This window comes from Capricornis sumatraensis, chromosome 14 (genome assembly GCF_032405125.1).
Source record: "Capricornis sumatraensis isolate serow.1 chromosome 14, serow.2, whole genome shotgun sequence".
Classification (NCBI taxonomy): Eukaryota; Metazoa; Chordata; class Mammalia; order Artiodactyla; family Bovidae; genus Capricornis; species Capricornis sumatraensis.
The window spans coordinates 10,104,073-10,246,895 of NC_091082.1; the positions used below are offsets into that span (position 1 = coordinate 10,104,073).

At 48.4% G+C, this 142,823-nt stretch overlaps 3 protein-coding genes across 5 annotated transcripts; 2 read left to right on the plus strand and 1 right to left on the minus strand.

The window, feature by feature from the left end:
- The first annotated feature begins 49,501 nt into the window (after window positions 1-49,501).
- On the plus strand, window positions 49,502-102,272 carry ATP2B4 (ATPase plasma membrane Ca2+ transporting 4). Of its 3 annotated transcripts, XM_068986378.1 has the most exons (21): window positions 49,502-49,694; window positions 61,970-62,167; window positions 64,260-64,517; window positions 64,997-65,122; window positions 65,575-65,700; window positions 68,666-68,701; window positions 70,433-70,594; window positions 72,899-73,113; window positions 73,453-73,695; window positions 74,190-74,431; window positions 75,351-75,582; window positions 76,687-76,866; window positions 77,534-77,621; window positions 78,252-78,358; window positions 84,056-84,247; window positions 84,920-85,133; window positions 85,696-85,907; window positions 86,861-86,968; window positions 92,807-92,983; window positions 96,751-96,931; window positions 101,893-101,918. In XM_068986378.1, exons 1-21 carry the CDS (start codon window positions 49,502-49,504, stop codon window positions 101,916-101,918), a joined length of 3,516 nt encoding a protein of 1,171 aa, XP_068842479.1. The 3 variants fall into 3 exon arrangements, with proteins under 3 accessions (XP_068842479.1, XP_068842478.1, XP_068842480.1); XM_068986377.1 differs by lacking the exon at window positions 96,751-96,931 and having other exon boundaries at window positions 101,893-102,272; XM_068986379.1 differs by lacking the exon at window positions 68,666-68,701.
- Window positions 102,273-113,580: 11,308 nt separating this feature from the next.
- LOC138090747 (tropomyosin alpha-4 chain) lies at window positions 113,581-115,244 on the minus strand. Its single transcript, XM_068986442.1, has one exon. It carries the CDS (start codon window positions 115,207-115,209, stop codon window positions 114,463-114,465), a length of 747 nt encoding a protein of 248 aa, XP_068842543.1. The 5' UTR covers window positions 115,210-115,244; the 3' UTR covers window positions 113,581-114,462.
- Window positions 115,245-119,559: 4,315 nt separating this feature from the next.
- On the plus strand, window positions 119,560-133,285 carry LAX1 (lymphocyte transmembrane adaptor 1). The gene is given in 6 exon segments (XM_068986374.1): window positions 119,560-119,636; window positions 122,165-122,274; window positions 122,901-123,011; window positions 123,676-123,761; window positions 125,602-126,474; window positions 133,244-133,285. Coding segments are annotated over 6 exon segments (1,299 nt in total).
- The last annotated feature ends 9,538 nt before the right edge of the window (window positions 133,286-142,823 follow it).

The following is a 142,823-nucleotide window of genomic DNA, read 5'->3' on the forward strand; positions in this document are numbered from 1 at the left end:
CAGGCATCTCTGGATGTTAGCAACCAAAAAAAATCTGCTGGGGTAGAATGAGAGTTATTCTCCATAACAACTGAGACTTCAAAAAAGTTATTAAATTATTAAAAAAAACATTAAAATTGTGTGTTTGGAGAGAAGGGTAGGGAGGCTGAAACCTCTTTAGATTTAGAGGTATTTTAGTCAAATGCAATGCATAAACCTAACTGGATCTTGGGTCAGAAAAAAAAATAAAAAGACCATAAAAGACATTCTGGGACAACTGGGAAATATTTAATATAGATATTAGATGACATGTAATTTTTGTTAATCTTTAAAGGTGTGCTAATGGCCATGATAATGATTTTATAAGAGAATATATTTATGCAAAAGTATTCAAGGGCACAGTGTCTGCAAGTGGTTTTCAAATGGTTCAGCAAACAAAAGTGTGTGTGTGTGTATTTATGTACATCAAGAGGGCACGCAAGATGCTAACAATTGGTGAATCTAAGTGGCGGGTCTGGAGTTGTTTATTGTACTGTTTTTTTCAACATTTCAGATTTGGAATGTTTCCTTAACAAGGTAGGGAGAGAAGTGCATGCCAGGGGGGACCCTTGGATTCCTAGATTCCCTCACTCACCCCGTGACTGAACCAACAGCGCGTCCGCTCTCAGCTCCCTCGCCAGCACACTGCACCCTCCGGGAAGTGTTGTTTTCCCCTCACCGCCTTAGCATCAGGCTCTTCTTTCTGGGTGGGAGCAGCTTGGGCAGCCCGGAGTAGCCGGTGGACGCAGGCGCTTGCCTTCGGGGCCATGGCCAGCCGGGGAGGCTGGGGGGTGGAGGCTTCCAGAATCACCGCGTGCCCTCTGAGAACGGTCCTCCGTGTAAGAGGAGGGACCCACCACAGTTCAGAAGTCACTTTTGCCAACCTTTCCCCTCCCTTCTGAATTGTACAATGAGGTGCCTCTGAGGGAACCCAGCTGTGCCTGCCCTGAGCCTTCTAGGTGGGCTAAGCAAGGGCGCCTGGACGGGCGCCTGGACCGTCCCCTGCTGGAGACGGCACAGGGGCTGCACGGTCACTAACCCAAATCACCGTGCTGTCCACCGCTGCTTTCAGCCTGGCTCTGACTCCGGAGAGAGAGCAGGTTTCCAGAACTGCCTGCATTCTCCTCTCTCTTCTCTTTTCTCCCTGGGCACCCTGGGGCTTAGGCCCTGTGTGCTGACTCGGGGGCCTTCTCAGGTAGGAGAGGACTCTGGGTCCTTTGGTCAGTTCCCCTCTGTCTTGCTTGAGGAGCCTGAAAGAGCGGCAGCCAGGAAGCTGGAAGGGGGCAGACAGGGACCAGTTTGTTCTGTGTTGCCAGACTTGCCGGAAGAACTCGGGACTGGGAGTCAGAAAACTGGTGATCTGGGCTTGTGACTACTGCGTGACCTTGATTGAAGCAGGTGATGTCTCTGGGCCTTAATCGCTCCCACTATAAAACGAAACCAAGGTTAGACAAACAGGCATTTCTGATTCAAGGCTCCTTTTCTACAAAGAGGCAAAACTCAACACCCAAACCAAGCTGTTTTCTCATAGAGTCTAGCACAATGTAACATCCTGTAGCTTAAGTTCCATCTTTCTTCCCAGGATGACCAGTTGTAAGGAGAGCTAAAAACATCTGCCTGATGGACAGCCACACCCTCCAAGTCTGGGAGTAGAACAAAGTTCTTAGATTCCCCATCCCCACTGGCCTGAAAGTTAATTTTATTGAGTACATACTCAGCACCTCCAAGGCCAGAGTTCTGTTATGTCCTAAACCAGAAATTAAGAAAGATTGGCTGGAGATACAGAAATCCAAGACTTCAAGGAGTTACTTATTTCCTAAGAAATGTGATTCCCCCAGAGAGTTATTAGGTTGAACCATATAAAATTGCCAGTTTGCAACCTCTTTTGACCTATAAAAGGCAACTTAATATTCAAATTAACAATATTATTAAACATTGGAAGTCAGGAACTACAGTCAGTGCTGTGGAATGGAGAGAGGAGATTTCCATCTGAACAATGGATTGGGTTTAGAGAAATTTGGGGAGCGTCACCAGCTGCTAGGCCGGTTTGTCCTCTCTCTCAATCCAGGCTTTTAGCCCTGGAGGTAGACACATTAGCCAGGTCCTTGTCCAGACTCTAGTTGAGATTTCAGCATTAGTTTTTCTGGTAACTGGGCAGGGCAGTTGCCTGTGAGTAGAGAGGAGAGTGCTGTCCATCTGTAGTTGACTGTTCCTGTGCCCTGCTTCATATCTGCAGAGTTGAGAATGGAGGAAACTAAGAAAGGAAGAAATAGGAAATGCCGATCTAATTCTCCCCCTCTGGTGGCGGACCGCAGTGGGACACACACCTGAAGCCTCATCTGGCACAGGATCCTGGGAGCTGAAGGAATTAGTGGGAATGTGGAGGCCAGAATTTGACAGGTCTGGAGACCTGGAGAATCCCAGGGACGGGGGAGCCTAGTGGGCTTCCGTCTGTGGGGTCGCACAGAGTCGAACACGACTGAAGCGACTTAGCAGCAGCAGCAGCAGCAGCAGCACAGCACCCCATCCTTAGAGGAGGTAATTGCCAAACAGGATTGGGACGAGGAGAGAAACAGCTTTGATGGAGGAGAGGATGGGTGGATTGGGAGGAAGGGCTGTCTGCACGTGGCCGAGGACTCTCAGCATCGTGGAGAGTCAGGCGCTCTGGCAGCTGAGGGGAAGCTGTCTGCTGTCCCATCCTTTGTCTGAGCCAGTGCCCAGGTCTCAGGGAGGCGGCATCCGGCCTCGGCTGCATCCTGCTGCCTGCCTGCTCTCCTGGTTCCGTGGACCTTTCGGATGATTTTTTTTTGATGTTCCCTCCCCGCTGTCTATACTACAGCCTTCTTTGTGGGAAGCATTTGTAGGACATCTGTTGGAATGCTAGGATGGGCACAGCTGGCATCCAAACTTCCAGGGGCTTTCTGACCTTGGTACAAGGGAGGTTGGTCACCAGGCTTTGGGCTTTGGAGGTTTTATTTTATTGAGCCAGAGCATTTGAGATGGATCGACCTGGAGAAATGGTCCAGTTTCCCTTTATCCCAAGTGAGAAAATTGAAACGTAGAGACTTGTCCAAGAACACCAGAGTAGTTGGAGGCCAAGCCCAGTTCGCTCCACTCCACGCCTGTGATTAGGCCCCCGGGCCCCTCCATGCATTTCTGCATGAGCCAGATGGATGTCGAATCGCCTTGGTACCCACTTTATCTACCCATGTAATTGGGGCGATTATTCTAGCCCCTCTTGGGATGATGTGCAGCGTGATAAGATCGTGTGCTAGAAGCTTTTTCGAAGAAAGATGCCAGAAACCATGGGGTTGCTGTGCCATGCTTATTACTGTTGCTGCTGCTATTAGCAGTTAAGGTTATTAGGACTAGAGAAAATGCAAAGGAGAAGCGCTTTGGTGCCCCCTTGTCACTGTAGCTTCTCATGGGCCTGAGTTTTTCTCCTGGTCCTTTCCACATCCCTTCTCAGGCACCTGGGCCTTGAGCTGGGAAAGGCAGAGTAACGCGGAGCAGAAGCAGAGTCCTGGAAAAGGGTGGGCAGAACCCTCCTCCTGCCTGGGTATCCCAGCTCTACCCTTTTTTCAGAACGTGGACTTTGGGAAGGAGCGTGGAGGGAAAACACTCTGACCTTCACTTCTTCTTTGGCAGCTGACTAACCTGGGTTGGCTGGGAGCTCTGATTTAGGGGCTAAGAATCAGCAGAGTTGAGCCACTTGTAATAGGACAGAACAGATTGATTTTATTGCCAGAGCCAATCTGTCGTTCATTTGCTTGTTCATTTATTCATTTGTTCATTCAGCAAACACAAAATGAGCACAAACTGTGTGTCCGGAGCAGTGTTAGAATTTGGGAGGAAGTGGTGTCCAGAAGGCAGGGAAGGACTAAAAATCACCTACTTTCAGCTCAAGGACAAGTGAGCTGAGCCTGGGCACCCACAGCAAGCCCTGATTGTGGCAGTGTTTCCAAGAACTTGCATTTGTGTCCTTGAAGTATACCTTTAACCCCTGAGCTCAGGAAGATCAGGCTTAGATTCCATGATGGACTGAGCTGGGAGGGGCACCCCTGTGTCACTGATAAGACTGGCCTGATGAAGGACTTACCTTCGTCCTTTGTCTTCTGGGCCAGGGCCTGGTGCTGGAGCTGGGTGTTTGTCCAGCCTGGTATACCCAGTCCTTGGGCTGGCATCCCAGTGTTGTCTGACTTTACAATCCCCTCCTTATGTTCTCAGAATCTGATGGGAGATATTCTGTTGCTAGGATTTGCAGAAGGATCTGAATGGAACCTTGAAAAGAAAAAATAAACATCCAGAGAAGCCCTTCAGTTTCTCCTCCAATCCTTATTTCTCATTTCAGCCCTTCCACCCTATTTGGCAGTGTGATATTGAAGGATAGTTCAGCTCAGTTCAGTCACTCAGTTGTGTCCAACTCTTTGCGACCCCATGAACTGCAGCACACCAGGCCTCCCTGTCCATCACCAACTCCCGGAGTCCACCCAAACCCATGTCCATTGCGTTGGTGATGCCATCCAACCATCTCATCCTCTGTCATCCCCCCCTCCTCCTGTCCTCAGTCTTTCCCAGCATCAGGGTCTTTTCAAATGAGTCAGCTCTTTGCATCAAGTGGCCAAAGTATTGGAGTTTCAGCTTCAACATCAGTCCTTCCAATGAACACCAAGGACTAATCTCCTCTAGGATGGACTGGCTGGATCGCCTTGGAGTCCAAGGGACTCTCAAGGGTCTTCTCCAACACCACAGTTCAAAAGCATCAATTCTTTGGTGCTCAGCTTTGTGTGTAGTCCAACTCTCACATCTATATATGACCGCTGGAAAAACCATAGCCTTGACTAGACGGACCTTTGTTGGCAAAATGATGTCTCTGCTTTTAAATATGCTGTCTAAGTTGGTCATAACTTGCCTTCCAAGGAGTAAGCGTCTTTTAATGTCATGGCTGCAGTCACCATCTGCAGTGATTTTGGAGCCCAGAAAAATAAAGTCAGCCACTGTTTCCCCATGTATTTGCCATGAAGTGATGGGACCGGATGCCATGATCTTAGTTTCCTGAACGTTGAGCTTAAAGGATAAGACAGTGGATTTAGATTCGATTGATGCATGTTATACACATCTTTATTGAACCTCAGCTTTCCCATCTTTTTTTTTTTTTTCATTTTTTGAATGTTGAGTTTTGTTTTGTTTTTTTTAATTTTATTTTTACTTTATTTTACTTTACAATACTGTATTGGTTTTGCCATGCATTGACATGAATCCACCATGGGTGTATACAGACTGCCAATCCTGAATCCCCCTCCCACCTCTCACCCAATATCATCTCTCTGGATCATCCCATGCACCAGCCCCAAGCATCTTGTATCCTGTATCGAACATAGACTGGCACTTCGTTTCTTACATGATAGTATACATGTTTCAATGCCATTCTCCCGAATCATCCCACCCTTTCCCTCTCCGTCAGAGTCCAAAAGTCCGTTCTATACATCTGTGTCTCTTTTGCTGTCTCGCATCCAGGGTCATCATTACCATCTTTCTAAATTCCGTATATATGTGTCAGTATACTGTATTGGTGTTTTTCTTTCTGGCTTACTTCACTCTGTATAATCGGCTCCAGTTTCATCCATCTCATTAGAACTGATTCAAATGTATTCTTTTTAATGGCTGAGTAATATCCGTTGTGTATATGTACCACAGCTTTCTTCTCCATTCATCTGCTGATGGACATCTAGGTTGTTTTCATGTCCTGGCTATTATAAACAGTGCTGCGATGAACATTGGGGTACATGTGTCTCTTTCAATTCTGGTTTCCTCGGTGTGTATGCCCAGGAGTGGGATTGCTGGGTCATAAGGCAGTTCTATTTGCAATTTTTTAAGGAATCTCCACACTGTTCTCCATAGCAGCTGTACTAGTTTGCATTCCCACCAACAGTGTAAGAGGGTTCCCTTTTCTCCACATCCTTTCCAGCATTTATTGCTTGTAGACTTTTGGATCGCAGCCATTCTGACTGGTGTGAAATGGTACCTCATTGTGGTCTTGATTTGTATTTCTCTAATAATGAGTGATGTTGAGCATCTTTTCATGTGTTTGTTAGCCATCCGTATGTCTTCTTTGGAGAAATGTCTATTTAGTTCTTTGGCCCATTTTTTGATTGGGTTGTTTATTTTTCTGGAATTGAGCTGCATAAGTTGCTTGTATATTTTTGAGATTAGTTGTTTGTCAGTTGCTTCATTTGCTATTGTTTTCTCCCATTCAGAAGGCTGTCTTTTCACCTTACTTATAGTTTCCTTTGTTGTGCAGAAGCTTTTAATTTTAATTAGATCCCATTTGTTTGTTTTTGCTTTTATTTCCAGTATTCTGGGAGGTGGATCATAGAGGATCCTGCTGTGATTTATGTCGGAGAGTGTTTGGCCTATGTTCTCCTCTAGGAGTTTTATAGTTTCTAGTCTTACATTTAGATCTTTAATCCATTTTGAGTTTATTTTTGTGTGCGGTGTTAGAAAGTGATCTAGTTTCATTCTTTCACAAGTGGTTGACCAATTTTCCCAGCACCACTTGTTAAAGAGATTGTCTTTACTCCATTGTATATTCTTGCCTCCTTTGTCGAAGATAAGGTGTTGATAGGTGTGTGGATTTATCTCTGGGCTTTCTATTTTGTTCCATTGATCTATATTTCTGTCTTTGTGCCAGTACCATACTGTCTTGATGACTGTGGCTTTGTAGTAGAGCCTCAAGTCAGGCAAGTTGATTCCTCCAGTTCCATTCTTCTTTCTCAAGATAGCTTTGGCTATTCAAGGTTTTTTGTATTTCCATACAAATCGTGAAATTATTTGTTCTAGTTCTGTGAAAAATACCGCTGGTAGCTTGATAGGGATTGCATTGAATCTGTAGATTGCTTTGGGTAGTATACTCATTTTCACTATTGATTCTTGGAATCCATGAACATGGTATATTTCTCCATCTATTAGTGTCCTCTTTGATTTCTTTCATCAGTGTTTTATACTTTTCAATATATAGGTCTTTAGTTTCTTTAGGTAGGTATATTCCTAAGTATTTTATTCTTTTCATTGCAATGGTGAATGGAATTGTTTCCTTAATTTCTTTTTCTGCTTTCTCATTATTAGTGTATAGGAATGCAAGGGATTTCTGTGTGTTGATTTTATATCCTGCAACTTTACTATATTCATTGATTAGCTCTAGTAATTTTCTGGTGGAGTCTGTAGGATTTTCTATGTAGAGGATCATGTCTCTGCAAACAGGGAGAGTTTTACTACTTCTTTTCCAATTTGGATTCCTTTTATTTCTTTTTCTGCTCTGATTGCTGTGGCCAAAACTTCCAGAACTATGTTGAATAGTAGTGGTGAAAGTGGGCACCCTTGTCTTGTTCCTGACTTTAGGGGAAACGCTTTCAATTTTTCACCATTGAGGATAATGTTTGCTGTGGGTTTATCATATATAGCTTTTATTATGTTGAGGTATGTATGTTCCTTCTATTCCTGCTTTCTGAAGAGTTTTTATCATAAATGGATGTTGAATTTTGTCAAAGGCTTTCTCTGCATCTGTTGAGATGATCATATGGCTTTTATTTTTCAATTTGTTAATGTGGTGTATTACATTGATTGATTTGCAGATATTGAAGAATCCTTGCATCCCTGGGATAAAGCCCACTTGGTCATGGTGTATGGTCTTTTTAATGTGTTGTTGGATTCTGATTGCTAGAATTTTGTTGAGGATTTTTGCATCTATGTTCATCAGTGATATTGGCCTGTAGTTTTCTTTTTTTGTGGCATCTTTGTCAGGTTTTGGTATTAGGGTGATGGTGGCCTCATAGAATGAGTTTGGAAGTTTACCCTCTTCTGCAATTTTCTGGAAGAGTTTCAGTAGGATATGTGTTAGCTCTTCTCGAAATTTTTGGTAGAATTCAGCTGTGAAGCCGTCTGGATCTGGGCTTTTGTTTGCTGGGAGATTTCTGATTACAGTTTCAATTTCCATGCTTGTGATGGGTCTGTTAAGATTTTCTATTTCTTCCTGGTTCAGTTTCGGAAAATTGTACTTTTCTAAGAATTTGTCCATTTCTTCCACGTTGTCCATTTTATTGGCATATAATTGCTGATAGTAGTCTCTTATGATCCTTTGTATTTCTGTGTTGTCTGCTGTGATCTCTCCATTTTCATTTCTAATTTTATTGATTTTATTCTTCTCCCTTTGTTTCTTGATGAGTCTAGCTAATGGTTTGTCAATTTTATTTATCCTTTCAAAGAACCAGCTTTTGGCTTTGTTGATTTTTGCTATGGTCTCTGTTTCTTTTGCATTTATTTCTGCCCTAATTTTTAAGATTTCTTTCCTTCTACTAACCCTGGGGTTCTCCATTTCTTCCTTTTCTAGTTGCTTTATGTGTAGAGTTAGGTTATTTATTTGATTTTTTCTTGTTTCTTGAGGTATGCCTGTATTGCTATGAACTTTCCTCTAAGCACTGCTTTTATAGTGTCCCACAGATTTTGGGTTGTTGTGTTTTCATTTTCATTTGTTTCTATGCATAATTTGATTTCTTTTTTGATTTCTTCTGTGATTTGTTGGTTATTCAGAAGCGTGTTGTTCAGCCTCCATATGTTGGGATTTTTAATATTTTTTCTCCTGTAATTGAGATCTAATCTTAATGCATTATGGTCAGAAAAGATGCTTGGGATGATTTTGATTCTTTTTGAATTTATCAAGGTTAGATTTATGGCCCGGGATGTGATCTATCCTGGAAAAGGTTCCGTGAGCACTTGAGAAAAAGGTGAAATTCATTGTTTTGGGGTGAAATGTCCTATAGATATCAATTAGGTCTAACTGGTCTATTGTATCATTTAAAGTTTGCGTTTCTTTGTTAATTTTCTGTTCAGTCGATCTGTCCATAGGTGTGAGTGGGGTATTAAAAGTCTCCCACTATTATTGTGTTACTCTTAATTTCCCCTTTCATGCTTGTTAGTATTTGTCTTACATAGTGCGGTGCTCCTATGTTGGGTGCATATATATTTATAATTGTTATAGCTTCTTCTTGGATTGATCCTTTGATCATTATGTAGTGGCCTTCCTTGTCTCTTTTCACAGCCTTTGTTTTAAAGTCTATTTCATCTGATATGAGTATTGCTACTCCTGCTTTCTTTTGGTCTCTATTAGCGTGGAATATCTTTTTCCAGCCCTTCACTTTCAGTCTGTATGTGTCCATTGTTTTGAGGTGGGTCTCTTGTAGGCAGCATATAGAGGGGTCTTGTTTTTGTATCCATTCAGCCAGTCTTTGCCTTTTGGTTGGGGCATTCAACCCATTTACGTTTAAGGTAATTATTGATAAGTGTGATCCTGTTGCCATTTACTTTATTGTTTTGGGTTCGGGTTTATACACCCTTTTTGTGTTTCCTGTCTAGAGAATATCCTTTAGAATTTGTTGGAGAGCTGGTTTGGTGGTTCTGAGTTCTCTCAGCTTTTGCTTGTCTGTAAAGCTTTTGATTTCTCCTTCGTATTTGAATGAGATCTTGCTGGGTACAGTAATCTGGGCTGTAGGTTATTTTCTTTCATCACTTTAAGTATGTCTTGCCATTCCCTCCTGGCCTGAAGAGTTTCTATTGAAAGATCAGCTGTTATCCTTATGGGAATCCCCTTGTGTGTTATTTGTTGTTTTTCCCTTGCTGCTTTTAATATTTGTTCTTTGTGTTTGATCTTTGTTAATTTGATTAATATGTGTCTTGGGGTGTTTCGCCTTGGGTTTATCCTATTTGGAACTCTCTGGGTTTCTTGAACTTGGGTGATTATTTCCTTCCCCATTTTAGGGAAGTTTTCAACTATTATCTCCTCAAGAATTTTCTCATGGTCTTTCTTTTTGTCTTCTTCTTCTGGGACTCCTATAATTCGAATGTTGGAGCGTTTCATATCGTCCTGGAGGTCTCTGAGGTTGTCCTCATTTCTTTTAATTCGTTTTTCTTTTTTCCTCTCTGATTCATTTATTTCTACCATTCTATCTTCTATTTCACTAATCCTATCTTCTGCTTCTGTTATTCTACTATTTGTTGCCTCCAGAGTGTTTCTGATCTCATTTATTGCATTATTCATTATATATTGACTCTTTTTTATTTCTTCTAGGTCCTTGTTAAACCTTTCTTGCATCTTCTCAATCCTTGTCTCCAGGCTATTTATCTGTGATTCCATTCTGATTTCAAGATTTTGGATCATTTTCACTATCAATATTCGGAATTCTTTCTCAGGTAGATTCCCTATCTGCTCCTCTTTGGTTCGGTTTGGTGGGCAACTCTTGTTCGTTTACCTGCTGAGTATTCCTCTGTCTCTTCATCTTGGTTATATTGCTGCGTTTGGGGTGTCCTTTCTATATTCTGTGAATTTGTGGAGTTCTCTTTATTATGGAGTTTCCTCACTGTGGGTGGGGTTGTATCAGTGGCTTGTCAAGGTTTCTTGGTTAGGGAGGCTTGTGTTGGAGTTCTGGTGGGTGAAGCTGGATTTCTTCTCTGAAGTGGTATGAATTGTCCAGTAATGGGTTGTGAGATGTCAATGGTTTTGGAGTAGCTTTAAGCTGCCTGTATATTGAAGCCCAGGGGTGTGTTCCTGTGTTGCTGGAGAATTTGCATGGTATGTCTTGCTCTGGAACTTGTTGGCCCTTGGGTGGTGCTTGGTTTCAGTGTAGGTATGGAGGCGTTTGATGAGCTCCTATTGATTAATGTTCCCTGGATTCAGGATTTCTCTGATGTTCTTAGGATTTGGACTTAAGCCTCTTGTTTCTGGTTTTCAGTTTTATTTTTACCCTAGCCTCAGGACTTCTGCATCTATACAGCACTGATGATAAAGCATCTAGGTTAAAGATGAAAGGTTTCTCCACATTGAGGGTCACCCATAGAGGTTTGCTGTTTTTGAAGCCAATGATCTGCTGGGTGCCTGATGTCCTCTGCCAGCATTCAGAAGTTGTTTTGTGGAATTTATTCAGCGTTGAAATGTTCTTTTGATGAATTTTTGAGGGAGAAAGTGGTCTCCCCGTCGTATTCCTCTGCCATCTTAGCACCGCCCCAGCTTTCCCATCTTTAAAGTGTACATAAGATCATCCTTCCTTATCTACCCTGTAAAGTGTTGTGATGGACAAATGAGATATGGTAGATGACAGCGTTGGGTAAACGCCAAAGTGCTGGATGTACATAAGGCTTATTACTCCAGTGCCCCCTCCTCATCTTCCAGTTCGCATTTCAGTCCTTTCTGCTGCCCAGTCCTCTGATCCCCCTCGCCAGTGCGTCCTTCTCTGATCTGTCACTTCCACTCCAGATGCTGCTCTTACCGTGTCTTCTCTCCTTGCCTAGATCAAGATCTAAAACAACACTTGTTGCATCTTAAATGATAACAGTAAAAAGTAATAGTCTAATTACATGCTAGGTATTAACTGTGGATGATCTCATTTAATATTCTTAGTTGACGATGAAGTCAGTACTAGTATTATCTTCATTTTACAGATTAGTAAAGATGTTCATAAAACACATGCTGAGGTCCAGCCCTAGTTTAGCCTCTTTCTGAATTTCCTCTTTCTACTGCTGAATGAATGACTGGCTGACAAGAACAGGGAGAGATTTGACAGCATTTATTGAATGTCGACTAAATATGCTACTTTCAAATTATGTCACAACAGCCACCATCTGAGACAGTTACTGGATTTGTCTTAGAGATTCTCTGGTTGCAGAATAGAAACCAGTCCAAAAAAAGCAAAAGGGGGCTCTAGTAGGTCACAGAGAAATATCACAGAATTAGCAGCAAGAAGTGCGGCCTCCGTGTGGACAGCATCTCTCCTCTGCCCCCCAGTCCACACGCACAGCTCTCATCGTGGTTCACCAAGCAGCAAGTTTCAGTGTCCAGACTGATGACCTCCCTGCTTAGCTTTGCAAAATAAATTAACTCAAGTTTCTCAGCCCAGATATCAAGAGATGTTGATTTCCAGATCAGATCTGATGTCCATCCCTGCTAATTATTTCTGATCTGTGTGGCCTGCTTGAGGAGAGTGTGGACTGATCAAATCATGAACACCCAGGCCTGTCCCTCCAATAGTGGCTGTGGGTGGGAGCAGATGTTTCTCGAGGGGAAGTCCTTGACCTTAGACGGATGCAAACCCACCATGTGGTTTATCACAGAAGACTGTCCCTACGGATATCATAGAGGTGACACCCTGCCGCAGCCCCTAAAGAAGAGATGAGTCATTTGTATTAGAATGTGCATGTTCAGGTGGGCCCGGAAAGATAAGAATACCATTTTTGAACCCTGCTATATGCCAGGCATTTTGTATTCTCTTTCAACCTTACAACATGTCATTGTTTTCATTTTATAAATTAGAAAGCTAATACTCAGCAAGCCAAGCGTCTTGCCTAGAGGTCCTCTGGTTGGTTTGGGCTGGGCCAACGTTTGACCCAAGCCTGTCTGACAGTAAGACCCTTGCTATTAACCAAAATTCACCTAAGAAGACTATTTGATGTTGATTCTGCTGTGAGGTATGCTCCATGAGGGCAAAGATCTTAGTCTTTTTGTTCACTGACATATACCATAAAACAGTATGTGGGTCATAGTAAATGCTCAATTAAAACATCATCAAACGGATTTTGTTTTAGTATCTTCTGCACCCCGGGCTTCCCCTGGTCAGAGGGAAAAGGGTAACATTCTAACTGTTGAGAATGGGCCACTGAAATAACTAGGATAGCCCTCTGGGTGTGCCTCTGATTCCTAACTCAACTCTCCTTTGACAGGGGACTTTAGGAAGAGTCCCTCAACATAGCGGACTCTGAAGGATGGTATAGCTCTATCTCCATCTGTGTTTCCTGTCCTGTACACCTGATCCAAGACACTTGGCCCTGTGAAGAGGTCAGGTGAAAGGACGTTTCCCTAACACTAGAAAATTCACTTACTGAAACAGGACATAGAATGCCAGGCAAAATAATGCTAATTTCCATTGGGTTTTCGGCCCCAAGGTTCAGTTTAGCAAATCCTGGATTTCTTCCCATGCCTTTCTGCATAGCAGTGCCCTCTGCCCCCAGTCACCCAGACAGTGTTCCCAATCCCAGGTTTGGGAGAGTTAGATGGAACTGGGCTCAAGTCTGCCTTCCCATCCTTGTGACCATGGACAAATTTTTCATGTGACTGGACTCGATTTTCTCTGGAAAAGAGGATTATTTATTAATAAAGAGTGATCCAGGTTCTAAGGGCCTGGCCCGAAGTAGGTCCTCATTGCCTTTTGATTTTACCCCTTCCGTCCCTCCAGTTCTCCCTTCCTTCATGGATCCTGGCTCAAGCCTGCCCACCCGCTCCCTGCTAACCTTTGGGCTCAGAGCCCACTGTCCCCAAGTCACTGAAAGGCCCGGAGGCCCCCGCTTCCTACAGCTAGCTCTTCACCAAATGGCTTCACGGGCTGACCGAGGACTCTGTTGTTTCCACGTGGCCGCAGTTCCAAAATCATGCTTGACCCTTGTACAGCAAGAGTCCTGGCAAAATGAGGAGGAGCGGCAGGCGGAGAGCTACAGTCCCCTCTTGTTTGCTCCTGCCCTGCATTCCTCCCCCCACAGGTAGATGCTGGAAGCGCCGTGCTGGGAACTCTCCTGTAGGAGCCAGAATGGGCGACAGTGCTCTACTTGCTTGTAGCAGCTGTGGCCTGAGGATGCCATTGCTGTTTGGTCAGGCAGATCATTTGCCAGCTGCCCCTGGAATTGAGCAGGCTGCTTAATAAACAGGCAGGACAGTCCCAGTCTGGGATCGCCTCCTCTCTCTCCAGCACGCACCCGCACAGAGACTTTAACTGTTGTGAAGTGCCAGCCTGGCCAAGGTAAGGCACGAACCAGATTTGCTCTCCTGAGCTGGAAGGGGCGTGGCAGTGGATTACTTAAGTGCTCCAGGCTCTCTCGGAATGGAGGAGATAGATTCTCCAGCCGCCTCCTAGTTTCTCAGCGATGACATCCTGTGATAGGAGATGCTTTCAGCAGAAGTGAGCATGTGAGTCGTAACCGAGTTCATGTGGGCAGGCCTATGGCAGCGTGGTTGCTGGGGTAGATCAACTTGTCAGCTCTGGCTACAGCATCTGCCTAGCCCACGTGCAGCCTGTGAGCCAGGACTGGTGCTCTGCCTCTGTTTAGCCAGTGTTTAGCATAGTCCTTGGGCTTCCCAGGTAGCTCAGCTGGTAAAAAAAAGTCTGCCTGCAATGCAGGAGACCTCGGTTCAATTCCTGGGTCAAGAAGATCCCCTGGAGAAGGGATAGGGTACGCAGTCCAGTATTCTTGGGTTTCCCAGCTGGCTCAGACAGCAAAGAATCCACTTGCAGTGTGGGAGACCTGAGTTTGATCCCTGGATTGGGAAGATCCCCTGGAGGAGGGCATGGCAACCTACTCCAGTATTCTTGCCTGGAGAATCCCCATGGACCGAGGAGCCTGGCAGGTTACAGTTCACGGGGTCACAAAGAGTTGGATATGACTGAGCGACTAAGCACAGCGCAGTAAAGTCCTTGGTTCTTTACTGGATGATCATCAGTAGACATTGGGTGGGTGAATAACTGAATAAGCAAATAGAAAATATTTCTTTAGAGTCAAGATCACAGCAGAGTTTACCTTTTTTCTTCCCAGGGTCATCATCCCTGTTCAGCATCTCATCATGTCATGCTGAATAATTGCAAAGGACTCCTAATGATGGACAGGGTAGTCTAGAAGGACAAATTACAGATTAGAAGTCGGGAGACCTGGGATTTCAACTATTTAAGTTGCTCTATCACTTTAAGGGTAAATCTGGGCTTCCATTTGTTCATGTGTAAGATGAATAGTTTGGCCTAAACATACTTCGAGGAGATTTTAACTCCCAATTCTCTGCCTCCTCCTGCCCAAACAACCGTGCAGATTAATTATAGTTGGTTACCAAATTGTAAAAATAAGATTCACCATAGAAATCCAGATTTCTTGCTTCTCAAAAAGTGGAAGCTCTCACACAAGTTCCACCTTTTCTCCATGGCAACAGTTAGCAGGATCTAAGTAACTGCTGCCCTGTTCAGACAGCGTCTGCGTTCCCGTTTGCCACAGACGCCTCCTCTCCCTGCTGCCTAATGCTCAGGCTGCTTCGCTCGTTTTTGTGGCTGCCTGGCCCATGCAGGCATGTTAATTTGCAGACCTGGAATGAGGAAAACAAAATCTCGAAGGGTGGAGGGAGAGGCAGCTAGGATGGGGCGGCAGCTCAGCTGAGCTTAGGTGCAGAGACGAGGACGACGGGATCTTCCTGGGAGGCAGTGGCAGGGATGCGAGTGGGAGCAGTGGCCAGTGCCCAGGAGACTGCGTAGGGACTTGGCCTCCAAGAATTGTTAAGGCCCTGCCTGAGGAAGCCTTCCCTCTTCACCAGTTTCCTTTTCCTTGGATGCCTGCCGGGAGTTTGGAAGGCTCCCTGGGGCCTCCTTGGTGTAACTGTATCTGCCACTACACGGTAGGGAGCTCAAGGCTCCATCTAAGACCCTCGCAAGGCTGGTAATTCCCTTTGCACTTCTTTCTGTTGTCCACCCTCTGTTAGTATTTTGGTCACAAAACAGTTCACACTGTTGGAGTAAATACAACATGAGGCAGCCTAGGATCCCAGCTATACCCTATCGGTGGAGTGCCTGTTCTCCTGTTAACTTACTCCGCTTGTCTCATGCACTGGTGCTGTGAACAGCACCTGAGGCCTCCCCAGGGCTGGCTGATCCCAGAGTCCTTTGTCTAACCGGGAGCTGACTTGTGCCCCGGTGTAAGTCAGGGCCGTTTCTCACTCAGCTCCTTAATCATCCTGTCTGAGCCCTAGGCAACTCTGCCTCTCTGTTACCCTAAGCAGGCAGAACCTTCTTTGCATACCCATTCATAGAATTTGTTTTTCCTACTTTCTGGTTTGCATGCTTTTTTTTTTGATTAATTTCTTTTTGGCTGTGCTGGGTCTTTGTTGCTGTGTGCAGGCTTTCTCTAGTTGCAGTGAGTGGGGGCTTCTCATTGTGGTGGCTTCTCTCGTTGCAAGGCACAAACTCTAGGGTGTGTGGGGTTCTGTAGTTGTGGCTCACAGGCTCAGTAGTTAGGGCTCAGGGCTCTAGAGTGCTGGCTCAGGAGTTGTGGCCCATGGGCTTAGTTGCCCTGCAGCATGTGGAATCCTCCCAGACCAGGGATCAAACCAGTGTCCCCTGCACTGGACCACTAGGGAAATCCTGCATGCTTTCCTTAAGGGATAAGTAAGATTTCCGTAAGTCCAAAGATAATTGTTAACATTCTGGTATGTTTATTCTTTTATATATTTAGGTGACTCTACACATTTTTAAACAAAACTGGGAATAATTTGAATATCAAGTTTCTGATTCAGATGTTTTCCAGCTCAATACTATATCATGAGCATTTTCTTACAGCCTCAGGAACTGGCCACAAGTCAGTCACAAATATGGTTCTTGGAATCTGATAGTAGTAGGCAACCTGAGGTGAAAGAGTGATGTGATTTTGGAAGGAAAATTAAAATACTGATGCTTGCACCCTTTGCCTTGAAAGTTGACAGTCTGGAGCCAACCTGGGCTGGGCACAGCGGTCTGAACCTGGGATGGAAAGATCAGGAGAGGGAGAAAGCCTGGAGCCCTGAATTGCCTTTGAAGATTCCTTCTCTCTGTGTGTTTGGATCCCACATGAAGGTTCAGGCCCACTTGTGTTTGAAGTAAGAGTTAAAAATGTGAAGTGGCTTTTACACAGACTCGGCTAGGGATAGGGCTTTCTGGAAGAAGATGTGGAATACCCCTATAAAGCTGTGAGTGGAGTTACTCTTAGTGGCAGAACAGCTGACTCCTGCTGAGTTTGGGCCCTTACACTAGCCCCCTGGTTTGAAAGAACGGTAATGGCCTTTCCTGTCTTCTTTCTCTGAGTTTATTTTATCTCGGGGTATATGTTTAAAGGAAAGAAACTGTTTTGTTTTGTTTGATTTTAAATAATCATCCAAGCCTGGGCCAGGGAGGGACAGAGAAAAAGGAGTTAGGAAGAGCAAGAGGCTGTCACCACCACCAAAATTAGCAAATCCAGCACTGGGGACAAAGACGGGGTCTAGTGCCTCTGATGGAGACAGAGTCCCTGTGCTTTTGGTAGGCAGCTCAGCACCCCTCAACAGTTGGGATGCTTTGAAATGACAGCCTGAGATGTCAGCCTCTTAAAAGTTGTACCAACCGGCAATTATACATTTAAGAGTGACAGAGAGCCTTGATGACCATCATGATGAGTGTACGCTTATCCGAATAATATTGGTACGTGTTCAGTGTAGGCTCGAGGGCTGGGCCATGAAGTCTTAGGTTCACCCATGAGTTGGTGCCACCTCCCCGTGTGACTTGGGAAGCCTTCCACTATTGTCCCCTGGCCCATAGGGAGGTTTCTCCCTTGCACTTCCCTCTTTCCTAAGGAGGTTTCATCCCTTGCCTTCCTCGTCCCTCCCATCTAGGGAGATAGATGAGGGAAATGGAGGGAGATGCTGTGGTTTCCATTACAGAAGAGGGGGATCTTTGCTGTTCTGTTTTTATTCTGGTTACTCCAGAACCTCTTGCCCTAACAGGAAGATAACAGACTGGGTGTTCTCATCACATGTGTCACCCAGCTTCTGAACTTCATCTTTTTCATCCTCCTTAAAATATCAGATAATAGAATTTTGAATACCTTCCAAGGTCATTACAAGAATCACATGAGATACTTGTACTTTGTACAAGGTAGAGGGCCTACAAATATATAATTATTTACAAAGATTCTTGAATGAGGAAGCCCCTCCTCACCTGACTCCTCTGCGGTTAGGAAGGCCTTTTTCCAGCTCATCTAAAATTTGAACCCTCTTCCTTGGGTATTTGCTGTACCTATGCTGTGGGTAGAAGGTGAGATGCAGCAAGTGTGAAAGATTTGTTCAAAGTGGGTGAAAAAGCTGGAACTCTAGAGCCATTAAAAAGATCCCCTTAATTGAGTTCCTCTCTTAACCATGCCACTAGCTAACAGCATGACTTTGAGCAAGCCCCTTAACCTTTGAACTTCATTTGTCATCTGTTTATAACCATAAGGATTGTTAATAATCTAGGAGGACAGTGTAGACTCTAAACAGAAGTGTTCTGAGAAATTAAAAGCACTATACACGTGTGATAGTCCACTATTAGAGCTCAGATGTGTTCCTGAAGATGTCAAGAGGAACCAGTGTTTGATTAAGATTACACACCCTGCTGCTGCTGCTAAGTTGCTTCAGTCGTGTCCAACTCTGTGTGACCCCATAGACGGCAGCCCACGAGGCTCCCCCGTCCCTGGGATTCTCCAGGCAAGAACACTGGAGTGGGTTGCCATTTCCTTCTCCAGTGCATGAGAGTGAAAAGTGAAAGTGAAGTCGCTCAGTCGTGTCTGACTCTTAGCCACCCCTAGAATCCTATTATATCAGAATCTGCCTGCAATGCAGGAGACCTTGGTTCAACCCCTGGGTCTGGAAGATCCCCTGGAGAAGGGAAAGGCTACTCACTCCAGTATTTGCCTGAAGAATTCCATGGACAGAGGAGCCTGGTGGGCTGCAGTCCATGGATTGCAAAGAGTCGGATGTGACTGAGCAGCTAACACACAACAGTACATTATATCAGCACTGGAAGGGGCTATCACTCAACTCCCTCAATTTTACAGGCCATAAAAAGCTGAGTCCAAGCAATCCCCCTTGGACCCTGACCAGGCTGCACTGCACTCTACGACTCTGGTTCCCCACGTGTGGCCCTTCTGTTTCAGGTCTCCCACAACCCAGTACTGGAGAAGGAAATGGCAACCCACTCCAGTATTCTTGCCTAGAGAATCCTGTGGACAGAGGAGCCTGGTGAGCTGCTGTCCATAGGGTCGCACAGAGTCGGACACGACTGAAGCAACTTAGCAGCAGCAGCAGCATCCCAAGACAGATGGAAAGTCATTCACTCTGTACCCTCGTGTTCTGTGTTAAAGCCTCTCCAATTTGCCACGCCCTTCCCTTCCACCGGGATGGGAGGTGCCTTTCATGCTAACATCTCAGAGTTGCCCCGATATTTGTCCTTCCTCTCTGCGTTCATGCCCTGGGCATGCCGGGCAGAGCGGGGAGCCGGCGGTTCGGGCAGCTCCGGATCAGGGCTGGAAGGAACGGGGCTGAGCTCGCAGTGCAGTGTCGGGGGAGGCCGGGGATGGTGGGCGGGGACCTGGGGGGCGCCGGAGGGGAGGTGGAGAGCAGGTCCTGAGCGGGCCGCGGTGAGTCACGGCTCCCCTGGCCACGGAGGGTGGGGCCGCCTGCCTGCTCCGGGCTTGGAGCGCCAGGCATCCGCTGCCCCGGACGCCCCCGGGCACGGGGCCTCCCCGGGGCTCCTCCCGAGACGGGCAAGCGGGCTGGGGCCTGCTCGGGCCGGGGCGCTGCGGCTCCTCGCCCCCACGCCGGGGCCCGCCCTGCGGAGCCTCCTGCCTGGGTGAGGGTGTGGCGGCGGAGGACCCGGAGTCTCAGTGGGGCTCCCCTGAGCCAGTTCGCTCTGCGCCCCAGAGAACACTGGCGCTTCGCTTCCTCTGTCCCCGGTTGCTATCTCCCTGCACTGTGAGATGACATGCCTCTCTTCACCTCTCTCCACCCAGAGCCAGGGACCAGGTCCCTGCTGAGCTCTCCCTCCTGCCTTCTTTCCGAGCCCGCTTTCTGGCTCTCAGGTCTCTAGAGGAATAATGCAGATCCGACCTTCTGCCCTGCTTGCCTACCACCCCACCCCCGAAAATCAGAATTGCTGCGTTGGTTGATAAGTGTATTCACTGTGGTGGTAAATGGCAGTTGTAGACTGAAATCGGTGACAGAAGGGCGCACCTAAGAGCTGCTGACTTTTGGTGGACCCATGACTGTCTTTGATCACACAGATTAAAAACGTTGCAGGCAGAAATAGTGGAGACATACTTCTCTCTCTGATCTCTGCCTCAGTTTTTTTCTTCCTTTTATTTCTCTGAGACACAAAAATGAATGGTTCATAATAGATTTTCTTCACTGGTTTATGCATGCCTCTCTCTTACTATTTATGTTAATGTGTTAATGTACCTGTTGAAGACACCACCCAGTCCAAAAATTTTGAACTCGTCACCCAGTCCAGAAACGAGATCCCACCCATATTTTGCATCCACCTATGCGCCCTTTCTCAGAGAAGGCAATGGCACCGCACTCCAGTACTCTTGCCTGGAAAATCCCATGGGCAGAGGAGCCTGGTGGGCTGCAGTCCATGGGGTCGCTAAGAGTCAGACATGACTGAGCGACTTCACTTTCACTTTTCACTTTCATGCATTGCAGAAGGAAATGGCAACCCACTCCAGTGTTCTTGCCTGGAGAATCCCAGGGACGGGGGAGCCTGGTGGGCTGCCATCTATGGGGTCACACAGAGTCAGACACGACTGAAGCGACTTAGCAGCAGTAGCAGCAGCATGCGCCCTTTCTATGCTAGCCCCTTACTTTATCACCTATCTCAACCACTATCCAGAATTTTGTGTTTACCATTCTTTTCATAAACCTATGTATGCCTAACCAAATATATTATTTAATCTTCATATTCTTTATTAAAAAAGTACTGTGTACAGTCTTCTGGAGTTTACTTTCACTCAATATTGTAATTCTAAGTCTGTCCCTGTCGAGTGTAGCTGCAGTTCCATTTTTACCGTTGCGAACTCTTCTACTGGTGGAGACTATCGCCCTTCTTCACCATAAAGAACAGGATTACCACACACTTTCTTGTTCATGTTTTCCTGTGCAAGTCTCAGAAGGGAATTGCTAGGTCTTGGTATGTGAATATTCAGCTTTACAAGAGAATGAGAGATTGTTTCCCAGTATGTTTGTAGTGGTTTTGCTTCTAGCAGTAAAGTGTAAGAGTTGCTCTTGGTCCATGTCCTTAGAGTACCTGGTATCATCAGACTTTTAAATTTTTGCCAACTGAATGGTATAAATAGTGTCTCTTTGTTGTTGCTGTTAAGTTGCTAAGTCGTGTCCAACTCTTTGTGGCCTCATAGATTGCAGCATGCCAGGCTCCCCTGTCCTCCACTATCTCCTGGAGTTTGTTCAGATTCATGTCCATTGAGTCAGTGATACTGTCTATGGATATCTCTTAGTGGCCTTGATTTGCATTTCTCTGATTAAGTGAGGTTGAAGAGCAAAAATAATACTTCACAGATCAGACCCACAAAAATTGCAAACATCGGCTTTATTGGATATAGAAAATTATAGAATATATTTAATATGTTGAAAGAAATAGAGTATTGAAAGAATACAGGGATAGGAAACTCAATTGAGGCAGATATTCAAAGAGAACATCTAAAAATGAAAAAAATATAATAAAAGAAATTAATATTTATGAATTGCTTGAAATAGTATTTTGCAGCCAAAGATAAAATTAATGAGTTGTAAAATATTTCTGAGTAATTACATAGACAATGGAAGATGGAAGAAATGAAGATGGAAAATGCTGAAGAACTATAGAAGTATAGAATACAGAACAGAGATTGGCCAAATAGTAAATATGTTAGGCTTTGTGGTCCATACGGTCTCTGTTATAACTACTCAACTCTGCTGTTGTAAAGCAGTCACAGACAATATATAGATGAATGGCTGTGGCTGTGTGCCAGTAAGACTTTATTTACAAAGAGAGATAGCAGGTCAGATTTGGCCCAGGTTGTATAGTTTGCCTACGCTGGGAACAGAGTAAAAAGATTCCAATATACACTTATGACAGTGTTTAAAGAAGCAATGGTTTAAGAATTGATGAGGTATAATCATTATTAATACACTTGTGAGGCCTAAAGAATCCCAAGAAGGATATGTAAAATTCCTTAGACACACAATAATAAAACTACAAAATACTGGAGATAAATAATTTTTGAAGTAACTAAAAAGATAAATTACTTTAAGGGAAAGACAATTAGACTGACAATAGATTCTCCAACTTCAACAATAAAAGCAAGAGGATGGTGAAATAGTATCTTCAGAGTTCTGAAGCAAAAAACTGCTAACAGTATTTTGTCATCAGTGGAAATCTGTGAAGAATGAGGGCAAAATAACGCCCTTTGTAGACAAACAAAACCAGGTTTCTACCAGTGAGATTTCCACGAAGGCAACTTCTAAGGGAAATAGTTCAAGAAGAAGAAAAATTACCCAAAAGGAAGGTTCAAGGAGGAATGATGAGCAAAGGAAATTGTAAACATGGTGCTAAGTCTAAGTATTACAACGAAAATAAGGATAACAGTGTCTAATTTATAACAATAAAATGAAGCTATACACTAAAATTGCCAGTAACAATAGCATATAAATTGGAAGATAGAGTCCAAGTGTTCTAAGCTCCTAGTGTAGTTTGGGAAGAGGTTCAAGATATTATCAGAAGTTTCTAAGTTAAACGTACATTCTAGGATTCTTAAGATTTCTAAACTAACACAAAAACTAGGAATAATGTAACTTCCAAACTAGTAGGGGGGATGAAAATGGAAAGAAAGAAAAGAATGAAGATAATAGGAAATGTGGCAGTTAAAAAAGGTTCAGACTGTGACACAGAAGAAAGTAATAGCTATTACCATTTATTGAGTAGATGCTGTTAGTCATTTTGAATTATTAATCTTCATAATTTCATGTAAAATACAAAGTAGACATTAAAATTTTCAGTTTCTCGTATTACTACATGCCTATGCTTAAAACAAGATCTGGAACTTAGTAGTGACTCCTATTGATTCCTATCTAAAGATGAGCAAACTGAGGCTCTGAGAAACAGGAGGAAAAGAAAAGCAACAGACAGTATGAAAGTGAAACTCGCCTCTTAAGGGGGTTGAGCACAAGTGCCCCTCTGTTTTCCTATCTGTGAAAGTAAGTCAACAGTGCATGACACACAGCAGTCTTCATTGGATGCTCCGTGCTCACCAAATGATGAGCGCCATTGCTGGAGGACATGTGTAGAGCCCAACCCAGCCAGGCGTGTGGACTTCAGCCACACTTGCTCTCCCCTCTACCATGTGCAGGCTTCCCTGCTCTTCCCTGATGCAGAAGTGTCCACGTAAGAGCTGAGAGCAGGAGCTGTGGAGGCAGGCAGACCTGGGTGCATGGCCTGGCTTGACGGCTCTAGGACTTCAGTTTGCTGTAGGACTTGAGGCCTCCACTTCTTCAACTGTTTAAAGGGGATGAAAACAGCTATTAAGAAAGGTGAGCTTCCCAGGTGGCACAGTGGTAAAGAATCCACCTGCCAATGCAGGAGATTGGGTTCGATCCCTGGGTCGGGAAGAACCTCTGGATTAGGAAGTGGCAGCCTGGTCGAGTATCCTTGCCTATAAAACCTCATAGACAGAGGAGCCTGGTGGGCAACAGTCCATGGGGTTGCAAAGGGTGGGGCGTGACAGAGCGACTGAGCAAACGCACATTAAAAAAGGTGATTGGGCTTCCGGGGTGGTCTAGTGGCTAAGACTCCGTCTGCCAGTGCAGAGAGCATGGTGTGACCCCCGGTCTGGGACGATCCCACCTGCAGGACAGCTAGACCCCCATGCCCACCATAACCGCTGAAGCTGTCGCACCCTGGAGCTTATGCTGCACTGCAGGAGAAGCCTGTGTCCCACAGCCCTGGAGGAACTCCTGCTCGCGACAGCTAGAGAAAGGCGACACGCGGCAGCGAAGACCCAGCACAGCCACAATTAAATAGTCTTTTGTTTTTTTAAAGGTGTTTGTAAGATTGTGAGACCGCATGCCAATCACTTTGATGGTGGAGATCACAAATTAGGTCCCAGTTTCATATAAGAGAGAGTAGGCGCTTTAGGGAACAGTAAGAAGAGAATCGTTTCTAACACTGGAGTAGAGATTAATCTGGGTGATCTTAGGGTGTTCATTTCTTCCTTAAGCAGAAGCAAGGGAAATACTTCAGTGCATCGCCACTCACTCACTGACTGGTGAGCAGGCCTCTAGTGACTCCAGACCCAGCGGTTGAAATGGACTGATTGATAGCATTAAATAATAACCATAATAATTATGTCTGAGTGCTTACTATGTGGCAGCACTGTGTGCTTTTACAGAGGTTATTTAATTATCTTAAAATCTTGTCAAGTATTTTAAGTGGGGTTACCATTATTATCCCCATTTTATCAATGCTAAAATGGAAGTACAGAGACAGTAACTTTCCCAGGGTCAAGCAGGTAGTGATGGTGGATCTGGGATTGATCACTGCACTGTATCTTGAAAGGTGACTGAGCGAAAGAGCCCTCGTGTCTGGAAAGCACCTTCAAGGCAACATTGTGGGGAAAGCGTGGCCCTTGTCAAATTCTGATTTGGATTCTGGCCCTGCTTTACTACATGGCCAGTGAAGTGTCTTGACTCTTTGCGACCCCATGGACTCTAGCCCACCAGGCTCCTCCATCTGTGAAATTTTCCAGGCAAGAATACTGGAGTGGATTGCCATTTCCTTCTCCAGGGGTTCTTCCTGAACCAGGAATCGAAGCCGGGTCTCCCATGTTGCAGGCAGACACTTTGACCATTGGAGCCACCAGGGGAAGCCCTGTGGCCAGAGACAAGATATTTAACCAGTTTTCTTCTTTGTAAAATAAGGGTGGTGGTATCTGCTTCCCATGTTTGTTGGGAGGATCAAGGGAGGTCATACAAGATGTACTCAGAAAGACTGGGGACCCTGTATTTTCATCATGAGTCAGGAAGCTGTGCCTGTTCTAAGCAGAAACTGAGGTGCTCTGAGCTGATAATGGGGTGACTTTGGGAGAATGAGTAGATGAAGGCTGACTCTTTTATCTGCTGCTTTAAAGGATGCATTGAGCATTGCCCTGATCACCCTTCTATGCCATCGGCCGCCCCAACACACAGAGCATGGTGTTCAGAAAGCTCTTTGTACCACCACTATTCTGTTTGCTTTCTCATCTTTTAAAAAATTTATTATGGTAAAATACACATAAAATGTACCCTTTTAACCATTTTTTAAATGCACAGTTCAGTGGTATTTATTACACTCAGATTGTTTTGCTACCATCACCACTATCCATTTCCAGAACTTTTCATCATCCCAAAGAAAAACTGTACCATTAAACAGTAATCAGTGTACATCACTCAACCCCCACCCGCAACTGAGCCTAGGCAGCCCGCACGCTGCTTCCTGTCTCTATGAATTTGTCTAGAGTAGGCACTTTGCATAAGTGAACTCATCCAGTGCTCATCCTTTGCTTCTAGCGTCTGTACTTTGCATAACTTTTCCAAGTTTTGTTCATGTTGTGGCATATGTCAGAATTTCATGCCTTTTTAAGGCTGAATGATACTTCATCGCATCGATCGATACAGTGTTCGATATGCAACATTTGTTTATCCATTCATCTGTTGATGAACGCTCCCTTTTCTTTAATCTTTGGACTTTAATCTTTTCTTTTGGTGCATCATAATTTGCAATAATATGGAGAGAGCAGCTTCTTTCCCTGAAGTAGAACACGGAGGGGGTCACTGTCCCAGAAGGTGAGGGCAGGTGCAGCCAAGTGTGCTGTTTGTAAACTCTGCTCTGAAGCCTCTACTGGGTTTCACCCTTCCAGAAGTCTCTTCCCAACAGGTACTTAATGTGCTGACATCAGCAGACCCAGAAGTGCTCGTGGGAACAGAGAGCAGGGTTACCTGGGCATCGAGCCTGCCTTTGCCGCCTTCCAGAGCTGCAGGCACAGGGTATAGAGATTCTAGAGCAGCTTTGGATTTCGTGTTTATATCTTTGAGCTTTTGTATGCTTTGTTTTGTATATTTCTTCTTACCAGTCTGTGTCATTTCTGTCTTCTGCTTGGCAGGTCAGTATTTCTGCGTGTACTATACTGTAATCTCAGGGTTTCTGAACAGACAACATGTCCGGCCTTCTTTAGACTTTTGTACCTGGGAGTTCCCTTAGAAGGCTCTCTTCCTCTCTCTCAGTCTTCCCTCCTCCTGTTTTTGTTCTCCCTTCTCTGCTTTCCCTCCTACAGCCCCGCGATGCACCAGAGCTTTGGAGCCCTTATCTGGACCACAGTCTGCGCCCAAGGTAGCCCTGACTCCAACGGTGATGTATCTTCAGGGTGTCTCACAGCTCCCTCTCAAAGGGAGTGGAGCACCTATGCTAACCCTCTGAGCTCATCAGGGTAGGGATCTCCCAGCTCCAGGGTCCTGGGCGGGGCTAAAATCACCTGATCGCTCACACAGGCTGCTCTCCTCCCTTACTTTGGCTTCCGTCCACCTTTTAAATAGGAGCTAGTAGTGCGTAGTGTGTCTCAGGTTCCGGGCTCTCTCTGTGCCTGTGTGCCGTAGCCGAGTTATGTCACCTTTAAGACCCTGCGTGATGAAATCTGGAGAAGGAGGATCATCAGTCCCATTCATCTTTTTTACTTTTATTTTTTTAGATTTTAAACTTTTGTTGGGACGTAGCCAATTAACGATGTTTGATAGTTTCAGGGGAAGAGCAAAGGGGTTCAGCCCAAGATATGCGTGTATCCATTCTCCCCCAAACGCCCCTCACGTGCAGGCTACCACATAGCATTGAACAGACCTCCTTGTGCTATTCTGTAGGTCCTTGTTGTTTATCCATTTGAAATATATTGATAGCAGTGTGTACTTGTCTATTCCAAACTCTCCAACTGTCCCTTCCCACCATAGTCCTGCTTATCCTTAAAGGCTGTTTCAGATCACGTCAAAGTGCTCGGAAACTATAAAGCAGCATGCAGACATGAGTTCTTACCACAGTCTTCTTTGACTCTCATGAACTTTTCTGCCTTCCTCCTTGGTTTTCCTGACACCAGTTAACAGAAAACCTCAGGCAAACTCCCTGCAAAAGTCGGAGATTCTGGAGAGATCCGTGAAGGGGGAGTATCAGCATCCTCCTGGTACACAGAGCCGGGATCCAGAACAGGTGATGAGAAGGGCAAGAACAAGGCAGCCAGAGGTGCCGGGAGCCTCTGGCAAAGGGGCAGCCTTGGTTTGCCTCCATTCTGCTAGAGCTTTTCAATGCCCCTGGTCTCCGTCCAAAGGCAAGAGCCCTTGGATGCGAAAGAGGGAATCACCTCCCAGCCTAGTATGAGGTCAGTTACTTACTTTCACTATCTCCTTTTCCCAGATGGGAAAATTAAGGCCTAGGAAGGACGGACTTGGATGAGAGTGGCTGAGGGGAGGCGAGTCTAGTGCTGCTCAGGAAGACCTGCGGGGCAGAGCCTAGGGCCGCAGGCAGGTCTGCGCCCAGCCGAGCCCACACTGGGCTCACTTCCGCTTTTCTTCCTTAGGCATTTCTTAGAATCCAGTGACCCAAGGCAGTGTGTTGGGCTGACTGCAAAGTGTCACTGCCAGCCTGTACGGCACCTCTCTAACGATGTTAGCAAGGTGCTGCCTTCAGGTGAACCCACCCGTGGATGCATCACCCACCTGGCAGAACTTGGCGTGTCTCATCTCCCAGTGCCCGCTCACTATGGGCTCAGCATTCTCGGGGCACGCTGTGCACACCCGTGTGCTGTATGGAGCAGCTCTGGAAAGTTCCCCTTTGCATATGGTGTGGGTGGGGCCCAGAGTTGGGGGGCAGGGGTTCTGTGAGTGATCTCGTCCTGGCTGCCAGCTGGCCTGTGGGGCAGACCTTGGAGGTGCTGGATACACACGGGCGGATGGGTGAGGGAGGCATTTCCACCCTTTGGTTGACACCTAATGCAGATTCCTTTGCGTTACCGGCCCCGTTTTCCCACATAGACTGCAGTCTCTTTGTCCCAGTGCCTGGCACAGTGTTTGATAGAAGCTTCAGTGTGAAATGAGGGGATTTCCATTAGGCTTTCCCCAAAGGGGAAGGACTGGGGTTCTGGGAGATGTTTGCTTTAGTTGGTAGGAAATGCAGAGGATTTGCTCCCTGAAAAGGCAAGGAATTTAACTCTGGAGTGCACTCACTGATAAACCTGCCTCCTAGCTTGTGGCCAGTCAACCCCCGGCCCTACCCTGCTTTGAGAAGCTAGCAGGGCATACATGGTACTTAACCTACAAAGGTCCTACACTTGCCGCTTCTGGGTGTAGAGAATCCTGGTCAGCTCTGTCCTTTCCACCTCTCCAGTGTGAGTCAAGCTGGCAGGAACTCTGGAGGAGGCATCCAGGGGGTTCTTGTACAATGCAGAGAGCTGTCACGAGCATGAAAGGGAATTCCTAGACCAGGTGGCCCCGTTCAGCTGAGCACGCCTGCTGGAAAGACATGGTGGCATTCGCACTCGACAGTCTTCTGCCCCATCTGGTCCTTTGGAGCGAGAGTCAGGAGTCCTGACCGGGGCCTGGGGAGACAGTGCACTAATGCTGGTGTAGGAAGTAACCAGAGAGGTAGGCCTCAGTTCTGGGGAAACAGCGCCTCTATATATCATCTCTGGGCGAAACTCAGGGGCCTAGGCTTTCCCGGAGCAGCTCGGTTACACCCTGTGTTCTCCCTGCCTCCTAGGTTAGGTTGGCTGGGCATTTGATATAGAAGAGGGGTTGCTCATCTTCCTACGTAATTCCTGAGTTTAACTCTTCCCCGACATGGTGCCTTATCATCCTAAAAGCAGGGCCTTCACCCTAGCCTCCCCAGGAAGAATGGGAACTATGAATGAAGACTGACCGTTGTCTTTCCCCTGTAACCTTCTGTAAACTCCGCTTCGTTTTACCATACCCTGCTCCTGTCTTGGCTCTTGAAACGACTCCAATCAGGAGAAAAAGGCGGTTCACCCTCCTCCCCCTCTTTAGGGCCATATTCTGTTTGTTCTCCTAGAAACCATGGCAACCTGGCTTAGGAGGCCACTTCTACCATCTTGGGAGTTAATGTTCCAAAGCCTTGTACTCACAGCTCTGGACTCTAACGTGTTTTTCCAAAGTGGGACAGGAGCCTCTGAATGTTCAGTTCTGCTCAAAGAAGAAAGTTTCAAACGAACCAACCCCTTTGGTTAGGAATGGAAGCAACATTTCCTGCAGGATCTGGAATATAAATGTAGACATTAGCTGGGAATCCTGAAGCTGTGGTCCACGCATTTTTCATTTGCCTCTTTCTTCTTTCACTTTTCATAACTACTCAGTTACTTAGAAGACTGTTGAAGCTGGTTATCTTTTAGCTTGCCTCAACTTTTTTTCTTTTCTCTGTTGACATGTTTGTACTTCTTGCTCTGGTGCTACCTTTTAAAGTCCCAAGCTGGGCATCCAGGGAGCTGTGATGATTAACTGCAGGCGCCCGGTAGAAGAATTCCACAGCCTTAGACGGCAAAGTTTCCATGGCTTCGCTGCTGTGGGACGTCCCCGAGAAGGAATCCTCTTGCGCCGGCTGTTGGAGGAGGGAGGGCGGGACGCGGGTAGCCTGTCCTTGGCCTCTTTTTGGACTTGGCAGCTTGCAGAGGGAGGGCTCGGGCTGAAGCCCTGAAGGGTGGGCGCTGACCTCCCCCCTACACTGGAAAGGATTGTTCTCTGCTGATACGAGTCTTAACTGATTTGGAACAGCTGGCCAGGACGTGTGAGACTGGAGAAGCTGGGAAGAGTGCTCCAGCAAATTTTTGCCGAAGCAAATGTTAGACAAATAGTGTGAGATGCCTACGGAGGTCTGGCCCCGCTGGGTTAGGATGCCTTTTGCTGCTCCCCCACTGGATCCCTCTGCGAATCCTTGAATACTTACTTGCGTAGGGGTGGGGAGAGCTAGGAGAAGGTGACCGTGTCACCAGGGAGCTGAATGTTCGCCTCCATCTGTCTGTTCCCAGCCCCAGTCTGATAGACTTACAGTGCAGTTCAAGTGAAACAGTGGAGCCACTTTGCAGCTTATGGTTGGGTAGGACTAGCTTATCATGTTCAGTTGTGAATTTTCAGCTTCTGTGGCAGCACAGAGAGGAGCCAGAGTCCAGTTGTGGCCCCAGATGTGTTTTATCTGTCTAATCTCCCAGCCTCTTCCTCCATCAGGTCACTTCCTATCTATACAGGATTGGGAACTTGGCTGAGCATACGAGATCCTGACTTCAGTTTATTACCCGTAGGAATAGTCTCCCATCTTTCCTTTCCCACCGCTTCTGTTAGGGGTCTTCACTTCTGAGTCCTCAGTGTTTGCCTCTGCTTCAAGCATGATTGGATGCTACATATTCGACTTAGCTGGGCTTCCCCTGTAGCTCAGCTGGTAAAGAATCCGCCTGCAATGTGGGAGCCCTGGGTTCGATCCCTGACTGAGCGACTTTCACTTACTTATTTACTTACTTATTCGACTTAGCCAGGCAAGCTCCAGGTAGGTCTGGGAGAATGCAGGTTGGTTCAGAGTTTAGCCTGCCTGTCTCTGGGCCATTCTCCGAGGGACACGGGTAGACTTGGCCCTGTGCTGGGACTAGCCGTGGCAGCCCCACGAGTGCCCCGCTCGCCTCTGAGCGTTCCCAGACTCCTTTGCTGTTTGAGCCAGTGTGGACTTGACAGGGCTGATTGGTTTCAGAAATTACCCAGGTAAGGAGGGTGGAGCTCTGCCCAATTAGATGTAAGGAGGGTGGAGCTCTGCCCAATTAGATGTAAGGAGGGTGGAGTTCTGCCCAATTAGATGTAAGGAGGGTGGAGTTCTGCCTAATTAGATCGCCCCTGGAAATGTGGAAAAGAGAGAAGGAGGACTTGACAGGGCTGATTGGTTTCAGAAATTACCCAGGTAAGGAGGGTGGAGCTCTGCCCAATTAGATGTAAGGAGGGTAGAGTTCTGCCCAATTAGATGTAAGGAGGATGGAGTTCTGCCCAATTAGATGTAAGGAGGGTGGAGTTCTGCCCAATTAGATCGCCCCTGGAAATGTGGAAAAGAGAGAAGGAGGACTTGACAGGGCTGAGTGGTTTCAGAAATTACCCAGGTAAGGAGGGTGGAGCTCTGCCCAATTAGATTGCCCCTGGAAATGTGGAAAAGAGAGAAGGAGAGAGATTTTGAGATTGAGATAGATACATAGGCAGACCGATAAATAGGTTGTGAGCGTGAGAGGCAGAGAGAAAGAGAAGGAAGCAGGCAGGAAGTGAGGGAGAGATATAAGGCTTAGAATTGAGATATAGAAAGAAAAATGAGGCAAAAGAGACTGGTACTGGCTGTTTTCCCCATGATTTCTGGCAGTGCAGTGCTTCAGGAATAATCCAGAAAACATGCTTTTCTGCCACTTCCTACAGACCTCTCCCCAAGAAACAATCACCATGGTTCTCCCAGGTTTTTCCTTGGAGGTATGGCAGTGATGTTTAAAATGCAGTGCGTGGGAGTTGAGAATTGAATGGGTATCAGGAGAACCTGAGTTCTGTATAGTTGGTCTTTGCTTCTGCCTAGAGGGCAGGTGCTTCCTGCAGTGATTCCTGTAGCTGGTTTCCCTTCCATCCGCAGCAGAAAAGCCCTGTGGCTGTGTCTTGGAGACTGTGGCTGTGTCTTGGAGAGCGAGGGTGATGGGCCTCCAGTATGCCAGCCCCACAGCCCCCGAGGGGCCGCGGGGCCGGGCCTGTGCTGAGGGTGGGCCCCTGGGACTGAACAGTGGCTTCTCTGTGCAGGTTGGGTCCCCTTCCCGGCCTTCCATCTTTCTCTTTCCCCTGGGAACAGAACCGCATGGGAGCAGAGAAGGGTTGCTCATTCGTGACCTCCACATTTTAGGTCAGGCACTGAGGCAGGAGCTGGGGGAAAGAGGTGAGACACCCTTTCCACTCACCCAGAATACACAGTACCTTGCACTTTGAGACGCATAAACCACCGCCAGCTGGGGCTGACTCACCTCTCTGCCTGCCCGTTGTCTCTTTCAACAATGGGCCCTATGTCCATCTGAGCCCTTTTGAATAAATGCTCTTTATAACCGAGATTTTTGGAAGCTTAGTCTGCCATGGGGGTTCTAGGGCATGTCCGCTTCTTTGTCTTTAATGTATTCCTAAAGAACGACTGCTCAGCCTGAGTAAATGCCCCGAGACTTAGCAACAGGAGCTCTGGCGTCTGGGGTGGCCTGTCAGCTCCCCACAGCCCAAGACGGTGCCCGTGTTGGGCCCTCCCTTCCTGCCCTGCAGGGACAGTGGCGTGCTGGCGACAGCTGGTTTGACAAGCCTAGAGACCATGCCCTCTCTGCTCCTTTGACCTCAAGGTGCTGCCAAGACTGATTTCTGTCCCAGGTTGCTGATTTTCCCAGCAAGATTGTATCTGCTAACCCAGGCTGTCAGTTAGGACTTTGACCTTTCCTGGGGCAGCAGGGGGTGCCTCTCTTGTGGAGTCAGCAGCAACTTCCCCCTCTGCCTCTCTCTTTCCCTTGATAGCCTTTCTGAGCCATAGTGGCATCTGGGAGGCATTCTGTTACAGTCTGAGATGGAAAGAATTGAACCGTCTGTGTGATTTGCTCTTGTTAGAACTGCCCCTAACTTTATTTTTAATCTGATTAATATGCCCTTCGGCAGGTGGGGTTTTTTCCTCTTACTAAGGAAGTAACCATCTGAAAGGAACTAGAATAAGGTGGAGAAAGAGGAACGGTAAAGTCCTTCAGCATCTTTTGCATTCCAACCAGCTGTTTCTGCAAGGTGGCTCTCTGTCCCTTAGATGTCGTCTGGTACCTAGTGTATTTATGGGTCAGCACACACACTCAGCTCAGTTGTGTCTGTGCGTGGGTGTGGCTGTGAGATCCCGCACGGTAATCTTTCACTCTCTCCCTCTGGGGATGCTTATGCCTGATGGCACATTTCGTTGTGCGTATTTATTACTTCACATTTGCCTGGGCAAGTGGAGAAGGTAGGAGGCTGTGTTGCCCCATCCAGTAGCCAGAAAATACTCCCTACTTCTACGAAAAGCTTTTCCCACGTGCCTAGTGTCCTGGTGTCCAAGGATAAGTCAACCTTGCTTTCAATGATCCTCCAGCATCTGAACCTTGAATGCTGGCTCCTTGGTGCTGGTGAGAGGACCTTACCATCCTGTCTTGGACCTTAAACCTTGTTCTACAGGAGCATCCTTTCCCCTGAGAGCTCCCTGAGAAGAGAGAATTGAATGAAAGTTCTCTGTACAAGTGGCAGAAACAAGTGTCCCTGCAGAGGTACCTCAGAGGTCATTTCCTACAGCCCTCTAGCCAGGAGTGTCTGGGATCCATGCGGAATGGCTCTGCACCCATAGCTGGGCTGGGAGCGGAGAGTGATCGTCTTGAGACTCTCTTCCCACGCCCCCGTGCCTTGGTCCTGATGAAACCTGCATCCGGTGGGGGCTGGTGGGGACACAGGGAACCTAAGGAATGCTGCTGGCTGGAGCCAGCTTTGACAGGAAGGCATAGGACAAAGCATCTTTGTCTATTCTCAGAGCCAGTGGCTCAGAGGTGAGAAAACCCAGAGTTGGGGCTTCCCCTTGCTGAGCCGAGGCAGAGGCAGGTAGGGGCAAGAAGCCATGCGTTTCCCTCTTTAAAGGAGCTGACTGCACTCCTTTAGTCTTCCCCTTGCTGTTCAAATCCCAGACTCTGTAATACAGCCTTTCTCTTCCTGAGGAAAGATGCCATAGCTCTTTTTTTTTTTTTTTTAAGAAGTTTGGGGGTTGGGAAAGGAAAACTTTGAAAGTAAAATAATAAAAAAACAGGCCACTCTGCCATTACACGCACATAAATAGCTGCACCATCGTGGGGCTGCACTCTCACTTTGCCATAGCAACCTCAGCAAGTGTTTATAGCAGCCTGTCGCCCCGGCTGGAAAACAGCAGCTGCTGCGGCTCACCCGCCACACCCGTGCCTCCTGGGCCTCAGAGCAGCGGGCACCCCCCCACCCCGACCCGAGGTGTGGTGGGGCCGTGGGAAATGGCAGAGCCGAGGCAGACCCGAGGTGTGGTGGGGCCGTGGGAAATGGCAGAGCCGAGGCAGCATGGGATCCAGATGTGCAGCCGTGTCCGACGCTGCGACCCGTGGACTGTAGCCCTCCAGACTCCTCTGTCCGTGGGATCTTCCAGGCAAGAGCACTACAGTGTGTTGCCATTTCATTCCCCAGGGGACCTTCCTGACCCAGGGATCGAACCCGAGGCTCCTGCGTCTCCTGCACCGGCAGGAACCCACTATGCCACCTAGGAAGCCCTCAGATGTGCCGAGGAGCGGTAACATCCCAAGAACCTGAAGTGAGGGGTGGGTGTCTTTCCTGCCTGCTTCTTCTCTTTCCTCTGGGCATCACCCCGTCTCTCGTCTGCAAAGTCAGAACCAAAGTGCAGGGGATGCTTAGCTGCACATGAACCCGAAAGGGGTCCGGGTTCTGAACCTCACGAGGCAGCTTGTTTTAACTTTCTAAATAAATCCTGGCTTCTGTTGCAGCCTCTTCAGGGAGCTTCTCTCAAGTCTGTTTTCTCAAGGACTCACAGGACAGGGGCTTCCCTTGGGAAGATCATGGGTCTCCCTGGGAACGAGGCTGCCCTGAGATGAACAGAAGCAGAGATCAACATTCTGGAAAGACTAAAGGAGGGGGAGATGGGACAAGACCCTCGTGTGAATCCCCTGTCAGCCTGGGTCCGAGGACAATGTTGGGCCTGGGCCTCTGCTGGGAGCCTCAGTTGCTTTATCTTGGTGTCGCTGGAGATTCTCACAAGGTTGTAAACTCTGCATCCTTCTCAAGTGTGGTACCCAGACCAGCAGCAGCATCCCCTTGTCAGGGAGCTTGTTTCAACGCATAACCTCAGACTTCCTGAACCAGGAACTCTGGGAACCCTCCCGGAAGTCTTTTTTTTTTGCAGGGAAGCAATTCAGTTTTCATTCCAATCCCAAAGAAAGGCAATGCCAAAGAATGCTCAAACTACCACACAATTGCACTCATCTCACATGCTAGTAAAGTAATGCTCAAAATTCTCCAAGTCAGGCTTCAGCAATATGTGAACCATGAACTTCCTGATGTTCAAGCTGGTTTAAGAAAAGGCAGAGGAACCAGAGATCAAATTGCCAACATCCGCTGGACCATAAAAAAAGCAAGAGAGTTCCAGAAAAACATGTATTACTGCTTTATTGACTATGCCAAAGCCTTTGACTGTGTGGATCACAATAAATTGTGGAAAATTCTGAAAGAGATGGGAATACCAGACCACCTGACCTGCCTCTTGAGAAATCTGTATGCAGGTCAGGAAGCAGCAGTTAGAACTGGACATGGACCAACAGACTAGTTCCAAATAGGAAAAGGAGTACATCAAGGCTGTATATTGTCACCCTGCTTATTTAACTTATGTGCAGAGTACATCATGAGAAATGCTGGACTGGAAGAAACACAAGCTGGAATCAAGATTGCAGGGAGAAATATCAATAACCTCAGATATGCAGATGACACCACCCTTATGGCAGAAAGTGAAGAGGAACTCAAAAGCCTCTTGATGAAAGTGAAAGAGGAGAGTGAAAAAGTTGGCTTAAAGCTCAACATTCAGAAAACGAAGATCATGGCATCCGGTCCCATCACTTCATGGGAAATAGATGGGGAAACAGTGGAAACAGTGTCAGACTTTATTTTTTTGGGCTCCAAAATCACTGCAGATGGTGACTGCAGCCATGAAATTAAAAGATGCTCACTCCTTGGAAGAAAAGTTATGAGCAACCTAGATAGCATATTCAAAAGCAGAGACATTACTTTCCCGACTAAGGTCATCTAGTCAAGGCTATGGTTTTTCCAGTGGTCATTTACGGACGTGAGAGTTGGACTGTGAAGAAGGCTGAGTGCTGAAGAATTGATGCTTTTGAACTGTGGTGTTGGAGAAGACTCTTGAGAATCCCTTGGACTGCAAGGAGATCCAACCAGTCCACTTTGAAGGAGATCAGCCCTGGGATTTCTTTGGAAGGAATGATGCTGAAGCTGAAGCTCCAGTACTTTGGCCACCTCATGCGAAGAGTTGACTCATTGGAAAAGACTCTGATGCTGGGAGGGATTCAGGGCATGAGGAGAAGGGGACGACCGAGGATGAGATGGCTGGATGGCATCACGGACTCGATGGACGTGAGTCTGCATGAACTCTGGGAGTTGGTGATGGACAGGGAGGCCTGGCGTGCTGCGATTCATGGGGTCGCAAAGAGTCAGATACGACTGAGTGACTGAACTGAACTGAATGGAAACACAGACATAGAGAACAGAGCTATAGCCACGGGGTCAAGGAGAAGGGAGAGGGTGGAATGTACGGAGAGAGTAACATGAAAACCTACACCGCTGCTGCTGCTGCTAAGTCGCTTCAGTCGTGTCTGACTCTGTGCAGCCCCATAGAGGGCAGCTACCATATGCAAAAGAGACAGCCAACAGCAATTTGCTCTTAGACCCAGGGAGCTCAAAGCGGGGCTTGCAACTTCCCGGGAGTCTTGACGCTCACGCAGGTTTCGGAACCGCTGCTCCAAGTGCAGGAAAGTGTGACCTGCCCAATTTCAGAGGACCCCCGCCGACTCAGTGTCTCCTGCCTATACAGTGTATGAACAGAGGAGAGTGGGATGCTCCCGGATCTCTGTCCTGATAAGTGCCATCTTCTTGGCATGGAGCCCTTGCCCATTTGTCTGGAGCTCCCAGGAACTAGCTGGGCTGAGAGGTCTGGATTAGACAGGGCCGGGGATGGCTGCCTACACTGACAAGACTGTCATGAAGCGGACAGAGGCAGCAGGAGTGCCAGCCAGGCCGTGTGGTACTCCGGGGCACACAGGAATGTTATTTTGCGTCCTCTCCTCCTGAGCCCCTGGGACAGCTGCCCACAGCACACCCTTTTGGTGGATGACATGTGACCTCCCTGAGGCTTCCACCAGAGCCTGAGGTCTGGGAGCAACGAGACGCTGAGTGACTCCAGTAGCCAAGGGAGACGGACCCTTCTCCCTCTCCGTGAGCATGGCATGGTTCTCTTGAAATTTGTCCCTAAAAATAACACAGGATATAGTCCAGCTGCTAAAGAGCGCCCCCTCTTTTTCCCATGGGGCCAAAACGTGAAAAAACCACCTCAGCACCAAGAAGGGCAGTCTGTTGCCCATGAGTGTATGTGTCCTGGGTCTGCGAAAGCTGCTGCCCAAGGGTCTGCCTCCTGTCTGCTGACCTAGTGGCTAACTGTCCCGGTTTCAAGCAGCTGCTCCTCACTTAGTGTAAGAGGAAGGTGCCCTTCTAACCCGTGTCCAGCGCATTTCCCACCATCTGGCCAGCACTCCTTGCCTCAGGCAACAGGCCTTCCGGAATGGACGGTTACTCCCACCTGAACTCCGCTCTTGTCCTCCTCCGTCCACTGTTCCACCCTCTACATTTTTCCCTTTTTCTCCTGAGCTCCAGCTTTCTGTGAACACGCCCTTAACACCCCCTGAGTCACAGGCAGCCATAGGAGTGGCTCAGGCCAGTGCGACTCAGATCATTTGGAAATAGGGGATATTCCCTATGGCTCTAGGCCCAAGGGACCGCACATTTTCATTTTGGTCTATTGATGCTGTTTTTAGGGTGAATTCAGGAGGATAACAGTGCCCTGTTAGGAACCTTTCAGCTTCAGTTTCCCAACCCATGTCATGGAACTTCCTGTCTTCACCTTGATGGTTCTGGGGTCTCTGACAGGGGCTGGATCAATAGATATCAGGAACAGAGTATCCTCAGTCTTGGGCCAATTCTTGGCATCACTGTGTAGAGAGAGCTTGTGCTCTCTGTGGGCCTGACCTTCTCCCTGCCATCTGAAGGCATCTGGCCGCAACTGGTAAGTTTTGTCCTCGTTGTCATAGCATATCTTAGACAGTACAGTCCCTCCTGGTCTGAAAGGCTTCAGTAGCATAGTCTGTTTTATCTCTTTCCAGTTTCAGGTGCAGACTGTTGGAGTCAATCGTACTGTGGATTCATGGTCCAGTATTACCGTGATCCATGCAAGACCCTTCCTGTGCTCACTGTTTCCCATATTCCACATATTTTCCCTTCCCTCCCTGTGAGCAGCAGCCTAATGTGTGTCTTTTTGTTTAAATATATCCCTGAAAATGTATAGTTTTGCTTCAGATGCATAGTTTTTAATTTTTGTTGAAGTACCTTTTATTACCTGCACTAAGCACTGTTTTTAAGATCAGCAATATTGTGTGTACATCTGGTCTGTATTTCTATTGCATGGTACTCTCTGTTATCTAGCTTATGTACTTTTTCTGCCCATCAGTGGGAGAGGGGATCCCAGGTTGCCTTCAACTCTGTCACCACAGACATAGACTTAGTTTGGTCAAGTGCAAGGTGGCTCCAAGGAGGAGGGGGACATTCTGAATCCCTGAGACCCAGGGCTTGAGGGCTCCACATCTTCTCTACACAGATGCATTTCTGCTACTGAATTGAAGAAGACCTTCTCAGGGTAGCTTACCTGGTGGTTCAAATGGTAAAGAATCTCCCTGCAATGCAGGAGACCTGGGTTCAATCCCTGGGTCAGAAAGATTCCCCAAGAGAAGGAAATGACAACCCGCTCCAGTTTTCTTGCCTAGGAAATCCCATGGACAGAGGAGCCTGGCAGGCTACAGTCCATGGGGTCGCAAAGAGTCAGACACTCACTTTCTCTGGGTAGCAGGCTTGTGGGGAGGAAGCGGTAGGCCAGGAGGCCACATGTAAGCCACCTGCTCACCAGCAAGTGATGTCTTCGCTTTAGGGAGGGAGTACCCACCAGAACCCAGGCCCCAGGGGCTGGCAGAGAATTAGCATTGGGTTCCAGCACCGCAGGCTGCAGTGTGTCATGCTGTGGTCAGTACCTAGGCCTAGTTTTGGTGCCTCAGCCCTCCCTTGGCTTCCTGGCACCAACTTGGCTGTTGCTGGCGATGAGAGGGGGTGCCACCCACCACCTGAACTCCCGCCAGCATCCTCTGCCCCAACCTTCTGCCCATATGCCTCCACAGGGCCTCGGAGACTGGAGGAGGGCGTGCACGCAGGTCTGCTTGGCAAGCCAGCAGGCACTAGGGCAGGGGGAGGGAAGGAGTGCCCTGAACCACAAGCAGGGCGGCTGCGCGACCCAAGCGGTGAGAACTGGCGCTGGTGGGCCTGCCTCTGGTCATGGGAATAAGAGGCCTGTCATGTCATGAGGATGGAGCAAAGCAGCCTCCACGTGGTATTTAGACCTTCAGAGGAGGGCCAGCCAAGGATGTCTCATGCAGGGCAGCCTGCCATGTGCAGGTGCTTGCCAGCTTTCATGAAAGGCCTCTTAGAGGTATGCCAGCAACGAGACAAAGAGTGAAGCTGAAGACACTGCAGGGAACTGCCCCTGCGGGAGTAAGAAGAGAAGAGGTGTCTCTGCGCCTCTCCCCATCCCAGGGCTGATGCCCTGAGTGTGAGGGGATGGAGTGCAGGGAGCCCTCAGCCCCCTCCTTCAGCCTCTGAGTGGGAACTGGATATACTTGGAGTCATGCCATTGGAAGCCAAGGGCATTCTGGCCGGGGCATATGTATGTGGGGGCGGGGCTGGAGTGGAGGGTGTCAGCCCCTCATAAGCTGTGACCTACTGCTGTGGTTGCCCAGGAAGCTGAAAGAGGTAAGGAGGTGTTTCCCTGATGTGTGGGAAACAGAGCCCCCTTTAGGGGCTCTGGGCCAGATAGGTTTATAGGGGCTTCTCGTCAAGCTTTAGGAAGTAAATCTGTAGCTTTGTCTCCATTTTCGTAGAGGATTGACCTTGCACTTGAGGGTTTGGATTCAGGCTAGGACACACATCCTCGTTCTCAAAATCTGTATTCCCTCCTATAAAAAGGCGTGCCCTCCTTATAAGGCTGTTAATGAAGATTCAGAGAAACAATATGTGAAATAATGAGAATAACGACTATGTATGGACCAACCACTACTTAACAGCTGCGATCCTAGGCTGCTGTTTGTCAGTAATAACACGTGTGTATTTCCATGACACTGTCTCTCTGAATGGGAAAGGGTGGGCCTGAGGCAGGGTTCGTGCTCAGTTTGGCGCATTATAAGGTGTCAGGATCCTGTTCCTGTGCCACCCCCACCCTAGCGGCTACCGGCAGCCCAGAGCCTGGAGCTGAGCTCCTTACAATTCCCGGCAGGTCTCGCTGCAGCCGCCAGCCTGCAGCCTGGGCCCGCGGCCCCCTGCCATTTCCTTTCTCCTGTTTCCATTCATACTTCATTTCCCATGCATCACGCCAGAGCCATTAGCAGCCTTTGGCAGCGAAGATTCAGGGGTGGGTTCCTTTCAGATCCTCAAAATACCCTACTCTGTCCCCTACATAGGAAGTTAACTTTTTTCCTCGTATTCTGAGAGCACCCCAGGAAGGTTTCGACAAGTAAGAGATTTCTTGGCAAAATTGGAGGAAACAGCATCTGACTATTGTTTATGGGTTGGTGGCTTAAGACATGAGGTTTTTATCTCTGGCAGCTCCTCACTTTGCAACTTGCTAGGGAGGTTAGCTGCAAATTGAGTTATCAGGAAGTGTAGGGCGCTCTGCTTCTCAGGTATGTGTAGGAACTGGAGGGGATCTCTGATCCTGTGTGGAATGTGAGGGAACTCGTTCTGAAAGAGAAAGAGCAAGTTCGAGAGTCAGTACTTCCTCTAAGTGGTGACAAAGAACCTGTTAGATATTTATCAGAAAATGAAGAAGCCCAGATTGGAGAGGAGGAGTAAGGCACAGAGGACCGCACAGCAAAGGCCACTGACTTGCCAAAGAACAAGGCACTTTTCATGGCTTTGAATCTCAGCGTCTTCACCTGTAGGGTGGGAGTCACAGCCGTCCTACCTAAAATCGGTATGCCAAATCCTGTCACGTGTCACTACAAGTTGTACAACAGCTATTACAGAACTTTAGGAGGAAAAAAATTAAAATGATTTAATGGTCATGTAAGTAGTAGGATTTCTTGACCCCGCAGGAAGGGGTGAAAATTCCCTCTTCCATCCTGTCATCATTAGGCTGGCAAAATGCTGGAAACAGGGAGTGAGAGCATGCCTTACCCAGAAAGCCCCGAGCAGCGTGACTAATCCCAACCTGACGGGAGGCGGTGGCCTCCCGGGCAGCAGAGCGTTGCGCCTGGGGCTGAGGCTGTGTGAGCACTTAGCTGCCGTGCTTTGCCAGTTGCCTAATAAGGTTAGGGGCTAGGCAAGCTCAGCCGCAGAGGGAGGGCAGCATTGGCTCTGGCTCCTGCTATGCCTCCGAATTCCAGAAGCACTTTTCGCAGAGAGCCCGGCTCAAAAGGGGGTCCCAGGCGGGCAGCACCCCTTGACTTCGTGCCAGCAGCTTCGTGCCTGGCCTGTGTGTGTCTCAAGGGCGGCCAGAAGCAGAGCAGCTTCACTCTTGCCTTCTTGCCACAGTGTTCCGATCTTAACTGGCCTTTCCGCATTGCTTATCTGTGTAAGTGGATAAGCCTGGGCTCTTCAGGCTGCCCCTACTTCTCTAGAGGCCCAAGGCTGCCCTGCAGTTCCATTGCCAAGTCACGGCCAACTCCCGCGTCCAATGGTCTGCAACACGCCAGGCTCCTCTGTCCCCCAGCATCTCCCAGAGTTTGCTCAAATTCACGGCTCTGAGTCAGTGATGCTATCTAACCAACTCATCTTCTGCCACACCCTTCTCCTTTTGCCTTCAATCTTTCCCAGCATCAGGGTCTTTACCAATGACTCAGCTCTTCACATCCGTGGCCAAGGTATTATAGCTTCAGCATTAGTCCTTCCAATGAATATTCAGGGTTGATTTCCTTTAGGATTGACTGGCTTGATCTTGTTTCAGTCCAACGGGCTCTCAAGAGTCTTTCCAATGTCACATCGGCTCCAATGAAGCATCGGCTCTTCAGCACTCAAGTCTTCGTTATGGTCCATCTCTCACACCGACATGCCTACTGGAAAGATCATACCTTTGCCTTTACATACAGACCTTTGTCGGCAAAGTGACATCTCCACTTTTATATGCTAATTTCACGGCTGCAGTCACCATCCGCCGCTGTGATTTTGGAGCCCAAGGAAGGAAAATCTGTCACTGCTTCCGCATTTTATCCCCTTCCCTTCTATTCACCATGGAGTGATGGAACTGGATGCCACGATCTTAGTTTTTTGGATGTTGTTTCAAGCCACGTTTTTCACCCTCATCAAAAGCCTCATTAGTTCCTCCTCACTTTCTGCTATTAGAGTGGTATCATCTGCATATCTGAGTTTATCGATATTTCTCCTGGCGGTCATGATTCCAACTTGTGATTCATCCAGCCTGATACTTCGCATGATGTACTCTGCTGCTGCTGCTAAGTCACGTCAGTCGTATCCAACTTTGTGAACCCATAGACAGCAGCCCACCAGGCTCCCCCTTCCCTGGGATTCTCCAGGCGAGAACACTGGAGTGGGTTGCCATTTCCTTCTCCAATGCATGGAAGTGAAAAGTGAAGGTGAAGTCGCTCAGTTGTGTCCAATCTTTATCGACCCCAAGGACTGCAGCCTAACCGGGCTCCTCCGTCCATGGGAGTTTCCAGGCAAGAGTACTGGAGTGGGTCACCAGTGCCTTCTCCATGATGTACTCTACATATAAGTTAAATAAGCAGGGTGGCCACAGGACTGGAAAATGTCAGTTTTTCATTCCAATCCCAAAGAAAGGCAATGTCAAGAATGTTCAAACTACCACACAATTGCACTCATTTCACACGCTAGCAAAGTAACGCTCACAGTTCTCCAAGCTAGGCTTCAACAGTACATGAACCGAGCTGAATTTAGAAAAGGCAGAGGAACCAGAGATCAAATTGCCAACATCCGTTGGATGATAGAAAAAGCAAGAGAATTCTAGAAAAGTATCTACTTCTGCTTCACTGACCATACTAAAGCCTTTGACTCTGTGGATCACAACAAACTGTGGAAAATTCTTAAAGAGATGGGGATACCAGACCACCTTATGTGTCTTCTGAGAAACCTGTATGTGAGTCAAGAAGCAAGAACCAGACATGGAACAACAGACTGGTTCCAAATAGGGAAAGGATTACGTCAAGGATGTATATTGTCACCCTGCTTATTTAAGTTCTATGTAGATTACATCATGCAAAATGCCAGGCTGGATGAAGCACAAGCTCAGTCAAAATTGCCAGGAGAAATATCAATAACCTCAGATATGCAGATGACACCACCCTTATTGCAGAAAACAAAGAGGAGCTAAAGAGCCCCTTGATGAGTGAAAGAGCTGACTTAAAACTCAACATTCAAAAAACGAAGATTATGGCATCCAGTCCCATCACTTCATGGCAAATAGATGGAGTAACAATGGAAACAGTGACAGATTTTATTTTCTTGGACTCCAAAATCACTGTAGATGGTGACTGCAGCCATGAAATGAAAAGACATTTGCTCCTTGGAAGAAAAGCTGTGACAAACCTAGACAGCGTACTAAAAAGCAGAGACATCACTTTGCCAGCAAACGTCCATCTGGTCAAAGCTATGGTTTTTCCAGTTGTTACGTATGGATGTGAGAGTTGGACCATAAAGAAGACTGAATGCCAAAGAATTGATGCTTTTGAACTATGGTGTTGCAGAAGACTCTTGAGAGTTCCTTGAACAGCGAGGATATCAAACCAGTCAATCCCAAAGGAAATCAATCCTGAATATTCATTGGAAGGATTGATGCTGAAGCTGAAGCTCCAATACTTTGGCCACCTGATGCAAAGAGCTGACTCATTGGAAAAGACCCTGATGCCGGGAAAGATTGAAGGCAGGAGGAGAAGGGGATGACTGAGGATGAAATGGTTGGATGGCATCACCGACTCAATGGAGATGACTTTGAGCAAGCTCCAGGAGATGGTGCAGGACAGGGAAGCCTGGCGTGCTGCAGTCCATGGGGTCGCAAAGAGTTAGACATGACTGAGCAGCTGAACATAACAACAAAGCAAGGTGACACTTTACAGCCCTCTCATACTCCCTTCCCAGTTTTGAAACTGTCAATTTTTCCATGTGTGGTTCTAACTGTTGCTTCTTGACCCACGTACAAGTTTCTCAGGAGACAAGTAAAATGGTCTGATACGCCCATCTCTTTAAGAATTTTGCACACTTGTGGTCCACACAGTCAAAGGCTTTAGTGTAGTCAATGAAGCACAAGTAGATGCTTTTCTGGAATTCCCTTGCTTTCTCCACTATCCAGTGAATGTTGGCAATTTGATCTCTGGTTCCTCTGCCTTTTCTAAATCCAGATTGTACATCTGGAAGTTATCGTTCACATACTGCTGAAGCCCAGCTTGAGGGATTTGGGGCATAACCTTTCTAACATATGAAGTGAGTGCAATAGGACAGTAGTTTGAACATTCTTTGGCATTGCCCTTCATTGGGATTGGAATGAAAACTGACCTTTTCTGGTCCTGTGGCCACTGCTTTCCAAATTTGCTGGCATATTGAGTGCAGCACTTTCACAGCATCATCTTTTAGGATTTTCGATAGCTCAGCTAGAATTCTGTTGCCTCCACTAGCTTTGTTCATAGTAATGCTTCCTAAGGCCCACTTGACTTCACACTGCAGGGTGTCTGGCTCTGGGTAAGCGGCCTCACCATCATGGGTATCATTAAGACCTTTTTTATGTAGTGTATTCTTGCTACTTTTTAATCTGTTTAGCTTCTGTTAGGTTCTTAACTGTTTCTGTTCTTTATCATGCTTCTCCTTGCATGATGTCGCTGATGTTCTTGAGATCTCTAGTCTTCCCCATTCTGTTGCCTTTTCTCTATTTCTTGGTGCTGTTCATTTAAAAAGGCCCGTTTATCTCCTTGCTCTCCTTTGGAACTCTGTATTCTGTTTGGTATATCTTTCTCTTTCTCTTTTGCTTTTCTCTTCCCTACTTTTCTCAGCTATTTGTAAGGCCTCTCAGACAACCATTTTGCCTTCTTGCACTTCTTTTTCTTGGGGACAGTTTTGGTCACTGCCTCCTGTACAGTGTTACCAACCTCTGTCCATAGTTCTTCAGGCACTCTGTCTACCAGTTCTAATCCCTTGAATTGGTTTGTCACCTCCACTGTATAAGAGATTTGATTTAGGTCATATATGAATGGCCTAGTAGTTTTCCGTGTTTTCATTAATTTAAGCCTGGAATTTGCAATAAGGAGCTCATGATTGGAGCCACAGTCAGCTCCAGGTCTTGTTTTATAGAGCTTCTCCATCTTTGGCTGCAAAGAACATGATCAGTCTGATTGCGGTATTGACCATCCTGGGACATCCATGTGTAGAGTCATCTGTTGTATTGTTGAAAAAGGGTGTTTGCTATGACCAGTGTATTCTCTTGACAAAACTCTGTTAGCCTTTGCTGTGATTCATATTGAACTCTAAGGCCAAACTTGCCTGTTATTCTGGGTATCTCTTGACTTCCTACTTTTGGATTCCAATCCCCTGTGATGAAAAGGACATCTTTTTTTGGTGTTAGGTCTAGAAGAGAGTGTAGGTCTTCATAGAAGCAGTCAACTTCAGCTTCTTCAGCATCAGTGGTTGGGGCATAGACTTGGATTACTCCGATGTTGAATGGTGTGCCTTGGAAATGAACCAAGATCATTCTGTTGTTTCTGAGGCTGCACCTAAGTACTGCATTTCAGACTCTTTTGTTGACTATGAGGGCTACTCCATTTCTTCTAAGGGATTCTTGCCCACAGTAGGAGATAAAATGGTCATCTAAATTAAATTTGCCCATTCCCATCCATTTTAGTTCACTGATTCCTAAGATGTTAATGTGCAACCTCACCATCTCCTGTTTGACCATGTTCAAACTTGATTCACGGATGTAACATTCCAGGTTCCTATGCAGTATTGTTCTTCACAGCATCGGACTTTACTTTCACCTCCAGACACATCCCCAGCTGAGCATCATTTCTCCTTTGGCCTAGCTGCTTCATTCTTCCTGAAGCTATGAATAACTGCCCTCCACTCTTCCCCAGTAGCATATTGGACACCCTCTGACATGGGGGGGGGCTCATCTTCCCGTGTTATATCTTTTTGCCTTTTCATACTGTTCATAGGGTTTTTGCGGCAGGAATACTAGAATAGGTTGCCATTTCCTCCTCCAGTGGACCAAGTTTTGTCAGAACTCTTCACTATGACCTCTCTGTCTTGGGTGGCCCTTACAGCTTCATTCAGTTATGCAAGCCCCTTTACCACGACAAGGCTGTGATCCATGAAGTGGTTGTTGCTAATGGTTATAACCTAGCTAATGGTTATTGCTAATAATGCTGTGTGAAATTTTCCATTCATTTGGGGGGTGAGGGAGTTCACTCTCACAAGAAAAGATGGAGGGGAACATGGGGATTATTGCTCTTCTGCTTAAAGGACTAGATAACAAAAGTTCATTACGATCAAATTAACCTTTTCACATCACTCGAGTGTCCTTATACAGGACACTGGTCATCTTTCATCTAAGATTTCCAGGTACTATTTCTGTTTATAATGCCATTCATTTATCAATTTCTTCTCCCAGATAAAGGTGGGAGGAAAAGTCTGCAGGCAATAAATGCTGGAGAGGGTGTGGAGAAAAGGGAACCCTCCTACACTGTTGGTGGGAATGCAAACTAGTACAGCCACTATGGAGAACAGTGTGGAGATTCCTTAAAAAATTGCAAATAGAACTGCCTTATGACCCAGCAATCCCACTCCTGGGCGTACACACCGAGGAAACCAAAATTGAAAGAGACACATGTACCCCCAATGTTCATTGCAGCACTGTTTATAATAGCCAGGACATGGAAACAACCTAGATGTCCATTCGCAGATGAATGGAGAAGAAAGCTGTGGTACATATACACAATGGAGTATTACTCAGCCATTAAAAAGAATACATTTGAATCAGTTCTAATGAGATGGATGAAACTGGAGCCAATTATACAGAGTGAAGTAAGCCAGAAAGAAAAACACCAGTACAGTATACTAACACATATATACGGAATTTAGAAAGATGGTAATGATAACCCTGTATGCAAGACAGCAAAAGAGACACAGATGTATAGAATGGACTTTTGGACTCAGAGGGAGAGAGAGAGGGTAGGATGATGTGGGGGAATGGCACTGAAACATGTATACTATCATGTAAGAAACAAATCGCCAGTCTATGTTCGATACAGGATACAGGGTGCTTGGGGCTGGTGCACGGGGATGATCCAGAGAGATGATATGGGGTGGGAGGTGGGGGGGGGTGTTCAGGATTGGGAACTCATGTACACCCGTGGCGGATTCATGTCAATGTATGGCAAAACCAATACAGTATTGTGAAGTAAAATAAAAATAAAAAATTTTAAAAAGTATATTAAAAAAGGTGGGAGGAACTGAGCCCTAAAAAAACTGAGCTCTAGGAAAGCTAAGTGACTTGCTCAAAAGGTTCTTGGGAAGATGGTAAATCTGGTTCTGAATCTACTATGAGTTATTCAGCCAAAAAATTAGCTGAATGCCTGCTTTGTGTAGGTCATTGTCTGGGTACTGGGGAGAAAGCATTGAGCAAGACACATGAAAAATCTCTGCCTTCATGAAACAAACGTGGCAGTAGGTGGTAGAAATTTAAAAAAAAAAGGTTATAATTTCCAGTTAAGCTGTCAATCAACACTGCCCTCAACATCCTCTTCAAAGGTTAGGGAGTTCCACTTAAGGGTCAAATGGCCTTCTTGCTGCTGTAGCCCTTCCCACTGCTTCCAGGCTTGGAGAAGAAACTGAAGTGGAGAGAAATGTCCATGGTACTGCCTGTCCTGGTGCCAGGAGGATTGAAAGGAGTGTGATACACTGCCTCAGCTTCTCTTCTTGTTCCCTAGGAATGACACCTAAAAAGGGAGCATGATATTTGAAAAACAATTGCAATAACAACAAAACGCTGCTTGTATAACCCTTTATAAGTCAGGGTAGCACTAAAAATTCACAGTAGAAGGAGTAAGCTGCGGGCATCCTGGGAGAGGGAGGGGTGTAACCTCCTCCAGCCCTGCGGAATCTACCAAGAACAGGATGGATTAGAATTATCAATCTAATAACTTTGGCCACATGTGATTTTTGGAAAAGTAATAAAGTAGTCAAGCCCTTATCTGATGACCCTTGTACTTGCTGTTCATCGTCTAGAAGCAAGGACGTCATCCATGTATTAAAGAGGGGCTGACCACGGCTGGGCCCTCAATGCTCTGGTGCCGCGTTCAGAAAGATCCCCTTGGCATTTAAGTAGCTGGTGTGTGGTGGTCCTCTAGCCTGAAGCTGAGAACAGGGCTTAGGATAAGCCTTTTTCTCTCCTTCATCCTCCCTGTTCCCACCCGTCCCTCTCTCCCTAGTCAGCACGTGTGAGGTGACACATGGCTTCCCGAGAGGAGAACTGCTGAGCCGAGACCCTCCGTTGTCACTCACACGCAAGCTGACTTTGCCCCCCTACTGACCTTGCTGTGGCCGTAGGCTCTAGCTGAATTGATAGCTGTCATATTCCTGCAATCCCAGAGAAACTTGAATACTCACAGGCTTCAAACTTATCTTTCTTCTTCAGAGGCCCTTCTGTTCCCATTATGTCTCCACCCTGCGTCGCCCACTGCCGGAGCATCTTACTCACCCCTTTCTCCCCAGAGCTTTCTAGACTCCAAGATCTGAACGTCATACCTGGTCTGTTGACAGCTGCGTCAGGCTGCAGGATTTCTATACAGTGTCAGGCCAAGTGTTCTCAGGGGCGGCAGGGGATGTGGCCATCTTCTCCCAGGTTGCCCTCCTGGTTTGTACATGTGTGTGTTAGGAGTGTGGTGGGGTGAAGGGTGTGGAGGAGCGTGGCAGACTGGCAGGCTACCCTCCAGATCCCTCTGGTCTGGACTCCTTTCCTGATCTCTTCTCACCTCTTAGAGGTAAGATGAAAACATTCTATGATTAAAACAGACTAACACATTCTGTTGCAGATCCCCCAAATAGACAGGGAGAGCCATTAGAGGTCACATAACCCGTTATTTCCAAGCTTCTCAAGCTGTAGGGTTTGTGTTGCCTGGTTTAGCAGAGGTGAGCTGTGAAGGCTGGGGTGTAGCTGAAGTTATTTCTCTACACTGTCTCTACACTGGAGTTTACAGGCTGCTGGGGGCCCCCAGGGAAGAAGGGGCCTCTCCCAAGTCAGTGCACTCAGCTTAGGCCTGAGCTATCAGTTCAGCTCAGATACCAACTGTCACCTAAACCCTTGTGCTGGCATGAGTACCTCTTGTCCTTGCAGTTGCTGGACCCCATGCGCTTCTAATTGTTTCTTCATGTCTGCCTTTGAATCTTTATTCCAGAGACCGAGTTGTCACCGGTTTCCAAGGAGCCCTGCTCGTTCTCCTCTCCTGCCACCTCTCTGCCACTGCAATTGCTGGTTGTTGCTAAGGTTGCCTCTGTGGTAACATGCACATCCTGTTTATACCACCATCTGGGAAAGGTCTAAACTAGGAACCTACCTACCCTGGTCCATCACCACCTGGGGACACCAGTTATCGTAACACGTGGTCCGGCTCACACTCAGTTCCCCCCTCCTCTTCCTCCTCAGGCTTACAAGCTTCATACACACGAAAGGACCTGGACCACAGGCTGCTGCTCTGAAGCTTCCTGCACAAGATACAGTCGGTCTTATTCGCATCTGGACTCTGAGAGAAGAAAGAAGTAAGAAGTGAGGAAGAGAAACGAGAGACTCTGAATCAGTGGAAGGGAGAGTTCACATTTTCTCTGTTGAGGAGCTTGGTAACAGCAGGCAAAATGATGAACCCAACAGAACACACCTTGCCCGCCAACTCGACACTTGAGAGCCGTGAAGGGGAGTTTGGCTGCACAGTGATGGACCTGAGGAAGCTGATGGAGCTGCGTTCAAGTGACGCAATAGACCACATCAACATCCACTATGGAGGAGTGACGAGTCTCTGCAGTAGGCTGAAAACCAACCCTGTGGAAGGTAAAGGCCACGCCAGGGGTGGGGGATTGGAGGAAGGCGGCCCGTGTTAAGATAAATTGTTCTGTCGGCTTCTAGAGAAGGAATGTTTCTGGAGACCTTGCTGTTATATCTGTGCCTGGTGGGCAAAGTACAGTCTCCAAAGCACGGAAAAGATGTCAGGCTGTGCAGAGAAACATTCTTTCTTTCCAGTGAGGTTTAGTGACTGTGGTATTCTCTGAAGATCATTCTTTCCTTCTCTTTCTATATCACTGTACAGAAGGGGGAATGTCTCTTATAAATGTTTATGTTAGAGGTGTGTTTATCAGTAAATAATCAAGTCCCTAACTCAGTATCAGTCTTTGATTACAAAAGGTTGAAGATGTGATTCTTCCCTACCCTGATCTTACAGTATAATAGGAAGAAGCGTGGATGAGTCTGTCTACCTAATGTAGTACTTCTCTATGGTACACAGTTAGAAACGGGATGGTGAATCAAAATGGAGAGAGTTTAGCCACCATATCTTTGGGTTATTCAGTTTTCTTTCAGGAAATTATTGATGACTTTTTCAACCCTGTCTGATGCACTTTTAGTATAGTTCTTCTTAATCTATTCTCTAAAGAAAATGAAAAATCCAGCTTCATGCTTACCTGGCTCAGCCCAGTTGCCCAGTGAGCCATGGTAATTTTATTTCGTTGAAATGGAGATAGTACTAGAGAAATCTTATTTGCTCCTTTTTGCCTAGTTTCAGCATCTCTGTTATGGGTCCTTGCTTGGCCCTATCAGTCAGGCAGGCCTTGATTGAGTAGCTTGAGATAGAGCAAAGATCTTGTCCTTTAGATGCCATCAGCCTCTTGAGGTGTACCATTTCTGACCCTCTCTTGGAAGCCACATCATATTTTTGCCAGTTCTAAGAAGTTTTGATCCCTAGCCAGTGTTATAAATTAGTGACTTGGAGTCCAGACTCTATGCTTAAAAGAAAAAAGGGAGAAATTTTTATCTAGATATATCTGTACATTGCCCATGTTTTATTTTCTTTACCAGCAGGGAGAGGTGCCTTACATGTTCTCTGTACCTCTAGAGTTCACTTTCTTATCTCATAGGCTTTGAGTTCAGTACTACCATTTATCAGCTGAATAACATTGAATAGTTTACTCATTCTCCGTAAGTAAAAATAATTTTCTTTTTTGAAAATGATATTAATACTTAGTCTATAGTTATTGGAATTAAATAATATATGTACAATGCTTGTTCTCATAATGGGTGTTCAATAAATTAGTTGTCTCACATTAAGACAGAGCCCACATTTGCCAGAATATGAGAGCCGTGGAGTGCAGCGTGTTACTCTGTCTGTCAGGCTGCTGCAGGCTGCCTGCCGCCGCTGTCCATTCTCTACCTTCGCCACTGATGTCAGAAGGCGGCTGCTTAGGGCGGCGGTGCTGAGCTGCTTCCATGCGGCTCAGCCGTTGCCGTCTGGTCAGTCTCTAAAGACTGCGCTCTGGATAACGCCTGCTTCTTGTCAGCTAGATCCCTTTACCTCGCCACTTTCACACTGGCTGCTCCAGTGTTCCCACTCAGATGATGCAGCACTTCAGCAACACTCGTCAGAGTTTGAGCAGATCTTCCTTTCCCTCTTCCTGTTCCGTTCTTTCCCTTGGCTGAGTTGCTTGTCTGACACAGTGAAACTCCGAATAAACTGGAACCAGAGAAACTTCCAAGAGCAGAGTCCAGACTTTCCTCCCAATTTTGCAAACCCTTTCTCATAGCTGCTGCTGTTTGCTTCTAGTTCCCAGAGAGCTCCCATTCCCAGAGGCCAACGTACATATTCTTTCATGTCAGAATCAGATGTCAAATGCTTAGATTCTTTCCAATCCCAGATTTAGACCTGTGGTTGGAAGTCGCCTTCTGATGTCAGGTGCTTCTGCTGCTGCAGACCCTGGCCACACCAGGACCCCTGCCACCGGCGCAGCTGTCCACTGCCATCCCCTGCTTCCTTGGATCACAAACATGTATCCTGATGTGTTTCAGTATTACAGCTTGCTATTGGGCTGGTCCTGGAGCTGGGAAGCAGGCTGTCAGGAACAACTTTTCCATGAGTGTTTTCAGCCCTCAGTGCCTCACGTGTGAGAAGAGTAAAGGGGTAGGAAAAGAAGCCACAGAAGAGCTGTGACGTGGGACTCTCCCCAGACAGAGGTTTGTTTGGACAGGCTGAGAGAAGAGCGTCAGTATCCAGGTGCCAGAAAACGCCAGCAGTGTGCAGCAGACCACGCTAGCGTGCCTGACAGCCTAGCATAGCTTTGTCACCTGTGGGAGGCCCCTGCAGGCTAACAATGAGAACATAAGAGATTTTCCCAGCGCTTGAATTCTGCTGATTGGAAAGTCAAGTGACGTAAGATTGGGAAGATCATTTCCTAGAATATGGCCCTTCCCCTCTATTTTCTGTTTGAATTGATAGTATCTTTAGGATAGATTGTTTTAAACTATAGCTACTAAGGAACCTTATGGAACTTGCAGTTTATGACTTTTCTGACACTAACATAGTTTAATTTCTCTCTCTCTGTCTCTCTCGTTGAGGGACCTCAACAGACCAAAACAATTAAATGACTTGCTTAAAGTCTCACCACAGGGTAGAACTTGATGGAATAATTCATGTTTTCTGACTCACAGACCATTAATGCCCTGCTGCCTCTTCAGCTAGAGCAGCAACACAGAGAATCTCAGAAGCACAGATAGTTTTGCAGTTTGTTTTATATTCTGGTGCCTGATAAAATGCCTAGCTATGACCCGATACTAATATGCATTTAATATTGGCTGTGTTCCTTGAGTCCAATGACTAGTTGGAACAAGAGGCGATGCCCCAGTGGCTAAGAGTTGGTTACATTTGAGACGACGTGGAGGTGCTCAGCCCCCACAGCACTCATCAGTGAGCAGACAAGGCTCAGCAGAGAGGCAGAGGTGATTGTGTTGGTTGGGTAAGCGGTTGCATTGTGTGTGTGTGTGTGTTCAGTCGTGTCTGACTCCCATGGACTGTAGCGCACCAGGCTCCACTGTCTGTGGAATTTTTCAGGCAAGAATACTGGAGTGAGTTGCCATTTCCTCCTCCGGAGAATCTTCCTGACTCAGGGATCAAACACACACCTGCTGCATTGCAGCCAGATTCTTCACTGCCAAGCCGTCGGGGAAGCCCTAAGAGGTTGTGTTGCCTGAGGTTTATCAGCAAGAAAAACCTGAGCGTTTTGCACTGATAGGATCTTTTCAGTTTGCTCCTTTCCTCATTCCAGTTTCTCTCTCTCTTTTCACTGCCGCTTGCTTCCCGATTCCATCCCCACCCCCAGATTTTTCCAGTCCTCAAAGAGCCGGATGATACCCACTTGGAAGGTAACCTTTTATCTTCTGATTAATTGTCCATGCTATCTCCGGGCTTCCAAGAGCAAGAAAAACCTGTGTGAATCTGAACTGAGAAAGCTGAGTGCCGAAGAATTGATGCTTTTGAACTGTGGTGTGGAGAAAACTCTTGAGAGTCCCTTGGACTGCAAGGAGATCCAACCAGTCCATTCTGAAGGAGATCAGCCCTGGGATTTCTTTGGAAGGAATGATGCTAAAGCTGAAACTCCAGTACTTTGGCCACCTCATGCCAAGAGTTGACTCATTGGAAAAGACCCTGATGCTGGGAGGGATTGGGGGCAGGAGGAGAAGGGGACGACAGAGGATGAGACGGCTGGATGGCATCACTGACTCGATGGACATGGGTCTGCGTGAACTCCGGGAGTTGATGATGGACAGGGAGGCCTGGCGTGCTGCGATTCATGGGGTTGCACAGAGTCGGACGCGACTGAGCGACTGAACTGAACTGAGGGAGAGAAAGAAGTCTTTTCCTTACTCTCCCTTGATGTGCAGGAAGAAGAGCAGATCTGGATGAGAGATTCTTTGGTGCAGATAGAAAGTTGTATGAATTCTCCTTCCCCACAGAACCTTTCCACATGGGTCCTCAGCTGCGTTAGCCTTCAGAGAAAGCATGCTGTTTTCTGAGGAGGCACTATGCCAACAGTTAGGGGGCTTGGGGGACCTGGGCCCAGACCAGAGAGGGCAGAGAAGGGGAGCCTTGACTAAACATTGAATAATTACCTGTGGGCTTCCTGTAGAAAGCTAAAGGCTATTTATATGGAATTTGCATCAGGAAGAATATTGGTGGGAATTTCTGTTTCATCTTTCCTCTGCATCCTGCTGTTTCTTTTCTCCTCTGCAGAGCTGAGGTCTGGCCGCAGGACACAGGGATTCTAATTTCTTTCCAATGACAGTGAACAAATAGTGTCCAGCAGGTAGTGGGGACACAGTGGTGAACACAACAGGCACAGGTCTTCCTTCCATAGGGCTTGACAGGCACTAAGAGAATGCACAAAGATTAAGTCGATTTCAGAAATAGTGTCATAGTGCTATGATGGTGTTATGGGGACCTGGAGGGGAGGACAGGTGGGCTTAGCAGTTGGAGATAGGACTCCTCAATCATGTGACTGTCTAGGGAAGCTCTGGCCTGGCTGTGCTCTAGGGTAATTGCTACCACTTACTAAACGTTTCTGGCACAAGAGGAAAGCATCTCTGCCTTGCGTAATTGTTGAGCAGCTACTAGGTTTTGGGAGCTGGGGTTCTTTGGGGAGTAAATGGCAGGAAGGGGAAAGAAACTGCTTTGAGACAGCCCAGATTTTGACTTTGGGTTCATTACCTGTAGGGTTTGGGTTACTATCTCCTGCCTCCCTACGGCTTCCGGGGCTCAGCGGCGTCTCTGCTGTGCTTCTGTTGCCGCGCCTTTTGAGGCCAGCGGTATGTCCCACCACGAACTGTTTCTCCAAAAGCTGGGACGTGCTCGGGTTGGGCTCTTCCTCAGTGCGGCAGATTGAAATTTCTAGTAGCATTGTCAGTCTGGGAGAAAATTGCACACGTAGCCCCAGTAAACGTTCAACTACATGCTACTGTGTTACTGTTAGTACTTCTAACACTAATATCATTTACATAGTAGACTCTGCAAGAAATAGGAATGGATGAAGTAATCCAAAAAGTTCTAGTACCTTTCCCACGCTGCAACAGATGAACGCATGCCTCCTGTTTAGAGACCACTGCCTCGGAGAATGTTAATGTTGCCAGGGGGTGTATAAAGAAATTGGCAAGTGGAGATGGGATAGAATGGATGTGAGAGGAAAATGGGTGACCGGCTTCTCTGAGATTTTCCTCCCTATCACTAGTCTATTAGCCTGTTATAGAAAATTAGTCTGTTTCAGAAAATCCACTTTTCAGTTAGTTCAGTTCAGTCGCTCAGTCGTGTCCGACTCTTTGCAACGCCATGGATTGCAGCCCACCAGGCCTCCCTGTCCATCACCAGCTCCCAGAGCTTGCTCAGACTCATGAGCAGTCCGCTTTTAGGAGTCCATCCAGCTCAGCTTAGAAGCACGGCTAAGCTGCCTCTCTCCTTATGCCCTCTGCTCCATAGCCATCACCTTGAAGATGTCAAGTAAATCACCCTAAAAACCAGTCACATGGGCATGCCTGCCAAGATGAACAGTCTGTGGTCCTCTCTGCCCATCACACTTTGGGTGGATATATTAAGTTTAAGGTATGAGAGAGACTCATAGCAGAAGACTCTCTTTTTTTCTTTTTTTTTCTTTATTTTAATTGGAGGTTAATTACTTTATAATATTGTATTGGTTTTGCCATACATCAACATGAATCCGCCACAGGTGTACACGTGTTCCCCATCCTGAACGCCCCTCCCACTTCCCTCCCCGTACCATCCCTCTGGGTCATCCCAGTGCACCAGCCCCAAGCATCCAGTATCATGCATCAAACCTGGACTGGTGATTCGTTTCATATGTGATGTTATACATGTTTTAGTGCCATTCTCCCAAATCATCCCATCCTCTCCCTCTCCCAGAGTCCAAAAGACTGTTCTATACATCTGTGTCTCTTTTGCTGTCTCACATACAGGGTTATCGTTACCATCTTTCTAAATTCCATATATATGCGTTAGTATTCTGTACTGGTGTTTTTCTTCCTGGCTTGCTTCTCTCTGTATAATAGGCTCCAGTTTCCTCCACCTCATTATCTCTGAGGGAGGAGAAGGGAGCAAACCAGCTCAAACAGCCCGAGAGCAGCTCCACTGCTATGAGGAAGCTGAGGCAAGTCCAGGAGCTTCAAAAAAGAAATGCTTAGTACGTGGTAGAGGGGTGGAGGTTTTCACAAAACCTATAGGAAGCAGCACCAACAGCGGGATGGTAGATGGTTGAGAAAGACAGGAGAGAAAGGGTGCCCTTGCTGAGCCCCGCCCACCCTGCAGGGGATTCCATGTTGCTCCTGGGAGTTCCTTGTCTGCTTTGAGTTATGCGCCTAGGGCTGAATTAGGCCAAGGGTGCATGACAGCCGCAGGCCTGCGCTTTCCCAGGCCAACTCCAGGCTCTCCGAATTCTTTCCTAGCCAGCTCCTCCTTGCCTGGAGCGGGGATTCTGGCTTAGCTGGCATAATGCTGCCAAGCAGGGGATAGGGAATCCTGGAGGCAGGGAGAGTCGCTGCGTCTTCTGAACCCGAGAACCCTCCCCGCTTCTCCCCTTCCACCAGGCCTAGGACCTTTGGTGCTCCATTCGTTTGGCAGCTCAGCAGAGTCTCTTGCAAGTTTTGTTTTGCTTTCAACCTTGCGGTTGCCTTGCTCTGAATGTCAGCTGGGGGTGGGAAAAAAGATAGCATTCCTTCTTCAGCCAAGGCAGATGTTAGCATTCCTTCTTCAGCCAAGGCAGATGTTGCGTCTGCCCTTGGAAGTGGGGCTTTCACTCTTTTTATTTAGCTCCAAGGTGTGAGCACTGGGGGTGTGATACCAGAGGGGCGGATGAACACACAGCCTGGGAGAGGGCAACCGAGCAGAGGGTAAGGAGGGCACTCTGGGCAGCTCTCTCTTCTCTGTGCCAGAGTCGGAGAGTTCACAAAAGGTGTACAGCGGAGGACCAGACAGAAAGACACACCCCCGGACAAAGATGTCCACCAAGGGCAGGCTTTGGGATCAAGGGTGAGGAAAGGGCCATTCTCTTCTCAATCCATCACCTCTTGCTGTGACTTTAGGGGAGCTGCCTTGCCTCTAGGGGCAGGAAGGCCACAGGCACAGAGCGCGTCCCCAAGCTGCGGGTGTGAGAAGCGGGAGATGCAGAAGCAGGAAACGCTCTGACCCCTGAGAGCAGTGGCAGCGGCTTAGCACAGGAGCTGGCTGAAGCCTTTCAGTCCTCGTGTTGACTTTCAGCTGCTCTTCCCTCTTGGTTTCCCTTGTGGCTCAGACAGTAAAGCATCTGCCTGCCATGGAGGAGACCCGGGTTCAGTCCCTGGGTCGGGAAGATCCCCTGGAGGAGGGCATGGCAACCCACTCCAGTGTTCTTGCCTGGAGAATCCCATGGACAGAGGAGCCTGGTGGGCTACAGTCCATGGGGTCACAAAGAGTCAAACACGACTGGGTGACCAACACTTTCACTTCTCTTTTACCCCCTAATCCAGGGTTTTAAGGTAGGACTTGAAAGATATTTTGATGTCTGTTCTCATGAACCAAATAGGACTGGCTTCTAAGCAACCCAGAGAAACCTCTCCCTGGTACTGTCTGTGCAGCAGGAGATTCTGCTCTCCCCTTGGCAAGGTGTCATCGCCCACACAGCTGGGAAGTCCCTCCTGATGTCGGACGTGGCCGCACCCTCTCTGCGCTGGCTCTGATAAGGGGTGCCTCTGCCGACAAACCTCGGCCTCCGTGGGGAAGCCGGCCCGGCCCTTCCCTCCTTCCCGCTGGAGCCAGGCCACGAGGGGCTGGGCTGCCACTCCTCCTCCCAAGCCTCGGCCCCTGCGGCTCAGAGCAGACACAGATTTTCCACCGCCGCCCATTCTGTCTCCTCCAGCCGGGCAGGGGCCTTGTGAGTCCCCAGCCTGGGGTGCGGGCAGTGACTTCCCAGGCCGACATTCTTGTCCCCTTTCCCAGCTCATGTGCTAAATATGGCTGAGGACCAGAGGTACTCCCGGTTTGGGTGAGACTTTTTGTCGGACACGGTTTCTGCTCATTTTCTTGATGTATTTCTAGGGGAAACCCCTTTCCAGTTTCCCGCATTCTCTTGCTGCCAAGTCCTCCTTCCCCACTTTGGGAAGCAGTGTACGTGAGAAGCAGCTGTGAAGATGAGGGAGTAAAACCCCCTTCTGGCCTGGGCAAGTATTTATGTGAAATCACAGCTGCTGAGATCAAGGCCTGAGAGCCTCTCAGGGGCTGGAAGAATTGGAATGGAAAGGCCCACATTGGGGGTTGGCGGAGCTCCCAGTCCCACCTGGCTCTCCTGTGTGATGCTGCCTCTCAGAGAGGATTCCCAAGGCCACCCGCTAGCAGCCCCACACTGCCCCTCCCTGCCAGAGGGCGTGCGGGATCCTGGGGCCATTTGATTTCTTAGGGGGACTTTTAAGAGCTGAGGGTGACTTAAGGTGGAGCAGAGAGGTGAGAGAACATGCAAAGAGGGAGTAAATGTGTGACTTTGAGAGCATCTGGGTAAGAGCAAGGCCTGACCGCTTTTGTTTTCCATAATGTGTCTTGTTTCGTTTGCTTGGGTCCAAAATAAGGCCAATAATGAAACTTTTATTGAATATAAAATTCATAGGTTGGACTGTGACAGACCCGGTGTCACCATCCCTGAGGACAGCAAACAGACAGGACTAATTGACGTCAATTGTAAATAAAGAGTAGGAACAAGGCTGATGTGTCTAGAGGTGCAGAGAAAAGCGGCGAGCGGGCCCGCCCTGAGGTAACTGAAGAAGGCTGACCCACCATTCCTGTTTGCCTGGAGCTGAGGGGTTGTCCCAGCAGACGGGCGCTTCAGTGATGAAATCTGGAAAGTCACAGCAAAATGGAGCCTCAGCTGAGCACAGCTGCCTCCATGCCCCAGCCCCTCTGTGTGTGAGCTGGAATCCAGCTGCTTCTTGTGGAGCAGCTACAGACTGCCACATACTTACTTGAATAGGTACCAAACCTGTCTAGGCCTCAGTTTGCTTGTAGGTGACACGGGGTTAATAGCCGCTGCCGCACAGGGCCTTGCAGCTTCGGTGAGAAGACACAAATGTGCCTGGCACAACTGCCATCACTTAAATGTTCACAGTAATACCTATCACTGATACAGTTCATTCAACGAATTTGTGTACATGTCCGGCACTGCTTTAGACCTAAGGAACAAAGACAAAAACACTGGCCTTGTCAAGGGAGATAAACAAATGTGAACAAATGTATCAAATAACCTAATCCAGGAGAAGACCTGTAGAGGGAAACAGTTGAGCAGGCCAAGGGGATCCCATGTGCTGGGACAGAGACGTCCGCGTGACATACGTTGGTCAGGGTTAGGGCCTTTGTCCAAAGACCTGAAGGAAGTGAAAGGACAAGCCCTAACTAGGGAAGGGAAATCTGAGAAAGAAAACAGCATGTGCAGGGACCCTGCAATGGAAACGTGTCTGGTGCACACAGAGAATCGCAGGAAGGCTAGCTTGGCGGGATCTCGGTGAACAAGGTGGAAATGGGAGCACTCCACAGGTGGGGAACTGGGTGCTCACGAAGGGGGCCTACGTAAAAGGGCAGATGGGTGCCATGGGGGGTTGGAAGAGGCCATTCTGGAATGAGAAGAGACCGAGGGCAGAAAGCTAAGGCTGGAAGCAGCAGGCCTGTGGGACGCTCGCCATGTCCAGCTGAGAGACGGCCAGGGCTTAAAGCAGCACGCGAGCAGTGGGAGATGAGAAGTGAGGGCGACCTGGATATATTTTGAAGGTAGAGATGATGGGTTTTCTGACTAAATGGGTATTATAGATAAGAGAGAGAGGAGTCAAGGATGATTGCGAGGCATTAATATGAGAACAGAGTCGGGCAGGGTTACCTTGGTGGAAGTGAAAGCGTTAGTGGCTCAGTCGTGTCTAGCTCTTTGCGACCCTATGGACTGTAGCCCGCCAGGCTCCGCTGTCCATGGGATTCTCCAGGCAGGAATACTGGAGTGGGTTGCCATTCTCTTCTCCAGGGGATCTTCCCAACCCAGGGATCGGACCCAGGTCTCCTGCATTGCAGACAGATTCTTTAGCATCTGAGCCACCAGGGAAGCCCTTTTAGCTAGACTGGTGTTGAGTCTTTTAGCCTTTTGGCCTTCGTTGAACTGTTGGCATGTGATAACCTTCTATATCTGATGTGTCGATTTGCCCTCATGGTCGTCTGCTCACCCTTCTTATGGAGGGAATAGCATCTCCTCCCTTTACGTCATAAATCCTGCTTTCTTAAGAAACATCCCAGCTAGATTAACAAGCTATCAGAACTCCTGTTTCTCAAGGGCAGGCCTAGCCATCCAGCAGTTCCAAGTTGGCACACACGTGTTATCTCAGGTCCCTGGGAGAAACACCCCGCATGGCCCTGTTCCCTAGCAACTCTGCCTCTGCCCGCCTGGGGATCAAGATGCCCTGCCCAGGAACACTCCTTTCCCAGGCTCTGGCGTTTCGTGCCTGCTGAGAACCGACCGCTCAGAGTGGTGGGGGCAGGGAGCCTCTGGCAAGCAGCCCCTGTTGCTTCTAGTGTTTCGGCCAACCCCGCTGCCCACCCGTTCCCCTGCAGAGCTCTGCTGTACCTCTCAGCTCTCTAGCCAGGGTCCTGCTCTTGGCCCCAAGGAGGCAAGAGGCCCTGGATAAGAGCATCAGGCGCCACTTCCTGAACCAGCTTCCTGCTTCTCTGCTGAGCGCTAGCAGGCGGAAGGAAGCGGTCTCCAGTCCCCACTCCGCAATGGTGGGTGCCAGTTCACACCCCTGCTTTATCTCCAGGCAGGGTGCCCAGGTAGATTTCGATACCTCTCCTGATGGTTTTTGTCTTTAGGGTGGAGGAATGGACCCTACAAACAGTACTCCCTTGGGTACAGATTTTCCCATTTTCAAAATCCCTGTCTGAATGTCTTCCTTAGTTCTAACCCACCTCTCTTTCTTTGCCGTTTAAAGTCAGGCCCTTGGGTCGTATTCAGTGGAGATAGAAGTCTGCCAGCCGCTGTGTCCCCCTCCCCTCCAGCGGACCAGCCCTTCAGTGTGAAGAGGTTTGAGGTCCTCGGCATCAGTAGCCCGTCCTTTCCTTGCAGCTTCCAGGCATCTCCTCGTTCCTTGCCTCTGGGTAAAGCCTTGTTAAGTGTTTCCATCCTCTGATTCTAACCCTCCTCACTGCTGATCTTTTTTCAAGACAAATGTTGCCTCACCCTGCCTTTGGGGAACCCATCAAGCAGTTCAGCCAATGACCAGTGCCAAACCGAGGCTGTTCGCTAGTCAAGTTGCATAAGCAACTTGATAGATGCCCCCTGGCGTTAATTTAAATTGTATGCGTTCTCCTCTTTCCTTAAAGTGTGACCCCTCTTGGGCCCCTGAGAAGAGCCTAGGACTCTGGGAATGATTCTGCCTCTTATTCCCTCTGGGGACGTGGCTGGACTCTGTGTGCACACTCACACAGGTATGTAAGCACACATGTGTTCGTGGAGGGCGCGCCGATGCTCACTGTCTGACTCAGCGCTTTCACCTCCACTGTTGTCTCTCTGTTCACTCCGAACAAAGCAGTACTCATAGCACTTAGTACATCTCCAAGTACGTAGTTCTTAGTAGAACAGTAGTCCCTCCTGAAGGGGTGTGTGTGTGCGCGCGTGTGTGTGTGCGCCCTCTGTGCATGGCGGAATGGGATGGCTCTGTGTGCCTAAAGGGGACGCCCGAAGCTGGAGTCTCATGAAGTCTGTATCCTGCTGATGTCCTGAAACCTCTGGAACTTGGAATCAGGACAGTTGGTTGGGCTCTGTCTCCTAGCCTCCTAGCATGACCTTGAGCAAATAGCTTATTCTTTATGGCTTTTTTGTGTGAGCCAGTAGGTAGAAGCACCTCTGCTTTTAAATCATGAACAGCATTTACGTGTTAATATAAGAGGAAAATTCTGTGTCTCGGGAAACATTTTAATGTACTCTTAGGGCTGAAGCCTGGTGCAAACTCCGTGAGGAAGAGATGAAGCTGTAGGTCTGGGTTAGCTTACCCTGGAGACCAAGAGGAGTGAGCGGCCCCCGTGACCAGCTTGTCTTGGTTTGCCCCCATTTCACACCTGCTGAGTCTGGGGAAAATGAGGCTGGTTGGTCACCGTAATTGGATCTCATATTTGGGCAGATTGGGAAGCAAGGGATCCTCTTTACAGGGCTCTTTTAACTGCCTTCCTCTGTCATTCAGCTCTTCCACTTTTTTGTTCCTCACTCACTCCACTCCTGTCTGTTTTTCAGGCCTATCTGGGAACCCTGCAGATCTGGAGAAACGTAAACAAGTGTTTGGACAGAACTTGATTCCCCCCAAAAAGCCCAAGACCTTCTTGGAGTTAGTGTGGGAAGCCCTTCAGGACGTCACGCTCATCATCCTGGAGATCGCAGCCATCATCTCCCTGGTCCTGTCCTTTTACCGCCCCCCGGGGGGAGAAAATGAACGTGAGTACCTTGAACAGACAAGCGTGACTCTCTTCTGGGTTCTTTCCACTGTCACTGAAAAGCATGTAGTATTTGTTGACAAATTTTATTAGGTTGGTGCAAATATAATTGCAGTTTCAGACCATGAATTTTAAAACATAACTAGTTTTAGTAGGAACCATTACAATGAACACGTTTTTGCCAATGAGAAACGTTTGTTTATTCCTGTAGTGTAAAAATCCGTGTTTCAGGATCCGACAAACTCTTAGAAAGCATTTTTCTGCATCCTTAGGGTTGTGGAAGCATTTTCCCTGCAAAATGTTGTCGAGATGCTTGAAAAAGTAGTCAGTTGGCGAGAGGTCAGGTGAATATGGCCTTCCCTGGTGGCTCAGATGGTAAAGAGTCTTCCTGCAACGCAAGAGACTGGGGTTCGATCCCTGGGTTGGGAAGATGCCCTGGAGAAGGAAATGGCAACCCGCTCCAGTATTCTTGCCTGGAGAATCCCATGGACAGAAGAGCCTGGAGAGCTATGGTCCTTGGGGTCACTAAGAGTCGGACAGGACTGAGCTTTGAACAGGTGAATATGGGGGATGAGGCAAAACTCTGTGGCCCAATTCGTTCAGCTTTTGAAGTGTTGATTGTGTGGCCTGCCATCGGGTATTGCTGTGGAGAAGAATTGGGCCCTTTCTATTGACCAGTGCCAGCTGCAGGCGTAGGAGTTCCTGGTGCATCGCATTGATCTGCTGAGCATGCTTCTCAGATGTAATGGTTTCTCTGGGATTCAGAAAAGTTGAGTGGATCAGACGGGCAGCAGACCACCAGACAGTGACCAGGGCCTTTTTTGGATGGAAATTTTGCTTTGGGAAGTGCTTTGTAACTTCTCAGTCCAGTCACTGAGCTGGTCATCGCCAGTTGTCGTGTAAAATCCACTTTTTGCCGCACATCGCAATCCAATCGAGAAATGGTTCGATGTTGTTTTGTAGGATGAGAGAAGATGACACTTCAGAATGACGATTTTTTTGTTTTCAGTCAGCTCACGAGGCTCCCATTTACCGAGCTTTTTCACCTTTCCAGTTTGCTTCACATGCCAAACGACCGTAGAATGGTCAACGGAAGTTCTTCAGCAACTTCTTGTTTAGGTGTAGGAGGATCGGCTTCAGTGACCGCTCTCAGTCGGTCGTTGTCAGCTTCTGGTGGCCGGCCGCTACGTTCCTCGTCCTCAAGGCTCTCATTTCCCTGTTGAACCACCAGTGCCCTGCACGTTCATTAGCGGTTCCTGTACCAGCTGTTACTGATGTTGCAAGTCGTCTCCACTGCTTTACGACCCATTTTGAACTCAAATAAGAAAATCACTCGCATTTCCTTCTTGTCTAACATCATTCCCAGAGTCTTAGTATAAAATAAACAGCAAGAAATGTCTTTAGCGCAAAAAAAAAAGAAAAAAACTTAAAGCTAGAAATGCACATTAAAATGATGTATAATTTTATAACCACGTTTATTAAGGACGTATTCCAGTAGCAAATGGCAAATTTCAACAATGCAAAAGCTGCAATTACTTTTGCACCAACCTAATAGCTTAAGTGTTGTGTGTGTGCCCGCCCCCCACCCCGTTATCTGAGTGGGTTCTCCAAAGGAAACTGAAACATAACTAGTAAACTATTCTTCCAACACATCCTGATTCCAGGGTCTTCCCCACCTTTCCCAGTAAATCCTTATTCAGAATGTTATGAATCCTCTGCCCTCACTAAACCAACAAGGCTGTGCACCCCAAAGTTCCCCCGCCCCCACACTGGGCGTCACGGGAAATAGCAGTGGGAGCTGCCGTGCTGGGGGTCGTAAGGCCTCTATGTGCATCTTGCCTGTGGTTTTCATTGACATGTTCCATGCTGTTCAGTCATATGCCTTTTTTGGGTAAACATAAGTAGTTATATTGGTGACGAGCTGATGCCCAATCCTGCCATCCTCCGCTGTCCTCAGGATAGCTATTTTACCCGAGCTTTCTGTTCTTCTCTTCCCCTGGCTTTCTGTTCTGGGGAGTTACGGGAGCACAACCCCCATTTTTAATGTCAGCAAAGGCCCCTCGGTGACCCCTTCTCTCCTTTCCCTGGGCTAGAGTGTGGTGTAGCCGTCAGTAGCCCAGAGGACGAAGGGGAGGCGGAAGCTGGCTGGATTGAGGGCGCAGCCATCTTATTCTCGGTGATCATCGTCGTGCTCGTGACTGCCTTCAATGACTGGAGCAAGGAGAAGCAATTCCGGGGGCTGCAGAACCGCATCGAGAAGGAGCAGAAGTTCTCCGTTATCCGGAATGGGCACATCATTCAGCTCCCTGTGGCTGAGATTGTGGTGGGTGACATTGCCCAAATCAAATACGGTGAGAGCTCTGTGGTTCTTTTCTCTTTTAGCTCTGTTTCTTACACCTCTGCCACCCTCCCTAACAGAGGGCTAGGTCCTTTGGCATAAGGGGGCTGGGAATTGCTGAGGACCCAAAAAGATAAGACCCCAAATTGTGTTAGCTTCTAGGTTAGACTTTAAGGAGGTTATGGAAAAGAAATTCGAAGAAAGCAGTAACTGACCCTGCCAAAGACGTCAGACTGTACCCTGTGTGTCTTAGGCTACAAGTAGGTAACATTCAGGCCATGGGAAGGTGTTTGGGGATCAGGAACCGTTTGAATTTATAGTACCCAGAGCAGAGTTTTATCGCAGGTTGTCAGATCTGAAGGTGTCTTTCAGAGGTTCTCCAGGCTCTCCCGGGCTGTCGCCTGCAGATGGAGGCCCGGGAGCAGCCCTGAGTTGAGGCCGGACGGTCCTCACCTGCCCTCTCCCTGTCGCCCCTTCACCGCCGTGTGCTAGGTGACCTGCTGCCTGCAGACGGGATCCTGATCCAGGGCAACGACCTCAAGATTGACGAGAGCTCTCTGACGGGGGAATCGGACCATGTCAAGAAGTCCTTGGAGAGGGACCCCATGCTGCTCTCCGGTGAGGCCCTGACGACACCAGCCCCCAGCCCCCTCCCCGCAGACAGAGCCACAGAGACCAGTCCAGACCTTGCCCTGTCTTCCGATCGTGCCCCGACTCCTGCCCCAAGGCTCAGTGGGGGCTGTAGCGTGTCAGTGGGTTGAATACAAGGATACTGAGCAGCCTAACAGAGGTTGTCCATGGAGCAGATGCTACAGGAGCCTTCGAAGGGCTCTGCTGGCTGGAGTGGGTGGTGGGAAAGGAGCCTTACCCCAAAGCCGTTACACACATTGTTCTTACCCCCCGGGTTGCTTGCTCTTGATCTTTGCCTACTATCTGCCACGTATAACGCCATGCATAGGAGGGGAAGGTAGAGGGATTGCTCTCTTCCAAGTTTGTGTTCACACCAAAGGATGGCCAGGTATTTAAAAAAAAAAAGGAAAAACTGTTCTCCCATCTTCTTTCTCATATAGGGACCCATGTAATGGAAGGTTCTGGACGAATGGTAGTGACTGCTGTGGGTATCAACTCTCAGACTGGAATCATTTTTACCCTCTTGGGAGCCAGTGAGGGGGAAGAGGAAGAGAAGAAGAAGAAAGGTAAGGGGCTTTCAGGAGAGCCTCTTCCCTCCCATCCCCACGGACAGACTAGGAGAGGGAGCGGGTCTGCAGTGGAACACCTAGTTGGCAGACTCTGCAGGATGATGACAGATCTCCAATCCCCTTCTTTAGCTGACGGTTTCCTCCCTGACCGCCCACGGTGCTCTAATGAAAACCGGATCCGGCTCTGCTCTGCGGTCAGGTTGCACTGGTTCCTGCGTTTACTGGTGGACTGTAAGAGAATGAGGTGGAAAGCCTGTGCAAACGGGCCGGCAGTGTGCTCTGGCTCCAGCCCTCGCCACTTTCTTCCTCAGACACGGGGGGTTATATGAACCATCAAGGCTAAGGGAAAACTATCCAGGAGAAGAAACTGGTTTCCTGCTGGAACTGTGAGCAGGAAGAGAGACACAGCCAGAAGGGTGGGAACAGAGAGGGAATGTCTGCCTCAGAGTTAGCCCTGTCTTTGCCATTCACTTGTTCCTGAAAACAAGAACAAAAGAGAAGTGGAAAGCAAAGGAGAAAAGGAAAGATAAAAGCATCTGAATGCAGAGTTCCAAAGACTAGCAAGGAGAAATAAGAAAGCCTTCCTCAGCAATCAGTGCAAAGAAATAGAGGAAAACAATAGAATGGGAAAGACTAGAGATCTCTTCAAGAAAATTAGAGATACCAAAGGAACATTTCAAGCAAAGATGGGCTCGATAAAGGACAGAAATGGTATGGACCTAACAGAAGCAGAAGATATTAAGAAGAGCTGGCAAGAATACACAGAAGAACTATACAAACAAGATCTTCGCGACCCAGATAATCATGATGGTGTGATCACTCACCTAGAGCCAGACATCCTGGGATGCGAAGTGGGCCTTAGGAAGCATCACTACGAACAAAGCTAGTGGAGGTGATAGAATTCCAGTTGAGCTCTTTCAAATCCTAAAAGATGATGCTGTGAAAATGCTGCACTCAATATGCCAGCAAATTTGGAAAACTCAGCAGTGGCCACAGGACTGGAAAAGGTCAGTTTTCATTCCAATCCCAAAGAAAGGCAATGCCAAAGAATGCTCAAACTACCACACAATTACACTCATCTCACATGCTAGTAAAGTAATGCTCAAAATTCTCCAAGCCAGGCTTCAGCAATACGTGAAGCGTGAACTTCCAGATGTTCAAGCTGGTTTTAGAAAAGGTAGAGGAACCAGAAATCAAATTGCCAGCATCCACTGGATCATCAAAAAAGCAAGAGAATTCCAGAAAAACATGTATTTCTGCTTTATTGATTATGCCAAAGCCTTTGACTGTGTGGATCACAATAAACTGTGGAAAATTCTGAAAGAGATGGGAATACTAGACCACCTGACCTGCCTCTTGAGAAATGTATATGCAGGTTAGGAAGCAACAGTTAGAACTGGACATGGACCAACAGACTGGTTCCAAATAGGAAAAGGAGTACATCAAGGCTGTGTATTGTCACCCTGCTTATTTAACTTATATGCAGAGTACATCATGTGAAACACTGGGCTGGAAGAAGCACAAGCTGGAATCAAGATTGCTGGGAGAAATATCAATCACCTCAGATATGCAGATGACACCACCCTTATGGCAGAAAGTGAAGAAGAACTAAAGGGCCTCTTGATGAAAGTGAGAGAGGAGAGTTAGAAGTTGGCTTAAAGCTCAACATTCAGAAAACGAAGATCATGGCATCTGGTCCCATCACTTCATGGCAAATCGATGGGGAAACAGTGGAAATAATGGCTGACTTTATTTTTCTGGGCTCCAAAATCACTGCAGATGGTGATTGCAGCCATGAAATTAAAAGATGCTTACTCCTTGGAAGGAAAGTTATGACAACCTAGACAGCATATTCAAAAGCAGAGACATCACTTTGCCAACAAAGGTCCATCTAGTCAAGGCTATGGTTTTTCCAGTGGTCATGTATGGATGTGAGAGTTGGACTATAAAGAAAGCTGAGCACCGAAGAATTGATGCTTTTGAACTGTGGTGTTGGAGAAGACTCTTGAGAGTTCCTTGGAGATCCAACCAGTCCATCCTAGAAGAGATCAGTCCTGGGTGTTCATTGGAAGGACTGATGTTGAAGCTGAAACTCCAATACTTTGGCCACCTCATGCGAAGAGTTGACTCATTAGAAAGGACCCTGATGCTGGGAAAGATTGAGGGTGGGAGGAGAAGGGGACGACAGAGGATGAGATGGTTGGATGGCATCACCAACTCAATGGACATGGGTTAAGGTGGACTCCGGGAGTTGGTGATGGACGGGAAGGCCTGGTGTGCTGCGGTTCATGGGGTTGCAAAGAGTTGGACACGACTGAGTGACTGAACTGGACTGAACTGTTCCTGAAAGAAGGAAAAACAGAAGGCAGAAAGATAACAAACCAAATGTGCACCTTTCCCTAAGCATTCCTTCTCCTGGAGGAGAGGATTTGTACCATTTGGCTGGAGGTGCATCTTGGGCTGTTAGGGAAGGGCAGTTAATGAAAAGGCAACAAAGCTCATTCAGGTAGGAACCAGCCTGTTCTGCAGCTGCCTTCAGAGTGAGTAAGGAGGAGGCTTGCCTGGTGCTGGTGAGCTGACATGGAGGCACCTTGTGCGGCCTTTGCCACCAGGAACAGTTCAGACCTCTCACTCCCTAAGCCCCACCCCATTTCTCCAAGTGGTTTGACTCAAGCCTGAAGCACCTCCCAACAGCAGCCGTGCTCCAGGCGAAAGCAGCTCCGGAGGGAGTGTGCACTCCCCTCCATGAGTGGCCTGGTCCATACCCCAGGGGTTTGTGAGAGCCTCTAATAAAAATGGGGATAAACAGAGGTGTGAGCTTCCTTTACATCCCCTTCGCTGCAACTCAGACCCTTTGCTGTCCCCCTTTCAGGCTCTGAACAGGACCGGCAAATTGGATATCTGATCTCTGAATAGTCATTTTGGGTCCCCACCCCATTTTTTTCTTTCTTGTTCCAAACAGGTAAAAAACAAGGAGTCCCTGAAAATCGCAACAAAGGTAACCTTTCCACTCACTCATTTACCATCTCCACCTGCCCACACTCAAACCAGATCTTTCCAGGCCATCTGCCTTCCCTCTGTTCCTCTCCATAAGTCTGTTAGCTGCTCCTGTGGCCTACATGCCTCATCCTGAGGACGGTGCAGAGATCTGGGGGTAGTCCCAAGCTGCCAAACCCAATCCAAGGTGGGACGCAGCACCCTCTGCTGTTAGCTCAAGGGGCCTCCTGTCAAGATTTCTCTCGGGAAGCCTGTGCGGTGATCTGCTCTTCCCAGGGTGCTGACCTTGCTTCATTGCCCTTGGCCAGAGTTAAAGAGCAAGGACCCTTAGTCTCTGGGTTGGAAGTCTGCAGGGTCCTTATGGGGGAAGGGGTTGGGATGGGCAGTCCCTGCACCCTCTTCTTCCTCTTTTGGTGCCGTCTTCCCATCTAGATGCCTTCTCAGCTAGTCTTCTCTGGGGTGCAGAGAGCCCTTTCTCTGTAACCTCTGTCCCCACTTCTTTGTTCTCTCCAGTCTGTTTTCTTCTTCCTAATCTGATGTGTGTTTCTTTTTTGGTGGTTGTGTTTACATCCTGTCTCTGTCTTATTTGTGAGTCTGGCAGCAGAGACAATCTCTCAGGAAGGGCACCTAAGCAAAGGAGCAGAGCTCTGCAGGGTGAAGCTGGAGGGGTGCTGGGGGCCAGCAGGAACTGCTCTCTTGAGACAGCTCTTGGAGCCTTTTTTCCTTTCATAACCCACATCATAGTGGATTTTAGAAATAAAGACATCACGTTGGAAAACCAGGACTCAACAAAAAGTAATTCTTAAATTTCAGATCTCTTTAACTCTTCCTTTTAAAGCAAAATGGATTTCTGTGTCTGTCTTTATCTCTGCCTTCTCTTGTTCCAGAGAGTCCCTGATACCAACTTCTTCCCTTAGGGAAAGGTACTCTGTACCTCCCTACCTTCATCAGACAGGGGAGAAAGGAGATTTCCTTCCCCTATGGCTCAACTAATATAAGAGGGAACTGGAAAATACCCTGTGTCTGGGGTCTGGGTTTCTTCCATGAAAACCTATATCTATGTAGAGAGAGGGGGGAACCTTTTAAAGAGCCAACTAAGACCCTAATGTGTTTCCCATGTGGCTCAGTGGTAAAAAAACTGCCTGCCAATGCAAGAGGTGCAGGTTTGATCCCTGGGTCGGGAAGATCTCCTGGAAAGGGAAATGGCAACCCACTCCAGAATTCTTGCCTGGGAAATCCCATGGACAGAGGATCCTGGTGGGCTACAGTCCATGGGGTCACAAAAGAGTTGGACACAACTTAGCAGCTAAACAACAAGACCCTTATGCTCTAGGAACATTTACTAACCTTCCCCTTCAGCCCCTTTCTGCAGTAAAGATTCACTGTTTTAAGCACTGAATTCCAGGAAGGATGGCTGTTGGTAATAGCACCGAGTGGCAGGACAAATCCTCTTGCGAGAATAAACCTGGCTCAGGGCTCTGAGACACTGCCAGGAAGCTGCCACTGCAGAGGAGAGCCATCCATTTCACCTCCAGTTGTTAAGATACCCTTCCCAAGGCCCTAAGAGAAGGTCAAGCTCCCTGTCTGGCATGGGGTGAGGGAGGTCAGATCTGATGCCAGAGGTCCAAGGTGTGTTCCAGAAACAGACAAAGGGGCGTGTTAGTTTCCCCTTGCTACTACTCAGGGCTGCTCCCTTGCCTGCTGACCTGCCCTCTTTGTGTGTGCACCATAGCAAAGACCCAAGATGGAGTGGCCTTGGAAATCCAGCCACTCAACAGCCAGGAGGGGATCGACAGTGAGGAAAAGGAGAAGAAGGCCGCCAAGCTGCCCAAAAAGGAGAAGTCCGTGCTGCAGGGCAAGCTGACCCGCCTGGCCGTCCAGATTGGGAAAGCTGGTGAGTTAGGTGGGGCCTTCTCAGTGTGTCCGTCAGTCTTCCTCTGGGTCCTCGCCACTTTGATTACCTCCTGTCTGTACCAACCAGGTCTGGCAGGAAGGAGCCGAAAATTCCAAGTGGCTGGTGTAGTTCAAGAATCTGTGTCCTTCCCTGTGACTGTTGGACCCTTGGCTTTAGCAGAGAGACATGTCTTTCTATTTAGAGTTAAAGGCCCAAAACAAATGGGAGATTAACATTAGCAAGAAGGAAGACTCTAATAACTACTCACCTGCTCAAGTATTGGCTTGAAAATTCCTGAAGGGTAGAGAAGGCTGCTGTTGGCTGGGAGCAATTCTCTAGCATAGGAATGGCCAGGCACAGAGCAATGAGTTCAAAATGAGGACTGGAAGGCAAAGAAGACAATGATTAAAGAGGGGCTTTGCAGAGCAGAAGTCACTAAAGGCACTCCTGTGCATCAGGAGAGGAAACAGCTTCTCCTTGCCTGACTCTGGAGAGGGTGATGGGGAGGGTGCGGGGAGGGACGGAGCTGGAAGAGGCAGTGAAAGGAAGATTGCTCCCTCAGTGGGTATCCCTCCAAGCAGTCTGCTCCTGCTGTTTACTTCCTGAGCCCACCTCTGTGTTCACTACAGAGTCTAGCCCAATGCGTCTCTCCGTGTGCTGTTCACCTGGGACCTTGTTACGGTGCAGATTCTGACTCAAGCAGTCTGGGTGGGACCTGTGTTCCTAACAAGCCCCTGGGTGGGGCCCGCGCTGCTGCTCTGCTGAGCACACAGTGAGAAGCAGGAACCTGCGGCGATCCACTTGAGCATTCAGCTGCTCGGTCACATCAGCCTGTTTCAAGTGGTTGGTCACCACGTGTGGCCAATGGCTCCCTATTGGACAGTGCAAACAAACAGAGAACATTGTGAGCATCACGGAGTTGACAGAGCGTCAGCCTGGCCTGGTCATTCAGCTCCAGTACCCAGCTAATTTTGACACCATGACACCCCTTGCAAAGAGACAATAGATGAACCAGAAAAATTGAAGTATGAAATCAAATCATTGAGCTTGGCACACAGGTTTGAAGCATTAAACACTTCCTGCCTAAGGCTCCTGCTGTGCTCCTAATCCCCACCTTATTCTTTAGGGAGAACAGGCCACTGAGGGCTGTCACTAGTCTCTGTGTACTTCCCACATCAAGCGAGGCCAAGGACCAGAAGGAAGCAAGGGAATGCAGTACCCTGAGAGTGAAGGCCTTCCTAAAGTTTGCACCCTCGCTCGATGCCTTGCTTGTCCTGACCCTGAATATGCCTTCACTGAAATAATCACCTCTAGTCTTGCTCTGATTTCCCTGACTCACTGGGCCCTCGGGAAAAGCAAAGAAACGAATCAGAAAGCAGAACTCTTCCCAGATCTTGTGCCACAGGTAGACACAGGTGCCCAAGTACTGATCCCCCAGCTCTCAGAGCAGCCAGGCGATAGGTACGGCAGCTGGAGCCCCCAGGCCAGTTGTTTGCTGACCCAGAGCTTGTTCTTCCATTGTAGGATGTATAGGGTGAGCAGCTGTCGCAGTTTGCTGGAGACCTTCTCAGTTCTGGCACTGAAAGTCCCACAGCCCAGGAAACTGCTCAGTCTCAGACAGGCCAGGGTGTGGTCCCCCTCTGGTGTGCCACACCAACACCTCCCTGTGCCTTCGTCTCCTCATAAAAGAGGATGATAGTAGTAACTTATCTCGCAGGGTTGTTGTGAGGATTCATGAGTTACTCCCTGGAAGTGCTTGCCTGGCCCATGGTGAGCACTGCCCGAACAGTTGCCATTGCTGTTGTCTTCTCTCTGTGCCACGTCAGGAGAAAGGCTGGGAGGCGCTCTTCTGAGGGTTAGTTACGTAGGAGTTGTGCTAACACCACAGGGCGTCGCTGCGAACACATTGTGAATTGCCTGGCGTTCTCAGTCTACTAGAGGAAAAGTCAATAAATTGCTAGGAAAGAGGCAACGGTAGTCACTACGTCATGATTTGTCGGAAGATAGTATCTCTGAGATAGAATCTTAAAATGCTGCTTTTGGAAAACTGTACCAACCCCCTTATAGGAAATAGGCTCAGAGAGGGGTCAAGACCAGTCCAAAGCCATGAGTCAAGTTGGTACAGCACCAAAACTAATACCCATGTCTTTAGAATGCAAAATCATGTCTTTGGCCTACACCGTAATGAACAAGCACCAGAGACTAGCTTAGGGCCTTGGGGTATGACCAGATTGATATCCGTCTCCAGTTAGGGCCCTAGGAATGCCCTCAAGCCTGGGTTCACGTGATTTGTTTCCTGGACAGGTCTGATCATGTCTGCAATCACAGTTCTCATCCTGATTCTCTACTTTGTGATCGACAACTTTGCGATCCAGCGCAGACCGTGGCTGGCCGAGTGTACCCCCATCTACGTCCAGTACTTTGTCAAGTTCTTCATCATCGGCGTCACGGTGCTCGTGGTGGCTGTGCCTGAGGGGCTGCCCCTGGCCGTCACCATCTCACTAGCCTACTCTGTAAAGGTGAGGCTGGGATGAGGCTCTGCTCTTTGAGAACACAGATCAGAGGGAGGGGCGCCAAGCAGCTCTGCTGAAAGGACAGCCACTTTGTCTTCATAAACTCTGGGTGATGCCTTCCGGGGGCACAAGCCGCTGGCACTTTGGAAGGACCACCTGGATCAGTTGCATCAACGTTTACCTAACCCAGTAGCATCTTAAGAGGGTTTACAAAAATGGTATCTTGCGTTTTTGTATGGGAGCAGGAAATGAAATGCGGAGAGTTGCTGGCTAGAAAATGGCCTTTGACCTGTGTTTTGGAGAGCGCAGCTGGCCCTCTGCAGTCTCATCTATTCTCCTTTGTAGAAAATGATGAAAGACAATAACCTGGTGCGGCATTTGGATGCTTGTGAGACCATGGGCAACGCCACAGCCATCTGCTCGGACAAGACGGGCACGCTGACCATGAACCGCATGAGTGTGGTGCAGGCTTACATTGGAGACACTCATTACCAACAGATCCCAAGCCCTGATGACCTTGTGCCCAAGGTCCTGGACCTTATTGTCAATGGCATTTCCATCAACAGTGCCTACACCTCTAAGATTCTGGTAAGCTCTTCTTTTGCCAGGACACTTAAAATGGGTCGTTGGAAGGAACCATTGATTTTTCTCCCATTTATTCTGCCTGAATTGCCATCCCAGTTCCCATTTCCCACTCCCCAGTGAACGTGTTTGGGGTGAGACTAGGGAATAATCCGTGGAAGTAGATTGGGAGATGGGGTGGGGGAGTGAGGCAGGTAGGAATCTGTGGCTGTGCAATCACCATGGAAAGGCAGTATCTCTAAAAAGAGGCCTCATGCTGATAGCAGAATTGAGCTTATCACGGGTAAATCACTTAGTTTCTGGAAGCTAAGAGAGAGTGTTAGAGGTACCAGCACCAGCCCCACGGCGTCTAAAAAGACCCCAGGCCCCAGGTGGCTCCGGGGCCAGGTCACCACAGCCCGCGCCCCCATGGGCCCAGGCACATGTGCGAAAGCCCCCTGAGGGAGCCCTCCCCTGGCCGGCCCCTCGCCCAGCCAGCCCACCGTTGCCTTTCTTTCCAGCCTCCAGAGAAGGAGGGCGGCCTGCCCCGGCAGGTGGGCAACAAGACCGAGTGCGCCCTGCTGGGCTTTGTCTCGGACCTGAAGCAGGATTACCACGCCGTGCGCAGCGAGGTGCCTGAGGAGAAGCTCTACAAGGTGTACACCTTCAACTCGGTGCGCAAGTCCATGAGCACAGTCATTGAGAAGCCGGGCGGCGGCTACCGCATGTACAGCAAGGGCGCCTCCGAGATCATCCTGCGCAAGTGAGCCCCCCAGCTTCTTCCCCCACGGTCCCCCCCTCAGGGAGGTCTGGGTGTCAGCCCCATGATGAGCCACCCCGATAATAGCGGACCCTCCTTCCGGGTGGTAACATCATGACAAAATCTGAGCTTGGCTCTTATGTACTTTGGATACTATACTTACACTTCGCAGTTCGAGGCAGATGCTGTCACTATCCCTGTTTTACAGATGAGGAAACAGAGGTGCGGTGAAGTTCAGTAACTTGCTAGAGGCGATACAACTGATAGTGGTCCAGGCAGGGTTCAGACCTGGGCAATCCATGCTTCCATTTCCTATTCTGAAGAGATGATACCCACTTATCTCACAGGGTTACTCTGATTAAATGATTCAGTGTATGAAAAACGCCTTGCACATAGTAAGCACTAGAAATGTTAGTTCTGTGTTCCTTTTCCTTTTCATTCTCAGTTCTGATCACAGGAAGTTGCATAATCAAATTAGCTAGATGATCCATAGGGCGTTTAAAGGTTGACCTATGTGGATTCAGGGCCAGTAGCTAAAAACCAGTGCCCCAGCACGGGTTTAGCGCCACCATGGGTGACACTCTGTCATTGCCCACACCCTCTGGCCTGAGTCCTCTAGAGACTGGGGATTGAGAAGGTCTCTCTACCACTGAGAAGCTCAAAAGAGTAGGCAACCCACGAATGGCTCTCGATGTTGCGTTCCCAGAGGAGCAGGAGCAGGTAACAGGGGAGAGCGACACACTCTGCCCACCTACCAGCCACCCCACCCTGGGTACAGGGGCTCAGCTCTGGGTGATGAGTGGAGATTTACAGCCACATGATAGTGTCTTTAGGAGTCATGCAGAGTGGTCGGTGTCTGTAATGTGTGGAAGCACACTGGGCGGGAGGTGGGGTGCTGTGTTCTGACTGTGCGCCTTCCCAGGTGTAATCGAATCCTGGACAAAAAGGGGGAGGCCATGCCATTCAAGAATAAGGACCGAGATGAGATGGTCCGCACCGTCATCGAGCCCATGGCCTGTGAGGGGCTGCGGACTCTGTGCATCGCTTACCGGGATTTCAATGATGGAGAGCCCCCGTGGGACAATGAGAGCGAGATCCTCACTGAGCTGACCTGTATCGCAGTGGTGGGCATCGAGGACCCTGTGCGCCCGGAGGTGAGGCTCCGACTTGGGAACAGGGCTGGGAAGCATGAAGGGGAGTCTCCCAGCGGCCACGGCCCCTGCACTGGCCCGCTGTGAGCTAATGAGCAACCATGCAGGAGTCACGGGAACTGCGGGACCAGCTCCGTTTCCAGCTGTAGGAAACTTAGGCAAGTCACTTAACTGCTTCTCATTTGCCGGATACGTGTTTCTGTGCTTCCTGCTTCACAGAACTCCTGTAGCTTACTGAACTAATACAAAGTGGCAATCCGACTTCCTGTGGTTCATGCCGTCTATGGGGTGAGAAGCATAGGTTTTCCTGGGCTGATAACAGTTTGGCACTTAAGAATAGTGAGGAGATGGAATTAACTGAGACACCAACTTGGGCTCTAGTCACGTCCCTTCAATCAACACGTCTTGTCAGGCACCCGTAGAGTAGCTCCACACTACTCTCAACTTTTGGAGGCATGACGGGGTGTCATGCAATTGGGAAACTTAAAAGAACTGATGTGGTTGGAGTATGTGCCAGGGGTGGAAGGTAGTTAAAACTTGTGCTGGAAAGGAAGGCAGTGGTAAAATCTCAAAAGGTCCAGCGTGCCCTGCTGAGAGATCTAGACTGTGAGTAAGAGAAGGAGCCTTGACACCTGGCTCCCGAGGCAGAGCTCCCCTTCTGCTCGTGGTGCGTGCGTTCGTGCCAAGTCACTCAGTCGTGTCTGGCTCTGGGCCCCCGTGGACTGTAGCCCACCAGGCTCTTCTGTCCATGGGATTCTCCAGGCAAGAGTATTGGAGTGGGCTCCCATGCCCTCCTCCAGGGAATCTTCCCGACCCAGGGATCAGACCTGTGCCTCCTTCATTGGCAGGCGGGTTCTTTACCACTGGCGCCACCTGGGAAGCCCTCAACTCATGGTGCAGTAAGGCAAATTCAAATGTGAGTTTCATGGGTAGGACAGAAGTAAGGTGGCACCAAGCAATACAAAGCTGACCAGACTCGGCCTTCAGCGCGTGGTTCTACTTCCAGGGTGCCTCTCTCCTGTCCGCAGTGAGGGACAGCTGAGCAGAAGCCGATGGCCAGGCCTCGCCGCCCCCAGCTCTCCTCTCTGCTTGCTTCACTCTCCGCAGGTGCCAGACGCCATTGCCAAGTGCAAGCGAGCGGGCATCACTGTCAGGATGGTGACAGGGGACAATATCAACACAGCCCGTGCCATCGCCACCAAGTGCGGCATCGTGACACCCGGGGACGACTTCCTGTGCTTAGAAGGCAAAGAATTCAATCGCCTCATCCGAAACGAGAAGGGCGAGGTGAGCTTCAGGTGGTGGGAATCAGAGCCTGCTTCATTAGGGGAAGGCATCCGGGACAGGTGGGAGAAAGTAGATGGTTTTTAAATTAAAATCTATTTATAGTGAGACGTGTCTTTTGCCAAAGCTGCTCAGACGGTAAAATTGGGAACTTTTTCTTGTCACTGTATTCATTCACAAGCTACCTTGGAGACTCACTTTTCACATCTCCCCATTTTCTCCAGTCGTGGGATGATTTTCCCAGATTTTCCTCTACCCCACCCTTCCTGTGCCACTGCCCTGTGACTGGCAGGGGCTCGGGCTGGGGACAGGGTATGATCTGGGTGTGGGAAGGCCACAGCTTCTGGTCTAAGTGGAGATCGAAGCGAAGACCTCAGAGGCACTACTTCAGCCAACAGCGAAGGGTCCCACCTTCCGTCTCGGGTCTCAAAACTAGGGGGTTGGCTCCCAGGGAGGGAATCGGGAGGAAAAGGAGACAAGCAGGGCCTGAACGGTCAGCGTCCGTGAACCCGCCCTCGGAGCCGAGCTGGCTGCTTTGCCTCCGCTGGAGGCCAGGGTCACGCTCCTGGAGGGCCCTGGGACACGAGCTGCCCCGGGAGCTTGGCGCGTGTGGAGACTTTCCTGGCAGCTGCTCTGAGCTTGACTGACCCGGGTGTGTCTGCCGCTGCAGGTGGAGCAGGAGAAGCTGGACGAGATCTGGCCTAAGCTCCGAGTGCTGGCGCGGTCTTCCCCCACTGACAAGCACACGCTGGTGAAAGGTGAGGTCGGCTCCTGAGCAGGTGCCTGGGATAGAGGAAGGCAGACCAGGGCGAGCACAGATACAGAACCAAAGCCAAAGCAACTCTCCATCCTGAATAGGGAGGCCTAGGAGAGCTTCCCAGCTCATGGAAGAACATGCAGGTTAGCAAACATCTGAGCACCTGGTGAGTATAAGCTATATGATGAAGTCGTTTTTTAACATTATCATATCTTGTTTGTCGATAGTACTGGGAATTAGGCAATACAGGTTAAGCTCTTCCCATTCTGCAGAAAAGAAAGTTTGAAGCTGAGACGACACGTAACTTACCCAGATTGCCCAGCTGGTAAATGGAAGTGTTATCATTCAGCCTCTGGGTCTCTGCCTTCAAATCGTGCAGTGCGTTTTCGACTGCATAATAGCTGTCTTGATGTACCGGACAGGATATCCAATGAGGTCAGGCTTTCTTGGCTTAGATTGCTACCTGTGAAACAGTTTACTGCCGTTTGGTGATGCTATGAAACCTCCAGCATAGGGAAAAAGGAAAGAGCGTAAAAAGGGAGTAGTGACAGGGATTAGAGAGGGAGACCAAAAGAGCATCTTTTGTGGGAAAGCGGGCCCCGACCTCACTGTGGTGCGCCTGTCTCCCCAGGCATCATCGACAGCACTGTCGGGGACCAGCGACAGGTGGTGGCTGTCACCGGTGACGGCACCAATGACGGGCCGGCTCTGAAGAAAGCAGATGTTGGTTTTGCCATGGTAAGCAGCTCAGCGTAGCATCTCTCTCTGCCTGCAAGCTGCCTGCGCCAGAAGGAAGCCCAGACAGGCTCTGGTACCTTTCTGCTTCCTGGACCTTCGTAGCCCGCTTTGTGCTCTTTTCTCTAACTCCATCTCACCTGCCTGCCTGGCCAATAATAATAGATCTAATGAGGGACTCATGAAGTATGAAGACAGGGAAGTCATGAGGTTTCATTACCCAGGAAAACAAGACAAACTGAAACTTACCCATGAATATGATCATATTGTCTGCCTAGGCGCACTATAGAAGATTCACATTCCATAGGAAAGTGTTTATTCTGTAGTTAGCACTGTTCATCACTCTGTTTGTGAGGCCAGGAGCATCAGAGTCACTTAGAAAGTTCATTTAAAATCACATATGTCAAGGTTCGACAGTCAGCTATCTTGATTCAGTAGCATCTGGGCCAGGTCCCAGAATGTATGGTGTTGTTCAGTTGCTAAGTTACGTATGACTCTTTGCGACCCCGTGGAGTTTGCTCAAACTCTTGTCCATCGAAACAGTGATGCCATCCGACCGTCTCATCCTCTGTCATCCCCTTCTCCTCCTGCCCTCAGTCTTTCCCAGCATCACGGTCTTTTCCAATGAGTCAGCTCTTCACATCAGGTGGCCAAAGTATTGAAGCTTCACCTTCAGCATCAGCCCTTCCAATGAATATTCAGGGTTGATTTCCTTTAGGATGGATTTGTTTGATCTCCTTGCTCTCCAAGGGACTCTCAAGAGTCTTCTCCAACACTGCAACTTGAAAGCATTAATTCTTTGGAACTCAGCCTTCTTTATGGTCCAGTCTCACATCCATACATGACCACTGGAAAAACCATAGCCTTGACTAGATGGACCTTTGTTGGCCAGGTAATGTCTGCATTTTAATATGCTATCTAGGTTGGTCATAGCTTTTCTTTCAAGGAGCACACGTCTTTTAATTTCGTGGCTACAGTCACCATCCACAATGATTTTGGAGCCCAAACAGAAATCTTTAGGTGTTTCTAAATAGGTACACTTGTTGATTCTAATGCTCAGGGACACTTAGAAGCCCTCAGATGGCAAAGTACATTCTCCCATTCAAGTAGGTAATGATTGTAAGCTTCCCATACATTTTGAACTGTTGGTGATTTTTAAGCAGTAGGTGGTGACTCAAGAAGAAATCTATCTTTAGGGTGCTCTCTTTACCCAGAAAATAAAATTTAAAAGTTTTTATCCTGGAGAGTTTCAAGAAATGCAAGAATAGAATAGTTTATTGAATCCCCGTGTACCTGTTACCCAGAATAAATCTTGCTGGGTGGGCCAGTGTTGGCCCACACATACACATTTCCCCTTCTCCAGCTGGATTACTCCGAAACATTCCCAAGATGTTATATCATTTCATCCAGTATGTGTCTCTGGAAGAGAACTATGTATCAATAAAATATATTTAAAAGAACCGTATGCCATTGTCTCACAGCAATATTGATTCCTTGCTGCTGCTGCTGCTAAGTCGCTTCAGTTGTGTCCGACTCTGTGCGACCCCATAGACGGCAGCCCACCAGGCTCCCCCGTCCCTGGGATTCTCCAGCCAAGAACACTGGAGCGGGTTGCCATTTCCTTCTCCAGATTCCTTGCTATCATTAGCTATCTAGTCCGTGTTCACATTTCTCTTGATAAGATTTTTGTTTTCCTAAATTATTTGTCCAAATGGGAATCCAAACAAGATCCATACACTGTGGTTGGTTGATATATCTCTTAAATGTAAGAATCTATAATAGCAGTTCCTGAAGTGTGCTCTTCCGCCTCCGCCTGGAAACCTACAGAAATGCAGATTTTTCAGGCCTCGCCCCAGATCTACCGAGTGAGAAACCTTGCAGTGGGGCCCAGCACTCCGTGCTTGAACAGGCCCTCTGGGTGATCCTCACGCACCCTAAAGTTTGAGAACCACTGACCCCACAGGACCTATGTGTCAGGGGTTCCCAAGACCACCCTTCACATTTGTGGATTCACTGGAAGGGCGCAGGGGACGCGGCCTCTAACTGTATTCATGGCTAAGATTTAATCCACTGGTGTACTAAGAATCTAGTAAGACAGAGTCACAGACAGGGTCTGGAATCCACATGCAGGCTTGCTGTGATTGCTCCCTGCTGTGATTGCTCCCTGCTGTGAGGGGGTCAAAAAGAGCACCAGCTTTCCCTAGCAACAAAAATGTAGCAATGCAGGTGATGTTTCTGCCCAGAGAGATGCATCAGAGACTTGGCACCCTAGAGGTCTGTTAAGGTTGGCCATATAAGCACATCAACCCTGCATACGCTAAGATTCCAGACTCCTAGAAGGAAGCAGGTTTTCAATGGAAAATAAGAAAAATTAGTGCGTCACTAATTTTCAGTTAATGTTGACTGAGCACATTCTGAGAGCCAAGTTACCAGATGCTAACCAAGTGCCAGCCTTGCAAACAGACCTTTCACAAGATAGCAGTCTCAACCATGCTGGGTTAATTCTTTTCTGCACAAGCCCTTGCGTCTTTTTTCCTAGCTATTTAATTTTGATGGAAATGGTTTGTTTTCCTATGTGGGATATACCACGTCATGGATTTTGTTGATCATATCCGTGTCCTTTAAAGTGCCCTTGTATTTCCTATAAAGTAGCATTTAGTTCTATGAGCAGTCAGATTCTACACCCCATCTTTCACTAAGGGCTGCAATATGACAATGTTCTGATTTTCTTTCTTTATTAACTTGAATACTTGTATAAAAAGAAAATTACCTTCATCAACTCTTTGGTTCAGCTCCTATGTGAAAGATAGGTTAAATGCTTGATTTTTCTCCACTATTTACCAGTCCCCAAAGCAATCAGTTGATTTTGGGGGGATCCTCCAAAGTTGTCCAATGAACCTCATGCGAAGAGTTGACTCATTGGAAAAGACCCTGATGCTGGGAGGGATTGGGGGCAGGAGGAGAAGGGGATGACAGAGGATGAGATGGCTGGATGGCATTACTGACTCAATGGACGTGAGTTTGAGTGCACTCTGGGAGGTGGTGATGAACAGTGAGGCCTGGCGTGCTGCAATTCATGGGGTCGCAGAGTCGGACACGACTGAGCGACTGAACTGAACTGAAACTTCTAAAAGTTAATTGTTTTTTAAAATATCATTATGAGCTCATATTCTTTTGAATATATGTGATATGTTTCCGCCCACTGCCCGTATTGTCATCTTGATGCTCACACTGGCCCACCATTAGCCTCTCCCGCTCTGCTGAGCACTGTGAGTGTGACCTCAGCTCTCTGTGGAATAGCGCTCTCGGCCTCTTGCATGGTGAGATGTTCTACATCCGTTGTGCATGTTTCTAGTCCTAGATCTAGAATCATCCACTTTTCAGAGGAGTTCTGCATTGCTTTAGTGAGAAATGGCATTTAGAGAAGACAATCTGAATGTCAGGGTGTTCTTTACTTCTGAGTAAATTCTTGTTTCTAGAACTTTTCAGTGGACAAAGCTAGGAAATACGTCTTTTATATCGCTTTTTGGTTTTGTGTTTCTTTGTTTTAAAGGTAGAATGCTTCGTGAATTCATATTGGCATTTCCAATTCACATTTAGAATTCTGGAACTAACTTCCTAACTTTACTTCCCTGATTTTACATTGATCTAAGGGTATTAACATAATCATTATTGGCTTTATCCTAATATATATGGAATAGTCTCAAGAGAGCAATAATAATACAATTACTGTACTAAAAACAGGTAAAGATTTTTCTTATAGTTCTTTTTATCCTGTAGGTATATCCTACTACAGATGTAGGATCAAAGTGCTGTGGTTTTCAGAAAGTCATCTAGAACTTTTCATTTTGTGAGGTTTGCCATCAGCTGGTTATACCACTTCATTATATCATGTGTTGGGCTGGTTTCTTTTTTTCCATTTTTGAGATTGCTTATTTTACACTTAATGTTGTTTTACGCCTATACGAAGTAGTTACATGATTCTAAACTAAAATATATGGAACAAGGTCTGTTTATAGAAGTCTAGCTTCCATCCCTTTCATCTCCAGCCTGTTGCCTCCTTCTTAATCCCACAGATAGCATCTTTGATTTTTGGTTTATCCTTCTGTTTGCTCCTTTAAAAATACAATCAAATGTGTAGTATCTTTATATCCCGTTCTCTTAAATAAGGGACACTTAGCTATATTTATCTGTATATACACTATATACTTTTTTTTCCCACCTTGCTGTTTTTCATTTAACAGCCTAACTTGGAGATTATTCCATAGTAGTACAATATAAAGACATCCTTTCTTTCTTTCTTTTTTCTTTCTCTTCTTTCTTTTAACAGTGCATAGTACAGAATTGTGTGGATATATTAGAGAATCTTTTGAAAGGGAAATTGAATTGTATAGTATATCTAACAGATATTCATTTGTTGCAATCTGGATAGGAAAATACTACTACCAGGTAAACAGAACAAGTAATCTAATGGTGCAGGCCAGATTCACAAACAGGCTTCTCTGCAGGTTTTAGGGGTTGTGAGACATGGCATAGAAGTACGGCCTGGGGATGTTAGGAACAGTTTTGTTTAGCAAGCTGGGCTTAATTAATTTACGGGGCGTTTAGGATAGATATCAGACACGACTGAGCAACTTTCACTTCATTCAGGATAGATAGGATTTAAATGGAAGGGGAAAGAGAATGCTCCAGGCTTGGACAAAGGGCGTAAGTGGAAGACTGAACTCTCGAAGTGAATGAGAGAATTCAGGGAGTCGTGAATCAATCAGTAGGCTTTGAGCAGAAAGCTTATATAAGAGCATTTTGGAAAATGAACCACAGTTCACTTGTTGAAGGCTTTGACTACCAGATTAGAAAGTTTAGTGTTTCTCAAGCACTGCTTTCAACCACTGGTATGTCTGTTTACAAACCTTGAGTGGCAAAGAGTCGGACACGACTGCGCGTCTGAACTGAACTGAACTGAGTGGTTACCCGGAAATAGGATTTTAAATAAGGACAGGATATCTGAACCATGCTGCTGGACTGCTCCTTCTAGGAAAGAACGTAGAGTGACTTCAAGGTGTGGGGGACATAAGGATTTAAAGTGGATATTTAATTTGAAGGTAGAACAGAAAGGACTTTTCCCCTATCTTCTAATTGCTCCCTAAGATGGAGAAGTAGACGGGACAGGAGACCGGAATATCAAAGGCGACTGTGATTTCCAGCCTCAGTTCAGGAGTGCGGTGCTGGCACCGGGGAATATCAAAGGCGACTGTGATTTCCAGCCTCAGTTCAGGAGTGCGGTGCTGGCACCGTGGAATATCAAAGGTGACTGTGATTTCCAGCCTCAGTTCAGGAGTGCGGTGCTGGCACCGGGGAATATCAAAGGTGACTGTGATTTCCAGCCTCAGTTCAGGAGTGCGGTGCTGGCACCATGGAATATCAAAGGCGACTGTGATTTCCAGCCTCAGTTCAGGAATGCGGTGCTGGCAATGTGGCCTGGTGCCCTTTTCCACGTGTGACAGCGGCATATTCCCCTTCCTTTCCTCTGGGGGAGAAGACCAGAACACGCTGGTTTAGTCTGTGGAACTCGTGTGGCTGCTGTGCCCTCTGGTGTTTGTGCTGAGTTCTGAAGCTTCTTGGAGTTGAGGAAATGGGTTCTGAGTACAGATGAGCTCCTTTTCCAGTTCCTCACTGTTTTCCTCCCCCCTCTTACCTAAGGGTATTGCAGGCACAGACGTGGCAAAGGAGGCCTCCGACATCATCCTAACGGACGACAACTTCACCAGCATCGTGAAGGCGGTGATGTGGGGGCGGAACGTCTACGACAGCATCTCCAAGTTCCTGCAGTTCCAGCTCACCGTCAACGTGGTGGCCGTGATCGTGGCCTTCACTGGAGCCTGCATCACCCAGGTGGGATGAGCTGAGATGGGAGGGATGGGGCTGGGGCCAAGAAACAAGGGGTGTGACGTTACAGTGTGTCGGCCGAGGAGCAAGGCCCAGCGTTTGTGCAGGGGTGTTGGGGCAGGAGTTCGCTCTCCCGAGTCCATCTGCTCCTGTGGGAGGATGATCATGTATCCACCATTAATGCAGCACTTACCTGTTAGCCAGCATGATAAGCACTTATTTGAAGGTAGAACAGAAAGCACTTATTTGAAGGTAGAACAGAAAGGACTTTTCCCCTATCTTCTAATTGCTCTCTAAGATGGAGAAGTAGACGGGACAGGAGACCGGAATATCAAAGGCGACTGTGATTTCCAGCCTCAGTTCAGGAGTGCGGTGCTGGCACCGTGGAATATCAAAGGCGACTGTGATTTCCAGCCTCAGTTCAGGAGTGCGGTGCTGGCACCGTGGAATATCAAAGGTGACTGTGATTTCCAGCCTCAGTTCAGGAGGCTGATCTTCATAAACAGCCTTGTAGAATAGGCATTATCCCCGTTTTACAAAGAGGTTAAATAAGTTTCCAAGTGTGACTCAGCTGGATAGCAGGAGGTAGGCCCTTTCAGGGGCAAAGGTGAGGCTGACGAGTGAGGTGAGGGGTCGTCTGCAAGGAAAGCTAAAAGGAGTGGTGGTTCTTCCTGCCAGGATTCCCCACTGAAGGCCGTGCAGATGCTGTGGGTTAATCTAATCATGGACACCTTTGCCTCGCTGGCCCTGGCCACAGAGCCTCCTACAGACTCTCTGCTGAAGCGCAGGCCCTACGGGCGCAATAAGCCTCTGATCTCGCGCACCATGATGAAGAACATCCTGGGTCACGCCGTCTATCAGCTCACCGTCATCTTTTTCCTTGTCTTTGCGGGTGAGCCATGGGGAGGTTGGGGAGGGTGGGGTGGGGGCCAGCATGTGGAGTGCGAGAAGGAGATGGGCAGAGGGGGCCCGAGAGGAGGAGGGCACAGGGCGCAGGCTGAGTCAGCGGGGCAGGAGCCTCTTCGCGCACTGGGTGCACCTCTGTTCCCACGCCGTGGTGCGTTATGGCATTCTCTGACTCCTCTTAAGAATCTCTCGGGTAACTTTATGATACCTTTCTTGAGATCATGAAACTGAAGCTTAGGTCACATATTGAGTAAATAGTGGCACTGTTTTTCAAACCTATGTCTGCCAGACTCTAGCACGTGTAGTTTTACCACCATGCATTGCTGCAAGAAGGCAAATATTGATGAAACGAACTGAGAGAGAAGGTCAGAAATGCTGAGACCAGGGCTAACACTGAAAATGCCTGGTGACCGTGTGGCTCGGACACTGACCAGTTAGAGTGGACACCAACCCTAAGCAACAGTGAGGCCCCACTCATCTGTCTTGACTCCACCTCAGCCCTCCCTGAGAGTGTACTCAATCTTCCGGTGCACCCCTCTCCCAACTAGGTGAGAAATTCTTTGACATTGACAGCGGAAGGAGAGCGCCTCTGCATTCTCCGCCCAGCCAGCACTACACTATTATTTTCAACACCTTCGTGCTCATGCAGCTCTTCAACGAAATCAACTCCCGCAAGATCCACGGGGAGAGGAATGTCTTCTCGGGCATCTTCCACAATCTCATCTTCTGCTCAGTGGTGCTGGGCACATTCATCGGCCAGGTGAGATTCCAGCAGGATTGGGATAGAAGGTCTGGGAAGATAAAGGCCAGATGCTGGAAGCCAGGATTGCCTGGGTGCCCCAGAAGAAGGCTAGGGACTTGGGCTGCGGGTTGCACCCTTTGGGTTTCCCGGCTGGCTCTCATTTGCTCATTTCTCTAGAATTGGATCCCTCTATGTCGAGTGCTCCAGTGCACGGCAGCATGTTGGTAGTGAATAAAATAAAATTTGTAGAATTCTTTCCTTAACTTTCTAGAACACAGAAATTTAACACAGTGACCGGGAGGAAGGTCTCTGTCTTGTAACCCCTTTCATGCCTCATACTGGCACACTTGAAATGTGCATGCAGGTGCCGAATAGGCGTCTCTCTGTCCCTGCCGCTTTGTGCTGGAAGGGCTCATGGTACAAAATGCTACATGATTCAAGAGTAAAGGAGAAGAAATGGCATGATGCCATGTGCAGTTGCAGATAAGCCTGATGTGGATCCCTTCTGCGGGGCTGGAGTCAAGGGCATGACTGCCCTGCTGGGGAAAGGATCGAGCGCCTTTCCTCTTGCCACCGTCAGAGATGTCCCAAGACAGGTGCCATGCAAGAGATGACGAGCACAAGAGTGTCTGCCTCTTCCTTACTTGCACACTTCCTAAGTTTCCCTGCTCTATCACTGTTGGCTTCCGTCACAGGAAGCCCTTAGCTCCCTTTGATCCCCTCGCCTTTGCATTAATAGTGTTCATAGTGACTGGAAACTCCCCATCAGAAGGCTCTGCAAAGACTGTTGGTGTCTCTGTTCCCTTCCCCCCATCTGGGTCTCTTCTTTCTCCTTCCCCAACAAGCAGACCAGGGTTTGCACCGCAGGGATCCTGGGGCAGGGAGCTGACGTGGCTTTGGTGGCCTTGACTAGAGGGCTGGCTACCTGTTACTTGCCTCCCAGTCACAGGCTGCCTCTTTGTCTGTTCTAGATCATCATCGTGGAATTTGGGGGCAAACCATTCAGTTGTACAAAACTCACCCTGTCCCAGTGGTTCTGGTGCCTCTTCATTGGTCTTGGAGAGCTGTTGTGGGGCCAGGTGAGTACGGACACAGCCTCCCCGCGGTCGCACAGCCGGAGACCTCCCCTCCGCTAGATGAGATGGAGCAAGCGGCTTTGGAGACCCCCCAGCTCCAGACCTTCGTGCTCTGCTTCCCCGTTCCCTCTGCCACCAGGCCTTCAGGTTCTTTCCATCCTGAAGGATTCCAAGCCGAATGATTAGTGCCCGGCACTTCAGAGGCTTCTGAGCTCTTCTCGAATCATGCCTGGAGACAGACAAATCCCTTAGCTTCTCTGAGATGGAAGTGGAAATTTTCAGTGCTGATTTTGCTAAAAAGGAAAAAGTAAGGGTCTTAGAAGCAGAAGCGTTTACAAAGCCCGTGTCTGCAGTGGAGCTGCAGTCTGGCTGTGCGTGCTCTGCCTCATGCAGCAGGACCCCCTTGCCTCTGCTGTTGTCACCATCACCTTATCCAGGATGAATGCCTGACTATCACCTAAGATAAATTCAGACTCACGTGGTCTCTAGAGAAGCATTATAGCGCATGGTTCAAAGCCCAGACTTTGCAACCGACTACCTTGGTTTGAATCCTGGTTGTTTTTTACAAACTGCATCATAGTGAGTACATTTCTTAGCAGCTCTGCCTCAGTTTCCTCAACTCAGGATAGCAAGGCCATTGTGAGTCATTCTTAATCAGCAACCCAGTTTCCATATAGAAATGACTTAGACAAATGTCTAATACCTTGTAAATACTCAATAAATGTTAGCTATTAACATTATAATAATATAAGCAGGTTTGATGAGAGCTTGGTTCCTTCCCTAGTATCACTTTACAGCTTCCCCTCATCAGTAATTCTGCCCTGGGCTCCGCTTCTGCCTTGCAGACCCTGGGTCTCCACTGATCGGTGCCCAGCCACCTGAGTAATGGAGGCTTTGCTCTAACTGGCCCCAGAGTTTCCTCCTAGGACTGCAGGCTTTCCCCCATAGACCTGCTGGTTATTTCTTCCATACCTCCTAGTTGCCTCCCTGATGAACCCCTATCCCAGTTCCTAACACACATCCCTCCAACCTGCTCTGTTTGCTGTTTGTTTACCAGTGGGTCCCTAAAGCCTTCTTGTTTCATGTACTGTTTGAAACACTCACCCGGATCGAGTTTCACATGTGGCCACGTGGCCTTGAAGCCTTCCTTCTGTATCACAACAGCTCCTTCCAGCATCCGAAAGCAGCATGTGGACGTTCTGTTTCAAACGTTTGACTCCACGTAGGACTGCTCACGCGGCCCCCCTTTCGCAGCTGAGCCCTGTCTGCTCCTCTTCTTGTTTGTGAAGGAGAGCTGACCGGCAGGCACTGAGCTTACTGAGTGGTTCACTTTGAATCGCAAGCCCGAGCTTCTGCTCCATGTCCTCTGAGAATATGCATATGTCCCTTCTTCTGTGGGCTGCCCCATCCACTTTCTCACCTGAAGCCCAGGAAGACCTTCAGGGTCCTCTCACTGCAGCTTTATAAAGGAGGGATCACTTAGCATGTGGAAACTGAGAAGAGGACCCCTCCCCTCCGACAGCCTTCCGTCCCCCTTGTGCACACACACACGTTGTGACCGTCTTGCCCCCAGCCATGTTTTGCCCCAGATTCTTGTCTGTGTCCCGTCCCACCGTGTACCCCGCATTCCCACCGTGTACCCTGCATTCCCACCGTGTACCCTGCATTCCCACCGTGTACCACACATTCCCACCGTGTACCATACATTCCCACCGTGTACCGCGCATTCCCACCCTATACCACACATTCCCACCGTGTACCGCGCATTCCCACCCTATACCACACTTTCCCACCCTATACCGCGCATTCCCACTGTCTACCACACATTCCCACCGTGTACCGCGCATTCCCACCGTGTACCACACATTCCCACCGTGTACCGCGCATTCCCACCCTATACCACACATTCCCACCATTTACCGCGCATTCCCACCCTATACCACACATTCCCACCCTATACTGCGCATTCCCACCGTGTACCACACATTCCCACCGTGTACCGAGCATTCCCACCCTATACCACGCATTCCAACCGTGTACCGCGCATTCCCACCCTATACCGCGCATTCCCACCCTGTACCCTGCATTCCCACTGTGTACCGTGCATTCCCACCGTGTACCACACATTCCCACCCTATACCACACATTCCCACCGTGTACCGCGCATTCCCACCCTATACCACACATTCCCACCCTATACCGCGCATTCCCACCGTGTACCACACATTCCCACCGTGTACCGCGCATTCCCACCCTATACCACACATTCCCACCGTGTACCGCGCATTCCCACCCTATACCACACTTTCCCACCCTATACCGCGCATTCCCACCGTGTACCACACATTCCCACCGTGTACCGCGCATTCCCACCCTATACCACACATTCCCACCGTGTACCGCGCATTCCCACCCTATACCACACATTCCCACCGTGTACCACACATTTCCACTGTGTACCGTGCATTCCCACCCTATACCGCGCATTCCCACCGTGTACCCAGCATTCCCACTGTGTACCCTGCATTCCCACCGTGTACCACACATTCCCACCGTGTACCGCGCATTCCCACCCTATACCGCGCATTCCCACCGTGTACCACACATTCCCACCGTGTACCGCGCATTCCCACCCTATACCACACATTCCCACCGTGTACCGCGCATTCCCACCCTATACCGCGCATTCCCACCGTGTACCCTGCATTCCCACTGTGTACCCTGCATTCCCACCGTGTACCACACTTTCCCACCGTGTACCACGCATTCCCACCCTATACCACACATTCCCACCGTGTACCGCGCATTCCCACCCTATACCACACATTCCCACCGTGTACCCTGCATTCCCACTGTGTACCCTGCATTCCCACCGTGTACCACACATTCCCACCGTGTACCACGCATTCCCACCGTGTACCATGCATTCCCACCATGTCGCACATTCCCACCATGTACCACACATTCCAACCCTATACCGCGCATTCCCACCGTGTACCACACATTCCCACCGTGTACCGCGCATTCCCACCCTATACCACACATTCCCACCGTGTACCGCGCATTCCCACCCTATACCACACATTCCCACCCTATACCGCGCATTCCCACCGTGTACCACACGTTCCCACCGTGTACCGCGCATTCCCACCCTATACCACACATTCCCACCGTGTACCGCGCATTCCCACCCTATACCACGCATTCCCACCGTGTACCCTGCATTCCCACTGTGTACCACACATTCCCACCGTGTACCGCGCATTCCCACCCTATACCGTGCATTCCCACCGTGTACCCTGCATTCCCACTGTGTACCTTGCATTCCCACCGTGTACCACGCATTCCCACCCTGTACCACACATTCGCACTGTGTACCACGCATTCCCACCATGTCGCACATTCCCACCATGTACCGCACATTCCTACCCTATACCACACATTTCCACCGTGTACCGCGCATTCCCACCGTGTACCGCGCATTCCCACCCTATACCACACATTCCCACCGTGTACCGCGCATTCCCACCGTGTACCGCGCATTCCCACCCTATACCACACATTCCCACCCTATACCGCGCATTCCCACCGTGTACCACACATTCCCACCGTGTACCGCGCATTCCCACCCTATACCGCGCATTCCCACCGTGTACCACACATTCCCACCGTGTACCGCCCATTCCCACCCTATCCCACACATTCCCACCGTGTACCGCGCATTCCCACCCTATACCGCGCATTCACACCGTGTACCCTGCATTCCCACTGTGTACCACACATTCCCACCGTGTACCACGCATTCCTACCCTTTACCACTTATTCCCACCGTGTACCACGCATTCCCACCATGTCGCACATTCCCACCATGTACCGCACATTCCTACCCTATACCACACATTCCCACCCTATACCGCGCATTCCCACCGTGTACCACACATTCCCACCGTGTACCGTGCATTCCCACCCTATACCACACATTCCCACCGTGTACCGCGCATTCCCACCCTATACCACACATTCCCACCGTGTACCGCGCATTCCCACCCTATACCACACATTCCCACCGTGTACCCTGCATTCCCACCCTATACCACACATTCCCACCGTGTACCCTGCATTCCCACTGTGTACCCTGCATTCCCACCGTGTACCACACATTCCCACAGTGTACCATGCATTCCCACTCTCTACCACACATTCCCACCGTGTACCACGCATTCCCACCATGTCGCACATTCCCACCATGTACCACACATTCCCACCCTATACCGCGTATTCCCACCGTGTACCACACATTCCCACCGTGTCCCGCGCATTCCCACCCTATACCACACATTCCCACCATGTACTGCGCATTCCCACCCTATACTACACATTCCCACCGTGTACCGCGCATTCCCACCCTATACCACACATTCCCACCGTGTACCGCGCATTCCCACCCTATACCACACATTCCCACCGTGCACTGCGCATTCCCACCCTATACCGCGCATTCCTACCCTATACCGCGCATTCCCACCGTGTACCACACATTCCCACCGTGTACCGCGCATTCCCACCCTATACCACACATTCCCACCCTATACCGCGCATTCCCACCGTGTACCACACATTCCCACCGTGTACCGCGCATTCCCACCCTATACCACACATTCCCACCGTGTACCGCGCATTCCCACCCTATACCGCGCATTCCCACCATGTACCCTGCATTCCCACTGTGTACCCTGCATTCCCACCGTGTACCACACTTTCCCACCGTGTACCACGCATTCCCACCCTATACCACACATTCCCACCGTGTACCGCGCATTCCCACCCTATACCACACATTCCCACCCTATACCGCGCATTCCCACCGTGTACCACACATTCCCATCGTGTACCGAGCATTCCCACCCTATACCACACATTCCCACCGTGTACCGTGCATTCCCACCCTGTACCCTGCATTCCCACTGTGTACCGTGCATTCCCACCGTGTACCACACATTCCCACCCTATACCACACATTCCCACCGTGTACCGCGCATTCCCACCCTATACCACACATTCGCACCATGTACCACGCATTCCCACCCTATACCACACATTCCCACCGTGTACCTCGCATTCCCACCCTATACCACACATTCCCACCGTGTACCGCGCATTCCCCCCTATAACACACATTCCTACCGCGCATTCCCACCCTATACCACACATTCCCACCCTATACCGTGCATTCCCACCGTGTACCACACATTCCCACCGTGTACCGCGCATTCCCACCCTATACCACACATTCCCACCGTGTACCACGCATTCCCACCATGTCGCACATTCCCACCATGTACCACACATTCCCACCCTATACCGCGCATTCCCACCGTGTACCACACATTCCCACCGTGTCCCGCGCATTCCCACCCTATACCACACGTTCCCAGCCTTTAGCACGCATTCCCGCCAATTAGCCCGCATTCCCGCCGTGTAGCACGCATTCCCGCCGTGTAGCACGCATTCCCGCCGTGTAGCACGCGTTCCCTTAAGAGACAGACGGCAAAATGAAAAGAGAACCGAGACAGGAGGAGGAGAATAAAGTGTGTCACAAGGCGGATGCTGGGTAGACACTAGAATGTACGTTCTCCTTCGAGCGTCCGCATGCGCAGACAGCGGGCCGGGCCCTGGGAGATGCTGGCCCAGGCGGGCTGGTGCTTCTCTCTCTGCTCTCCCTCCCAGGGAGAGGGGTGCTGGGGCCCAGCGTGACTTGCCCAGAGCCTGGCGCACGCGGCCGAGTGACAGCTCTTCTCACCCTGATCCTGGCGTCTCCCCTTCTGCTGCCCCTGCTCTCAGGTCATTTCCACGATACCTACCCAATCCCTGAAGTTCCTGAAGGAGGCTGGGCACGGCACCACCAAAGAGGAGATCACCAAGGATGCTGAGGGGCTGGACGAGATCGACCATGCAGAGATGGAGCTGCGCCGAGGCCAGATCCTCTGGTTCCGGGGCCTGAACCGTATCCAGACTCAGGTATGGTGATGGTGGCCTGTGCTTGCCCTGGAGGAGGAATCCCATCCGTCTTTATTGGGAGGTGTTGGGAGGGCAGTAGATCTCGGTGGCCAGTGTCTCTACCCTTCTTAAGGCCCTCTCACTGGTGGGTAGCCCAAGCTCCCTTGCTTCAAGTTAGACAGAGGCAGAGGCGGCCGTTTGGGCTCCTTTGAGAGGAGAGTGATCGTGGAGAGCCGAGAGCACAGGACCCCAGCTGCTAGCATGGTCCTCTAGCTTTGGGTTTGTCTGAAGGCCGCTTCCCACCCTTCACAGGTAGGCATCTTCCTGCTTACAGTCTCTTGTAAGCACTAGGCCTAACCTCCGGTGGGAAATGTTCAGAGTCTTTCCTGACCCTGCAGAAGAAAGGGTTCAGACAGTATCTCTGCACCATCATCCCCAGCAGACATTTACTGTACATCCTCAAGCGGCTATTAAGGGAATGTAGCTGTTATCTGGAGGATCTTCGTAAAAGAAACTCACTCTTTTATGTCTTCCCCACTCAAAATGTAAGACCGTGATGGGGAACCTTATTGCTAAGTGTATATAAATCACAGTAGTCTCTGAGTGCCTGAGTGTCTTTTACAGGTTCAGATTTTCTCCCCAGAAAAGAAGAGGCTATAATTTCTTCACACCATTTCCCTTCCTGCGATCTCTGAAATGGGCTAGAAGCTGCTCCTGCTGCTCATAAGTGCCATGCCTCTAGCCCTGCAGTAACTTTTTCTCCCCACCTTTCATGCAGCAGCTGTAGCTACCTTTTCCTGGGTAAAGGGCCTGGTCTAGGCACTTCCCTATTCTTACCTCACATACCTCTGTTGTGTTAGTCCTAAAATTTCCTGTCTCAGGGAACTGGAAATCCCCAAGTTCTCAAAGGTGTTCTCCAGAGAACAGGCCTATGCCTCTCTGCAGATTGGCTAGAGATCCCAGAAGTAAATTTCACCCTCTAAACAGCACTGCAGGTGGTTTCAAAAGTTCCTTCATCAAGCCCACCACTTTGTAGGGAAGAAAGGTGAAATGAATATTCTAAGGTAGAGACAGTGATCGCCCCTTATCCATGACTTTGCTTTCCTTGGTTTCAGTTACCTGTGGTCGCCCACAATCTGAAAATATTAAGTGAAAAATACCACAAATAAATAACTCGTAAGTTTTCCGTTTTATGCCATTCTGAGTGGCTGATGAATCTCATACTGCCCCACTCTATCCTGCCCTGGACGTAAATCGTTCCATTGCCTATCATATCCTCACTATACCAGCTACTTGCCCATCAGTCTAGGAAAAAGCATCGTGTATACAGGATTTCACACTATCTGCAATTTCAAGCACCCACTGGGGGTCTTGGGATTTACCCCTGCAGATGAGGGAGGACTCCTGTAGCAGCTGGGAACTGGTCTCCAGTAGACAGGACAGCAGATGGAGATAGGGAGCCAGGGCTTGGGAGGGAGGGCCTGGGCCCCTCTCCCGTCTGGAGCTCCTCCTTGCAGAGGGAAATCCCAGGGTCTGCAAAAGCCCCCTGAGCACGTGCGGAGTTTCCACAGCAGCCCCCGCTCCAGGCTGCACGTAGTGCACCCCCTTCTTCCGTGTGGCTGACCCCTTCCCACCTGCAGACCCCGAGAGCTCGGTGCCTGTGGCTCCCGTCTCTGAGGCCTCGGAGCTTCCCTGCAGGTCTGCTCTTTTCAGAATAACCTGTCTTCTTTTCTTCCCTTCAGGATCATCTGCCTCCTCTTCTACTATGTACATTTTTTCCTAGCCAGGATCCCCTCGTTCCAGTGTCTCGTGGCTCCTTCCCAGGCTTCTCTCCTGGGGCTGAGACTCATGGATCTTCCCTTCCCTCCACTACCAGTGTCCACCCCCTCGACTCTATACCCCTCTGGTTTTGCTGCCTACGTAGCTTTAGGTATACCACCTTTCTCTGTTGGAGCAAGAGGCACTTGGACCAGAATGACATTAAAGCCCGAACTTGGGCAACATAGGCGACCTGTTAGAGATGCTGTGATGAGCAGTCTGCGCCATCACCCCTGATTCCACAGCAGCTGTGGCTGACTGTGCTAACTAACCTTCACCCTGGATCCTAAAGCCCTCTCCTGGCATCAGCCCTTCACTCAGCAGAGCTGGTCCTTGTCATTCTCCTTGCAACACCTGAGATGGGAAGTGCCAGGCTCTGTCCCATCCTGGTCCCTGTAACTTTGGGAGACCTAAAAGCACTAGAGAGCAGAAGTTTGGGAAACTCGAGGGCTTGAATCTTGGTAAACTTCCAGCTTCATTGTTTGGGGCCTTGTGGCCTTAACAAGCCCGAGGAGTGACTCTCCAGCCCCTTCTTCCGTGTGGCTGACCCCTTCCCACATGCAGACCTTTTTCTCCCACAGCGTCAGTCTCCTCCATCCCTTTAAAGTGAGGACTGTATCATGTGATAAGAGTGGTATTTTAGCTCAAACCTGGTCTGAAACCAGAAACTAGCCCTAAACATTTCATGGCTTCTCAGGAAGCTTTACAAATAAGAGCCGTTGTCTGATTCACAAGGTCCCTGCCCTCCCACCTTCTCACCTGGGGAAGTGAGGTTAGATGAGTGGAGTCAGCACCTCTCCCACCTCCCTGGTAGACTGACCCGTGGTGTTAGGCATTTGGGCATTTTTAAGGTGATTCTACCAGATCCTGAAGGGTAAGGGAATCCTTTTTGATTTGTTCCTTGTCATTCAGAAGTCAGGGATGAGGGTGGTAGGTTACTGAGGCCTCAGATCAAGGCCACTGTCAGAAGACAAATGGCCTTCATTGCCTCTGTCTCCGAGGAGTCAGACCCTGAAAATCAGAGGCAGTGTGTGCAGGGCTAGACCCGCAGCTGGTGAGCACCGCCGCCACTCTCAGCCAGCTCCTCCTCCTGGGCCCGCCAGCTCCTCCTCCTGGGCCCGCCAGCTCCTCCTCCTGGGCCCACCAGCTCCTCCTCCTGGGCCCGCCAACTCCTCCTCCTGGGCCCGTCTGCCTTCTGAGCTCATGACTGACTTGGGCCAGTGCTTCCAGGACCCCCGCGCACGACTGCTGTTGGAGGCCTTCTCTCTAAGGGCCTGGCCCCTGTGTTCCTGAGCTCCGCCTTCAGAGGCCTTGTCCACTCCCACCCAAGGAAGGGGTATCTCAGCGAATAACCCAGAAGAGGGTGAGCCCAGCAATTTCGTGGTCCAGGAGCCTTTTCCCCAAGGCCACTTGTGTATGGGTTACTATATTGCCTCTGTTTAAACACATAAGTTGTTTTCCTGGAAAATCTGCAAGAATAGGTAATCAATTTAATTGGTTTAGAGTTCCTGAGCCTCAAAACTCAGAAATATTTACTTTGCCTACTATCTTAAATTGCATGCTTTATTTTTTCAAGAGTGTGGGTCAAAGCTGTGAATAAGCTGTCACTCTCTGTCAGGAGTCAGGAGTGAGAAAAGTGCCTTTAATGTTAGATGTGTCTGGACACCGGCACACCTCAGATGTCCATCACGGGCTCAAAGGGAAGGGAAGGCAAGGCTAGATTCTGGCTGGGGATGTAGACTCCACGGCAGACTGTTCCTTAAATGAAGTGTGATGTGCAGCTAACGTTCTTCCCCCCTTCTCCTGACGGTTGTTTTGTGTGTGAGGGGTTCTCTCCGGCTTCCCGTCTCCTGTCCCCTTTCCCCAGCTCTTTCCATCCCCTCCCCTAACCCTCTCGGACCTTCCCTTCCTCTTTTCTCACTTCTCTATGACTGTGGAGCAAAGCTGTCTCACTTTCTGATTCTTTGCAGATCGACGTAATTAACACATTCCAGACGGGAGCCTCTTTTAAGGGAGTCCTAAGGCGCCAGACCATGGGTCAACACCTTGATGTAAAACATGTTCCTAGCTCGTCCTATGTAACAGTTGCGCCAGTTAAATCTGCCCCCACCACTTCTGTGGCTGCTGCTGTCTCATCTCCTACTCTGGGCAGTGAGTGATAGTCTCTTATGATGCATGATTTGCTAAAATGACCACAAGAGAGCACGTGGCAGTCACTTTAACCAGTCGTGGCTATCTTTTCCTTTTGGTTTTTCCCTTTGGTCTTTGAGTTGGGCAAAAAGTTGGGGCAAAATCCCCAGTTCAAAACTAGCTGTGTGCCCTTTAATTGGATTATCTTTTTAATGTTGAAAAGCTATTAAACCGTAACCATTTTAAAGACAGTAATCTTGTTTCTGATGGTTCCCCTGCATTGCCTGTTCCTTCCTTGATTCTGTTTGTTTTACTTTACTGTGTTTGTTGCTTTGTTTGAAGATGTTGTTGTTGCTTTCCTCTCCTTCTGCTCCTTTGACTGTCAACTCTGTCTCCTAAGGTTAGGTGTAAGGTTAAGCCAAATGAAGACTCGAGAACTCTTTTCTTCTGGGGGCAAAGTTGAGATCTCCTGAAAAAAAGGCATAAAAGGAGCTATTATTCCCATTGTTTTTAAGCAGTAGATCTGTCATAGTTGAATCAGTGTTGAGTGTGGCCACTACTAATAGTGTCTTTTTGGCCACCACTCCACTGTTAGCTGGCAGTATTGGCATAAAAGTGGTAACTGAATGTGAAGAAAAGATGTCCAGTTCACATGCACAGGCCTGAGCATCCCCGTTGTTTTACTTTTCAGGGATCTTCAGCCAAACTCTGGTTTAAGAATCTATTCATTCACATCTCGTGGGAGAAATATATAAAAAGACCAAAATAACTTATTTTTCACCTGTTAAAAAAATTTTTTTTTCTTGTAGGAATTTCTGAAGAGCAACCTTTTTTTTGTTTTCCTCCTTTCCTCTAATCTGATTGTTTTACTTATAACCAACACTTCACATTTTATTTTGGCTGTAAAGTTTTAGGACCCCTTTCTCAGTCATCCTGTCAACCAGAATGCCATCAGGGCTCACCCTAAGATCTGGTAGATTATAGGTAGATTATTGGATTATTGCTAATGCTTATGCCTTCCTATTGCTGATCTTTTTACCTTCCCCAAGTGGGACCCAGAGAGGAAACAGAAGTCTCTTTGCTGATAGTGCTGTTAAGGTATTTGGTGGGGAAGGCGTCTCTCTGTATTAAGTATGTTGTGGGCTTCAAATACCTGAGTGTTTAGTCTGTTTCTTTCTCCCCAATTCCTGGATACCAGCACTCCAACCCTGGGATGGGGGGTAAAGAAAGCGCAGTTGCCTTCTCTGGGGTTCACTTGATGGTGAGTGTGTAGGATGGTCAGACCTAGATTACCCGCTGTCTTCCTATCTAAGTGTTCTCATGTGAGGTGTGAGGAGCAGGGGGAGAGGAGGTCTGTGTGGTGCGTGTTCTTCAGGCCCAAAGGCAGCCAAGATCTGTGTCTTACCCTCCAGCACGCAAGGCTCTCCTGCTCTAGTCCTCCCGTGTTCCTCCTGTTCCCTGCTTTCTTCTGGCTCTACCATGTCCTTCTAACTAGTCTCTGTTCTATTTTAAACCCTGCCTCTCTGTTGGGAAGGGTTAGTGTCAACTGTCCTGGTGATTTGAAGGTGGGAGGACTAAGCAAAAAACAGTGACCACTGGGCTCATGTAGAGTTGCTGGTGGAGGATATGGTGCAACCCCTCAAAGGTAGAAAACCCGGAGAGTCAGGCCATCCCTGCTCTTCCTCCAGCTGTGCCTTCTTACTGGAGGGCCTAGAAGTTATAGTCAGGCATTTTAAAACCCATTTCCCATTCCAGGTTTCCAAACAAATTCAATTATTTATCTAATGTTTGGCAGACAGATCTCTAAGATTTCCCTCTCTGCATGCTAAGTTGCTTCAGTCATGTCTGACTCTTTGTGACCCTGTGGTCTATAGCCTGCCAGGCTCCATGGGATTCTCCAGGCAAGAATGCTGGAGTGGGCTGCCATGCCCTCCTCCCCGGGATCTTCCTGACCTAGGAATCGAACCTGTGTCTCTTATGTCTTCTGAATTGGCAGGCAGGTTCTTTACCACTACCACCGCCTAGGAAGCCCAAGATTTCCCTCTCTAGGAAGGCCCTAATTCCTTCTCTTCCCTTAATTTCTGCAAAGGAAAACTGCAGAATACCAGCTGAAGAAAAGGGAATCTTCATCTTCCCATTCACTGAACTCCAGAGAGTGGCCCTTAGCACTCATGCCTAATCTAAGGGCCAGCCTGGTTCGGGCCTCCGAGCCGTGAGAAACAGTTGCTGTTCAATCAACCACTTTCATCTGTAGGATAAGCGCCCCAGAAGGGACGTTTCCCAGAGGTCTGAGCGACGGTGATTGGGGAAGGAAAGGTTGATTGGCCAAGCGGAGAGGGCCTGAAGCTTGCCCAGCAGCCGCCTCTGTCTGTGTCTTGTCCCCCACACACTGCTCGGGCACCAGGCACTGTGCGTCAGGAAGGGAGGCTACCACCGCCTGGGGTGGGCTGGTGATGAGGTAGCTGTGTGGTGGGCATCCGTGCGCGTCACAGTCTCCGAGGTCAGTGCTGGGATTGAGGGGCCTTCTGGCGCAACCCACACCCTCTGCCCACCACCCTCCTTTCCGCCTGCCAGGCCACCACATGGTGCTCCCTAGCTCTCGGACTCCTCTTCTCGAGCTTCCCTTACAGGTGGCTGCTTTCTCTTTAGAGTCCAGAGCCCTGCTGTCTAGCTGGATGACTGTTCCTTGCTCCCCTAAAGAAGAAACTCTCCCTATCTTTTCCACCCCCCATCCCCACGTCACCTTCATCTCCCTTATTGTTTGCCTGTAACAGTGACTCATCCCCCCAACAGGTGAGAGGAAAAGCCACCAAACAGGGCTCCAGAACCTCATTGCGACCCCTGTTTTTAAACATCTGTTTCCTAGATTGGACTTAACATATAATTGTTTTAACAAAGTTTTCAGTCACTTTAAAAAAAAACTAGAACCAGGAAGTTTGAAAATCACTCATACTGAAGATGACCAGCTCATGATATAGAGGTGCCTCTCGCCTGTAGCACGCGTTAGAAATGTGGAGATCGGAAGAGTGAAAAGAGTGGGCTGTGCTCGCACTCCTGCAGGGGGAGTGTGGCTTTGAGGGCATGGGATTCGGTCTCGCTTCATCCAGGTGCTTTGCTCTAAGATTTGATGTAGACCCATTATAACTTGGGACTTCCTGAAACCCAGATGTAACCTGGATTCCATCTGATCTTACCAAAGGGATAGAAGGATAGATCCTAACTTTGTGTGCAGCAAGGTGAATGTGTACCCAGGTTCCTCGATTCTTCTTGGCTGAAGCACTGAGCGGATGTCACTGAGTGACTGCGTCCTCTGCCTTCTGAGCCCTGAGTGCCCTCTGTCCTGTGGGTCTGCCGGTGTGCTGTGGAGTGAGGCAAGATAAAGCCTTAGCCGGCAGAGATGCAGCTTCCGTGAACCTGCCCTGTGCGTTACTTTGGCAGGTTCTGCACAGTGACGGGAAGCGTTGAGACCAGCTGCACAGTTCATTTGCCTCTCTGTGTGCTCTGCTGGATCCATATTCTTCAGGAAGGTGTTCTTTGCTGGAAGAGGCACCCCGCCCCAGCCCCCATCACTTCTCTCCCCTCTCGCACCTCAACAGTCTCTCCTGCATTATTTCCACTTCTTTTCTGATGAAAGAACTTTGGGATCAGTCTAGGATCAGCCACCTCCCAGAACTGAAACTGTCCTACGACCGCTTTCTTTTCCCCTCTCCCTCCAGCCTCTCAAGATCCCACCTTGCCCCTACTCTAGTACTACCAACCCAAGTTCTAACGCGTACCTCAGAGAGGTTTCCAGTTTGGAAAAACAGCTGCCAGAGAGCTGGTGCCTATGGATACAGTGAAGGCTGGCAGAGGGATCAGTGCTTGTCAAGTGTTTCTTCTTCTCCTCTAAACTGAACCCCTTCCTCTGCTGTGCAGTAGAGCAAAGCCTGTGACACTCACAGGAGTGTATCCCCTTTGAGAAACCGCAGGGGGCTCCCTTTCCTCCATCTTCTTGATCCATCCCATCAGGAAAGCCTCCTGGCCTGAGTAGCTTCTGTTCTGAGCCCACGCTCTCCCTCCCCTACCTAAGATCATGTTCCTCTTCGTAATTTACAAACAGCTGGAGAAAGCTCTGTGACTCGGCACAGCCGCTGTGTGTCAGAGTCATGGCCGCACACGTCCAGCCGCATCTGAACTGAGAGAGCAGCCCTCTGTCAGCCTCGGAGGGGGCAACTGTGATGCCTGTATTTATCCACCTCTTCAAGGGGAGGGGCTGAAGGAGTGGAGTTCTGCTTTGTTTGGGGGAAGAGGACACAGTGGAGATTGTGGGATATAAACATATGCATGTTTCCTGACTGAAAGAGCAATTATTAAATTGGAGAGTATAAGAATTTTGATTTCTTGCATGCTGCTAACACAGCTGCACGGTATTGTCTGCCTTGCCACACAGTATTAATGGTTGCTTATCACCCAACGTGTATTGTGTGCAAATTGATATGTGTTTGGCTTATTGAGGGTTTTCAACAGATAACTAAACTTCAGTGTGTAATCTTCCATTCCACACTCATAAAATATTTGGCTCCAACACAGAAGTCCACTTGTCTGGATCATCTTTTAAGTTTGACTATTAAACTGCATCTATTTCCAATGTCCTTGCCTTCCATCCAAAAGAACTAATGAATCTTTTTGTTTCCTATTTAATTTCGAGAGTAGATTGTTTGGAAATGCTAACTTTGCTTTGGGTTTTCTACTTTTTCTTATGCAGCTTTATTCTGGTTGTTTGTCATTGTTCACTCTCCCCACCCCACCTCAGTGCTTGAAATTTAAGTCACGTGATGTTCTGGTGTTTCATGATCTCTTCTCATGCTTTTGGTTTGGGTTGTGGGGCAGTAGTGTTCTGTAGCTGGGCTTTGTTTCTGTCATCAAACCACCCAGTCCCCTGTTCTGCTGACCAGTTCTCACCGCTGCGTTTTCTCACCCTCCTTTTCCTTCCCCTGGTGTAGATCAAAGTGGTCAAAGCGTTCCATAGTTCCCTCCACGAAAGCATTCAGAAACCCAAGAACCAAAACTCCATCCACAACTTCATGACCCACCCTGAATTCACCATAGATGAGGAGGGGCCACGAACACCACTCCTGGATGAGCAAGAAGAGGAAATTTTTGAAAAGGTGTCTAAGCCTGGGACTACGATGTCCTCGCCGGATGGTGAGGACACTCCAGAAACCAACGAAAACAACAGCTCGGTGGATTGCTCCCGAGCACAAATTGTTGCTTCCCACTCGGACAGCCCTCTGCACAGCCTGGAGACGTCAGTTTGAACTTCGTGCTCTGCTTCCCGTTCCTGCCTTCCCTGTCTCCCTTTTCATCTGTCCCGTCATTAAGGCGATGATGGGCGTTCTCACTGTCGTGTCAGCTGCTCCCAAGTGTGAAGAGCCACGAGCACAGACCTACGAGGATTTTAGCTGAAACTCAAGTTGGGGTTTGCAGCGGGACCCAGCTAAGCCCCAGGCAAGTGATGTGGGGTGGATCTATTCCTTGGACGTGTCAGTAGTCATTTTGAAAGAAATGGCGACAATCATCTTGGCGTCTACCCCACCTCCAGTTCTCCCCAACATTCATATCTATGTCACCAGTCTCCTTACTTCTGGGTTTTTACCCTATGAGTCTATGCTGTTTATGAGCTCAGTTCAAAATTCAGAGCTACAAACATTATCAAATGAAATGTGTTGAGGTAAGAATGGAAGGTACAGAATCAGATTGTTTTAAAACAATTTTTCCATTTTGAAAACTTATACCCAAGGCCCTTAACTTCTTTCTGCCCTTCCAATCAAACTTCCCCACAATCTCTTGGTCCTTTGCGACCATTGTCTTCCTTACCTTTACTCTAAGTTGTGATGATTAAAAAAATAGAAAGAATATGGGTGAGTTGAGTCAACTTTGACCTTTCTCCCTTCCGGCCCCAGTGGAACTCTCAATTTATTTCTAGAGACACGTACATTTCTTTGCTAACGGCCCTTTGGAAGCAGCTGAGAGCAGGTAATACTATATCCCTGTTGTTGCCAGGTTATCTTCTTCTAAACTGCCATCTTGCTCGGTGTGTGTGGTTTCTAAGTGCCAGGAAGATTAGCCTTGACCATGAAGTTCACACAGATGTGGTCTGTAGTTTTTACCTGAAGCCTGAGCTTCCTCCTAACTGGGCTTGGATATTAAGGAACAGAAGCTGGCAGATCTAGGGCAAGACAGCCCATCAGAGCCAACTAGGAGTCCTCCTCGGGGTAACCACTGCTGCTCTCAAAGCCGTCTGCTAAGGCTGTTCTCGGGTAGGGCCTGATCGTTGGGGGCGTGACGATTGTGAAGGCGTGGGAGAGGCCACAGTGCCCTTGCAGCAGGACCTGAGAAACCCTTCCTCAGAGAAATCAGAACTCTGGAGCTCAGGTGACGGGTCAGCTTGGACACTGCCTTCAGTTTTCTAGTTCTCTGCTGTGTCCCCTAGCTCAGCTAGCCGCTGAAAGGGCCCCAGCCTTTTGAAACTATATGGCTCCAGTGACACTCTGCTGACTTAAAGGAGGGAAAGGAGGCTCCCCTCCTCGCTCCCGCGCCCTACACCCTGCTCAAGCCCCTCCTAGAACGCTCACTGCGGTGCAGTTAGGCCTGTGCCTTCTCTCCCTGAGCACTGCCCAGAGCATCCCCTTCCCTGCCTGGCTCTCAGGGGCCAGGGAACTGGCTAGGAGATTTTTAAGTGCCCCTCAGTGGGACACGATGGAGCCGCATTTGCAGTTTCTCCATTTCTCTCCCTGCTGCGCTGATGTAAGCTCTTCCGTGCAGGAGTCGGCTCATGTCGGCCAAGTCCCATCTCCATCGGATAAATGAAGCCTCTCCCCTCTTTCTCGACTGATGGGGACGGGGAGAAGGGCCTTGAGGCTGCTGGGGACTGCCACATTTCCATCTGGGGGTCCGCTGACCTGAGCTGTCCTCTCCAGCCTTTTCCTGTGGCTCCCTCCCCGCTCCCCCTCTCACCAGAGCTGCCCTAGGAAGGAAAAATAAAGACATTTTACCCCCTGCACATTCCCATTAGTACATCAGCCCCCAAATCTGATTTTGGTTTTGTAAAAGTTACATGTTCCAGTGATCTTTTTTTCCTCTGTCTTCAGTACTAATGGGGGAAAAAATAGCTCACCCGAGGTGTTCGATGTTCACATATATATTTATTAATTGGAAGATTTAGTTCTGTCGAGTCTTTTATTACCTCAGATCAGTTTTTAAAACAAACTTTGGAGGCTATTTTATCATTCCTGCTCCCAAAAGACTCTCATGGTGCCTGACAAGTTTACCCTTGAGGGCTTGTGTCTACTTGTTTAAAGTCAATGGGATTTTTTCTGTGTATTCTAGTTTCCGTAGTAAGAGAGAAAATATAGAAATATTATGCAAACAATATATAGTTTTCTTTAGATCATAAACTGATATTTTTTGAGTCAGCCATATGTATCTTGTTTAAAGGATTTAAAATAAAGTGCTGTCCTGTAACCCTGTGGAAGGGGGCACAAAAGTGACTGTTAGACATGACAGGTGACTCACAGTGTATTTGCAATTGGTTTTTAAACCAATGCATCATACTACCTTTCTCCAAACAGCCATCTTCATGCTTAAACGGGGAAGAATTTTGTTGGATCTAGAACTTGTTAATATAAATTTTGCTGGTATGGAATTGAGCAAGTTTAAGTGCTTATGTGCATGTATTTTTTATATGTGTTTTTTTTTTTTTTCCTATTCAGTTTCAGTGATCCCACTGGCAGTGGATAAATATGGCATAAGTTAATACACCTTTCCCCAAAAAATGGTGCTTTGGATTTGAAAAGAGCCTGATGGGGAAAAGGGGGAAATATTATCCTAGATTCCTCTCTTGATAAAACTAGAAAAATGGGCAGTTGATTACCAGTGGGAAGGCAGGCATCCAGGAAGAAGGAACAGCTGGCAGGAAATAAGTGCACATCCCCATGGAAACAGGTATCAGGAGCTAGTGATCAGGATCGGGGACCTCAGGTAGATTTGTATTTCTTGAAGAACAGCTAGCAGAGTGGTACCTGGGACACTTGGGCTGCACGGGTACTCTGATTTGGGGGTTGCATTTTTTACGGTTCTTTCACCTCCTGTTGCCCCTGGAGTTTTCCATTAGTGATTTTTTTGTGCAAGGATTTGATTTGAGACTTCTCCCCCTCCCCTAGAAAAGTTTCATGCAATGTATTGGATGGGAGATACTAGCTCTACATGGAAAAATAAAGGCTGGTTCTAGCCCTAGATGACAATCTTGACTAGATCCTTCCCATAGGTGTCCTCTGCTTCTAAAATGACTCTCCATCTCTAAGTGTGGTAGAGAGACCAAGAAATCCCGCAGGCACTTGTGAGTTCTTCAGGGTTTGCATTTCTTCTTCCCTTGAGCTTCAGAGGGGAGAATCGCACACTTATATCTGAGTGATTACCTCATTGCCAAAACCCAGGGGCATGGCAAGCTCACATGTGTCCTGAAACCTCTCAGCTCATCCATCACTTCTCTCTCCTGTCTTCCCTGCCTAGTGACTGAAGCAGCCCGTGATGCCATCCCAAAGTGCACACTTCCTCTTCCTCCCTCTGCACAGCTGGGGACCCCCTCGCTGCAGTGGGTGGGGTGGGACCCTCTGTAAATGTCTGCTCTCTTAAGCCTTTACAGGCTCTTCCTCAGAACAGACCCGACATGCCTCCGTTTAGCTCAGTGCTGCCCTTGCCTCCCCAGCCTGCTGTTAGACCTGCTGTCCCCTTTCCTCTGATTAGGAGAGGTGGGGGGAGGTGAGCTCCCCATGGCTGAATTGGCCTTTTGTTCATGTGTCCCCGTGTGTGTGTATATGCTGTGTGCGAGTACGCCATATACATGTGCCAACAAACCTATCTACATTGTTTCAGATTAGCACACACACAGGGATTTTGAGTTTTTTTTCTTCTTTTCAGTAACTAGTATAACAGGCACTGGTATTTTGTATAAAAGAAAAAAAAAACAAAACAGAAGATTGATTATTGTGATCTGCATGACATACACAAACGGTGATATCAAAGCAATGTGTACCCCAGTGTGTGGTTTTAATCTACAGTTCAGCTAAACAGTACACCCAATCTGTATTTGTATTTTAATATTATTTAAGCTCTCTGTACAATGTTTTGCATGTATTTATATGGTTCTTAGGGGAAAAAATGCTATAAATGGCAATTCTGAAATTCAAATATGTTGTTCCATTGAGACAGGAAGAACGGAAGGGGAGTTTTAAAAGAAGGGAAAAAGATCTTTTTTTAGAACAATGAAGCTGTTGCTGATGAGCAAAAACCAAACTATTGTGCACTGAGAATAAAAACCCATGCCCGCTTGTGACTGTGCTATCCTCTGTATGGATCCACTTTGGGTAAGGTCACCGGTTGTCGAAATTGAGAAGGGCCCTGCCACGGCCACGTTGAGAGCCTGACTGTGCGAGCCCAGGACTCAGCCTGTTACTGGGTCCTGAAGTGCTTCTCTGCCAGCACTTGCCTTTGGTGATTCACAGCCCTGGTTGCCAGTTTCATTCCCTCAGGAAACGAGCTTTGCTCTGCCCACCTTGGTTAGAGTCTGCAATCAGAGAACTAGGAAGCTGGGGCTTTTGAAAAAGGATGAATCTGGAAGGATGAAAAAGAGTCAGGTTTGGCAGTCCTTTCTTTCTTTGTTTTAATTTTTAACGAAATGCCTATCAGGAAAATTAGTTTCCTTTATGTTAGCAGCTAGACTTCCCTCGGAGCTCAGTCAGTAAAGAATCTGCCTGAAACACAGAAGACCCAGGTTTGATCCCTGGGTGGGAAAGATCCCCTGGAGGGGGAAATTGCAACCCACTCCAGTATTCTTGCCTGGAGAATCCCATGGACAGAGGAGCCTGGTGGGCTGCAGTCCACAGGGTCACAAGAGTCGGACACGACTTAGCAACCAAACCACCACATGTTAGCAGCTATTCCCTACCGTCCTTCCTGAGTTCTTCAGTTCCCACCTTCCCAGAGGTTTTTGGGGGGTTGAGAGTTTGTTGTTTGTTTTAGCTGTGCCATTCACTGGGTCTCTAACATGACTAATATTAGGCCTTAGTTTCAGGTCAAAGTCTCCTGGCAAGTCATTTAGGTTCTGAGCTTTCACATCTCAATTCAGAACTCCTCCCAGCAACTCTCATCCAGACGCACCTACTCTCCTTTAAAACAGCAAATAAGGAAAGGAGTTGTTGGCTCCCCAAGGTATTTTAGGGAAAGTATGATGTTGAAGAAGAGCCCAGCTCTCCCGGCGGTTTGACGAGGTCGATTCTGAAGGAGGAACCAGCCACGGTTGACAAGTCTTCGGTAATGAGAAGTGTTACCCACCTTTCCTGCCTGTCCCAGGTTGCTCTCCACGGGCACGGACACGCTGCCCACCTAGGTTCTTTCAAACATGCTGGGGAGAAAATAACTAATAACCAACCAAACAAACAGGGTCTGGGACTTATTTGAAAACAGAAATCATTCACAAAACAGGACTAGAGTCTTTTTCTTTACTTTGTAGCTTCCATCCCAAATACCCTTACTTAAAAGGGATGCAGAATACACTCACACAGCTCGAGTCCTTTCTAAAGTTTGGCCCGATGTTTCCCCCCTGCCTCTCCCCTTGTCTTTGCTGGGCCCCAGCTCTGTGCGTCTGCCACATCTAACAGGATCCCAGCCGTACCTCCCAACCTCAGTGTGTGGTGAGGCATAGAGCAGAGCTTCAGAGCAGCTTTCTGGCAGAGACCAGTGTTTCCTAAGACATTGGTTTAATGGGGTATATAGCCAGCTCAGCTCCTTAGGCTTGAGTTACCACATGGAAAAAACACTGTTCTTTTCTTCCATCTTTTCCTACCCCTGTTTCTTAAAAGAAAGAAAAGCAGTTTCCTTGCCCTCCATCTTTAATAATGGTTTGTGAGTCTCCCCTTCTCAACAACTGCATCCTCTCCCAGCCGTCACTGGGTCTGTTTGAAACTCTCCACCAGGACTGACCGACCCTGCCTCCAGCCCCACACCCCCACCCCCACCCCACCCGAGTGTATACACACAGCCAGACAACTCCCTAACTTATTCTGGGCAAATCCAAGGATGACTCACTAGGTACCAGGAAGCTGGTTACCAACCCTTGACCTGGGTCTATTAGGGCATGGCCTCCATGCCACTGGAAGCAGAATAAAAATGGTATGTCCTTTACCAGCAGATTTTGAAACCTGTTATAAATAAAACGTGAACCTGTTACTATCTGTGTAACACCATTCACATCCAGTTGTCCCCCAAATGAACCTGAGCTCTCAGGAGTAACAGTCAACTAGATTCGTAGACCAGGATACTTTTAGCCTTGCCTTTTAGCCTTTTAGGCAGTGACTTCTGGGTTCTGGGCTTGCTCGTATCATGATGGAACTAATCATACATCTCTGAAATCTGTTTCAAAGCACACCTCCCAGCTCTCAGAAGATACAGTGCTTGAGCGGAGCGGCCAGTGCCATCACACTCAGAGCTGGCCGCAGCATCTTCGCTCAGGCCTGGCCCCTGGATTCAGGCCTGGGCACTACGTGGCTTCTCTGGTGTTCCCTGGACTAGTGGCCATGAAGACCATCCTCCAAACAGCACAACTGATTAGGTTAGGGTTCTTGTTTTAACTCCCGATCTTCATATCTAGGTAGGCCTTATTTAAAGCAAATATAGGGGATTTCTTGGAAGTCCCCCTGGAGAAGGAAATGGCAACCCACTCCAATATTCTTGCCTGGAGAATCCCATGGACAGGAGGCTGGTGGGCTGCAGTCCATGGAGTCACAAAGAGACGCGACTGAGCAACATTTACCGGAAGTCCAGAGGTTAAGACTCTGCTTTCACTGCCAACGGTGCAGGTTCAGTCCCTGGTCAGGGAACTAAGATCTCGCAAGCTGCACAAGATGGCCAAAAAATAATAACAATAAAATTTTTTAATGAAGCAAATATATATGAAATCTTAAAAGAGGATGTGAACGTGGGGAGAGAAGGACTGGAAACTACTGATTGCCTTCAGACATGGTTACACAAACTCTTCATCTGAGTTAAGCCTTTCTCCATCTTTCCCATTAAACCCTTGAGCTGAAACTGCTGCTGATCAGGTAGGAGAGAAAGGAGTTTGAATGTTTTCCTGCTCACCCTATGGTGGAGGAGCTTAAACAGTAATTAGATGGAGTAAAATCCTGATATAAACTCTGCTTCTTGACTGGCTTGGTTTTCCATCTCTACAAGGAAAAAGTGGAACTACATCAATGATTTTCAAGCTACATTTTAAAGACCTGAAAGGGATTCCTTAGTGGTGATTCAGAGCCCACAGGTATTCAATAAAAGGAGCACTTTTTAAATATATATAATTAATTGACTTCTGGGTCAGCTGTAGGTTTAAAAAATGACTTAAAAGCCTTATGAACTAGCCATCTCTAAGGGCCCCCAGCTCTGAAATGCTGAGGTTCTAGTGAACAAATCAAATCATCAGTGCTGAAATGATCCAAACGTGGGTGACAATGTCACAACAAGTTGTGTGAATAAATGCACAAGCCAGCCTAACTGGGATCCTGTCTTTATTGTCTCCTACTATAGTTATTAATGTAACATAAATAATACAGAGTAAAACTTTGTGATTATAGAACCTTCAGCTGAGATTGTTATCTGGCTGTTCTGTGTTGGAATTTGTTGGGAAAGAGCAGTAGTTTGGGAATCCAGAGACCTAATCCAGTGGAATGGCATGAAATTAGAGAAGCGAGAGGGCTCATCTGAGCTTTGGTAGAAAGAGCTAGCCAGGGAATTAGAAGGCCTGTGTTACAATCCCAAACCTGGGACGTCCCTCTAGTCCAGTGGCTAAGGCTCTGAACTTCCCAACGCAGGCAGCCAGTTTTTGAAAGGTTGTTGTTGAATTACGACGCCGGGATTCTTGGCCCCCGGAGGAGAAGAATTCAATCCGGGGCCAAAGACGAGGCTTGATCACGCAGAGCTTTTGTGTAACAAAGTTTTATTAAAGTATAACGGAGATAGAGAAAGCTTCTGACATAGGCATCAGAAGGGGGCAGAAAGAGTACCCCCTGCTAGTCTTCAGCTGGATGTTATACAGTCACCAGCAGTCTGTTAATGAAAGACAGGACTATCTCAAAACTTAGAATGGCACCAGGCCCCTCACCCATAAGATGTATTTTGGGATAATCTTGGCTCCAAATTGTTCATCTTGGGCCATAAAAGGATTAACTTGAATCTTGAAGAAGGGCAGATCACCATACAAATAGTGTCATTTACATAGATTCGAGGAACATTACCGGAGTATAACATACTGGTTTATCAAGTAGGTTCTGAGCCCAAAAGGCGGAACCGACTTGAAGACAGGGTTTGGGGTAAATGCATAGTACATTAGCATAGCTTAAGATAAACATTTCCATAAGAAAAAGGCATTGGTTAACTTCAGGTGAAACCAGGTATCATTATGACAACACAGAATTTTAAGAGAAACCTCCTTTTAAATGTGTATAGGGAAGGAAAAAATATCACTAGTTTGTTTCCTCCTGCCGCTTAAGAGAGAGAAAATGTCTGACACTTGCAGGCTATTTCCTCCGTTTGGAGACCCCTGGCCTTCCCGCCTGTTACCCTCTCATTTTGATCCCTGATCAGGGAACTAGATCCCACATTCTGCAAGTAAGAATTCCCATGTCACAGTGAAGGCCTGGCACGGCTAAAGAAATAATTGTTCTTAATCACCAATCCTGCTGCTCATTTGCTGTGACCTAAGAGTCTCTCCAACTCTGACACACTTTCCAAGCTTGCTCTGGCACCTAAAATTGCTATTAATAACCATGAGAGAATATCTAGATGGCCTTTCTCCATTGCTTTATCGCCTTCAGAACGCAGCGCTGTGTGTGCACTGAGCACTACCGCATACTGGTACCTGCAGGCTTCACCTGGAGCTCAGACACTTATACCTGCAACAAAGACAAATTGTTCCCTGGCCCTTAAAGTACAAGAAATCAATTTCTTTTCTATATCAAGTCAACTCTAGCACCAAAATAGCACTGGCCAAGATCTGCGAGAGGCCTCTGCTAGTCCTTTGTTTACGGTCTCATCTCCTCCCCTTGGATATTGGTCCACTCCTTCATTCATCAAGCACTTATTATGCCAGGCACCAACGTATGCGTTCGGGATACAATAGCGAACAAAACAAAGACTCTGACACTTTTAAATTTAGTCTTGTGGAGAGAGACAAAACAAATAAATAAATACAGAGCATGTCAAATGGTGACAAGGACCAAGGGGAATAGTGAAGTGCTGTGAGAAAAACGGGGAGCACAGGCCATGAGGACTGGTCTTCTGTAGAGTGAGTGATCGGGGAAGGCGTCTCTGGAGAGGAAGGCTGTAAAGAGAGGGTCTGGAGTAAAAGCCTGAGCTAGAGGAAAGAGATTTCAGGCACAGGATACAGCAAGTGCGAAGGACCTGAGGCAGGCACTCTTGCTCTGAGGACATGCAAAGAAGGCAGGAATCGGCACTGAGTGACTAAGTGGGAAACTGAAGGCATAAGTTCAGAGATGGAGGGATGGGAACCCGTACGCCAGCATAAGCTTGGCTTTCTTGAGACAGGACTTCATGAGAGGGCTTTAGCTGAGGGTTCCGATGACCTATCTTACAGTTTAAGGGGGTAACTTTGGCTGTTACGTGGCTGCAGTCTAGGGAATATGGAAGGAACACACGTGCAACACACGCCTCACATGGGCCTAGCCCAATACTAAGGGATACAGGTAAATTCAACCTCCCTGTCTTGCTGTGGTCCTATGACACACAAAAAGAAAATGCCTGTTCAAAACAGAACTGAACTGTTTGCCGCCCCAGCTTGTTCAAGCCCTGGTTCATGAAACAGTTGAAATGATACTTTGTTCACGCCCAGGAGAAGGGAACAGGGAACCGTCCTGACGTCCGCCTCGCTCGCTCCATGGGGTCTTGCTGCCGCGGCGCCTCCCCGGACATGCTCTGCGCTCTTGCCGGTTCCTGCCGCGACGCCCCATCTTCCCGCCCGCGTGGGCCGGGCCGAGGGAGCAGAGGCCGGCGGCCAGCATTCCTGGCTTCGGCGCGCGGCTCTGCAGCTGCCGGCGCTCTCAGCCGACCGCGCGCAGGGGGGCCTGCCCTCAGACCGAGGCCTAGGAAAGGCCTGCTCGGCAGCGGCGCCCGCACCCTCCCCGGGGCCTCAGCCTAGCAGACAGAGGCTGTCTCCCAACCCGGTCTCACTTCTTGCTTCCAAATTCTCCACAACTCTTCCCGCGGACCTTAGGCTGAATGAGACCAGGGAGCAGAGAAGTGAAAGAAATATTTATGCACTTTCCAAATTTCTCCATCCGAACTCTGCTCTCTCACAGTGTTAACTTAAAAGGAGGGCATCTGCTGCCTTTGTTCTGCTTCAGACATGTCTGGACTGGAGAAGGCCTCTCTATGAGCAAAGGCGCAAGGAGGGACGGGGCTATCAACCAGCTGTCCTCCTGCTCCATCGTCTCAGCTCCTAGACCTTCAAAAACGAAGCCTGGCTGCAGCTGTCATTCCCACAGGGCAATTTTGGCATGTTGGGGGAGTCCGGAAATACAAAAGCCACTGATAACCCCTTCCTAGGGCAAAAGTGAAACTGAAAGTGAAGTCGCTCAGTCGTGTCCGACTCTTTGCGACCCCATGGACTGTACCTACCAGGCTCCTCCGTCCATGGGATTCTCCAGGCAAGAGTACTGGAGTGGGTTGCCATTTCCTTCTCCAGGAGATCTCCCCAACCCAGGGATCGAACCCGGGTCTCCCACATTGCGGGCAGGTGCTTTACCATCTGAGCCACCAGGGAAGACTCACAGGAGAGCCAGCACAGGCCCTGGGCTGCCCTTCCTGGGAGGCACAGCGAGGGCAGTGCTGAGATGGCTTTGTCCTCAGCCCACTGGTGCACAGCAGGAAAAGACTAGGACGCTCGTTTCTTTCTCAATATCTCATCCTGTTACATACTTAGGTCACATCACAACAGCAATAAGCACCAAGAGAACGTCTCAGAGGACCCAGTTAGCTCTTAAGAGTCAGGCACTGTGTCAAATGCCAGAGATGTAATAAACTAAAGCACAGTCTGCCTGAGAAGGTTCAAAGTCTACACGGGGTAACAAACATTTATTTTTTTATTTTTATTTTTTGTTTATGTAAAAATTTATTTGACCAAAATGTAGAAAAAGTGATACTATTACATATGATACAGTTGCAAGAATCTAAATGGAAAGTGTGGGTTTTATTCAATTGCACAATTTGCTAGTGTATCTCCTGGGTAGTGTGGCGCTTAATAAATAGGAGTGAGGGGCAGAGGATTCAGATAAGCTAGAAGCAGGGTGATTTTTTGAATCAGAATTGTAAACTTGAGTTGGCCCCCACACTGCTGGGGAATGTGGAATGTTTCAGCTCTGAGATGTTAACGGAGAAAGCAGAAATATAACAAAATACAACACATTATGTGCAGCCCTGTGTACAAAATACTCCACATCCAGTTTAATCAGGAGTTTCTTGGTCTTTCATTAACTTGGTCCTGAAGAAGGAATTACAGTTCTAGATAAGTAACTCTCCAATTTGCCATTCTCTCGAGTATAGAGATGAAGTTACACCAATTTTTTGGTTTTTACTTTGCTGTCTGAGAGGGCCATTCTGCCTAATATTTGTTCACAGAAAAACAGTCTTGCTCAGTTACTGATGGTTCTGAAAAAGACTGCTTCTCTGAATAGGACTGACTGCTCCAACATTCGCTCCTCCTGAGTGGATGGCCTCCTATCAGAGCAGATAAGCACGGGTCATTATTGGAATAAGACGTCAGCTCCTCAGAGAACTTTAGATTGAAAGAAACATATAGAAGAGCATATCAAGGATCTAGTCAAAACACATTCGGCTAATTATTATGACTCTTTTCTAAGCATTCTCATGCTGACTGCTCAGAGGATGTCTGTTCTGTTCTGCACGGTGGAGTGCGGAAAACAGCCACGATGATCAAGTTAACCTCTCCGTGGTTTATGACTTCCCACAGTAACCCCACCCCCCCTTTTTGGTCTGGATGGAAAATCCCCACCCATTTTAATGTGATGATCCCTGGCCTCCTACCACATGACCAATGGTGGACATTCTCCAACCTTTTAAACTGACCCATGACTAGACATCAGAATCTGTGTTTTTGAAAGTGTGGGGTTGTCTATTCTCCCAGGAACCAAATGCCCTCAGTCTTAAAAGAGAGTATGTATGCTCAATAGGAAATACCCTGCCTACCTTAGGAATATATGCAATTTAAGGATAAAAATAGAGCTGAAAAAACGTGTCATTTTGAAAAACAGGAAGGAACAGATTAACTGGTGCTCAAAGCTTCTCTGATACAAAATATTTGGTCATGAATTCATAATTTGCTTGACATTTCCAGCAAAGCGAAGAGGCAATAACAAAAGAAACTTCTTACAAGAGAAGAGAAAGACACGGCGCTCTGGAGCTTCTGTTGGAACAAGACTCTTCGGTTTCGGTTATATACAGTTTAGTTCGTTTAGTGTCTGATCCAGTGTCTGATGTAAGCCCACGTTCTCTTCTTTGGCCTGGGCAAGTTTTTCTTCCAGGTCATCAATTGTCTTTTCCAGTTTTGCAACTGTTCTCTCTGCAAATTCGGCACGGGTCTCAGCCTCTTTCAGTTTGTCAGACAGAAGTTTAATTTCTTCTTCGTATTTGTCCTCCTTTTCAGAATACTTTTCAGATGCAGCCTCTAGTGACTTCAGGTTGTTAGTGACATTCTTGAGTTCTTCTTCCAGGTCACCACATTTTAGTTCGGACACCTCGGCACGCTCCTCTGCCCTCTCTAGCTCACCCTCCAGGATGACCAACTTACGAGCTACCTCCTCGTATTTGCGGTCGGCCTCCTCGGCGATGTGCTTGGCCTCTTTAAGCTGCATCTCCTGAATCTCCATCTTCTCCTCATCTTTCATGGCGCGGTTTTCTATCACCTTCATCCCCCTCTCACTCTCATCTGCAGCCTTTTCTGCCTCCTCCAGCTTCTGCAGGGCTGTGGCCAGTCGTTCCTGAGCCCTGTCCAACTCCTCCTCAACGAGCTGGATGCGTCGATTGAGAGCCGCCACATCACCTTCGGCTTTCTCGCGCCGCTCGCGCTCGCCGTCCAGCTCGCGCTGCAGGCCCTGCGCGCGGTCCTCCGCCTCATCTGCTTGCTGCTGCAGGGCCTGGATCTTGCGTTTCACCGCCTCCAGGGAGTTGAGGCCAGCCATGGCGCGGAGGCGCACGCAGCGGGCGGCGGGCAGCGGCGGGCAGCGGCGGGCAGCGGCGGGCAGCGGCGGGCAGCGGCGGGCAGCGGCGGGCAGCGGCGGGCAGCGGCGGGCAGCGGCGGGCAGCGGCGGGCAGCGGCGGGCGCTCGGTTCGGCTCGGCTCCGGCAAGAGCTGCCGGTAACAAACATTTAAACAACTCATCCCAACAACTGGGAGGTGCTATTACACACAGGGCCATGAAGATACAGAAGAGCAAGAATCCAGCTCCAGATGCAAAGGGCTTTACAGAAGTGGTGATGCTTACGGCAAATTTTTAAAAATAACAATTTGTTTTTTTATAAAAATGACACTGCAAACAATGGGTCCAAAAAAGGAAAATAACCAAATACCTCAAGTCACACACCCAGAAATAAACTCATAAATGTGATTTTGCGGGAATTCTACCAAAGAAAAGGACACTGTTAAAATGAAGGAACTAGTGCAAAGGCCCAGACTATGAAAGGACAATGAGCTGGGTCAGCTTAGAAGGCAAACGGGTCTGGAGCTGACCACAGCGGGAGGGCCGGGACCACATCTGGTTCTTGTGCAAACCGGTACTCTGTGGTGGAAGACATCCCAGAGACGTGTGCTTAAAGAACACAGGAATACACTAAAGGTAGGCAGGCTAAGCACCCAGAGAGGAAGAGAGAAAGGCCTGAGGGAGTGGTCCATTAAGTGTAAAGAAAGGAGCCTCAGGCATCAGGAGATGACACTGTAATAGCAGCCCCATTTAATGAACCGGTGCATATGCCAAGTCCTAAGCCAGGCATTTTTCATGGTTCAACCAATTAATTCTCACAACAGCATTACTTAAATATCATTATGATTGTCATTTTACATCCAAGGACACACCCAAAAAGATTAGAGGACTTGTTCAAGATCACCCAGGTAGTAATTTAAGATCTGATACTCCTAACCCAGTGCTTCTGTTTTTCCAAAGAGGATGTTTAGCATGTTGCCCCTCCACCTCAGAGGGCTTTGGTTGCTCGGATGCTTACGTTCTGTCCATCGAAAACCAATCCTAGAATCTTTAGAATCATATGTCACATTCAACTCTTCAAGTCACCCAGTTCAGTCAGTTTAGTCACTCAGTCGTGTCCAGCTCTTTGCGACCCCATGGACTGCAGCACTCCGGGCTTCCCTGTCCATCACCAACTCCCGGAGCTTGTTCAAACTCATCTCCATTGAGTCGGTGATGCCTTCGAACCATCTCATCCTCTGTCCTCCCATCTCCTCCTGCCTTCAATCTTTCCAGCATCAGGGTCTTTTCCAATAAGTCAGTTCTTCACATCAGGTGGCCAAAGTATTGGAGTTTCAGCTTCAGCATCAGTCGTTCCAATGAATATTCAGGACTGATTTCCTTTAGGATGGACTGGTTTGATCTCCTTGCAGTCCAAGGGACTCTGAAGTGTCTTCTCCAGCACCACAGTTCAAAAGCATCAGTTCTTCGGCACTCAGCTTTCTTTATAGTCCAACTCTCACATCCACACATGACGACTGGAAAAACATACCTTTGACTATACGGACCTTTGTCAGCAGAGTAATTCTGCTTTTGAATATGCTGTCTAGGTTGGTCATAGCTTCTCTTCCAAGGAGCAAGAGTCTTTTTAATTTCATGGCTACAGTCACTGTCCACAGTGAGTCTGAAGCCCAAGAAAATAAAGTCTCTCACTATTTCCACTGTTTCCCCATCTATTTGCCATGAAATGATGGGACCATATGCCATGATCTTAGTTTTTTGAATGTTGAGTTTTAAGCCAGCTTTTTCACTCTCCTCTTTCACTTTCATTAAGAGGCTCTTTAGTTCTTCTTCACTTTCTGCCATAAGGGTGGTGTATCTGAGGTTATTGACATTTCTCCCAGCAATCTTGATTCCAGCTTGTGCTTCATCCAGCCTGGCATTTCGCATGATGTACTCTGCATAGAAGTTAAATAAGCAGGGTGACAATATACAGCCTTGATATACTCCTTTCCCAATTTGGAACCAGTCCATTGTTTCATGTCCTGTTCTAATTGTTGCTTCTTGACCTGCATACAGATTTCTCAGGAGGCAGGTAAGGTGATCTGGTATTCCTATCTAAGAATTTTCCACAGTTTATTGTGATCCACACAGTCAAAGGCTTTGGCATAGTCAATAAAGCAGAAGTAGATATTTTTCTAGAACTCTCTTGCTTTTTCTATGATCCAGCAGATGTTGGCAATTTGATCTCTGGCTCCTCTGCCTTTTCTAAATCCAGCTTGAACATCTGGAAGTTCACAGTTCACGTATTGTTGAAGTCTGGCTTGGAGAATTTTGACTATTACTTCGTTAGCGTGTGAGATGAGTGCAATGGTGCGGTAGTTTGAGCATTCTTTGGCATTGCCTTCCTTTGGGATTGGAATGAAAACTGATCTTTTCCAGTCCTGTGGCCACTGCTGGGTTTTCCAAATTTGCTGGCATATTGAGTATAGAACTTTCACAGAATTATCTTTTAGGATTTGAAATAGCTCAACTGGAATTCCATTACCTCCACTATTTTGTTCATAGTGATGACTTCACACTCCAGGATGTCTGGCTCTAGATGAGTGATCACACCATCGTGATTATCTGGGTCGTGAAGATCTTTTTTGTACAGTTCTTCTGTGTATGCTTGCCACCTCTTCTTAATATCTTCTTCTTCTGTTAGGTCTGCTTCTGTCCTTTATTGAGCCCACCTTTGCATGAAACGTTCCCTTGGTATGTCTAATTTTCTTGAAGAGATCTCTAGTCTTTCACATTCTGTTGTTTTCCTCTATATCTTTGCACTGATCAAGTGGTTAAAGGCAACACCAGAGCAATTAGGTTTAAAACACATATGCGGTCACCAGGAGTGAATAATTTTCTTCTACTATCAGGACGAATTACTTCAGATACCTGTTTTCTGTTTTGAGTGGTTGGTTTAACTGGTTTACTGTGGCGAGGGCAGGGGTGCAGCCAGAGCCAGGAGACCCAGAGCTCAGTCTGAGGCCTGGGAGCCTCCTGTGAGGAGGCTGTTTCCCTCAAGCAGGCAGGAGAAAATAAGAGGGGATGGAAGACTTGGCTGACTCAAACACGCTGTGTAGATGATAAGATCACACAAGGGAAGACCTTGAGATGGTCGCAGGCAGGGGGACATTCTTGAAAATTTTGTTAAAGCAGCTGTCGAGGTTCTGAGGTTTGGCTCTGTCTGCTTTCCCACCTGCCATCTTCCAGACTGCCCGTGCGCATGCCGTCTGCTCTTGGCACCAGGTCTGGGAAGCCCTCTCGCTTCCTGTCCCAGCACAAATGCCGCAGCGAAGGATCACCCTGCACCCACGAGCCAGCCACAGGCACCCGAAATCTGTATTTGTTTCTAAAAAGCACCTTCCAGTGCTCCTCAGACGCTGAAACAAACACTGTCAATCCGGAGGCTGATAAAACTCAGTATCACAGAAACCCAGGGTGAGCAATCACAAACACCCTATCACCCTGACCCCTCTTGAATCATGCTCCCCGCAGACCACAGCGCATCAGCCAGCCCAGGGAACAGGGTGCAGGCGCCCTTGCTTCTATCATATTGAGAGCTGAGCAGCACTTCCTGGGCCCCAGGCTTCATTAGCACGTCGGTGGTACTGCTTCCTGTAGCTGACTATCTGTTTCCATTCTGGCAAAGTGTTTGCTCTCTTCTCTCTGCTTTGGGGGTTGGGGGAGGATGAACTTCTCAAGGAGCCCGTCTCTGCCCTCTTGGCCGTCTCCCCCTCGGAGCCCCGCACGTCCCCGCCACAAGGCAGAGCGTCTGGCGTGCCCCTGAGCTGAGCTGCGGAGCTCCACACCCAGAAGAGCTCTCCCCTCCTGCAGTCAGCATCGCAGCCACAACCAGGTAGAGCCAAACTTGCTGTTTTGTATTTTGGGTCAGGTCAGCCTGACATTTCAGGGATAGATGCAAGGTAGAGTTGGTTGCGGGAGAGAAAGTTCTAGAAAGAAAGACTGGAAGCTTTAGAAAGGAAGAAGTAAAAACCAATAGACTTTTTGTGATGGATTTTGATAAATAAAGATTTAAGAAGATGAAAATTTGAGAGTCAAGTTGTATGTCAGGGAATGTTCAGAAAATGGAGACCAGGAGGATTTCTGTCATTCTTATTTACTAAAAAAAAATGCTTATACTAGATGGGATTATATGTAAAACACAAACCAATTCTGCCTTTTCTCTTGAGAGTCAGCAGTTTAGGAAGAGACAGGAAAAGTGGCAAGCTGACTGGCAAGCTGATGACGACTAAGAGAAGGCCTAGGAGGAGAAGCTGAAGCCAGAGAGGGTCGCAGAATAATGGATGCCACCATGTCAGTGCGGTGGGAGCCCGCAGGGAGAACCTCAGAGCCCAGCACTCTGCGGGGAACCCTCGGCAGCCTGAACAAGTGAGTTCCGGGGGCGGTGAGCGCTCCCCTCCCCTGATTTAGAAACAGGGTCCTGGTCTATCCTGGGAAGCTTCTACCCCAGCAGCCTTGCCACCCCTCACCAGGCTCTCGTCTCCTAAGACCGCTAAAACTCTTGGCTCAGACAGGTTTGCTCAGAACTGCTGGGGGGAAAGGAACAGGTATTGCAAACAGAAAGGAGTTGTTGGGAAGAGAAGAAATATGATAACACACCACTTCCTTAGAGCTGGCTTCCTGGCATGGCTGGGTTTCTCATGCTCAGAGGCCCTCATGGCGGTCCTTGAGCTTTCCTTTTTCAAGTCCCACGGATCACTCCTCAAAGAAACAGAAACAAAAACTAGTTTCTACTCTGATGGAAACAAACGGCCCACTTTTTACGCAGATGTGCTTTTAGGTCCTAAACACTTGCCAGGAATGAAAATGGAATCACAGATGTGATAAAGACACAGCCTTAGATCATAAAACCCCACAGAATTAATCATAGATGTAAATCTTACAGTTAAAACCTTCAATATTATATTAACAAAAAGTCCATCAAGAGTTGAAACTTTGACACTGAGAGGTATTGATTTCAGTGCAATGATAAAAGCATAGCTCAACAGCAATAAATTAAAAATCACTGTAGTTTGGGGAGGTAAATGTCATTACCATGATAAACAAATACACGTCCCCTGCAGGTGGACAAGGTCGTTGATGGGGAAGGAATTCATAAAGTGTCAGAATCCTGCAGCACTCCTCCAATACTATTTCTACATCCATTCATTTGATAATTTATTCATTCATTCATTTAACAAATATCCATCAGGTTCCTACTGAGTGCCAAGCACTGTGGCAGGCACAAGGTGAATAGGACCGACAAGGACAGCCTCCTGGAGGTTACAGTTAAGTGGGAGGGTCAGATACAAACAGATGAACGAAAGCTTGGCTAGCATCACATCAGTCAGTCGTAAGCTATGAAGAAAAACCAGGGCAGAGTGAGGGGACTGGAGTACCCAGGAGGGTGTGACCAGGGAGGACCTATCTGAGGAGGTGACATTTCAGAAGAGTCCGAAATTAAATGAGGGGACTGAACTGCGGGAGAGGGGGCAGCGGGACTGAGACGAGACTGTGCTTTGCTGGAAGCAGCATGGAGTCCTGGTCATCAAGGTCAGAGGAAAACAGCAGGAAAGGAGGTCAGAGGCAGGCAAAGGCAGAAGAGAAGAGGCCGTCACATTCTCGCCTGTTAGGGACAATGGATGCTATCCCACGTGTGATGAGAAGTCATGGAGGGTTGCAAGCAGAGGGGGCACGTGATCTGATTTAACCGTTTAGAGGGTCACTCTAGCTCCTGTGTGAACATAGCATGTTGGGGCCAAGAGTGAAAGCAAGGAGCTCATTAGAGAGGTTCTGGCAAAGGGCTGTGTGGAACTCGTGGTGGCTCAGACCGAGGCGGTGGCAATGGAGGAGCAAGAGGTGATGCTTTGGGGTAAATGTCCCGGTTGAGCAGACAGAGACTGCTGGTTAACCAGCAGTGGGGTGTGAAAAAGAAAACATTCAAGAATGGCTCCAAGGGTTTTGACCAAGCCATCAGATGACAGGAAACACCAGAGGAACAGGCTTATGGGGGGTGGGGGAGAACAGGAGTTCTGTTTTAAACATTTTTGGTTTGAGATGTCTATTAGGTTACCACATGGAAATGTCCAGGATGAAACTGGGTGAACAAGTCTAGAACTCGTAAGGACAAAAACCTTCCCTGATGGATGACCTGGTTTCTAGTATTTGGAGGGGCAGGTCTGCTAGGGATGCACTCTGTAACCTCAACTGGCTGCTTCCTATAGCCGAAACAGAGCTAGCCTGGCCCTGCCCAGGAACTGCGAACAGCCCGGTCCTTGCCCAGTGCATCTGCATGGTCAAGTTCCACAGCAGAGCAGGGTGTCGCTTGAAGACCAGCCCCACAAGCTGATGCTACAGGGATTATTAAACGCAAGCAACCTGGGCTCTTGTCCCAGAGCTGCTCCTTAATTGTAAGTGGACAATCTCTTCCAAGCAAGACAGAAAGCTGAGGGGCAGGGAACAGGGCAAGCAGGAGCAAATGGGCTTGACAAGTTTGGAAGGCAGTGTGAAGCCGCAGAAAGAACAGTCTTTGGGCCCAAACAGACCTAGATTCACAGTCCATCATGCTCCTTCCTACCTATGTGGTCTTCCCTATGTTACTCTACCTTACTGAGTCTAAATCTCAGGTTCCTTGGTCACAAAGAGAGATGGGATTGTTAGACAGATTAAATGAGCTTTAGTGCAAACCACTGGCATGCAGTGAGCACTCAGAAGGGATAGCTCCCTTCTCCCACATCCTCGTTCCCTCTCTCCATGACGACGTAACCCGCTCTTCTACCACCCAGCCCATCCCACCTCAGTTTTCCTTCCCTCGGCTCCCACCCCAAACCCTCGAGTCCTGCCTCTGGAGGAAGCATCTCCCCCCACCCCCCACCCCCGGCCCATGGCTGGATCGTGGCCCTTGGTTTTCCTCACAGGACTGGAGACCACAGCAGCAGCATCTTGTCTGGGTTTGCGGCTCTCCTTGCCATCCTCGTGGTTGTGGCAGTTTTCTGCGTCCTGTGGAACTGCGGTAAACGGAAGAAGCGTGAGTCCCTCGTTTGTCCAGAGTTGAGACACACTATGATCAACTGTCTAGTCTGGAATTTAAAGCCCAGCTCTCAGATGGCACAGTGGTAAAGAATCAGCCTGCCAGTGCAGGGTATGCAGGAGACGTAGATGCGCTCCCTGGGTCGGAAGATCCCCTTGAGGAGGAAACGGCAACCCACTCCAGTATTCTTGTCTGCAAAAATCCCATGGACAGGGGCCTGGCAGGCAACAGTCCATGGGGTCACATGGAGTCAGACATGATGGAGCACAGACACGCACATCGCCCTCCTGAGATAAACCGTTGCGCCGAGGAGTCCTCTGTTCTCACCTGTGTGTAAACACAGGTCATTGTCTCCGTCGGGATCACAAGCCGTGGCTCTGAAAGCTCCGTGCTGAGTCGAGCTTCATTCTGAAAGCCATGCCCTGGTGCCCTGTGCCCATTTCTTCTTCCTGCTTCTGTCTCCTGAGTCCCCTGTTCTTCTAGCTCAAAGGCATTGGTCAAGTCTGGAAACACGTTTTTCATAATACATGGTGAGGGTGGGGAATATTTTCAGGCGCAGTCTCTTCCCCAGTTCTGTGCGGCTAAGCCCAGCCATGACCTCTGTGTCTCTCATTGTCTTGCAGGGCAAGTTCCCTACCTCCGAGTTACCATCACGCCCTTGTTGACTCTGCCTCGACCCAGACAGCGAGCCAAAAATATTTATGACCTCTTGCCCCGAAGACAAGAAGAGCTGGGTAGGTTTTTCTTTCTCATCCATGGAATCCAGGCCTACAGAACTTCTGCCCCCAGAATATAGGTCTCACCTGCAAAAGCGGCTTTTTCTAAGCATGCTACCATCCTGCTCTTCAGGGAGCCGGCAAGAGGACGGGACAGACAGATGGCAAGGTTCACCTCCAGTGGGGCCTGGGGGCTTGAAGAGGGAGCAGGGAGTCATCGGGGTCAGAGATCTGGTTTGGGATTTTCTCCAACTTCATTGAGAAATGACTGGCATATGCCACTGTATGAGTTTACAGAGTACAGCATGATAATTTGATTACATAGACTACAGTTTTGGTTTCTCTTGATGTAGTTAGCTGGGTATGTCTAAGGTTGGGAAAGACACACAGGAGGAGAACATGGCCTCCAGCCTCAAGTCAGGGAGGGCTCACCCGAGAAGACTCCTCCCAGCCAGCCTCCTCGAGTCCTGTGTTAGTGTCCATTTGTCCTCAGCGAGCTGAGGAGTGCTCCTGGTCTCCCAGCTCATCATCCTTGAAGCCCTGATCCTCTCCCCACAGAACACTGGCCCCCAAATACCAGATATCAGACAGGTCCACTTCACCCAGAATGTGAGGACTGAACAGGCCGAAGCACTTGGAGGACTGGCTGACTGTGCTCAGGGTTTGCTCTCTGTCCTTTCAGGAAGACATCCCTCAAGGAGCATCCGTATTGTCAGCACCGAAAGCCTCCTCTCCAGGAATTCTGACAGCCCTCCTTCTGAGCACGTGGTAAGAGTGAAGCTAAACGACAGTCCCTTTGGGAGAAATGACGTGTCTCTGGCAGAAGAGCTGAAGTGCAAGAGTTCTAGGTTTTGCTTCTTGTTTCACTATAAACAGCACCCCAGGCCCTATTAGTAAATGGGAAGACTAGCCTCGGGACCGCCCTACCACCCAAGGCAAGAAATTTCGAAAGAGAGGAGCAAGTGCTTGAGATTTTAAGAAAGGCACCAAGGCACATGTGTTCATGGATACTTGCTGGAACCGAAATGTACTGCTTTAACAAAGACACGATAATGCGTTTTTCCAAATAAGTGTTGTCTCCTGTACCGTAATTACCTTGGGAGGGTACATAAATTTTCCTACAGGGCTGTTGGTGCTCAAAGCACCCTTAAAGTTCTGCTTTGGGAATTACTTACAAGCCTATGTCAAATTGTTTCCATCTTCCTCCATAGCAGAAATACTCATCAGTCACTCAGCACTGCGACTGGTGTCAAAAGTGCTGAGCGTGTTGGGGATACCTTTGCGTCTGGCTCTGAAGTCAGCTCCCAAGGAGGAGACGCACAGCAGTGTGGGGCAGAGGTACTGTCCTGAAGATCAGGGCGCTCGTTTCTGTAGATAAGTCCTTGTTAGCTTGTTAAAGAATTTTTTTCTTAGGTTTTACCGCATCCCTGGGTGAGTACGGCCATGGTGCCGCTGCTGCCGATTTGCTCGTTACCCAGCCTTTCGTTACCCAGGGCTGCTGATTGGCTCGTTACCCAGCCTCTCTTTACCCAGGGCTGCTGATTGGCTCGTTACCCGGCCTTTCGTTACCCAGGGCTGCTGACTGGCTCGTTACCCAGCCTTTCCTTACCCAGGGGCGCAGGTTTGATGACCACGTGGCCGCCTCCAAGTCGCCACATTTGCTTCCTCCTCCTCTCGCATGTCCCATTCTTAGGCTCTGGTCCTGCTTCTAAGACTTCCTAGGGCAGCAGGTCCACGTGGCTGTAAAAGGAAGAGTGGAGGAAATCCACTGCTTAAGCTAGTTCTCGGATTCAGCTGAGCCCTGAGGGGATTTTGCACCTAGAGTTTAGATCTCAAGCTGACTTAAACCTACAAACATGTTTGGATTGTACTCTGTACTGTTTGAAGAACGTTTTGAACCAGTTGCCAACATTTAAAAACCTAAGAGATTTCACACTGAAATCCAGATATTCAGCCTTTTTTGAAAATCAGACGTCCTGGAAACATCAGACCAGCATTCCTAAATGGCCGTAGCTGATCTGTGTGTCAGCTGCGCCCATACTAATAACAGCAAGCATTTCGTAGTGTCCCCTTTGTGCCAGGAGCTAAACAATTCACAGACAGTAATTCTTTTTTTCTTCACAAAAATCACATGGTATTGATATTATTATGATTATCCCCATTGTATAAGTTAGGAAGCTGAGGCACAGTGAGATTAGGTAACTTGTGTAAACTCAGCACAGAGTGGTAAGGTTAGGGCTTGCACCCTCAGTCTGAACTTAAGCCTCTATCTTTAACCACTATGCTGGGCCTAGCAATATGTTCTGGGGTGGCAGGCTCTCTCTCGTTCATAGTACTTCCCCCACTGAACCCCCACAGTGTGGCCAGAAACTAGTTACAACTTACTGTCACATTTACACTGCTGCTTTCCTTAAACCCAGCGCACTTCACTCATCCCAACCTGGCATGGGAAGCCTTGTGATCTGAGACCCCTGCTGCAGAGGTCTTCTCTGCAGTGGAGAGCTGAGTGAAGGAGCCGTTAGATACAGCAGTACCAGGTAGGGAGAAGAAAGGGCTTGTCCTTATTCCTACTCCTGCCCTGTCACTCGCCTTCTCTTCTTACTTACAGCCCTCCCAAGCAGGCGACGCCCTCCACATGCACAGAGCCCATACTCATGCCATGGGGCATGCAGTGGGCATCTATGACAATGCCACGTGGCCCCAGACGTGTGGAAACCTTGCTTCCTCGCCTCACTATGTCAATGTCAGAGCTTCAGGAGGTTCCCCAAGCACTTCTTCAGAGGATTCGAGAGACTATGTCAATATCCCCACAGCCAAGGAGCTTGCTGAGACTTTGGCTTCTGACAGTAACCCTCCTGGGAACCTCTTCATCCTCCCAAGCACCAAGGAGCTGGCACTGTCTGAAGAAATAGATGAGGGTTGTGGGAACGCCAGTGACTGCACCAGTTTGGGGTCTCCAGGAACCGATAACAGTGACCCACTCAGCGATGGGGAAGGGTCTTCTCAGACCTCGAATGACTATGTCAACATGGCAGAGTTGGATCTCGGGACCCCCCGAGGGAAGCATCTCCGGGGGACGTTTCAGTGCCGCAGAGATTATGAAAATGTACCACCAGGTCCCGGTAGCAGCAAGCAGCAGGAGGAGGAAGTGACATCCTCAAACACACACCATGTAGAGGCCAGGACAGACGGTCCAGAGACCCACATCCTACCTGCCGTGCAGTCAGGGAGCCTCCTGGCTTTAAAGGATTACGTGGCCTGTCAGTCGTCTGCCCACAGTGAGACCGGGCCGTGGAAACATGCAGAAGAGACGTCAAGTGAGGACTCTCATGACTATGAGAATGTGTGAGCTGCCGAGGCAGGCGCAGGGGCTGAGCAGCGGCCTGACCCACGGCTCTTTCCTGACAAACTGAGACCCAGCCACCCAACCGGCAAGCTACATGACGTGGTCGCTGCTGCCAGAGTCACCCTTGACGACCCTGTATTTCAGTGGTTTCATTTGGTTAGGCTAAGGAGATGAAATGAGTAAGGAGCTAAGGGGCTCTCAAAAGCAGAGTTTTGAGAAAGCCAGAAAGTAATTCTTCTCAGCAAGGTTCTGTTACCTCTTGTACCAACTTAAGAATGTTTGCTGAAACTACCTTACAGAATTGTTAGGAGGTTAAAAATGGAGAGTCCTTTAGTGCGCAGTGGAAACACGATGTAGCCTAAAATGATGGCTTTGCTAATACCAGCAGGCTGCAAAGCTAGAATCGATTATTTGGTAATCCAGGCAGAGGCCAAAAGGAATGAAGCAATTGGAGCAGGGTGGGGAGGGAGAGTTTCCACTCTAGAATGAGTGTGGACCACCAAAGGCAGGAGAAAATGCAGAATAATAATTCTCATCATTGCTAAGGGGATTGCAAGCCATAAGCTTCACTCTGGAAAATTGTGCATCAGTTTCTTATTAACATACACTTATTATATAACCCAGTCATTCCAGTATTAGGTATTTATCCAAGTGTAAAGGTTGTGTTCACAAGAGAAAAAAAAAAAACAAAAAACCTCACACATGACTGTTTATAGCAGGTTTATTCATGATTGTGAAAACTTGGAAATAAGTCTTTCAACAGGTGAGTGGATAAACAAGCTGTCCTATATTCACACAGTGAATTTATGCACACTCAACGGTAAAAATGAGTGAAGTGTATAGGTTCATGCAACAACATGGACAAATATTAAACACATTTTGCTAAGTGAAAGAGGCTATACGTAAAAGTCTACATATTGTATGGTTCTACTTATACGACATTTCTGAAAAAAGCAAACCTGTAGAGGCAGAAAACAGATCAGCGGTTGAGAGGCTTGGGAAGCGGGAACAAAGGAGCTGTACAAGGAAATTTTTAGGACAATGTTTCTATAAGGTGATTGATACTGTATGCGTTTGTCAAAACACACACAAAAAAGCCCGTACAGCACAAAGGATGACTTTATTACATGCAAATTTTAAAACCTCACCAGGCTGTTGGGGGGCCCACAATATAATGCAGAGTGTAAAAATTTTATGAAATTTTGTAAAAATTGAATTGGTTTTACAAATGTATGACATAATGTCACTGAAGGGAGTGGGGGAAAATTGAGCTGGCCCAAGTAACTTTGGAAAACAATATTTTGCTTGAAAATGTAAGATGAAGACACAAAGAGCTGAACACAAACACTGCAGTGTACTTGATAAATTTGTGTCTCATGGGAATATAGTTTAGCAGTTTTGAAACTAAGTATATCCTCGAGTTGAACAAGTAAGTAAATATGATACAGGTAAGGAGAGGCAGTGGCACCCCACTCCAGTCCTCTTGCCTGGAAAATCCCATGGACGGAGGAGCCTGGTAGGCTGCAGTCCATGGGGTCGCTGAGGGTCGGACACGACTGAGCGACTTCACTTTCACTTTTCACTTTCATGCATTGGAGAAGGAAATGGCAACCCACTCCAATGTTCTTGCCTGGAGAATCCCAGGGACAGGGGAGCCTGGTGGGCTGCCGTCTATGGGGTCGCACAGAGTCGGACACAACTGAAGCGACTTAGCAGCAGCAACTTCAATATTCTTCAGGAGGATGATTTCCCCAAAGTTCAGGCCTCCCTGAGTTCCAGCTACTTGCTATAATTTCAGACCTAATGGTCCATATCCTCCAAAGCGTCAAGACCTGCATCAACCCAGACAGATGTCCTCTAACAGTCAGAGCGCCAGGCATCGCACCGTCCTCGGAATACCCTCAGCACTTCCCTTCTGATTCAAGCAACAACAAATCACAAACCATTCCAGACATTGTGTGTCATTCACATCTCATTTTATTATGTGTGCGTGCATGCTCAGTAACTCAGTCATGTTCTGTTCTGTGTGACCCCGTGGATTGCAGCCCACCAGGCTCCTCTGTCCATGGAATCTTATTATGCTGTTGGGTAATTTTCATGGGTTTTTCCAGTAGTCATGTATGGATGTGAGAGTTGGACTATAAAGAAAGCTGAGTGCCGAAGAATTGATGCTTTTGAACTGTGGGGTTGGAGAAGACTCTTGAGAGTCCCTTGGACTGCAAGGACATCCAACCAGTCTATCCTAAAGGAAATCAGTCCTGAATATTCATTGGAAGGAATAATGCTGAAGCTGAAACTCCAATACTTTGGCCACCTGATGCAAAGAACTGACTCATTTGAAAAGACCCTGATGCTGGGAAAGATTGAAGGCAGGAGGAGAAGGGGATGACAGAGGATGAGATGGTTGGATGGCATCACCAACTCGATGGACATGAGTTTGGGTGGACTCTGGGAGTTGGTGATGGACAGGGAAGCCTGGCATGCTGCAGTCCATGGGGTCGCAAAGAGTCGGACATGACTGAGCGACTGAACTGAACTGAACTGACTGAATTTTCATAGGTGTAAGTCTTTATAGTCAACTACACCATAGACTTTCTGTAATTCCTCATGCAGCTATAACAAAATTAGGCACAGACTTTATGCTAAAGCTGCTTTGAATGAGCAAATGAGCTGAGCTTAGCTGGAGCATTAGGCTAACGAGATCAGGGCTTAGGGTCCAGGCTATAGATGGCTCAGAGTCCAGGCCACCCCGGCTGACCGTGCTGCTGGTCAAGCAAAGACGGGACAAATGAGTGTGGGCGAAGCAGCCACAGGCACAAGCAGAACAAAGGTGCCTGCCCTGCAGAGGGGGCTCAGAGCCCGCTTCTCCTTACTGCTTTCTGTCTTGCTGATCTAGTTCAAGGTGACTGGGACCGTGAGAGAGAGGAAATAACCAGATGGAACCAGGCTGAGACGGAAATGCAGATGCTGCTGCACAAACTGGGCCTGGAGAAAACCCCAGGCAGCCTGGGACCAAAAGAACAGGGGCCCATGTGAAAATAGATGGCGCTGGGTGTCCAATCAGCCTAATAGGGAACGGCAGTGGGCAGTGAGGGGGGACCTTTACCTGGAGTGCTGGCCAGTGAGGGTGTTGGCCATTGGGAGATCAGCTCAAATACAGAAAGAACCCGGCCAAGGTAGCACCCAAGCTTGGGGCAGTACCTGTGGACTAAGCCACAGCCAAGCTGGAGACAGAAAGACACGGGTTCCCTGTCGGATTGGAAAGAGCTCCCAGGAGCCTGTTGGGCATGGCTCCCTCATTAGTCCTTGGCTGGAACTTTCTTCAGCTTCCCTCCCTCAGGCATTTCTAGCTAGGATGCTCTTCCTTTCATCTCAGCACAGGCCAGAGGGGACGAATATTGTGCAGATAATTAATACAAGTCCTACTTCTCTCAATGGTAATTCAGAAACTGAATCTAGCCAGGAACAGGAGCCAGGAGGACAGAGGAGTGGAGCAGACAGAGGCGCGCCTGACAAGTCCATCTGCAACACCCCAAGGAGGGCTGTTGGTCTGAGGCGCTAGAGCAGTATTTTGTACATAGAGAAATCCCCTAATAGGCTGATGTGTCCAAAATGTGAGCTTTAGATTTGATACCTATCGCCACAGATTTTCAGGTCCCTTTGCTCTGGTGGGTAAAATCACCCCCAGCTGACTCTCTGATCAGCAGGGTCTTGGACGGAAAAGGATAGAAACAAGACCTCCGGGTATTGTGGAGTTTTGAAGTGAAGAGGACGGTGATCTCAGCATCAGGAGTTAGAAGGTGCAGGGTGGACATCTCAGGAGGCTGTGTAATTGCCCACTGAGGGCCCGCTGCTCCCTCGCCCGAGCTTAGTGGCCTGCCATCCTGAGGGCTGTTTCTGCGACTCCGTGCAGCGGGAGCCAGCCTGAACCGAGGGCTCTCCTTCTGTGTCCCCCATGGCCTCACCTGCCCCACCAGGACAACGCTGTCTGGAAATCTGCTCGTTCCTCCATCATCTACACACACTAACACGCTTATCCTGATGAAATCCGGTTAGACCAAACTCTGGGGTAACCCGAAAGGGGAAAGGAAGTAAGAAAAGGCCAATGTTTAGCAGGAGATGTAGGAGGGAGAAGAATTCGCTCCTGTTCCCTCAGGCCAGGAGAAAAAGGCAACTTTTTTTTTTTTTTTTAATGATATGGGGCTCAATCCAACATTAGTCTGGATTGTTTCCATTGCAATGAAAAGAAACCTAACTAAACCTGGCCTGAGCAAAATCCATGAGTATATCAGGCCTGGCTGCCTACAGAAATCTCACTGTCAGGACTGGTTCCTCTGCCACTTGCAGCTGGACTTTCAACGCTGGCTCTCCAGGAGGCATTGCTAAGACGGCCCCACATATCCAGGTATTAACACTACTGGAAGAGATTTTGACCAAAGTTCCAGAATTGAGTTTCATCCCCTGGTTTGAAGTCAGGAGTAGGGCCAATTCTACCCAAACTGCAAGATTTTAGCAAGAGGAAGCAGTAACTTTTCTTTTTTTTTCTAAATTGTATTTTATTTTTAATTGGAGGATAATTGCACTACAATATTGTGATGGTTCTTTCAGCAGTGATTTTTCAAAGAAAAAAATAAAAAAAAAATTCAAGTGCCACCACTCAGGGAATCAGCTGGGGGGTGATTTTACCCACCAGAGCAAAGGGACCTGAACTTTTGCAGGTGTAGGTATCAAATCTGAAGCTCACATTTTGGACACGTCACCCTATTAGGGGATTTCTCTACATACAAGGGCCCTAGATCCTGGAATAAATAGCTGCTGCTATCAGCAGCAGACAAAGATGCAAATGACCGCTACAGACCCCATCTTCAATCAGTGGGTCAAGTTTTTTAATATGAAGACATCCAATGTAACTGCTAAAGTATTTGTTGGGGCTAGGTGAAGCATTTACACAAATGGATGCCATGAGGAACTTCTGACAAACTCCTGGCCCCTCAAGAGCCAGAGTCAGTCTTATCCCCCTTTGTTTCTTCAATCTTAAACCAGAACATTTGACTTGACCACCTCCAGGGCATTTTAAAAGACTGTGAGTTTAAGAAAAATGGATACTTAGTCAAACTTTCGTTGCTCATAGGCACCCCGAGGAGGCAGAAACCTCTTGCAAAATTCCAGTTTTCACAATGCAGGGGATGCGATGACTTTGAATCGAGAGAGCTGTTATGAAAATCAGGGTACCTTTTTTGCCCAGACAGAGGAGGTTTTGTTCCTGTGTGACAGGAGAAGTTAAGAGAAATATCCCTGGCCATGGTCTGGGATGGAAGGAATGGGAATCCAGGAGAGGGAGCTGGAAACGTGGCTGTGCTAGCTAGTGTGTGGCAGTCAGTGTGTGATGGCGAGCCCATGCCAGCCCACCCTGGACGGCAGAGACTGCATCAGTTACCTCATCGGGGTTGAGTTTATCCACCAAGATGCCAGACCCAGAAATAAACTGTTTTGTGAGCTCTATACTTAGAGAGAGCACATAGAGGCAGAGGGATGGGGGTGGGACAGTCAGAAGTCCAAGAGCCACGGGCCCCAGGCTTTGGAAGAGAAAATATGGGCATTCCTAGTAAGGAAACTAGGTTTGAAACCGAGTGCTGCTACTTACCAGCTATGTGCCAGTGGATAAGTTAACAACCCTCTCTGACCTTCCCTTTCCTCTTCAATAAAATGAGGATAATGATACTAGCCCGTCAAGGTTTCATAGACTCAAATACAGTAGCCTAACTAAAACCTTTATCACGGTGGGAACTCAGAAGTGTATGATCAATGGTGGGTGTAGACCCCACCCAAGACTTCCTATGTCAAAGGATTTTGAGCATTTCAACTTTATCCTGCAACAAGCAGCCTCAGAAACAGATGAGGGAGCAGAGGGTGAGTTCCCAAAGGGGGAACTTTGACCCTACCCTTTACCTCCCTTGTTTCACAGCTGTGGTTTGCAAGGTCAGAGACTTACATCCCTGGCCTGGCAAAACCAAAATTGGCCCAGACCAGGCAGGTGGCAGGGCTTCCCTGATGGCTCGGTGGGGAAAGAATCCACCTGCAGTGCAGGATACACAGGAGACATGGGTTTGATTCTTGGGTGGGGAAGATCCCCTGGAGAAGGGCATGGCAACGCGCTCCAGTATTCTTGCCTGGAGAATCCCACGGACAAAGGAGACTGGCAGGCTAGAGTTCAAAGGATCGCAAAGAGTTGGACACGACTGAGTGACTACACACACACACACACACACACACACACACACACACAGAGGCAGACAGCATGGTGCTCCTTCTTAAAGACCTCCAGGTGGCAGACTTCTCGGCCTGCCTGCCTCTGGAATCCGATGGGATGCTCTTGTGACTAACTCCAAACCTTTAGCACCAACCACAGTTTATACTCATTCATGTATTCAGTCAGCTGTTGATTCATTTTTGCCATAATAAATTGTCAGGCACCTGTTGTGCCAGGCACTGTATCAACTACTGGAAATATAAAATTGAGTAAGATGCTTTGCCCTCCAGGAGCCTGGAGTCTAATGCAAAGGAGACCCAGCAATAGGCCATCATTGCGGTACACAATAAGTGCCTTAATAAGGGTCACCTTTGAACACTTTTGAAGCCTTGAGGGGCACCTACCTTGTGTTTGGGAGAGGGGACTCAGGGAAGGCATCTCAGAGGAGGTGACACATGAGCTGAGTTTTAAGGGATGGCTGAGCAAGCAGATCTGAGCAACAGTTATTTTGAGAACTATTTCTCAGCCTTTATCATACAAGAAGCCTAACAAGTTGGTTATTGCCAGGCTGGTTATCTCATGGAGATGATATCAAGCTGACGGCACTGGGGTAATTAGCAAGCAGAAGTTATACCCCAATGCCTATGATTCTAGGGTGATGACAACGTGGGCACCAAGGAGTCCTATGGTGAATGAAGCCCTAAGGCCCCAGAAGCAGGCGGTCCCATTGGAATGCACCCATAGGTTGCTGCATCCACCATGGTCGACGAAAAGTGCAGGAATAGAGGCCAGTCCTCACAGAGACTGGGAGTGGTGGGGAAGGGTATGGAACAACTTTCTCTTCATATAGAACCAGCTAGATTGGATGGTGACAAGAACCTTCCAGCCTGGAATGTGGAAGGGAAGAACCAGAAGACCTCTGGAGTCTCCTCTGATAAGAAGAGTTTCAGAATTTGACTTTATTTCTAACTTATCCCAAGGATCTTGGCTCAGAGTGCTGCCATTGTCTTTGCTTCAAACCAGTTAACCAGGTTTCACACACCAAGAGGGACATGCACGCATCCCACTTCCGGGCTCCCAAGCCACAGGTGTGGGGAGCCCACCGAGGCCTATAGAAGCGGAACACTTTGCAAAAGCTCACTCAAGGAACCAAAAATAGAACATTGTCTGTATCGGCTTGAGTTGGTCAGATAAGCCACACCCCTCCACACAATGCAAAGAAAAATAGCTTTTCCTACCGACATACTTTCTCTCCATTCCATAACCACTGAATCCCAGGAGAAACTAAGATTAAGGGAGCCAGCCTGGGGCCACCAGCTGCGGCAGCCCGTCTTTGTCTGTCCTCGACCCTGGTGGATGCACTCTTTCTGGTACCCTCATTTCCAGCTCCAGCAGACAAGAGTGCCTTTAAGGCAGAGCTCCAGACTCCAAATACCAGTGTGGAGTCGGGTGTCAGGGAAGACAGCTGAGCAGAAGTCTTAAAATGTGCTCTATCTCACTTATATCCTCCTTCTCTTTCTGGTGAGTGCCGACCAGGATCTGATAAGAAGATTCAGGTTAGCCCTTCTGAAGAATTTACTTGTTTCTAATGGATAAAAAAAGGAATGTGTAATGCAAGCAGGCAGCAGAATCTCCTCCTTCAGGGCGATTTCAGAAAGAGGGCTCTACCTGGTGAGCCTTAGCAGGATTGCCTGGAGGCAGGGGTGTGGACTGAGTGACTTCTTAGAAGCACAGGGTGCAACACATCCAGAGGTCAGGCTGAGACCCCAAGAGCTCTGGAGTAGGTGGTCACTGGGGAGAGAGAGCACCCCAACCCTCAGAACCCTCCCTTCACCTCGGGGTCTGCCCTGCATCTGCTTACTCCCCCCAGCCCCACACACACCCAGGTTAAATACACAGAGTGGGTGTTCTTGTCCCTCTTCCTTCTCTCTTGACCGAAAGCCTGTACACCGGTCACAGAAATGTTCACCATCCTCAGTCCTTGCTTTCTGGAGGCTGTTAAACTGAGATGGACACACAGATGAGCCAAACACTTAAAATCTCTTTTTCCTCCCTGAACTGGCCACTCTGGCTTTGGTGCAGGAAGGGGGACCCCTTCCAGGGCCTGAAAGGGGGCTCTTCTCTAACACTGAGAAATGAATTGCCCAAGGAAACACACATGCAAGAGACTTTATTGAGTAGGGTTGCCCGGGCGGAGAGCAGGAGGGTGAGGGAACCCAGGAGGACCGCTCAGCCATGTGGCTCACAGTTTTATGGGAATCGTTTCTGGGTTGTTTTTGGCCAATCATTCTGACTCAGGGTCCTTCCTGGTGGTGCACGCATTGCTCAGTCAAGATGGCTGCCAGCAAGGAGGATTCTGGGAGGTGGTAGGACACGTTGCATCTCCTTATGACCTCTCCTGAACTCTTCCGGTTGGTGGTGGCTTGTTAGTACTGGGTTCCTTACCAGGACCTCCTATCACAAAATAATTCACACAAATGGTTACTATGGTGCCTGTCCAGAGCGGGTGGTTTCAGTTAGTGTGGACACCACACTCATATGTCCATCGTTTCAAGTAAAACAGAAGTACGTGGGCACAAGAGGCTTGGTCAGAATGTCTAGAGGGGGAACCAGCTCTATGACTTACTGGTTACAAGCCCTCTCTGAGCCTCATTTCCCATGAAATTAGTGTAACGACACTTACTTCATAGGACCACCAGAGTGAAAGGAGATAAGGCAAGTGAGTTGACTTGCCCATTGTAAATATTAGTTGGAGAAATGACTGGAAGGTAAGTGCTCAGCCTAAGCATTTACCCAGGTCCCTGTGGGAACCCTTCAGCTTACTCTGTGTTTGGAAGGAAATGAAGATGGGAGCTAAGGAGCTGCCTAAATAACAGGAGGGACTGAAGGCCCTAGGTCCTGGAGTAGGCCTAAGCCTTCCCTGCTGAGCAAATTCAACTCTGGGGTTCTGCGAGGGCCCACCTCCTGCGGTCTTCTCCAGACGAAAACATGAAGGAAGGAGGATTTCTGGAATCTAGGACCCAGTGTCAGTTTGAGAACAAACGGGAGGGGCTAGAATTCAGTTCCTGGGATGGAGGCAGAACCATTGCTGCTTCCTCTTTCCTGCAGCCCTTCCCAGCCAGGGCTGTTCTCCCCAGCTCTCCACAGCACCCCCTGAGCCTAGAGGCTCTGAAGTCTGAAGGACTGACCCAAGGTATGCAGGGTGAGAAAGCCTGTCAGCTCAAGATAGGGGACAAGCACCCTGGCTGAGCAGGCAGAGGACCTGCCACACAAACTATGTGATATCATGCAATCCTGTTCCAAGCGACAGTTCCCCACCTGGAAAACGGGAATACTAGCTCATACCCTGTTCTCCCTACCATATTCAGCTACTGCAAGGATCCAATTATTCTATGCAGAAAAAGCATGTAAACTGCAAGTACTGGGCAAACATGGAAGAGCTACTAAAGACTCTGGAACAGAGGGCCTGTGAGATGGGACAGATTATAAACTCTTCCTGTCTGGCGTGGAGGCCAGAAAGGGTCCTTCCAATTGGCTTTTCTTTGATGTTCGTTTGAAACTTGCTGCTGCTGCTGCTGCTAAGTCGCTTCAGTAGTGTCCGACTCTGTGTGACCCCACAGACGGCAGCCCACCAGGCTCCCCCATCTCTGGGATTCTCCAGGCAAGAACACTGGAGTGGGTTGCCATTTCCTTCTCTAATGCATGAAGGTGAAGAGAAAGTGAAGTTGCTCAGTCATGTCTGACTCTTTGCGACCCCGTGGACTGCAGCCTACCAGGCTCCTCCGCCCATGGGATTTTCCAGGCATGAGTACTGGAGTGGGGTGCCATTGCTGCCTTCTCCGTCGTTTGAAACTTAATGAGCACTTAAGGCACTGCTGACACTCTAATTAGGTTTAAAAATTAAATTTAAAAGTCATCACTTGTTCCCTTCTTTCTACATTTACTTTCTCAGCTCTACTGAACACAGACATTAACCAAAAATTATTTTTAAATGACCCTGATTTGATGTAGACTGAAACAAATGCAAGACAAATATTTTGTTAGAAAAACAAATCACAAACCAAACTTGAGTTTAAAAAAAACCAAAAAACCAAAAACTACTTAATGAGTTCAAAGTGAAATTAAAACCAAACCACTGAAGGTTCCAAAACAACTGAACGAGAGTAAAACTGAAACAGTAAAACATGCTCCCAAGTAAACCAAACCAATTTTACACATCACCAGAAGCGCTGGATCCCGGAAGTGCTGCAGGCCCTCGCCTCTGCTGGTCCAGGCTTTCCCACGGTAGACCCTGCGCTCCATTCACAGGATGCCCCGGACACCTCAGGTGTGCTTAGTCACCAGGGAGGCAGAGATGAGGAAGAGAGAATTCCTTCACTCCAGGAGGGGCTCAACACACACGTTTTTCCCATCAAACACTCTCCCACCGCCCATCTCAACTCTCTCCCCACTATACACCCTCTTCTGCCTGTGATCACAGAAGGAGGTGGAGTTCTCGGCACCCCTACTAAGCCTCATTGTTGCCAGAATCAGAGCATTGAACCAGCAACACAGCAAAACACCCAAAATCCAGCGAATAAAAGTTGAGTCCCAAAGGCCTCTGTGGTGCCAGAGACTGGTGATCCTGAGACCAGCTCCTTCCAGTTAGCAGAGAAAGCATCCTTTGATTTAATCCTGCATCACACCCTTTACAGCTGACATGCTTTCTAACGATCTCAGTAAAGGTTGTCCCACCCAGTCCTCTCCACAAAAATCCCAGGAAGTGGAGAAAATGAAATTGTTGTTTGTCTAGGGTAGATGACCACCCACACTCAGCAAGGGGTGAGCTGGAAGCCTGACCTCCTGTGGAGGGCCCAGCAAGTTTCCTGCAGTGGAAAAATAGCCCCAGCTTGTTGCTGCTATTGCTGCTGAGACAGCTGCTGTGATTTGCGTCTCTCTCATATTACCACCCTCCCAGCTGAAATCACTATTGCCTTCCTGGATAGAGTGCTCCCTTTCTGGTTTCTGGAACAAAGCTCACCACAGAGTTGAGAGTTCCTTGTTGAGCTTGTCTTGGCTATCTGTGTTCTTATCTACCTGCGGTCTTCTTTTATTGCCTGTCATCTTGACCCAGGCTCATTCTGTAGGCTTCTGTTTTGATATCTCTGCCTAGCACACTGACTCCCAGTTGCTAGCAGGCATTCTTGTCCCCCAGTTTTGGGGACCAACCTGCAACCAAACTGCTTTCCTAAGCTCTGTCTTCCAGTTTCCTTTCCATCAGCAGCCTTGTCTTGGGTTATGTATAAGGACACACGAAGGGCATGGGGGCAGATGTTGCTTGGATAAGTGTCTCTGTCTATCCTGCCTTCAGCCATCACCAGAACTGCTCTGCAGGCGAATGAGAAGAGAGACCTTGGATAGAATTTTGAAGTCCAGCAGGAGTCCCACCAACTCTAAAAAGCCTTCCCCAAAGGCTCCAGCCCATCAGCAGCTTTCCTTTCACTAGAACTTCATTGGGTTTGTCATCTGGATCCAAGCTTTGGACTTAATCACACACTTTGTTTTGTGATCTGTTTTATGGGTCTCTACAACTAGATCAGAGGCTTCCAGAGGACAGGGACTATGTTATATATAACTACACTACATAAAATTGCCCAGCGTTGCACTGAATGTGGATTATCCCTGCCTGCCACCTAGGTTTCCAAGCTATCTACACGCTGCTGCCACAGCCAGCTTGCTAAACATAAACTTGAAGAGGCCACTCAGGGCTCTGGAGAGTCCATACCAAGCCTGCCTCCCAGCCTCCACTCTCTGCTCTTCCCACCTCTGGACTTCTGCTCACCGCTCCAGCCTGCCCCGCGCCCCTCCCCACTCCCCCAGTCTAAAACAGGCTAAAGCTTACTCTTCAATTTTTCAGGAACCTCCAAATACCATCTATTTCCTAGAGCTTTCTAATGTTTTTGTCAAAAGTTATCACTCCCTGGAATTTCCAGAGAAGTATTTTCATACTTCAAATTTCACCATATACTATCCAGCGCATAGTAAGCCCTAAATAAACATTTAAAAGAATAATAACTGCTTAAAAATAACTGTAACACCTTCTATTGTGGTTTTTATGCTGTGAACATCTTTATTCCTCCACTAAATGATAAGCTTTATTATCTCTCTATGCCTCATCTAGGCCCAGTGGATGTTAAAACGGTAGCCATTCAATAAATGTATACTGAATTGAATAGTAGGTATTCAGTAATGAATAAAATGAATGAATAAAATTCACTGAAATGAGTGTATCTTCACTGGAAAAGACCCTACTGCTGGGAGGGATTAGGGGCAGGAGGAGAAGGGGACGACAGAGGAGGAGATGGCTGGATGGCATCACCGACTCGATGCACATGAGTCTGGGTAAACTCCGGAGTTGGTGATGGACAGAGAGGACTGGCGTGCTGGGATTCATGGGGTCGCAGAGTTGGACACGACTGAGCGACTGAACTGAACTGAACTGGAATGATATGTATCGACTTAAAAGGTTTCTATATTACTACATTACTTAGTACAAGTGATCAAAAAACCCAATTTAGTCTAGATTATGCATTGATAATGAGTCATGTAACTAACTCGTCTGTGGGACAAGCAAGGGTATAGCAGGATGTGAGGTCGAGTTGATTCAGATGCTGCCAGAACTCGCTCCTCAGCTCTCTGCTCTGCCTCTCTCTGCGCGTAAGCTTTGCTCTTTACGATGGCAGGCTTCTTTCATGTGGCAGGGAACGTAGTACCTCATACTTCCAGAGCTTCATTCCTCTCAGTGTCCTTGCTGGAGGGAGTCAAGCCTCATTTTCACTTTGGCCTTTTAGTCAAAAATCTCAGAAAGGAATATAATTGGCTCACTTTGGGTCAGGTAGGGATGGGCCTCTAATAAAAGGAGTTCCCATATTAACAGGAGAAAGACCGTCTTAAAGAAGAACTGGGTCTGGGTGTCAGGGGGGAGGTTTGGTGTTCTAGACAGATGAAACAGTAGATACTCACAGTAAGGAAAGGTAGAGTCTGCATTCAAGAAAGCTGCGGAGAACTGGCACAGGTGATTTGGGGAACGCAAGGCGGGGGGCTCAAGAGGCCAGAGGAATATGCTTTGTTAAACACCTAAGGGAGAGACAAGGCTGACTGCATTTTCTTCAAGTAAGAGGCAGCGTGGGGACAGGGTCGACAGTGACGGAAGCCCACTGGCCTGGCCTGCTCTGGAGAGACCATGACACGTGGCTGAGGAGAGCCAGGCTGCAGCTCAAGGATCGGAGAACACGTGAAGGCAGGGGCACGGCCGGGAGAAGGAAAAGGGTCTAGTCAGAGGCTAGTCAACCAGCCATCCACAACAGCCCGACCAGGAACTTCCAGTGCGAGAGACGACACCCTCCCCTCTCCATGGTGGGAGAAGGGGCACGCCTCTGCTCTCCCACGCTGGGCAGTTATTTTTATGGTAGATTTATTTTTATCCTTTCTAGACCTCAAGCCCCCTGCTAGAAGAAAGAAGGCACGGAGGCTTCTGGGCGTCCAGCAAACACTGGCTTCAGGACTGGTTCAGTTACAGAGACGAAGCTGCAGCCACTCCACACTCCCTCCTGGTTTCAAGAGGCTGGAGCTGGGCTGTGCTGGACGGCTCTCCCCTCATCCCACAAGCCCCACGAGTGACGGGGACACGGGGAAGATCCTACCTGACACGGCCTAGGGATCCCAGCCAGCCACTGGGGCCTCCCAATGCACCACCCCTGCACAGCCTGCCTCCTTTGAACCAGGGAGTCTGAGGAGACTCTCTAGCCTTTCACATACTAACCAGGCATCATTTCCCAGCCCCTACATGCCAGGCCGCCAAAGTAGATCCTTCCTCAAATGGGACCACACATCTCGTCTAAATTGTTACTCCTCCAAGGCAAACTTACAGAGCAGTCAGGCAAGGCCTCCACACAGCCACTGCAGACAAGCGTAAAATACACTTTAATCCACACAAAGCACCATTTCAGAGACTGGCTTTTTCATGAATGATAGAGATGCAACTGACACTCACTGAGGACTAAAATGTCAAGTTGCTGCAATCAGGCAGGGAGCCTGACGGCCGTTAAATATGTTCAGTTTCACTGACTCCGTTCCTTTCATTTCCCTGTCTTCCTCAACAATTGATCTGGGCTCCTGAAGTTGACATTTCGGTGGGACCTTAGAAACTCTAACATCTCTATCCCTGCCACCAGTTCTTCCACCGAAACACTCTGGAGATTGGAGTGGGACGCACCAGAGGAGCTGGAAGAGGGGTGGGGGCTGAACGAGCGCACACCTCACCTTCGGGTTCCTCTAATGCCAAGGGGGAGACTTTAACTTCCAAGAAAGAAAGGGCTTCTTGAAAAACAATCCACGATGGCTTCCAGAGAGTGCGAGCCTAAACGCCCCTCCACCCCCCTGGAATCCTCCACCTACTGGACTGGGAAAGACAGGCACGAGGGTGGGCATGGGCCTTGTTTTGGATTCAGTTCCCAGGACAGATGGGGGCAGGCGATCTAGCACCGCACTAGGGAACTCTGAGCTCTGAGCCCAGCCAGCCCCTCGACACAGTTTCTTTACTTTTGTCTGTTTAACTTCCCCTGGCTCAGAAATAGGACATAAATGAGTTATGGAGAACTATTAGAATAGAAAAATAGAGGAAAGAAAGGGCCCAAATGGTAGGGCACTGGCAAGGGTGCAAATAGGCAGAGGAAAACCAGACCACAAGGCTGTAACTCATAACTCTGCTTTTCCACGTCCACGTGGTTTTTCATGCTTGGGCCTGCAGGGTGGATGGCAAAGGAGGACAGGGGTGTGCGTGTGAGGAGCTGGGTTAAGATGGGAAGATCAAAGAGGCCTCTTCCCAAACCCTGAAGCTGTGGCCAGTCACCTTCTCTACATCATAGTTTACGGCTTTAACCTGTGAGTTGTGTTTTGATCAGCCTTCCATTAGTATATGAGTGTGTGTGTCTGCCTGTGTTTACATGCCTGCTAAGCGAGGTATGGGAATATGTCAGCCCATGTAGATGTGCACCCGTTGATGGTGCGTGTTTACACCTGAAAGCCAGAAGGTTTTAGGCAACATCTGGGGGTGGCACTGTTACACAGTGCTAGTGAGTATGTGGCTGCGGGGTGGTTAACAGCTTATAGTCTGTGTGTAAGTGTCCATGAATATCTGTGTGCAAGTTAAAACAGAAATATGCGCTGGAACATGATCCAAGTGCAGGGAAGCACATGGGCTTTGGACTCAGTCTGACTCAGCCTCACATCCTCGCTCTGTTATTAACCAGATGTGCAACCTTCGACGAGTCACTGATCCTCAATTTCCTCACCTTAAATGAAGACAATAAGTACCTCTCAAGTTTGCTATGAGATTACCTCACACCAGTTAGAATGGCCATCATCGAAAAATCTAGAAACAATAAATGCTGGAGAGGGTGTGGAGAAAAGAGAACCCTCTTGCACTACTGGGCGCTTGCCTAGGAATCCCACGGACAGAGGAGCCTGGTGGGCTACAGTCCATGGGGTCACAAAGAGTCAGACACAACTGAAGTGACTTAGCTAGCTTGCACTACTGGTGAGAATGTAAACTGATACAGCCACCATGGAGAACAATGTGGAGATTCCTTTAAAAATCTAGGAATAAAACCACCATATGACCCAACAATCCCACTACTGGGCATATACCCTGAGAAAACCGTAATTCAAAAAGGCACATGTAGCCCAATGTTCATCGCAGCACTATTTCAATAGCTAGGATATGGAAACAACCTAGATGTCCACCAACACATGAATGGATCAAGAATCTGTGGTGCACACACACACAATGGAATTTTACTCAGCCATAGAAAGGAATGCATTTGAGTCAGTTCTAATGAGGTGGATGAACCTAGAGCCTATTATAGAGTGAAAGAAGTCAGAAAGAGAAAAAACGAGCACCATCTACTGACATACATATGGAATCCAGAAAGAGGGGACCGACGAGCTGATCTGCAGGGCAGCGGTGGAGACACAGGCGCAGGGAACAGGGCTGTGGGCAGGAGGGGCGGGGGAAGGAGAGGGCCGGACGGCGGGGAGAGGGCACGGAGACACACACACCACTGGAAAAGAGCCAGTGCAAACTTGTTGTGTGATTCAGGGAGCTCACATCGGTGCTCTGTGACAACCTGGGGGGTGGGGGTGGGGGTGGGAGGGTAGGGTGGGAAGTGGGTGGAAGGTTCAAGAGGAGGGGACC

What these genes read in the sequence shown, in the direction of transcription:
- ATP2B4 (XM_068986377.1), top strand. Translation starts at nt 49,502, where the DNA reads ATGATGAACCCAACAGAACACACCTTGCCCGCCAACTCGACACTTGAG. An exon ending in GGAAGAGAAGAAGAAGAAAG is followed by an intron (nt 65,701 to 68,665) that starts GTAAGGGGCTTT and finishes TGTTCCAAACAG; the next exon opens with GTAAAAAACAAGGAGTCCCT. An exon ending in CAAGCACACGCTGGTGAAAG is followed by an intron (nt 77,622 to 78,251) that starts GTGAGGTCGGCT and finishes CTGTCTCCCCAG; the next exon opens with GCATCATCGACAGCACTGTC.
- LOC138090747 (XM_068986442.1), bottom strand. Translation starts at nt 115,209, where the DNA reads ATGGCTGGCCTCAACTCCCTGGAGGCGGTGAAACGCAAGATCCAGGCC.